This window comes from Myotis lucifugus, unplaced genomic scaffold (assembly GCF_000147115.1).
Source record: "Myotis lucifugus unplaced genomic scaffold, Myoluc2.0 scaffold_23, whole genome shotgun sequence".
NCBI classification, from domain to species: Eukaryota; Metazoa; Chordata; class Mammalia; order Chiroptera; family Vespertilionidae; genus Myotis; species Myotis lucifugus.
The window spans coordinates 902,128-1,017,018 of NW_005871071.1; the positions used below are offsets into that span (position 1 = coordinate 902,128).

General features: G+C 42.8%; 1 protein-coding gene across 1 annotated transcript; it reads left to right on the forward strand.

Moving 5' to 3' along the window:
- Positions 1-39,321: 39,321 nt before the first annotated feature.
- On the forward strand, positions 39,322-90,958 carry ALDH1A2 (aldehyde dehydrogenase 1 family member A2). Its single transcript, XM_006085903.2, has 12 exons — positions 39,322-39,422; positions 39,556-39,696; positions 42,771-42,900; positions 52,217-52,278; positions 54,307-54,435; positions 54,560-54,673; positions 76,972-77,074; positions 79,006-79,190; positions 81,002-81,166; positions 81,748-81,905; positions 82,216-82,290; positions 89,151-90,958. The coding sequence occupies exons 2-12, from the start codon at positions 39,622-39,624 to the stop codon at positions 89,221-89,223; spliced, it is 1,269 nt and encodes a 422-aa protein (XP_006085965.1). The 5' UTR covers positions 39,322-39,422; positions 39,556-39,621; the 3' UTR covers positions 89,224-90,958.
- The last annotated feature ends 23,933 nt before the right edge of the window (positions 90,959-114,891 follow it).

Sequence of the window (114,891 nt, forward strand, 5' to 3'; positions counted from 1 at the left end):
GTGAGCATGCTAGGGGGCGAGGTGCCGGGAGTCGGGGCCAGCCTCTCACCCCCTGTGCAGCAGAAGAGGCGCCCGGGCTCGGGGTGGGGGCTGCCGGAGTCCCGCGGGTCCCGGGGACACCTCGGGGACTGGCCACCCGGGAAACGCGGCGCGGAGGGCTCGCCGTCAACGGCGTTTTCCCAAACCGCATCCGCCGCTGCCTTCCATCCGACTCGGGGTCGCGACCGCTTCGGGGACGGCGCCCGCACCGCGTCGGCTCCTCCAATGGGGAAGAAGGGCGTCCCGCCAGGTGGCCCCGCAGCCTGGCCGTGGCTTCTGGGTCCCCCGCCGTCGAGGGCCGCTCGGTCGCCCGCCCCGCAGGTCCTCGGGGTCCCGACGGCGGGAGACGCGCGGGCGCTGGCTGCCCGCACAACTTTCGTGGGAACCTGGCTGCCGAGCGCAGTAGACCCAGCGTCAGCGTCGCGTTTGAATTCTGTGGGCAGTGGCCGTTTCCCTGGAAAACTTGGGAAGTCTTTTCATTTGTAGAAATTAACAGGCTCGCTTTGGAACTGGGTGGAAAAATCACTCTTTATAACGAACTCTGACATCTTGGGTTTGCCAAACACGAATGTTTTTTGTTGCACCACAGGAAAAAAGAATATGTGTTCGTTACCTAGTATAAATTGAATTTACTTTCTTTCAAAAAACTCGACATAGGAAAAAATTGTTAATTACGCACATAGGGGAATTATAGTGTCATAGCACCGGGAGGGAGAGATGGGATTTAAAGCCATGTTTCTTGGAGTTCATTTCTCTTGTTGGATTTTTCTATTTCTTTCCGTTGATTTCTACCCTAAACTCCCGATTAACTTAAACACACACGGAGCACACACAATATGGTTAAAGTTGTTTTCCATCATGCTTATTGCACGATAAACTAAATTTTGTCGAGAAGTAAATTGTTTGGTTCTGACTTAATGGTTGAAAGAAATACAAAAAAACCAACATCGGAATATTAAAATTTTCCTTGCGTTGAGTTTTAGGTTACAAACCAGGGTGGTTCCTGCTTTGAGTGCCAATTTAGATGAATTTGATGTACCTGTTAGTTATTTTTTAGGTGGTGTGACAAATTTTTGAAAGCCGTTTTAATGAGAGGTCGTTAATGGTTACAGCCACTTAGGCATCATTTGCATCACCATAGTGCCCGTGTTTGGCACATCTCTGGGTTCAGGAACAAGCCGGGAAAGCCTGCAGCATCAAGCTTTGTTTTTGGAGCGTCTCTAACCTCTCGAGCCTCACTTTACAATTATTAAGATGCAAGATCTCCTTCTGAGAGAGGACCTGATCCTCAGATTTAGTCTCACTTTTGATCAGATTCTCCTCACCGCCCTGAAAGGAGTTTTAGGTATGCAGTAGGTATCTCCGAATTTAATTTGGAAACTCCTCCAGCTCTCTTTCCCTCTAACTACCCCCGCTCTCTCTTTTTCTCTTGTTCTCCCTCAGTAGGAAAGACAACTGATTTATAGCTAATTGAAGTCTTTAATGTGGAGTCATTTCACTCAGGGGAGACTTTTATCCAGTATCCGCTTTCCCACTTATTACAAAGAAAAACAATCAGAAATGAAATAATGGATTGTAACTTGATTCTTTAATTTGTGGGGAGGAGGCATCTTATTTTTGGCTTGACAAACACCCCTCATAAACACTGAGTAGCCCTCATCGAAAGGCGAGCTCTTTTCACAAAACCTTGTAAAATCAGGTCTCTCTGAGCATTCCCAGCCTTCCTCCTCAGCTCTTTGGTGAGACTTTAAAATTTCCCGAGACAAGCGTGGTGGGCATGCAGCCTTTTTAACGCGGGGCAGAAAGCTGCTCTTTGGTAGCCGAGGGCAAGGGCGAAGGCTGTTTTACTTAAAAGGAAAAATAAGATGAATGGGGAGTTTTTAAAAAAATTCTCTTATGGTCATAAGTGAGGGAAATTATATTAGCATTTTTAAGCAAAAGAATGAATAAGGTAGAATGGACAGTTAGTCCTTTAGACTAGTGATACCACATTCATTAGGAATTTCTAAAAAGGTAATTAGTAGTTAAAAATTATTATGCTAGAGGGCTTGTTAAATAACACATAGGAAACAACAATGTTTGTGTCAGAAAATGGTACAAGACCAACATTGGTGGATCCTCAATCTTTTTTGTCTTGTTAAACAAATACATCTTTAGTGAAGGCTATTGCGGTAGGATTTTAAAAAAATATGATTTTGGGACCAACAGAAAGTCGCTACTGAGAATTTCAAGTAGCATACATCTAGGCAACTTTGCACTGGGGTCTTGTATTATTGTATTTATTCACCATTCTCTTTCTCCTAAAACTATTTTACTCTTTTTTTTAATAAAAAAAGGAATTTGGGAGATAATTAGGGGGGAAAGTTACTGCCTTTGTTTGTTAAAGGTCCAGGGAAAGTGCTCCAAAATTAAAGTTCAGTCTCCAAGGATGCTGAAAGGGCCAAACTCCTGGTTTGTACGTATTGACTTTCAGGTAATTACACTTAGTTTCGAAAATAAGCCTGAAGGTCCACTACCCATTTTAGACTAATGATCAATGGCAATACTGTCTTTGGAATATGTCTATTTTTATTTTCCCAATAAAGCAAGCTAGACCTCAAGCTTTAAAAGTGATTTCTTATTAAAGAATATGTCAAACAAACAAATAAGACTGCATTAGTCAAGAAAGTGTGATAACAGCACCAACACGAAGGATGAGTGGACTCCTTTGTGGTAGAGAGAAGGGATACTTCCTTGCTTGCGTGCTAAGAAGAATGCTTAACAGCTAGCATAAGAGTTTGATGGCTTTTAGCTATGCTTTTATGAATTAAAATTTTTCTGAATTGTTTGTTTTATCAGTCTCGTTTTTAGAAGTTTTGTATAGCTGAATATATCATAGGCGCACACACATTGTAAAATCAAGCCTGGTAACTTTACTGACTGCCCAGAACTGCAGAAAAGATCTTTTCCAGATCCCCAGGTCTTTGGAAACTTGAAAACCACCCTACCTTCTCCATTGTCTGTATCATCTCTCCTGGCTTTACTAGTCCGTCTGTCCCAGCCTCCCCCTCCCCACTACACTACACTACACTACACTACACACACACACACACACACACACACACACACACACACAGGGTTGCACTCTTTCCCTGTTGATTACTTTTTCAGTGAGAGTTTATGCCCATAACTAACAGTAATATAAAGTGTTGGGTTTGCTCCAGCATCTGATACTGTGGGGAGCTAGAACAGAAGGAGGAAGGGGGGCATTTATGGGATATTGACCTACTAAATTAGAAGAGGAAAAATAAAAGGTAATCAACTGATAATCAGAGCTGATGTGCATGGAGTAACTACTATTTATTCTTTTATTTATTCAGTTAACAACCTTTTATTGAACATCTGTTTTCTGAAGTCAATTTCAGTTTCAAATATGAATGGCCATGTTTCTAACAAGTGTGCTTTCCATTATGCTAGCTGGGCTGTGGAAGCATTGAGTGCCCAAAATTAGTTGTCAACCTGGTGGTAGTTCAGTTGATTAATGTAAAAATAACAATAATGACAATAATACATATAATGCTACTTACATTGTTTATAGGGCCTAATGGTTTACCAAGCACTTTCATATATATCTTATGAAGGAGAGAGAGAGTAGGAAGAAGTAGGAAAAATTGATAAGGAAAACCTTGGCCTTGACTTTTAAAAATTGATAGAGCTTTCCTCCCCATACCTTTTGCTTTTCCTAATAGTCACATTCTTTTTTCTTTTTGAGAGAGAGAGAGAGAGAGAGAGAGAGAGAGAGAGAGAGAGAGAGGCTTCAAATCTTCATTTTGTGTTGCTTCTATTGCAAACATGGAGAGAGTATGACTTGGCCTACTCCTCTTAAGAGCTTCCTTTTGTGACTTCTGATTCCCTAACTTTAACTTACTATTTTTGATGTTTCTATGGTTTGTGTGTCTGGGACAAGATTGTTGCCTATCCTAGGGATCATTTCTTATAAGATGGCGTGGGTCTAATTGCCTCTAATTGAGATTGTCTGTCTTGATCATAAATTATTCATCAAACTGTACATTTAGTGGGGAACTTGCATTAAAAAAACTTTTTGCAATTGCACAGCTTTTTGACGTTTGTATCATCTCCATTTAACACAGGGGAGCTGACCAACTTCATTGTGAGACTTGAATTAGGTCCTTCTCCTGGGCTCCTGCCTGCCCCGATGCCTTCTGTATGGGCTTATGTTACCATATAGAATCATCAAGTCCTTTTTATCTATAAAATGAGGAATCGGTGTTTCCATTTCAGGGTAGAAGATTCTCTGAGGAGCCTATTCTGTGAGGTCTCATTTCCTTGTATTCAGGCTTAAGAGAAGCCAGGCTTGCATAATTAGTTCTCTGTTGTATTAGACAAGCATCCCAAATACCAACATGCACAGTCCTCTCTCAAGTTGGGTGGTGGAATACAAATACTGATGAATATTTTTGCCTTTTTAGTTATTTTAGTGACAACTTGCAGGGGTCAGCAAACTACAGACTGTCTACCTAATTTTGTAAATAAAGTTTTATTGGAACACAGCCACACTCATTCAGTTACATATTGTCTGTGGCTGCGTTCGGATTACAATGGCTGAGTCAAGTATTTGCAACAGAGACCATTTGGCCCGCACTTTAGAAAAATTTTATAAAGCCTTGACTTAGAAAAAGAAAGGCTCTGAATTAAAATAGCCCTTTGTTCAAATCTTGATCAGATATGTACTTAGTTAGCTACGTGAGCAGTTATGGATGGTGTCTCTTCTTAGGGGGTTTCTTCACTGGGTATCAATTTCTAGTTGTTAGTGTGAGAAAGTAAATGGCATATAATGATAATCAACCAAGGACTAATCCCATTTCATTTTTTTAAAGTGATCATTGCATTTGTAGTTCCAAATTAATGGAGGCCCATTAAGAAAGATCAAGTTGTATGGACAATAAAGTTTTACAAACAGGCCAATGTTTAGTATTCTGCTTATTTATTTAATGTTTAGTAGTTTAATTAGTCATAAGAGTAATATTCTGCATAGCTTGTATGTTTACACTGAATTTTCATCAAATGGGATCCCTTGGAGGTTTCCCTACCAAGGTATTATCTTTACCAAGAAAGTAACCAAATCAGTTTCCCAGCCAATACAGTCATGCACCACATAACAGTGGTTAGGCCAACAAGAGACTGCATTTACTACAGCGATCCCATAAGATTAAAATGGGCTTGAAAAATTCCTATTCCCTGGTGATGTCATAGCCATCATAATGTTGTAGCCCAAGGCATTACTGTTTTGGGCCATCTCAGCCCATCCATAGTCCTGTCAGCTAGAAGCGGCTGGGGGTGCTCCTCTGGCTCACATGCCCCACGGCACAGTAAGGTCCTGAGTAGAGAGGGCATGAGCTAGCTTTCACACTGGCTCACTCTTTATTGGTGAATTCAAAACATAAGAGGGGGAACTTAAAGTATTGGAAGATAAAAACAAAACAAAACAGCCTAAAATAGTTATCCAAATCAATCAAGATCTCTAAAACAAAGGAGCCTAAATGGGAGGAGGTGGACTGACTCTTTGTCCAGTCCTGTGACTGGGATTGTGTGCATTCCAGATAGCCTTCTTAGAAGTATTGCCTCTTTAAGGTGGATGCCTCAGCAATCAAAGCTTAAGTCAGGCACTTGTATTATAAAAAGGAAAGCCAGCAGTCAGGGCTTAAACTGTAACTACTCATGTGTTTGTGATGATGTTGGTGTAAGCAAACCTACTGCCCTACCAGTTGTTTTAAAGTAAAGTACAGTGGGGCCTTGACTTACGAGTTTAATTCGTTCTGAGACCGAGCTCGTTAAGGAGCTTGTTAAGGAGCTCGTTAACTCAAATTACTCTATCAACTCAATGCAAAAAATCGGCCGAGAGACAGCTGGTATCTCAAAAAACTCATTAGTCGGGACACTCGTAAGTCAAGGCCCCACTGTACAGCATAGGGAATATAGTCAATAATATTATAATAAACTAGAGGCCTGGTGCATGAAATTCATGCACTCAGGGGTGGGGGGTGTCCCTCAGCCTGGCCTGCACCCTCTTGTAGTCCAGGAGCCCTTGGGGGATGTCTGATTGCTGTGGAGGCAGCGGGAGAGGCTTCCACCACCGCCGCTACGCTTGCCAGCCATGAGCCCAGCTCAGGGCTTCTGGCTGAGCGGTGCTCCCCCTGTGAGAGTGCACTGACCACCAGGGGGCAGCTCTTGCATTGAGCATCTGCCCCCTGGTGGTCAGTGCACATCATAGTGTTTGGTCGATTTGCATATTAGCCTTTTATTATATAGGATGTATGCTGCCAGATGGGTACTAGACTTACCAGGGTGATCATTTCATAAGGGATGTAAATGTCTAATCACTATGCTGTATACTTGAAACTAATATAATATTGCATGTCAACTGTAATAAAAAATGAAATTTTAAAAATATAGGCATGGATTACCGTAATAGCCTATACCATCTCGGTTTGTGTAAATTCATTCTACTGTATTCACACAAGATCAAAATTGCCTCACAATGCATTTCTCAGAACATATCTCCATCGTTAAGCAGGGCGTGACTGTATTTTAATAGTTAAATTAGGTATCTGACACTTGTGTGCCAAAATTCAGCATTAATATGCCTCAGTATACCCAACTGGCTGGGCCTAAATGTCAGACTGCAGAGAGTCATTTCTGGTGTTTTAAGTTGTTTGGACCAAGATGTTGCCAAGTCATCGGTGCTTAGATCTAGGAAATATGACAGCCTGTGAGGACATTCTCTGAGGGAAGATACTACTTAGAAATGGGAAGGTATATTAAGTTATATAATTTAAAACTGACTAGACTTTCACTGGTCCTGACTGCCCAATTTTGGGGCACTTCACCTGGAAAAGCACCATGCAGTGACTATTTTGAAAGTCCTTCTAGCATTTCTTTAATTTTTTTTTTATTTGCTGTGACAGTCATTTCAAAGCCACTCATTTCTCTTCAAATACTGAGTCTAATGCATATAAAAGTGATAGCCAAAATGTCACTTTGATTAATTTTTAACTGCCCTTTCAGACATATCTTTGAGCTCCATTCCATTTTACTGTTCAGATACATAAGATTCTTCAAATTGGGAATTTCTTATCTCTGGCATATCTCTATTGCTTGTTTTTTGGCCCGAATTATGTTCAAGTTGTCTCTCTTCATAATCTTAACTCTTAGTGAGTTTATTTACAGCAAGTCTCTTTTGTGTCACATAATTTGGAAACACTTCCAGACTTTGAAAATTCCAGTTGAAATAATAATTGGTCTCTCAGCAAAACTTTGCAGGGGCTAACACAGAGGTTTATTGACCTCCATAGATTGTGATTGAAAATTAGACTGTCATGGGTGAACATTCTAATTTTTGTTATAGAAGGAAGCTTTCCTTTTCCTCCAGTGCTGCTCTGTTACTACCAGAAGTAGTTATCTGCTATGTTGCCTTTCTTCACTACAGTTTTACCTTTGGAGAGCAAAGTAGCAGTTTCTTTATTCCTACATTTTTGGAGAGATAAGACATATTGTCCAGTTGAACTTGGAAACACCTGTCTTGTATTTAGAAGAATTTAGGATATCATCGGTGGTACCAAAACACTCTCTAATCTATATGTATAAAAGGCTAAAATGCTAAGTGTCCTCGAAAATGTCCAACTGGTTGCTGTGATGTGCACTGACCACCAGGAGGCAGATGCTCAATGCAGGAGCTGCCGTGACACGCACTGGCCGCTTACAAAGAAACAGCACCACGGACCTGGCGCTAACAAACCAACACTCGGCTTCTCCCAAGTGGGACACAGGCCCAATACCCCACCAAATTGCAGCCAACGCTACCAAGACCCCATGGTGCAAAAATGTGGCCCACAGGCCAGCCCAGCCCAGAAATGGTCGCTGTGGGCGCCAGGTAATGATGTCACATAGCAACGCCCAGCTTCCTCCTTGGAGTTTCTTCAGCCCAGGAACTGGACTTGCTTTATAGCCAGGTGGAAACACTTTACACTGTAACCAAATATCTGTGAAGTGTTTTCCCATGCCTCATCTCATTTGATCCTCACAGAAGTCCTGGAGTAGGTAGATAGGAGACTTGGTAGAATCCTATTTTCATTAGCCAGAAAACAGAGATTTAAAAAGTTTAGAAACTTGACCCAACTGAAAAGAAGTAAGAAATGGTGGACCTTGAAAATGACTTCAGATTTTCTCACTGTGCAGAATATAGTCAAACACTGCTACAGTTAAATATTTTACCCTTTGTTCTCCCTGTGTGATCTACAATAATAATAATCTGCTTCATGTTGATATTTACTGCTGTGTTGCTGACAATTACCTGAAAGAGAAGTTGAGGTGTTTCACTGGACTGGAAAAAGTTTAGCTAAATCAGAAAGTAGGTCTAATTAAACAAGTTTATTCTATATATATAAAAGGCTATGTTGACTTGCGCATGTGCAATACATATAAAGCTCTCACGGGTGCCAATTGCACACTTGTCATTTTGATCTGTCATTGTCGATCGTGAATTTGGTTGACACTTCTATTATAGAGAAAGGGCGAATAGCGATATTAAAATATTTCTTCAAATTAATTTCTTTTCAACGTGCATGAATCCATGCACTGGGCCTCTAGTCTTGATTATAAAATATAAGGAAATTTTTTCAAAATAATTAAAATATTATATTTTTGTATATTTTTCTGATACATAATTTTGATTTGTCTAGCTTAAGTCTTCTGATTTCAAATCCTGGTTTTTGCCCCAGGTCATTTCTAGGGGTTTCTTAAAGATTAAACTGAGTCCAAAAAATGGTATAAGTTGTATGGCTCTTCCCACAGGTAGGATGGAACCTACCTCCCCATAAGTGGATCTGGCAAAATATGTTGGATTTAGTAAACCTACTAACAGCCAAAAATAAACTATTTTCTTCCTCCCTATCCCCAGCATCAAAACACACACCAGATCTGTGGGCTGAGGTGTGAGTAGTGATGGAGAGTTAGGGTGGGAAGGAAGAGGGGAAATGACACCGTGCCTGGGAAGATAAAAATTATGAAGTGTCTAAAGCATCTACAGAGGATAACTTAAAATCTTATTTCCCTACGTGTGAAAAATGGACTTCCTCGCCGAGTCCTTTTTTGGGAGGAGATCAGGAACCAGTATGAGGCTGGTTAAATTCTCTAGCAAGCCTGAAACCAGTGAATTCCACCTCATTTATATTTTAGAGTCTGATACTCAGTGTACCAGTGTAACTTGATTTTCACAGGGAAGGTTATATCTAATTGTATTATCTTGGGGTCATTTTTATTTTTAACTGCAGCCAGAGCTACCCTTTTGCTTCCCTGAATTTATTCATTCTTTTATTCATTTGACATTTATTAGGGGCTCTTGTGTACAAAGCACTGTTAGTCACTATCTGGCACGAAGATACATAGATGTGGACTTTGTCCTAAAGGAGGCTGGAGAGGAGTCCCACTTGGGGACGGGGTGAGGACATGCACACAGTAACTATGGTGCAGATAGAAGATGCTAAATGCCCGAGACAAGTGCACTTTAGGCACCTTGAAGATTCAGAAGGTAGAGAGATATTTGCTGCTCGGCAGCATAATGTATTGTTAGACATGACAGGAAATGAAATGTTTCAAACATACAGAAGACTATAGACGATCATGTAAGAAACATGTACCTATACCCAGATTTGTTAGTTCTTAACATTTTGCAATGTTTGCTTCAATTTGTTTTTAAAAGAAATACACTGAAACTCCCCTGCGAACTCCACTTTTCTTCTCTACCTATCCCTTCCTTCCTCAGAGCCATTTATCTTTCCCATAGGTGTGTGTATATGTGTTCACAAACAATACATGCGGCTGTTTTGCATGTTAAATCTTTTTATATAAATGGTAGCATGGTGTATACATCCTTCTGCAATTTGATTTGTTTGCTTAATATATTCAAGATTCACCCATGTTGTTGCATGTACCTGCAATTGATTCGTTGTCATTGTTGCACAGTATTCCATTCCTTGAATATATCACAACATTTAATTCTTATACTGTTGACATTTAAGATACTCCTAGCATTTTACTATTACAATATGCTGCATTAAACATTCCTGAACACATCTCCTTATACACCTGTGTGAAAGGCCTTCTAGGATATACACTTAGAAGTGATATTGCTGACTCATAGGGTATCTGTATCTACAGCTTAATTACAGATGGCCAGGTTTCTGTCCAACACAGTTATACTAGTTTCCACTGCCACTAGCAGTCTATCAAAGTTCCCATTACTCTACATCCTCACCTGTACTTAGACTTCTCATACTTACTAAATTTTGCCAACCTTAAAAGGGAATCTAGTCCTTCTGTGTATGCAGTACTTATGTAATAACTAACAGGGTTGGCCCCATACTTTTTAAAGAAGGCTGAACCCATATTCTCTGAATGCCATATTACTTGTTTGTACTACTCCTAAATGGTACAGATTTTGTCTTGTATTATATTTTTCTGTGTAACTCCCTACTCCTAAACTGTACTAGATTATAAACTCCTATTCATCGTGGTATTTCTGAGCATCTAGCTCAGTGTCTCATAGTATAAATGCTTAGGAAATGTTTGTTGAATGAATACTTATTATATTCTACAGCTTTTATTATTAATACATTTCCAAAGGGCTTTTCACATGCGACTACATTGAATAATTGTGGCAGTCCTAAAATATAAATATTATGCTGACATCTCCATTTTATAAGTGAGAAAATCAGACATATTAAAGTTAAATAATTTTTCCAGGCTCACTAGCTAGTAGGTGACAATTTCAGAACTCAAATAATCCTTTTCTTTTCCTGCTCATAACAATAAGAACAAGCACAATTACCACAACTAAGGCAATAAAATTTGAACTCTTAGCTTAAAGCTCTGCTGAGTGTTTGACTGGATAATCCCAAACTCAATTCTCTGAGTATAAATTCCAAATTTAATTATAGTTGACATTATCATAGCTACCATTAGCAACAATTTCAACCTGACATAAAGATGAGAATGCGCATACAAACCAAAGAGAGAAAACTATTGATATAATCCACACGTTAGGTATGAATCACCTGGGCAGGTGTGATTCTTTAGGCTGTGATAAAGAACTGTGCTTTTAGGTTCTCACTGATTGGGTAGTCAGTCACACATGGCCCTTACTAACACCTGCTTGTTTGTGTTTTCATTCAAGACGGGCTTTTCTTTGTTATGGTTATTAGATTCCATTGGGAGTGAGGATGTGTGAGACTGTGGAAAGCGAGTATATTTCACATTCTTTTTAGCGATTCTTCTCCTGCCATAAGCCATCATTTGTGGGGAAGACACTTGTCAGAGAGATGGGTGGATATCTTCCATGTTGTCTTTTAGGAGCAATCCTTTCTCACTAAGTCTTTACTGTTAGATCTGTCTGTTACATGTAACCTTGGGGGGGGGGGGTGCAGAATAGAGAAATAGAGAGGGGCCCCAGAAATTCATGCAATATCCAAACTTTAGAGTTTCAGTGACAGAGGGTGGTGGTGGTTGGGACGCACAATTAATGTTTTGTAGTCAATGGCTCAAAAACCCTATCTAAGGAAACTGCTGCCAAGTTGTCTTCTAAAGCCAGACCTTAGTCTCTAGATTTCTCTGCCTTCGCTTCTAGAGAGAAAACATTTCTCTTTCTCCTCTACTTCCTACTTCTTCTCATCTTTTTCATCTCTGTTTCTATTTTTTACGCCCTTGTGCTTCTCTTTTGCTTCCCTAAGTATTTCTCTCAGGACAGGCTCATAATGACTCTCCTTCCTTGTTAGACTCATTACCTGTTTTCATAAAAATGGTTAGTTATGGCTGGGAACCTTTGTAGTCAGCTCTTCCAGCTGTTGGCCTAAATGGTCCTCAGGGAGACCAGAAGCAATGAACCTGGAATAACCACATTTGACTTCTGTGAGCCCTCTTGAGAATTTAGTAATTACTTAATGGATTGAATCAGTGACATATACTATTCCAGATAACACCCTGGGTTGCATTAAATTAACCTTCACAAATGGATATTTATTGGTGTACTCTTAAAAGACTACATGTGTTGGCTGTAATTGCTCTTCCATGCTTCTCCACGCTGATAGGTATTTGCATTGAGTGAAAAATTTCTCAGATTAGAGCCTGGGTGGTAGTTCTAGCCATTTAGTGATGTGTGTGATTGTGTTCAGCACATTGAGCATAAATCCTGTCTTGTAAACAGCAGGGAGACTAATGAGGTTTGCCCACATTCTGGTGTCATTACCAGGAATTCCAACAGAAAAAGAGAGGGCTTAGCAAAGCAGTACACTAATCAGAGGTTTTTGGAACTCTTGATGAGCTGAATTAAGGAGAAAGATTATTGTTCAACATTTAGTGCAGACGCCTACGTACAAATATGGGTACAGAAATGACATTTAGCTAAAAAAATAAAGCAAACATTTTGCTTTTAATGAAGTTGCCAAGCCGCTGACTCAGTTCACAGAGAGCCGATGAGAGGCTTATTTACGAGTGTCTCTAATTCTGAGTGGTCGAAAGAGGATGGCTGTTGAAATAATGAAGTTGTTAAAATGATAGCACACTTTTTTCTTTCTTTGAACTCCTCATTATTTCAGCCAACTAAAATTCACACCAGTTTTCATCTTACAATTTTTGGAGTGATTCTGCAGGGGTTTGTTTTTTTTTTTTATAGTGACAAATGACATCTGAACACAACAACTCTTTTGCAAGAAGCCTCCCAAATGTGTTTGTTTTAGGTTTACCTCAGATCTTTATTTTTATTATTATTGTTAAATAACTTGTACGTTTGATCATGTCACGTAGAGGGATCCCAAGGAGAGCAGTGCACAGAAATCTCTGTTAATGATTCTCCTTATACAAGTGAGGGATTGAGCAGTGCCATGAAGATCCACTGGAAATCAAAATATTTGTTTTTGCCAAAGACTTATAAGACTAGAAAGTAGAGCGGTGACTCCCAAGAGAATTCTTCCTTTAAATCTTAGGCAATAGTGGGAGGAAGAAGAGGCTTGTTGGCACTTTTCTTCCAAAGCACATCAGCAGCTTTTCAGTGAGCCTGGGTCCCGCAAACTCAGGGGAGAGGGAACGTGTCAGAAACTTGCAGCTCTTCACTTGAGTCTAATAGAGACTTAGCACTTTGCAGGTCAGTGCCACTGCTATTTGTCTCTGACCTAAGAGATCTGGAGTTCTTCACATCAAAACCACATCTTGCTGAGCAGAGATCAAACGTAGGAAGGTAAGGGTCCTGCCAGCGATTTATCATGCCAGGGAGAGTGATCAGGCCATATGGGGCCACTGCGAATGAAGCTGACATTCCGGCAGTTTCTCATACAGGTCTCACATGTAGTGATGGTGAGTTTTTCTTGTAAAGGAATTCCGGGTCAAGTGGCAGCTTTCAGTGGCGTTTCTTCGCAAGGCTTACTTCCAACATGAGGTTTGTTTCAAAATCAAGTCCTTGCAAGACTTTTTAAATATTTTATTTACATGGCAAATAGGCATTTCTTGACCAAATATTTGAAGCTTAATTTGAGCCCGATGTCCCCTTTTCTTCTTTTTTTATTTTCTGGGAAGGTGCCTATAAAAAATAAATAAATAAAAATTAAGGTCTTTGGAGGTCAACAACAACAAAAAAGCTTTTTTTCCTAAATATTAGATATGACTTTAAGGTAATGATATTGACTCTGTAAGTTATGTACAATTAGGCTTTTTAGTTCAACATTACATTTTATTAACTCAGGGGCTTTTGGAGTGAATAATTACAAATACTACAATATAATTCTGGGGTAAGGGAAGGCAACACATAGACCTTTTTGCATATTTGTAATGACTAAGAGCAAAGAGGAAGAATTTAATCATTTAATTACAAAATAGATATAAGTATGTTTGAAAATATTTGCTAAGATTTGAGTCAAGGGCAAAATTTTAATTTTAATTGAAAAACAATTTAACACTCCCTCTCCTCATTTAACTGTATCAACAAATACATGGAAATCATAGTGCTACATGAAATCCAGCCTGCTTTTTGTTATTGTGACAAACAAATGTTTAGTCTCCTGTGGAGAAATCACTTATTTATTGGTTCAAAGGCCTCTTCAACCCTAGGATGTGCACTGGGGTGTTCCAGCCCTCTTTGCACAGGATGTTTGCTTTGTAACATAAATGAAAGACGGTATTGGCCTTTAAACGTAGTAGTTCATGACATTAACTTCTAATTTAACTGAAGAGACCAGTTGTCCCTTTTGTGTTTTACTTTTTCTTTTCTTAATGAGATGGCCATATATGGGATTAATTACCATAAATGGAATGGGCTTTGGTAGTCAGAACTAGATCTCATCCTGTAGTCAAAATTCACTTGATTTCCTGAGGTATCTATCAGTTGATCTGTTTATAAATTGGGGATTATTTTGACTGATGAACTACTTCAGCTCTGCAGGGAGCAAGTTTAAGTATAATAATGAAATGGAATTTCTCCTAGTTTTCACCTGGCATCCTTGGAACACATAAACATCCATGAAAACCTGGTAGGGTTGCAGAAAAAATGTACAGCTACAGCATCTAGTTAAATTAGAATTTTAGGAAAATACCCGATTTGCCAGTGATTTGGGACATACTTATACTGAAATTTAATTCATTGCTTTTCTGAAGTTCTTATTTAACTGCACACCCTGTATTTTTATTTACTAAAACTGGTAACCCTAAACTGTTATACACATGGTTTGTGACTTTTATTTGTGACCAGAAAATAAACATAATTTTAATGTAAAGTTAATTGGCAATAAATATAAAAGACCAAAGGAATCCTTTAAAATTGTTGCACTTGAATAAAGAAGAGTGTAGTAGACTTTTTTTTAACCCTAGCAATATTAGTGAATAAATAGGTCAACTAGGCCCATTGTAAAGACAGCTTAATCTCCTAAATGAATTGCTCCAACCTTTTAATTCAAAATCATACAAACAAAAACATGAGATAAGCTGGGTGCTTTTTCAAATGGGGACCCCTGTGGCTTTGAAAACAAACACTTCAGCCTCCACCCCTCACCCCCCAACACCCACACCCACACTCACTAGCCTTTCTGATGTCTTCCATTTGCAAATGAACAGGCTGAATTCTGAGAAAGACAGAAGACTAATTAAACCCAGGGAAGATAGGCAAAGGAACATTTGTTTCCAAGCCCAAGACAAAAAGAAATCATGTTCCGTGAGGTTTTCTTAAGACTGACAGGAGGGAGCCAAAGCCCTCTCCCGCTTCCTCTTCTCAAAGCAGGTTTCCCACACCCTGCTCAGCCCCTCTCAGAGCAGCCCACTCTGCTGTGTCTGAACCAGCCCGCTTCAGCCCGTCTTCATGGCCAGCAGCAAAGGGTAGCAACCAGAAATTCCAGGAGGCCAGTTAACGGCTTGGATGGCCTTCACAGTCCTTACCTTCTCCCCCCATCCTTTTGCCCCATGCGTCTCTGATGGTTTGGCAGACAGGTCTTAGTTACTAGCCATAGAGAGAAGAATAAATGAATGAATAAGCAAACACAGGACAAGGAGTGACTAGCTTTAACAGCACTACTAAATTGCCTGAATTGATTGCTTGCATTCAGAATTAGAATCAGTTAAAAGTTTGAGTGCACACTATGCCAGGTTTTTTAGTACTCAGGTACCTTATTTAATCCTCATGACCACTGGATGACATGGTTTTATTATTCTACAGATGACAAAATTGAGCCACAGGAAGTTTAAATGACACACCTAGGTCACACCATCTAGTCATCTTTATACACGTAGGAATTTGACCCATTAAGAAATCATATGAAAGCAATGGGGAGGCAGAACTTGACTTTAGGGCACCTTTGTTCATCTTTGTGGTTGAAGAAGACCCAAAAGACCTTCGTGAGATTCAATCTAGGTGCTAGTCAAACCCGGGGGATGGGAAAATCGGGCAGTTTAGGTCTATGATAGAGACGTCCTACCACAAGGCTTGGAATCCTGAATCAAAGGGAACAGTAGGTCTGCCCTAGTTTGTACCACTAGCCCCTAGAATTACCCCAGAGCTCTCTATCTGAAAGATCCAAGAAGCCTCATTCTGGGAAGCAGGCCAGCCCCCTTCTCCACCCCCCACCACCTTACATCACCTCCCAGTTTATTTGTCCCCCCCCACCCCCCCAAAGGCTGGCCAAACTGAACTGTCCTCTGGGGAACATGACTAATGACCTTTTGTCTTTGTACTCTCATCAGTGTCCTTTCACTTTCAGAAACAGACCTTGAGGTTAGATATATATGACAGAAGCTGAGTGGATCTTCGCTACCTACCTAACTGCTCATGTCCTAACTTATTTCTGTTTGCAACTCCACACAATTTATGTCACCATTGCACGTTAGTATAATATGTTGGGCATACAACATTTATTTTAAAAGACTCTGTCTGGCACAATCACTTTAGATTAATATTTAAAGCTCTTTTAAAATGTTGCCTCTAGTTTCTTGCTTCTTTTGACCTTGTGCTGTCTACATACTTTGAAAGTCTAGTTGGCAGTTTTTTCTAGTGAAGTCTTCCTTTTTCCTGCCTTCCAGCCTAGGACTCAGGATAGGAGGGGTTCAGGGCATACAATATTGGGTCCAGTATTTAAAATTGTTCATTGATTTAAAATTAGAACTAATAAATTAGTCTTTGTCAAAACAAGCTTTATAAAATCATGTGTGTGTTTTTTTTTTTACCAGTAAAAGATTACACCTATTGAACAAAGGCCATGTCTCTATGATATCAAAACATTGACTTTAAAGTAAAAAAATGCAATCAATCATCTAGGTGTTTTCCTATACAATGCCATTTGGGTGGTTTTTCACTTTTTAGCCAGATGTTTTGGCGTGAAGCAGAGTGAAGAATGGAAGTCAACAGAACCACTTTTGCTCTAACGACCTATATATTTCAATAGGAAGGACCTCCCTCCATAACTGATCTGATCATTTGCTTCATCATTTTACTTCATACAGATAACCTGTTAATTAGAAGTAAAATAAGGTGAAGATTTCTTCATTCAGGTTAAAAATACCTTTATTACCTTTGATTATAATATTCAATTATGTGTTACTTTGCAGAGTAGCATTGAAGTGATCATCAAAACGACTATTTTTATAACAAAAGACATTTCATTTCATATAGTTAAATGATAGTGCTGTCAATTCTTCGTTGTCCATAAATCTCTAAAGTACATCTGTAGAAGCAATGGATCAATCATGTCAAAGGAAATAACCAACATATGACAAATCCTCAAACTACTACTTTGTACTGCTTACTTAAAACGTATTGAGCTTTTTTCTATAAACAGATCAGTGTGGTTATTGATTTGCTATCTGGTACTTTCCTTTGATGAACCAAAAGCAGTTTAGTGACAAGGTGAGTAAAATTCAACTCTCCAAGGCACAATTTACTGCAGGGTTTAATACAAATCATTTGAAGCATTTACTATTAAAATAACAAAACATTTTATTACTGAAATAAAACATGGCAGCTTTATGTCAAAGATTCATTGAGGATAGGAAATTATCTACACCTAACTGCCATTAATGCCTGCTGCTTTGAGAACTCCTCAGGGGTTTAGATTCCCCAGTTAGAAAATTCATGGCAGCCTCTCTCTGTAGTCACGGCCACTTTGCTGTGGGCCAAGGAGAAGTGTGGTAAGCCTGGCTTTCCTGGATTACCTTCCGGCTGCAAAAGTGGCCAAGTGATGTGGCTTGGCTTGCATGGCGAAGCTTCACGGTCTTGAATCTTTATCCAAGTAATTGCTGAGATTTGTAAAACAACTTCAAGCAACTTTTAGATGAATCGGATCCCTGTTAACAGTCAATCTGAGTTCCTTATCCCATCTTCACTTCTTTCCCCAGTACTACCACTTATTTATTTATTTATTGAACACCGATTACATGTTAGAATGTGGGGGAAATCACATGAGGCCAAGAGATCTTTCTTCAAGGAACTTAGGAAAGGGAGAAACTCCCACTTCAGCCAGCGAAGCCTTAGGCACATTCACATGTTATCTCCTTAACTGTGCATCCACCTGGCAAGGTGGATAGGTCTTCTCCTGCCCCACACCCCTACCCCCCACCCTTTTTACAAAGCTGAGAGGTGGAGAGTCTAAGATCCTTCAGGATTACATAAGTGGTAAAAGCAGACTAGTGTTTAAATGGACTTCTTTCAGCTCTAGTATCTCCATCTAGTTTGTTCTTTAAGGAATATAAAGGAATACATGCAAAATTAATCACCTCACTCCTCAGTGAGTTTCCTTATTTCCATACTTTGTTTTACATGCGTGTACATAACCCTCGTAACACTGCCCTTTCGTGATTGACTAAATTAAGCACCTTCAGTCTCTACACTTGTCTTGGAGAGAATAGACTTACATGTTACTTTGTTATCCTGATGGTCTCCTTTGGAAAAAAAGAAAGTATAAACCAGCCCAGTCACCTTGAATTGGTCAAAAAGCCCACCTTTATGATCTTTGTTGTTTTAATCAAGGGATACACCCATGTACCCATTCATATCTCGGACCTCCTCTCTTGGACACTATGAAATAGGCATAGTGCCTTTCAGGTTTGGGAAGGGACACTTTTGTTCGACAGAAAGCCTTTGTTGCAGTAGAGTATTGTGCTTGTTCGAGTTCTTAAAGGCATTCCACCAGAAAGGGAATACAATTTCTCAGATGGAGAAATATATGACATTTCCTGCCCAGGTGCCCAGAATCTAGGATGCTATGAAATATTTATAGAAGGAAATTGTACTCACAGTTTTTTTTTCAAATGCCTGTATGGAGTGTCCTAATAAAGTGCCATTATGAATTTTTGTTTTAATTCCCTTAGCTGGGAGAAGTAACTGAGCCAAACATCTGTGACCATTTTATAAAGACTTTGGCATCGGATGCCCTTTTCTTATTCAGCTCTGGATATCTGGGTTCTACAGAGAAAGGCACACAGGAAAAAGGAATCACTTTGCTGCAGTGCAACTGTGATCAGCCTCTAAATCAGCCAAGGTTGGCCATTCCCTTTTTTCTCTGCTCATCCAAAACCAACCCTCCTGGGAAAAGTCATTAGGCAGGTTTTGAAGACCCTTTCCCAGACCCTCCGCTATAGCCCTGCGGCTGTAAGAGCACAGAACTGATCTTTACAGCACCCAGGAAAATGATCTCCTACCTGAGGGCCACACTAGTCTGGCTTCTGTGTGTCGTCTGGCAGAAGTCCTGCCTCTGCACCTGGGAGACTGCAGCCTGTCCCAGGACTGCACCTCCAAGCAGAACCGCATCAGGAATGGAAATCACCACGTCGTCCCGAACACACTTGGCTTTCAAGAAAGGAAGTGAAAAATTATTTTGCAGTCACCTCTGTTGACTGTGCTGAAAGCAAAAGGGAATGAAGCAAAATTCCTTGTGCTGAATAATTTTTAGGGGACACTGTGAAAGAGATGCGGTGGGGATTGCTCATAGTCCCTGGCCAACCATCAGACCTGCTTTCTAAGGAAACTTCAGCAAAAATTAAATTTAGAAAAGATGCTGGGATGTAAATCTGGATGTGGGGGTTTCAATCCCTGTCCTGCTGCTAGTGGGGTGTGTGACCTCGTGCCAGTCACTGGGTTTTTGACAAGTTTATATAACACCTTCCATTTGCATAGGTTGTATCGAAGGCCCCTTCCAGCTCTGTGAATAAAGTGGCCTCCACTCTATTTAGAACAAGGAAAAGGTATTCATTTATTAGTGCATTTTAAAATAGTGCTTTAGCCCTAGTCGGTTTTGAACAGTGGTTAGAATGTCGGCCGGTGGACTGAAGGTCTCTGGTTTGATTCCAGTCAAAGGCACCTACCTTTCTTTGTCCCTCCCCTCCCTTCCATTCTCTCTAAAAAAAATCAATGGAAAAAATGTCCTCAGGTGAGGCTTAACAAAATAAGTAAAAATAAAATAAAATAAAATAAAATAAAATAGTGCTTTAATAAGCCTTAGATTTCAAATATGATCTTAGCATACTCTGTAGTTTCAAAACAAGAAACTAAAACCAGTTTTTTTTTGGTGGGCGGTAGGGAGTGGTGGGAGGTTTCCAGTTGCTCTTGGTGATTACTTTGCATACGTTTTAAAATGCTTGTTTTCCAGCAAAATTTCTCTTTTCAAATGGTATCTTCCTAGTACATAAGTTGTGTGATCAAGTACTAGACAGAATTGGAAGAGGAGGCAGTCAGTTTTGAACTGGGAGGACGGATTCTGCTGTGGGCATGGAGATATGTTATTCACGTGGTTAGAGAAGGAGCAAGACAAATGTAGTGTCACAGAGCTTAGGGTGAACTTTATTATGGAGCGCCCACTGGTGGCCACATGTGTTCTATGGGCAGTACCTTATTAGATACCCAGTATTAGAACTAGCAAGTCTTCAGGTGGGGCGTCTTCCCCAGCTGGTAGTAGCTTTCTAAAGTGCCAAGGTGAAAGCATTCAGGAGTTCAACTGAGAAGTATCAGGATCCATTATCCATGTCTGCCCAGGGCTGGACAGAAGATTTGTGCCTGCCTTTGGTTACCAAGTCCAGTTATCTCATAGACAGAGAAGCAGGCCTGGGGAAGCTGGAAGGTTTAGTGAGAAACCTGAAGGGCATCTCGTGAGAAACCAAGACTAGAACACAGCACTTCGCCTCCTCCTCCCATCAGGCAGGTGTGGTTCTTTGTTTGGATTTCTCTGAGGTGCACAGATTCCCTGGCTAGTCTGCACTAATAAAAAACAAAGATGCTAATTGACCATACCTTCGCTATGCCCAAGCCACACCCACCAGCCAATCAGAGCGACTATATGCAAATTAACCCAACCAAGATGGTGGCTGGCAGCCACGGAGCTGGAGCAAGCAGGAGGCTTGGTTGCCCCGGCAATGGAGGAAGCTAAGCTTCCCGCCTGCCCTGGCCCGCTGTGGCCTCCACAAAAGGCAACAAAGTTCCAATTATAGAAGCTAAATAAATCCCAGATACCTGCTTCCAGCCAGCCTCCACTGGGAGCTTGGGTGGCTGGGGGCTGTGGCCAGCCTGCAAACAGCCATAAGCCACTCACCCAGGCTGGCCACACCCTCATGGGGTGAGGGTCTCCACTGGGGGGCTTAGCCAGCCTGAAAACGACCCTCAGCCCCTCACCCAGACTGGCCAGGCACCCACCTGAATGGGCTGTGACCAGCCTGCAAATAGCCATCAGCCCCTCACCCAGGCCCTCACCCAGGCTGGCCAGGCACCCCAGGGGTGACCCCCCCCCCGAAGGGGCTGTGGCCAGCCTGCAAACAGCCATCAGCCACTCACCCAGGCTGTCCAGGCACCCCAGCGGGGACCCCCACCCTGATCCGGGACACCCTTCAGGGCAAACAAGCTGGCCCCCATCCATGCACCAGGTCTCTATCCTATATAATAAAAGGGTAATATGCAAATTGACCCTAACAGCAGAGCGACTGGGAATCACTGGTCACTATGACACACACTGACCACCAGGGGGCAGACGCTCAATGCAGGAGCTGCCCCCTGGTGGTCATTGTGCTCCCACAGGAGGAGCTCTGCTCAGCCACAAGCCAGGCTGACGGCTGCCAGTACAGCGGTGGTGGTGGGAACCTTTCCCACTTCCTCAGCAGCGCTAAGGATGTTCAACTGCAGCTAGGCCTGCTCCCCGCTGGCAAGTGGACATCCCCCAAGGGCTCCCGGGCTGCCAGAAGGATGTCTGACTGCCAGCTTAGGCCCAATCCCCTGGGGAGCAGGCCTAAGCCAGCAGGTAGTCATCCCCCGAGGGGTCCCAGACTGCGAGAGGGCACAGGCCGGGCTGAGGGACCCTCCTGAGTGCACACATTTTTGTGCACCGGGCCTCTAGTGTTTTATAAAATTAGAATATAGAATAGGTGATCTTTGGAGCATATTCATAGTTGGTTTCCATAAATACTTTTGAACGTTGTGACCACATCATATTTTTGGAGCTGTTACTGTGTTGGCCTTCCCACTACAGTGCTGAACATTTATTTCAGGGACAGGGGCTGATTCTTATTTATTTCTGTGTCCTCTAGTGCCTAGCATAGTGTTTAACATATAGTAGGTGCATAAGAAATGGTTGTGAATAAAGGAAGAATTAATGACTTCTAGGGAGATAGAATAAAGATGCCAACTGCCTTCCCTTTCACATGTAATTCGTCTCCCCTTCTTCTTTTCCTGCTCTCTTTTCAGCTCTTCCCTTTCCCCCAATAGTCAGTACTCTGAGTACTTGCTAGCTTTAATACACCTTTCTAGAAGATAATATTTCTTTCATTTCCTCTCTTCACAAAAATGAAAGGTGACATGTCTTCATTATAAAGAAATGGCCTCAGCAACTTCTGGAAAAACTCTGGTGGTTAATCAGTTACTTTTAATATAAATATATATGCTTAATGCTGAATTACATTGTAAAACTCCCGGGCTGATTTATGGTCTCAGTCCGCCTTAATTAACATCGATTCTAGGGGAATAGTAATGGGAATGGCCCTCACAATTGAGGTTGAACAATGAACTCTCTGGGTGTTGTCCAATTTGTAACATGATTTACATGCAGTGAGCCCTTCCCTTCCCGGGTTATCCCTTTTTTCATCTGGTGTTTAGGACGGGCTATATATAACCCCTAGATAGGAACATTTGCTGTCAAATACTTTTGCTGATTTAGGGCTAGGCCACAAAATGGTCACTATTAATAAAGGAGGAGAAAAAACCCTAATCTGAGGCTTTGCAGGGATTCCAGCTTCTTGCCATGTGTCATCGCTTGTCCAGTCTATGGCGTTTTTACGAAGTGGCCATAATGAAAGTCAGATTAAATGCATGGGATATATACATTTAATCAACAGCCATTGGAGTCTGTGGTGCTGGAAGAATTATAAGAGCCCTGTGAATGCAAATTTATTGCAAAAGAATCCAAGGAGTGGGGGAATGAATGTCTGCCGACTGGTACTACCTGACACGGGACACCCAAAAACTCTCCAGAGTGAGTGATTTAAGTGTAAGGTTTGGCTTGTAAAGCTGCCAGCTGCTTGGTTTCAAAACTTGAAACATTTCCAAAACATTGGATGAGGCACTTTATATGTGCACTAGAGTAAATACTCTGGTTTTACTGCCAATTTAAATGTGCTCAGTTTACAGTAATGAGCTTGTATAGGCATTACCTTGTTTATAGAAAGTGGAACAGGAAGAAATGAACATTAACCATTACCAGTAGCAACTCCCATTGCCTTCTGCCACAACACTGATGGCATGTATGGTTTCTTCCAGTGTGGGAATATGTCACAACTGACAATGGTGTATACTTGGCTTCAATGCCATGTTGCTTCAACAGAGCAACAATTACTGTAATTCAGCGTGACTTGGTCAAGGCAGCTCAGGCTAGTTGGCTGTTTCTTACTACTTTTCCTCAAGCAGATATCAACAGCTTTCTCAGACATGGGCGTCATGGGACAGTAAGTAGGTTGGTACCCTGATTACACATAATTGAGTTTGTTTCAGCTAGCTCTGGTTTCTACAAGTGAATCAGTCATGGGAACTATGTTTTTTCTCTTACAAAATTATTTGGGGGTGTTTTGATGCTCTACATGGAAGCAAGGGCCTTTTTCTTTTGGGCTGACTGGCCCAGGAACCCCTTTAGCCCTCTTGTACTCCCGGGATCCTATACTGGAGACAGGCAGATATATTTAGCCTGAAAGACATGTTTTGCTCAGCCTGGAAAAGAGAGCACATGTACAAATCTAAGGAGACACTAGCAAGTACAATGCCTAGAAGAGAGCAGACACTCAGTAAAAACTGTAGAAGGAGATAAGAAAGGAAGGGAAGAAGGGAAGGGAGGGTGTTAATAGGAAGAGACCATGGAAACCCATATCTTAAGAGAGACATATGCTCATGAGCTCAGCTTTGTTTAGACTAGACTTCATAAAACAAAAAGTCCCTACTGATTGCCAGGGACTCCTTGTCTTTATTTCTGCATTTCTTTGCATGGCTTCTGAGAACCATTTGGCCCAAGTATGTACTTATGAATATCAGGATTGTGCTACCCGAGGGACACCACGCTTCCCCTACGTAAAATTCCTTCTCCATTGTGTGGGGATACTAGCAAAATGTAGAAATAGACTAAAACCAGCAGCATGATTCATTTCTGTAAATAGTGAGATTCTGATAGTCGGTGGCTATCAAATTGTTCTCATTTAGAAGCTATGTATGTTTTCTGGTTGGTCTTGCTTTAATGCTTTTTCTAACAGCGTTACAGTATTTTCATGGTGATAAAAAGAAGGCTAGTTATTTAGCATTGAATAGTTGAAAATATTGAATATCTGTACTTTCCTGGGAAATGAGTTCTACCTCTTTCTGTGGTTTTTTTTCCCTGTCAGACCCTCTCCCTGTCCTTCTACCCTTCCTTCATCCTTGGTTCCCTTCTCAATTCATTGTTTCTCAATATGAAGTAATAAGGCTTATTTTTCTCAGACTCTTGTATTTTAACAGAACTATATATTTTTAAAATAAGTATTTGTTTTCTAACACTATTTTAAAATATTCATTGTACTTGTCTTTTAAAAGCCTCTTCCTGTTTCCTGTATGGCATTTTTCATTCCCTTTAATCATTGCTCATTCTGAATGTGGTTAATTTATAACATATTTAACATTTTTCTTTTTCCTGTCTCTTTCTTTCTGTTGGACAAGCTTTATGAGTTTTTGACCTATATACAGACTCTGGATTCCCATGATTTCTGGGTCCTGCTTGCCTGAAGCCACCCTGCTGACTCATAGGCCAATGCTGTGGCAGAGGCTAGTGCCCAGAGTATAGGGGCCACTCAGCCCCTGAGACTGCTGGTGGGTCGGGACTTTGAGGAGGGAAGGAGAGAAGCTAAATTTCAATGATCTCCTTTCTCTGTCACACTCCTTAAACCAGGCTATCAGATCATCTTCAGAGAGGAGCTAGAGTTAAGGAAGCGGGGCTGATCAGGCCCGCTGAATCACTTTATTAGGGATAGAGTTTCTTTCTTCTACCTTATCTATTCCCTACCCCAGGTCATACTCCCTCCTTACTTCTTGTTTCCCTGAAGTGTTCTGACACGTCATCCCACACCGACATTTTCCTTCTCAGAAGAGTACTCCCTGCAGTGCTTATCTCCACCAATCATCTTGGCACTAAATCATACAGTGTCTTGCATTATTTAACTTTCCTGAAAGTAATCGTGTCTGTGAAACATGATTATCAGCTTGGGGACATCAGAGTGCAGGTCTTCTGTAGATTTTCAGTAGGCCCCACAAACAGCTCTGTGTTGACAATAGACCTTTAGTAAACATTTTGTAGGTTTTTCTGTGAAATCAGATTTCTGCTCAGCTATTCCTTCCCCTCTTGGTTGCAGCTCACGCTATTTTTGTTCTATGAACCTGTCTCAGAAAGAGGATGTGGGAAGGAGTGTTGCAGTGCCAGAGTTTTATGAAATGGTTGCATTGCAGCTCAGAGCCATGACTATTCTTTAGACTCTCTTTGAGTTCATTATTTTAAATTCGCATAATTTAAAGGGTTAATAAATAGGTGCTGGCTGCCAAAAGTTGCTCCTCAGGATTTCCATATCTAGCATTATAGTAAACTATATACTCTAAAGCAGGGGTGGGGAACGTCCAGCCTGCGGGCTTTAGAAGGCCTGTGAAATCATTTGGTCTGGCCCTGCCAAGAAATGAGTTAATTAAATGTTTGGCCAAATATAGCAGGCTAATTTTTAAGTTGATAATTTTGTATGGCTCATGAATAATGTTATAAATATCCAAATGGCCCTTGGCAGAAAAAATTATCCCCACCCTTATTCTAAAGGCTCCTTCCGTCACATGCAACTAGATCTTGGATGAATTAGTATGTGTGTGTGTGTGTGTGTGTGTGTGTGTGTGTGTGTAAATATACATATTTAAATGTCATTTTTAATGACATTTGTTAATAGTATAATGGTCTTGTACCCTGGAACTTTGTTAAATTTATATTTCTATTATATATATTTTTAGATTTTTAAGGAATTTTTACACAGACAATCATGTCATCTGAAAATAAAGACCATATTACTTATTTTACTTTCAATCTTTTGGCCTTTTATTTCTTTTTCTTGCTTTATTACATGGTAGAATATCAAATATTATTACCATATTAAATAGGAGTAGTAAGAACATCTGTCCTTACATACATTAATGTATTGATTAGTTAAAAGAACAGTGATCTGAAAATGAATCAAGGAGCTGAAAGAAAATGCAAAAACTGGGTTTTCTCTAGAAACAAATGCCCATACCAGTTCTCAGAGTGGTAAAGTAAACCTTCATTCAACAACAACAACAACAGAATACACATTCTTCTCAAGTTCACATGGAGCAGTTAGCAAGATAGAGCACATTCTGGGCCATAAACACACTTTAACACATTTAAAAAAGTACAAGTTATATAAAAAATGTACTCTCAGACCATAATGGAATTGAATTGGAAATTAATAACAGAAAGATAGCTGGAAAATCCTCAAATATTTGGAGATTAGCAGCACATTTCTAAGTCTCAAGAGAAATTAAAAATATTTTACTAAATGAAAGTACAACTTATCAAAATTTCTGGGATACAGTGAAAACAGTATTTTAAGGGATAGGTATAGCTTTGAATACATATATTATAAAATAAGAAATAGTCTAAGCTCTATCTTAGGGAAAAAAATGAAGAGCAAGCCTGGCCAGGGTGTAGCTTAGTGGTCGAGTGTTGACCATTGAACCAGGAGGTTATGGTTGGATTCCTGGTCAGGACATGTGTGCAGGTTGTGGGCTCCATCCCCAGTAGGGAGTGTTCAGGAGGCAGCTGATTGATGATTCTCTCATCATTGATGTTTTTATCCCTCTCTTCCTCTCCCTTCCTCTATCCGAAATTAAAAATATATATATTTTTAAAAACAAGAGCAATATAAAACTAAAGCAAGCAGAAATCAATGAAATTGAAAACAGGAAAAGAATAGAGAAAATCAGTGAAACCATAGATGGTTCTTTGAAAAGATTGATAAAATTGCTAAACATTTAGGCTGGCTAACAAAGAGAAAAGGAGAGAAGACATAAATTATAATATCAGAATGAAAAGGGGGGCTATCACTACTGCTTCTATAAACATTAAAAGGATAATAGAAGGATATTATGAACAACTCAATGCTCACAAATTTGATAAGTTTATTGAAAGACGCCAATTTATTAAAAGATGCCAAAACTCACACAAGGAGAACTAGATAACTTGAATAGCCTTATATTTACTAAAGTAATTGAATCTGTAGCTAAAAAAAGTTCTCACAAAGTAAAATCAAGGCCCAGATACCTTTAGTGAATTCTATCAAATATTTAAGGGGGAACATGCCACTTCTACATAAACCTTTCCAAAAAATTGAAGAGGTGAAAGTAATTACCAACTCATTCTTTGAGACCAGCATTACACTTATACCAAAACCTAAAGGCATTACCAGAAAAATGTCCTTAAAATCCCAACACCTATCAAAGTGGCACCCATTCTTGAGCTATTCATCACCTATTGCCTGCCTCTCCACAGTTCTTTTGAAAAGAAGTTCTCCTGATCCAGAACTTGGCCCTTAAATCACCTCAAATGGTACTATTTCCTGGTTCTAGATGTTTGGACCCAAGGACAGCCATTTAATTTACAGCTGTTGACTGATTTGAAAAGATGCCCTTCTTAGGAGGTTAACCTAAGAGACCCAAAGGAAAAGAATAGTTGGTGGGAGCTGAGAGTAGATACCCATTTTGACTAAATCAAGATAGGTCTATGTGTTTAAGGAACTGAATCAGTAATTAATAATCTTCCCCCAAAAGAAAGCACCAAGTCCAGATGGTTTCGCTGGTAACACCTATCAAACATATCAATTCTCTACATTCTCTTTCAGAAAAAAAGAAAGCAGAAGGAACACTTCCTAAAGCATTCTATGAAGCCAGCATTACTCTAATACAAAAACCAGGAAAGGAAAAACTACAAACCAATGCCTCTCATTAACATAATGCAAAAATACTAAAACATATTAGCAAATAAAATCCAACAATGTATAAACATATTATATACCACAACAGTCTTGAGAAGATCAAAGTTGGAGGAATCACATTACCTGATATCAAACTATACTATCAGGCATAATAATCAAAACAGCATGGTATTGGCATAAAAACAGACATATAGATCAATGGAACAGAATAGAGAGCCCAGAAATAAACCCACACCTTTATAGTCAATTAATATTTCACAAAGGAGGCAAGAATAAACATTGGGGTAAAGACAATATATGGTGTTGGGAAAACTGGGCAGATACATGCAAAAAAAATGAAACTAGACCACCTTCTTGCACCATATACAAGAATAAACTCAAAATGGATTAAAGACTTAAATGTAAGACTCAAAACCATAGTAATCCTAGAAGAAAACATAGGCAGTAAAATCTCAGACATTTCTCATAGCAATATTTTTTTCTGATATATTGGGCAATATAAAGAGAAACAAAAGAAAAAAATAAGCAAATGGGACTATCTCAAACTAAAAAGTTTTTTTGAACAGCAAAGGAAACCATCAACAAAATGAAAAGGCAACCACTGAATGGGAGAACATATTAGTCAATGACACATTGATAAGTGGTTAATATCCAAAATTTATAAAGAACTTATTCAACTCAACACCAAAAAACAAACAGCCCAATTAAGAAATGGGCAAAGGATCTGAATAGACACATCTCCAAAGAGGACACTGATGACCAATAGACATATGAAAAGATGCTCAATGTCACACTAATCATCAGAGCAATGCAAATTAAAACCATGATGAGCTATCACCTTACACCTGTCAGAATGACTGTTGTTATTAAATCAACAAACACGTATTGGTGAGGATGTGGAGAAAAGGAAACCTTTGTGCATGGTTAGTGGGAATGCAGATTGGTGCAGCCACTGTGGGAAATAGTATAGAGTTTCCTCAAAAAATTAAAAATGGGACTGTGTTATGACCCAGCAATTCTACTTCTGGGAATATATTCAGAGAAACCCAGAACACTGATTTGAAAGAATATATGCACCCATATGTACATTGCAGCATTATTTACAATAGCCAAGATTTGGAAGCAGCCCAAGTGCCCATCAGTAGATGAGTGGATAAAAAAAATCTGTGGTGCATTTACACAATGGAATACTACTGGGCTATAAATAAGGAGGAAATCTTATATTTTGCAACAGCACGGATAGACCTGGAGAGTATTATACTAAGTGAAATAAGCCAGTGAGAGACAGTAAAATATCATATGATTTCACTTATATGTGGAATCTGATGAACAAAATTTACAAAATAGAAACAGACTCATAGATAAAGAAAACAGACTGACAGCCTTCAGAGGCAATTGGGGTTGGAGTGATGAGTAAAAAAGGCGAAAGGACTAGGAAAAAACAACAACTTTATAGATACAGACAACAGTATGGTAACCTACCAGAGGGGAAAGGAGTGGAGGGAGGTTGAAGAGGGTAAAGGGTGCATAAATGGTGATGGAAAGAGATTTGACTTTGGATAGTGAGTACACAATATAATATACAGATGATGTATTATAGAATTGTACACTTGAAATGCCGGGGCTGACAGGCAAGACCCTGAGTGACGGATGAATGATTACTCTGACACAGGTTCACTGTGAAAGAGAGGGCTAAGGGACTACCTGGCTAAAGGAACCAGACAGCCTTGATCACATGCCTCTTCAGGCTTTTATTGTAGCAGCAGTTTGAGATAAAGTTTATCTTTTAGATACAATCTTGGGGTAAGTAATTTTGGGAGGAGACATGTGTCTGCAGTGTCCTTTAAGCAAGGACACCTAAAAAGTAAACATAAAGAGTCCAGAAAACACCTGAGGGTCCGCACGTACACAGACTTGTTTGGAAAGGTCAGGGAACAATTAGGGGTAGCCGCCTTCAGCCAAACTCTCCTAAGTCAGAATTCTGATAAACAGGGCGGGCCACTTTCAGCCCACTTCCCTTTTCAGAATTCCCTCCTTATAGACTTTCCAACCAAGTCTCCGGTCCTCCCCACATTGAAACCTGTATCATTTTAGTAACCAATGTCACCCCAATAAATTCAATAAAAATTTTTTTAAAAAAGAAAAAAACTGATTTAACCATTTAAATATCTTATATAATAAAAGGCTAATATGCAAATTGATCGAATGGTTGAACGACTGGTCGCTATGATGTGCACTGACCACCGGGGGCAGATGCTCAATGCAGGAGCTGCCCCCGATGGTCAGTGTGCTCCCACGGGGGGAGCTCCGCTCAGCCGGAAGCCAGGCTCATGGTTGGTGAGCGCGGTGGTGGGAGCCTCTCCTGCCTCTGTGGCAGTGCTAAGGATGTCCAACGTAGGCCCGCTCCCCACGGGTTCCCGAACTGAGAGAGGGCACAGGCCAGGCTGAAGGACGCCCCCCCCCCTCCCCGAGTGCATGAATTTCGTGCACCAGGCCTCTAGTAAATTTGAATAAGAGTCAGAGGCATCTGCCAAGGTGCTAGATCAGAATTTCTTGACCTTATTAAATGCTGTTTCACAAGCTATTGCTTGTTACACATCGACTCCTACATGCAGAAGTGGCCTTAGAGCCCAAACCTAAAATAAGGTCATACAACCATGTAATCCTTCCACAAGGGTTTTCAATGGGGTAAACATGGGCTCTTAATTCTGAGGGGAAAAATATTGTATTAAAGACGACAATAATCCTGAACACATACTTTACATGACGAATGATGTAACACAAAGAATGCTGACATTTTAAGACAGAATAACTTATTACTTATTGTTTTCTCTCTGATTCCATGAAGATCTTCAAAGTTTACCAGAGCTAACAAAATTGATAAAGCTCGAGTTTTACTTTATCCATAAACATTATATATTTACCAACCTTTAAAACTTCAGTTTTACATGTATCTTGAAACCATACTACTAGGAAAAAATAACATTTGGATGTGTATATATTTCATGAGAAACACCATCAGCATTTTTTAAGTTGAAAATTATACTGTGTATTTGTATGTAGTAGAAGCATGAATAGCCACTTTCGTTAAGAATTGGACAAAAGATAAATACTCAATAATTACAAACTGTACAAGAAAACCTGCAAAAAAAAATAATAAAAGGGCAAATCATCGACAAAGATGATAATCAGAGACTTACAGCAGACTTCTTATAAACACTGTTGCAGATAGAAAATATTGGAATAATATTCTCAAAGTAGTGTGAGAAAGTAATTGTCTTCTGGGGATATCCTTTGAGAATGAGGGTGCAATATATATATTTTCAGGCTTGAGACTTTATCCCCAATAGATCTTTACTGAATGAAATTCTAAAGAATCATAAGAATAAAATAAAAACTTCTTAAATATATAATTTTCTGTGTAGAATAATTTTATAACAAACTCTTGAAGAAAGCAAAAGTAGTGTGAGAAAGTAATTGTCTTCTGGGGATATCCTTTGAGAATATATAAATTTTACACTTCAAATTAAATATACATGATAAAATATCATAAAAAATCATGAACAACCAGTGAAAGAATAGAAATATAGTGTGAAAATAACAAACCAATAAAGGGAAAATTGAATTGTAAAACAAACAATGGCAAATATTAATCAACTTGAGAGAAGAATCAAGAAAGGGGAAAACAGGAAGTAAAATAAAGCAAAAAAAATGTATCTAAGAATAAAAAAGCTAAAATTTAGGATACCTGGTCAAGCAGGAGGATGGGAACCGGAAGAAACACACAAGTAACTTCAGTGATATTAATAACATTCTAGTGCTTGAATCGTGTGTTCATGATGTGCTTTAATATAGTGCATGTTAACTCACATTTATGTTACATATATTCTTTTGCATGTATCAAATATAGTATAATAAAAGAAAACTTTACTGCCCAAATATGTTCTTCATCCTTCAGTGTGTTTCAGATTTTATTTTGGTGTGAGAGACGTTATATTTCTAATCATATCAGGAAAGGTACTAGACAGTGATTCATGTCCTCTCCCAGCAGGCATTCCATTCCAATTAACACTAATTAAGTGCCCACCACATTCATTATGTCTTTTAATACCAACAGCAACCCATAAAATGCCAAGGGACAGTTCTCCACAGCCATAGGAAGAAAGTTAGGTTGATGAGCTAATCCATCCTATCCTCTTAGAAACCTGCAGCAGACAGGGAGCTTCTTTATGGGTGATATGCTTCTTTTGCCTGTGATTTGAGCATCACAGAATTATATAATGTTATGTATTATGTCAATATTTGTATATTTTACAGATGAAGACACTGAGAAAACTCAAATAACTTAGCTAGAGTCAGACATCTTTACTTGCACAGAGGTCTAGAGTAGAAAAGGCTACATCTTCCTGATACTTATTCTGAAATTCAGTAACATGCAAGGCAGAATTTCCTAGTTTCTCATACAACTATTAACAAGTATTTTAGCTGAAATAATTTGTAAATTTAAAAGAATAATTTTGGCAGCATTGGGCCATATTTTAAGGCAGAGCTTGAATTATTTTTTCCCCACAAAATTCACATTTAAGAATGAACTTTTGTGAAAAGATGTTGATCTTCATTATTTCATGTAACGTATTTGTTTTGCTCACTTATAGTATGAAAGGTAGGCACCAAAGGGCAACTCTAACCTCTACCTTTTTTTCACTTTTCATTTTGAAATAATTTCCAATTTATTTTTAAAAGTTTCAAAAATAGTGCAAAGAATTCCTATGTACCTTTCACCTAGATTCCCCAGGAAATTAACATGGACACACCATCTAATCCTAAAACCTTACTCAAATTCCACCAGTTGTCCCAATAATATATTTTTTTCTGGTCCAGGAGCCAGGCCACAGTTACATGACTCATTTATTTTTACATATCATTGGTGTCCTTTATTTTAGAATGGTGTTTTAGTCTTTCTTTGTCTTTCATGACCTTGGCTCTTTAAAAAGGTAAAAAAGTAAGGCCACTTATTTTGTAGGATGTGCTTTAATTTGGATTTGTCTGGTAATTTCCTCATGATTAAATTCAGGTTATGCCTTTTGAGTAAGAATACTGCAGAAGGTTCTGTGTCCTCAGTGTATCATATAAGGAGCACATGATATCAATTTGTCCCATCACTGGTGACGTTAACTTTGATCAGTTAAGGTGCTGTCTGCCAAGTTTCTTCAATGTAAAGTGGCTATTTTTCCCTTTGCAATTAAGAAGTATCTTGAGGGAGACTACATAAACACCCAATTTTTCATCATGTGTTTGCCCACTAAGTTCATCATCTGTTGATGATTTTTGCCTGAAGCAGTTATTACTGTGGTGTGTGACAAATGGTGCTGATCTAACTCCATCATTCCTTCAGTGCTGTTAGTTGGAATTCTACTTGAAGAAGAGCTTTTCCTTATCCCTCATTTATTTACTTACTCATTTAAAATCTTTATATCAGTGTGGACTCTTGGATGCTTTGTTCATTCTATGAATAAGAATTCATTAATATTATTACTTATTTTGTTGTTTAAATGATCCCAGTATTGGCGTTGGGGAGCCCCTTCATGTTGGCTCCGTCCTTTCGATATGTCCCATCAGTTTTTGAACATGTACTTGATTTCTGGTATCACACTAGCCCAGGATCATTTTGTGCTTCCCTGTTATAGCCCCGAAATAAACTATTTCTCCAAGGAGCCCAGTCAGAGAAGAACACTTTAGACAGCATTTAAAATTTTTGAAATGGCCCAGAGAAGCTGAAAACCTTCAAGTATTATGGAGGTATTTGCTATCATGTATACCAACAAAGTTGTCAGTATAAGTTTTTAAATTGTCATACTGTATGGCTGGGTCTACAAAAATAGTAATGCAGTAGAAATATAAAATATTTTAACCTTTTTCATACCAGGAAAAATAGTCATCACATTTACCATTTGGGCCCAAAGGACTCTTTTAAAAATTTTTTTTAAAAATATTTTTTTATTGATTTCAGAGAGGAAGGGAGAGAGAGAGAGAGAGAGCGAGAGAGAGAGAGAGAGAGAGAGAAACATCAATGATGGCCCTAACCGGATTGGCTCAGTGGATAGAGCGTCGGCCTGCAGACTGAAGGGTCCCAGGTTAGATTCCAGTCAAGGGCATGTACCTTGGTTGCAGGCACATCCTCAGTGGGGAGTGTGCAGGAGGCAGTTGGTTGATGTTTCTCTCTCATCGATGTTTCTAGCTCTCTGTCCCTCTCCCTTCCTCTCGGTGAAAAATCAATAAAATATATTTTTAAAAAATCAATGATGAGAGAGAATCATTGATCGGCTACCTCCTGCATGCCCCCTACTGGAGATAGATCCCACAACCCAGGCATGTGCCCTTGGCTGGAATCAAACCTGGGACCCTTCAGTTCGAAAGCTGACTCTCTATCCACTGAGTAAAACCAGCTAGGGCTGGACTCTTTATATTTTTAAAATTTTAAATTATTTTATGAAAATATAGTAAATAAACAGATAGTTAAACCAACGAAATAATTGAAACATAGCAAACCAAAGGTTTTTCTGTAATTTTTCTGGTTTTGAGGGTATATATACCTGACATAGGCAATGGCCTTTGAGTGCACTGATGTGTTTATCAGTTTTCATGTGTGAAATGGGAAATATTCATGTCATAAATACTGATTCCAGATTTTATTTTATTTATTTATTTATTTATTTATTTTATGACAGCCCTAGCCACTTTGGCTCAGTGGATATGATTCCAGATTTTAAATACATTTCTGGTGGGTTATAGCATATCATTTCTGTTTTTTGGGTTTTTTACATGTGCATACAGTGTAATACTATTGAAAAGTTTGAAGGCTCATAATTTTGGAAAAAAGAGGTTGACCATCTTTTGGTCCCATAATTACGAAAACATTTTTATTTTTAGTTTTAACACCATAAATTTGATTAATCCAATGAACTTCTTAAATTTTTACATCGTATCTGCCCTTTCAATCACCTTTGTGTATATACCTACCTTCAGTATTTGTCCATTTATGAATCATAGCAAGTAAATTTTTATCTATGCATATCATAAAAGATAAAACAGTTGTTACATGTCCTTTTATCAAAACAAGATGGTCCAGGTTCTTGTTGCAAAATAATAAATGATTAAGTCCCTCCTGATGAATGACTGGTTAAAATGTCATATTCCTCTTTGTGTTTATAAATTGTTCGCTCTTTGATTTTTCAATTTGAGAAAATTTATTTATTTATCCTAAAGACTCATAGTCCAAGATTTTTCTCATTCAGTCAATTAAGTCTCTAGTGTTTCTGTCTCTCTGCCTTCATCTCTGACTCATCTAACAATTGTGAAATGTCCTTGTTAATTTCCCTCTCTTTCCCATTATGGACAGAAATGAAACAATTTGAATTCTTAACTATGTTCAGTGAAAGCTAAAAAGAATGTGACAAAGGTGGTGCCTCCCAATTTTTGTATACCCTTTTGAAAAATAATACATTACTTTGGACAACACAAAAAGGAAAGTGAAGGATGATGAAATAGTGGTGACGTGTTTATTTATTCACTAGGGGCCTGGTGCACAGATTCATGCACATTGAAAGGAAGTTAATTAGAAGAAATATTTTATCGCTATTCACCCTTTCTCTATAATAGAAGTGTCAACCAAATTCACAATCAACAATGACAGATCGAAACACACACGTGTGACTGGTGCCAGTGAGAGCTTTGTATATATCACACATATGCGAGTCAACATTTATTTTTAAATTGCCAGTACGTGTCATATGTACCAGCCAGCCATTCAGTTCGATGGTTGGACGGTCGGTCACTTAGCCTTATATAAAGAGAGATTTCTAGGCAGTTCTGTAATGTTTTTGTTTCCTTATTTTTTAGGAGTTTTTTTTTTAGCATAGTTGGAAATAATGAGTGATGATGAAATAGCTTTTAGGATGATGAAATAGCAAAATGTTTCAAGGTTTAGGAAAAATCACTAAGATTCCATATCATATCTTGGGTTTATAAAAAGATCAATGGACTTAAATGACAATAGTAAGAGAATGAGTTTTATTCCATTAAAAACAAATAATTTTTCTCTTAGATTGAGTTAGAAGACCTCTATGAAACAATAAAAGTCATGAAATATCCATCCTTACAAATAGAACTGCTCAGCAAAGAAACTTAAAAACTAACATTGGATCATGATGATTTTCCAAAGATTGAGAAGTAGATAAATAGTGGATAAAAGGAATAAATATTGGCAAGACTCCTTGTTCCTTAAATCTGATAATAATACAGTACTTGGGAATCCTTAATAAAATTAACCTCTTTTTTTTTTGTTACCTTAGAAATCACATAGTGTTTCAAAGGAACATGCAGATATGATCAGCTGTGGACTGTTAGGAAATTTGTTAAATGGAATGAAAAGAGAACTAGACCAGGAGTCTAAAAACTGTAGCTCTAATTCAGGCTTAGACATCAGTTAACTAGTTGTGTTTCTTTGGACTGAGCAATCCTGGCAACCAGGGTGTAATGTGAAGAGCAATAGACTGAATCAGAGCCACCCCGAGAACCTGCTTCTTAGGACTCTTACCTTCCCGGCCTCTCTGTTGTCTCATTTTCTGTAGAGAGAATAAAGCCCTGCTGTTAGGGGTGTTGTAAATATTTAATGAATTACTAGAGACTATGTAAGACGCTGACTGGAAGGCTGGAACCCTTAGGCATCTTTGCCGCTCCAGTGGCGAGAAGTAGCTAAGTATTTATTGAATAAATGAATACATTATACTAAGTATGTTTGTAAATTGCATATTAAAATGTATGAAATTACAAGGTCATTGTGCTTGTGCTTAATACATTTGTATTAAGTGCTATACAGATATAAGATATTTTTTCCCCTTTATCTTAAAAAGCCTTCAGGAAAAGATAACTTCTTCAACACAGACTCATTGTTTTATCAAAGCCAGGAAAAAGTGAAGCTTTGGAATAATATAGAACTTAATATTTAAAATTGTAACTCTGTAATCATTTCGCCTCATCTGTGATTGTTAAAATGGCAGGCAATAGGAAACCAGATTACCACTGACTGACTCCCAAGTTCAGAAACTTTCATTGTCATGCCATTAATGTTACAGAAAACATCTCTGTGCATTCTTTGACTTTTAATAGTCCAAACTATTCCTTTGGGTTTCTTTCTTAATGCTATAAAATTTTTGAATTTTCTTTGCCTATATTTCCCCTTCTTTTTTTTAACTCACGTCTTATAAATCTTCTGAGAAATTGACTCAAATAATTTCTTAAACCATTAGTCTCTTTGCCATTTTAATAAAATCTTCATTTTTTATATAAGGAAACCAAAGCTCTTAAGAAAGCCTAGAGAGACCAATTTGAAAGTTATAGACCTTTCCCTCTGCTGAGCCATGTAACCTACCAAGCAAAGAGAGAGAAATCTCATTTGGGTTCAACTTGTAACTTGTTTGATTCACTAGTTAGTTTGGTCTGAGTGATTGCTCGATTCAGGATCTGACTGTAAATTAAGTAAATGCTTATACACTGAGAGGCCAGATTATTATGACCACCTGACGTTTCTAGGCAAATTAGCTATAATTTCGCGCTGAAGTTGCTAGAGGGCCAGACCATTATAAATAGGGAAGCAGGTTGTTTACCACGACAGTAGAAGTGATTTTTTTCTGAAGATATGGGTAAACAACGTGATTTAACAGCCTTTGAACGTGGGATTTATTTGAACGTGAGTGGCCAGATTATTATGACCACCTGACATTTGTAGGCAAATTATCTATACACTGCATCGTATGGGATATGGAAGCCGAAGGCCTGTTCGAACACCTTTGCTGTCTGCAGTTACCAAGATAAAACGTCTCCAATACGCACAGAAATACAAGGATTGGATAGTTGAGCATTGGAAAAAAGTCATGTGGTCCAATGAATCACGTTTCCAGTTGCATCATGCAGATGGCAGAGTGAGAATTTGGTGGAAACAGCATGAAAGCATGCATCCCACATGCATGAGTACAACCCTTCAAGCTAGTGGGGGCAGTGTTATGGTTTGGGGCATGTTTTCCTGGCATGATTTGGGCCCTTTAATTCGTGTGGAACAACGTCTGAGTAGCACAACATACCTAAGTATCGTTGCTGATCAAGTTCATCCTATTATGTTGATGGCATATCCCAATAGAGATGGCTTCTTCCAACAAGACAATGCGCCATGCCACGGTGCTCGTATTGTGCAGGAGTGGTTTCAAGAACATGAGGGAGACTTTACCTTGCTTAGGTGGCCCCCACAATTCACCAGATCTCAATCCAATTGAGCATTTGTGGGATGAAGTTAAAAGAGCCATCAGGCAGCTGGTTCCACAACCATCAAATCTCACAGAACTGGACAGTGCTATTCATCAGGGATGGTGTCAGATTCCTCGCATCACCTTTCAACATCTCATGGAGTCAATGCCAAGAAGAATTGCTGCAGTATTGAAGGCAAAAGGTGGCCCAACGAAGTACTGCTGGGGTGGTCATAATAATCTGGCCACTCAGTGTATATATACATCCCACATTCAAAGGCTGTTAAATCGCGTTGTTGACCCATATCTTCAGAAAAAAATCACTTCTACTGTCGTGGTAAACAACCTGCTTTCCTATTTATAATGGTCTGGCCTCTAGCAACTTCAGTGCGAAATTATAGCTAATTTGCCTAGAAACGTCAGGTGGTCATAGTAATCTGGCCACTCAGTGTATATTTCAGCACCTTCAAGTTTCCCTGTGAAGACGCTTATGCCTCTGACAGAGAAACTAGGATCTAAGGTTTGACCACTGTCAGTTTAATCCACAATTTACTCCTTATGTGTATTGGCCAGAGCTTGGATGATGGATCAATAAATATTTTCCTAGCCCCAGTGTATGTTTTCTATGTTTATGAGACTATCCTTTCATTTCTTTTTGACTCTCTCACTGGCTGACAGGTTCACTGTATTTAATCTTTGGATGACATTGAGGTAAAAAAAGTCATAGAGGAAATTTCTGAATTAGGGGCAGGGGGAAGCTGGACTGCATACTGTTTAAGGGTCTCTTACAACTCTTCATATTCTGTACTTTACCTGCATAGCAGCAAGCATATAGAGTAAGTATGATTACTGTGATACTTCCGTAACAGTTTGCCTCTGACTGGCTTCCTGTCACCTGTCTCACCAATCCCATTCTGCTGTTTACTCCTTTAGATTTTTATTAACAACGAGTGGCAGAACTCAGAGAGCGGGAGAGTGTTCCCTGTCTATAATCCAGCCACAGGAGAACAGGTGTGTGAAGTTCAAGAAGCAGACAAGGTACGTCCTTTTTAGAAAAAAGACTCCCTGAGAAGTTACTTTCCAGACACCACCACTGACATTTGAGAGCGGTTGGTTCTTCCTTTACCTGGAGTGTTGTCTCGCTTCAGTTGTGCGTCGTTCTCTCTAACAGGCGGATATAGACAAAGCAGTGCAGGCAGCCCGCCTGGCGTTCTCCCTTGGATCAGTGTGGAGAAGGATGGATGCTTCTGAAAGAGGACGTCTGTTGGATAAGCTCGCAGACTTGGTGGAACGAGACAGGGCAGTTCTTGCAGTAAGTAGCCTAAGCAAACATTGTCTTTACCCCAAATTTACCTTTCCACTGAAATTCAGATTCCTCACTCTTTATGAAAGTATGATGTGAAGCAGACCGGGGGAACAAGCTACGGAGTATGTAACACAAGAGAGATGTTTGGCTTTTGCATCAGGTGGGGGAGGTAAGTGGAGGACCAGCTGAGAGTCTCTTCTTACTTAATTTTGAAGAACAAAACCTTAGCTTCCCATGACTGGTAAGGGCCTTCCTGCCTCCCTCCCGCCCTCAACAAACAGAACAAGCCTCTTAAGCAGCAGGAGAGTCCCCATGCTGCTTGCAGAAAACCAATACCAAATGATTCATTGAAGAATCAAAAGGACAGTTTTTGACTCCCCAGAGTTAACCCCTCTTGACTAAGGAGACTCCTTCAGGAGCACGGGGCGTGATGGGGACGCCTGGTGCACTCCTGCTGCCTTTGTTCTGTCCCTCTCAGCTACTTCCTTTCACTAAAACGGTCTTTTTCTTACACAAGGAACGTTCCTCTCTTAATGTTTTTGTTGTTGTTACTGCCAGTTTTTAAAGTAAAATCATTTTGTTAGAGAAAAGACTTTTTGGAAGCTGGAACCATTGGGGAATGCCTGTTCGGTACACAAGGGATCCCCACGTGGATGACGTACAACTGATCAATTAATAGTTAGGGCATCGTTGCTCAGTCAGGGCATTCAAACCACGAATACTAGGTCCTGCTGTCTGCTTGGGCAAACAGGTCCCCGTGGGGCTCGCTTTGGGAGAAGCAGGCATCCGTACCCTTCCTCAGTTCACACCTCCCAGGGCCCCTCCCTCCCACCAGCCCCTCAGGGATCAGTTCAGAGTATGGAAACAAAAATGCATCCTCATGGAGATGGTTTGGAACGCTAGCTATACGTCACCTTTATTCATCTATAAAACCGTTTCCTAATCAAGTCCTTCAAGGAGGTGCTTATTTATATTGTGAAAAAGGTGTTTCATGGTGAAATGGCTCCTTCTTGGAGATTCACAAGACACCAAGCATATACACGAATCTGAAAAGCCCTACCCAGTGTTTCTCAAACTTATTTAAGCCTCAACACCATTTTTTTTTGGCTAACCTATCAATATCATGCAAAACTGAATTCTCTGGAATAGCTTAGGGTATTCCAAGGTATATGATTTTTTTGAGAATGAAAATTATATTTTACTTTAAAAAATCTCTAGCACAGTTCCTGGCACATAGTCAGTGGGAGGTACTCTGAGGGTCTGTAACGGTCAGCTTGATTGAGTTAAAGACACAATATTTACAACATCAGATTAACAAAATGTACTAAATGATGGTATAGCTCATTTTTGCAGTTATAGATTCATGTCATAGAATTCAAATGCCATTCTTTTTCTGACATATGTCTCACTGTGACGACACTTGAATGGCCTCTCTTCCTTTAAACCCTACCAAGTCACGAGAGGCGTGAGTGTTAGTAAGAGGTGGCCTCTGGAATGTAGGGGAGCTCCTGCCCGAACTGAGGTTAATACTGTATCCGAGTAAACACAGTTGAAAATAAACCTAGTCTGGCAGCTCTCAGGCCGATTTGGCTGGTATCAGTAGCTCCTAGGGACCATTCACGTGGCCCAGATTTTCATTATTGACTCTATTGCACTCTCTGCTGTGTAGATGGCTCTATGCTAGACGTGGAGAATGTAATGCTCATCTCATGAACATATAAATATTATAAAAAGTACTAGGAAGTAATTTGATTTCTTTTAATAAAGGTGAGTCGATGTACAGTGATAAGTAACACAATATTTTATTTTTTTGAGGTGACATGGTTAATAGGATCATATAAGTTTCAAGTGTGCATTTCTATGATACATGATCTGTATATTGCATTGTGTGCTCCCAATTCAAAGTCAAATCATCGTCCATCACCATGTATTAGGCCCCCTATAACCTTTACCAGCTTCCCACCCACCTCTCTGTGGTAACCACCACATTGTTGTTTGCATCTATGGGTTTCAGTTTTATATGCCACATATGAATGACATCATATGGTTCTTAGCTTGAGAATACTATGCTCAGCAAAATAAGTCAGTCAGAAAAAGAAGCTAAGTAACATGATATTTTAAAATGAATTTCATCTTATACACACAGTAAGTGGATAAGTTGCACTGTAAATAATAGTATTTTCATGTTATGGGATGGAGAATATTTCAATTTTAGTTTTCAGTGCTCAGTTTTCATACCACTATGTTTTATAAAATGTCCTTATAGAAAAGGACATGAGATTACAAACATGTTTTGTTTCTTTCATTTGTTCACCTTGCAACACTGTTAATATTTCTCAAGTCAAAGTACTCTTTTCTCATTTCAGTGTATTCATTTCTAGTTCTTTTTGTTACGGATTTAACCACTTTAGGAACATGTGATTAAAATAATAACATTTATAATCTAAAACTGCCTTATATCTCTATTTTTATTAAATGAACCAGATACTTCACTCTCAATATATAATGGTTGCTAACATAAATATTTACAAAAAAGCAGCCCTCGAGTAGTTAAAGTCTGAGCTTCCCTGGAGGAGACCTTGTTTATTTGGTGGCAATAAATAAACTCACTGTGCGCCGTGGATATTCCATTCCTCAGCAGGGGTCTTGGCAGCTGTGGAAAACGTTTTATATTCTCATCAGTTGCATAAAAGCCCATGTCCCTGCTCCTCTTTGTGGACTCAGATTACTGGTGTGGACTCTGACCCCCCCTCCCTTCCCAGCTCTGATCACTAATATAAGAGAAGGTGGTTTGACCAGAGAGTATTTGTTTATCACCAGTTGAAGAAATCTCGTGTTTATGCACTTGGATAGTGATTACTGGGAGCACGCAAGCCCAAGAACATGCACAGATATAGTCGTTGTGATTTTTACTGGAAACTAAACTGGCAGTACTGAAATCTTTGTATTTGAGAAATCAGAGTTGACCAGGTATGCATCACTGTCCATATTCATCTGTGCTCTCTCGCTTTCTTTTTTCTTCTGCTCCAGAAATTATATAGCGTATCACTGGAAAGTTCTCTCTGTTTCTTTTCCCGCAGACCATGGAATCCCTCAATGGTGGCAAACCGTTCCTGCAAGCTTTTTATGTGGATTTGCAGGGGGTCATCAAAACGCTTCGGTATTACGCAGGCTGGGCTGATAAAATTCACGGGATGACCATTCCTGTAGGTATGTGAAATCTGAGTACATTGGAAAAGGAAACAGGAGACCCCACCGGAAACACACTTTTCACCACCAAACACAAGGAGCAGTCACATAGAATGCAGATATGAGCACACTTAGAGCAGACTGAACCAAACAAAGAGCCAAACAGATTACATCACTCGGATAATGACCCTATTTCTACACACAGACAGTTCACATATAAGTGCAGGGTCAAGCCACTTACATCAGTACATCAGTCAGCCAAGGAACAGGTATGTGTTTGTCAGCTGCTGAGTGCTCAGCACTGGGCTAGGTTAGGTTCAGAGCCGGGGAGAGGCCTCGGGTGTGGGAAGTCTGGGAAAATTCTGAGCAGATTAAGGCATAGTTCTTTCCCTCCTGAAACATAAGATCTATTTGTTTAGAAGGAAATACTCTAAAATGTTAACAGTTGTTTTCTCTTGGTGGTGAGATTATGGATGACGTATTTCTTTTTAAAAAATGCTTTTCCATATTGACCATGAATTACTTTCACAATCTATAAAAACAACAACCATCCTGATGCCTTTCTTTTTCTTTTTTGTTAAGTCATGTGGCTCAACCTATCAGTACTGTATTCCTTTAAAGGAGAGAGAAAATATCCAGACTGAGTTAGTTGGTGGAAAGTTCCTGACCTGAGCGTGACTATTAGGGATAGCGAATACCACATGGAGTGCTTGCCCAGCACCCCAAAAGGAAGGCACTGTTATTAACCTCCTCACTGACAGAGGAGGAAACTGAGGCCTCGGGAAGTTAAATGGTTTTTCTAACTAACCCAGCTAGAGTTGTAGAGCTGAAATTTTAATAGTAGAGCCTGGTGACTAGGCTCACTAGAGGATCCATTTTACCTACTGGGAGGAAGAGTTATGGCAGGAAAGGGACCGACTGAAAGAGCTATGTGGATGGGAGTGTGAATAGATATAAGGGAAGAAAATACATGTTTATTGAGTGGCCCCTGGAGGTTGCCAAGTCCGGTGCCAGGTATTCTACCGGTGTTCTCCGGAACACAGCCTGCTCTCCCTGTGCGTACTAGGAAGAGTGTGAAGTAATGCTGGCATCCTGGAAGTGCCCTGTGAGGCCTTCCTAGACTGAAGATTATAAATATATGTATATATATATATATATATATATATATATATATATATATGTATATATATATATCCAACAATCAGAACCCTGGAATGATCAGAATGACCGGTCACTATGACGCCCACTGCAGCTGGCCAACGGGCCTGATTGGGGGCAGGGACAGCTGGCCAACTGCCTGCGGCCCCTCCCCCTAGCTGGCCCCATCCCCGATCAGCCCCCATCGGGGTGGGCTGGCAGGACCCCAGCCATGCACGAATTTGTGCACCGGGCCTCTAGTTGGTTTATAAAAAGGGGATGGTTGGTTGATAGTGCAAATGGCTTAGAGCAGTTCTTCTCAAACTTTATTGTGCCTGTGTACCACCTGGGATCTTCAAGTGCAGTTTCTGATTGAATAGGTCTGGGGTGGGGCCTGAGATTCTGTATTCCTAACCAGCTGCCAGGTGATGCCTGGACTGCGGGGCCTCTGCCTTGAGTAGCAAGGAGAGGGTAGAGACCAGCACGGAGCAGGCACCTGTTCTCTCAGGTCCTGTGTTAAGCATTGGGGACTACAAAGGTGAGTAAGTAAGATGCTCATAAAATAGTAAGGAAAAGCAGTAAGTAGACAAGCAAATGCAGTGCAGTGTGGTTTGTTCAGATGTGGAAGCATGAAGTTCAATGGGAATCCATAGGAGAGGCAATCTTAGCCGGTATTAAGGTTTCCTTGAGAAGGAGTTGAGATGAACAAGATGATACCCGAAAGGTAGGTAAGTAAAGATGGAGATAGGGCCATCACAGATGGTGGCAATGCCTGTGCAAAGCATGGGAGGAGGAGAGTACAGAGTGGTAGTGGATCTGAAAGTATAGCCAGATATAGAAGACAGTGGGGCTCTGAGGCTGGGAAAACTACGCTGCACATTTTATTCCAATGGTGAGTCACTGAATTATTTTAAACACATGAGTGCCATGATCAAAATTGCACTTTGATTACATGATGGACAATCAGTTGGGGAGAGCAAGTATCTGCTTCCTCCTCCACCCCCTCGTAGGGTAGCCTCCCTCTATTTGGGAGGAGGAGAAAAGGGTTATGGCATGACCATCTGAGCCATCCACTGGACAGCTGCTTCTTCTGACTTGAGAGCCTCTCCCATTCCTCTCCATTGCATCCCACTCAGGGCCCACAGTGGATGTTATCCCGGAATCATGCAGTATCAGTGTGATTCATGAAGGTCTCGATGCTTTTTCCTGCACAGCACTGTCTGTCATTTCCTGCCATGATGCTCAGTGGAGCTGTTGTCTCTGACCATAAATCCTGTGCTCTGACCCTGCTACGATGGCACTTCTAATTATGTTGATAAATAATAACCATTACTATGATTTAGTGAACACCTTATTTGTGCTCATTATATCATCTCTAATCTCATAGCAACCCAGCAGGCAAAGTATTATTTTCCCCATTTTGATCATTTTAAACCTATATTCTCTCATGTCCACAAACTATGATGGAGGATCAAAACTTGTTTGCAATTAATGGAGGGAGAAATGGAGGTTAATTGATTTGCATAAGGTTTTCCTCTGTAACTACCTAGTGTTGATTTTATTGATTTTGTGATATGTAACCAGAGAAAATATAGTTCATGCTTTAAGCTGAATTCCTACAGAATGGCTTTCTATTAGCCTACAGAAAAGGTTAAAAACCTACTCAGGTCATATGTAATTATTTATCCACTTCCATCTCCTTTCAGTTTTATGCGTTAAACGAAATAATCGGTAAAAAGTGCTCAGACATTGACTCAGATCCTAAGGCTTTGCCTTCAACAGCTACATCTAGTTTAGTGCTATTAATGAAGGGCACATATGATGAAATCTTATTGTTCCCTGAGAGGGGGGAGCTATTTGTTCTGCCCACCTAAGAAGAATCAGGGTAGTTAGTGGGACCTGAATTGGTGGTGACAGGAGGTCATGAAGTTACTGTTTCACATGTAACCTCTTTGAGAGGTTTAAGGCTGCAAAGACCTCAAGGATTCCTAAGGCCAATCTCCTCATTTTTCAGACAAAGAAACTGAGGTTCAGAGAAGTAATGTAAAGTCTCAGTGTTTGTATAGGTGTTTATAGTTTATCATTATAGCCGTAAACTGTTCTGCGAGGTCTGTTCAGTATCTGTTCAGTGTCAGAATACATAGGAATCTGCCAGGGGACATGACGGGATGGTTCAGTGTAGCTGGTCTAATTGTTCTAATACTGGAGAGGGGGAGATGACCTCCCATTCACTGAATGCTGTACAGATTTTTATGCTATCAAATAAACTAATTTATTAGTGTGACCAGGTATATCAAACTAACTGCAGTTCTTCAGATACTCTTAGTATTGTAATGTAACCGAGAGCTAGTTCTTGCAGTCCATTTTGGATAAACTTCTCAATTTCTGGCACATTTTAGATTTTTCTGATTTTATTGACTGTACATATTGCCCAATTATACTGTCTAGTTTTTGTATAGATTGTGTCAATGTCAGATATGCTTATGAGAATTCTGTAAAAAAAATTTTTCAAGTAACTATAAAATTTGCTTTAAGAAATAATGTTTACTCTGAAGGAATAATCCAAATAATTAAATTGTTATAATTAACTAAATAATTGCTCTCTCTCCTGTGTAATTTTTTCTTTTTAATCCTCACCCAAGGATACTTGCCCATTGATTTTTAGAGAGAGTGGAAGAGAAAGGGAAAGACAGAGAGAAATATCAATAGGAGAGAAACACATCGATTGGTTGCCTTCTGCACATACCCTGACCAGGGCCCAGGCTGGGGAGGAGCCTGCAACCAAGGCACATGCCCTTGACTGGAATCAAACCCAGGACCCTTTGGTTCACAGGCCGACACTCTATCCACTGAGCCAAACCAGCCAAGTCTCTCCTATGTAATTTGTTGAGTTCCCCTCAAAAAACATAGAACAGTAGCTTAAGTGCATTTCACAAATACAGAGGAAGTTTATTATTCATTTCTAGGGAAGAAGACGATATAATTCTAGAAATGGCTCAATCTACACCTATAAAATTTGATCCAAAATTCAACCAAATTTATCCTATATAATCAAAGGGTAATATGCAAATCGACTGAACCGTGGAACGACCGGTTGCTATGACACACACTGACCACCAGGGGGCAGATACTCCCACAGGGGGAGCACCGCTAAGCCAGAAGCTGGCCTCCGCAGCACTAAGGATGTCTGACTGACATGGGGGGCGGGCCTAAGTTGTCAGTTGGACATACCCCAAGGGCTCCTGGACTGTGAGAAGGCGCAGACTGGGCTGAGGGTCCACACCCCCCGGGTGCACGAATCTCGTGCACCACGCCTCTAGTAGTATGATAATGTCTTTAATTGTAAGAAATTTATATTCCACATGCTGTGTAAACACTCAGGTGTAAAACACATCCGGGAAGTTGTCTCTGGGTGAGTCTTAAACTCCTGTAAGAGTGGTATCTTACTCTATAATTTTACTTTCTTGAGTGAAATGGGAAAGAGGCTGAGAGATAAAAGCCTTACACATGTGATTTAGTATTTCTGTTTCGGTATCTCATCTTTTCTTTAGTTTTCTCCACCATAGTTATTATGTTCTGTCTTGTCAGTTCAGGCTGTGGGATTCAGAACATTTTTTTGGTGTCTTCATCAAATGCAGGCCTTCATGCTGAGTCTGGTTCTCTCTGCTTCATGGTTGGTAAGAAGACGTAAGATCATCGCAGCCCCAAGTAGAGAGTCTGTGTTTGGGTGGAGATGTTTTCTACATGAAGCCCATGAGAAATGAAGGGAACAACCTTTAAGTCATCTTGCCGTACTTGGGGAGCATCCTATATAATAAAGACCTAATATATTAGACCGAACAGCAGAACGACCATCCGAACATCCTTCCAGACGATTGTCCGGATGACCTTCCGGATGAAGTCAGGGCTGCAAGGTCCAGCCAAGGCAGCCGGGGCGGCAAGGGTCGAGCCCCTTGCACGATTTTCATGCATCAGGCCTCTAGTTATTAACATAAAAGATGGGAAAACGGGTGGTAATTTTTCTTCTAGCAGATGAGAGTACTCATTATGTATCACCTTAGGTGTAGAAGGGAGAGAGAGAGGTTATTACTGTTGCTCCTGTGAGTCAACTTGCCTAGGAAAAGGGGAGAGAGGCGTTCAGCCTTGTGCCCTGACCCCCCCCCCCCCTGAGGTAAGGGGGTGTTGCTCTGCAGTGTTCCCTGTATACCTTAAGATGCTGGAGTTTCTGTGAGTTCTCTGTGTCCACATTCCAGATCCTCAAAGAGTCATCCTCACCTTTTACAAAAGAGTTGTCATTTTACCCCATTTGAACTTGTTGACATAACACGGGTCCTATGATTTGTGATATCCACCTAAATCCAACACCTTATTCACAAAAGAGTCTTTAATATGTTTCTAAGGGCAATGAACTTGAAATCTGATGACCTAGTTTCAAGTCCAGGAGCCACAATTTAACCAGTTATATGACTCTGAGCTTAACCTACCTGTGCCATATGTTCTCTATTTATAAAATGCTGATAATAACAGTTGCTGTGTTTTTTTATCTCATCAAATTGTTTTGCACATGAAATAAGAATGTGGAAATATTTTGTAAGGCTCCATAGAAATATATATGTTTTGTTCATATTTTGCTCTTTTAAAAGTATTAAAAACATTGATCAGATTCCCCTACACTTCAGACTCCTTTCAGGCAAATTAGTCGAGTTACCAGAGAGGCAAAAATAAATAAACAGAAATGAAGTCAGCATGAAGCGGCTGTAGGTCATCACGATGCCTGTCGACTCCCATTTACCCTCTTGGTTCCATTGAACCTCGCTGCTCAGAGTGTGATCTGTGGGTCAGAAGTGCCGGCATCACCTGGGAGCTTGCAGAGTCTCAGGTCCCCCAGACTTCCTGACTCAGAGCCTGCATTGCAACAAGACCCCCAGGGGCTTTGTGTACACTTTTAAACTTGAGAAGTACAATACAGCACACCACCTGGCGCCTGTAGCATGCAAGGTGACTCTACACAGTAAAGTAGTGAACGTTTTTTATTTTAATTATTAGGTTTGAAGAAATCAGAAGAAAAGATTGCTAACTCATGAAACCAGTTGCTTCACAGATTTTCTTTAAGGTGATGCTAACAAGTAGCCAGGTATATATATTTGAAAGATGAATTGATTTAACAGAATGATTGAGTAAGTAATAGAGTAGTTATACTTGGATATAGCAGAAATGATAAAGATGGCTCTTGAGCGATTGGTGTTTGGGTAACTTTAGTCTGGAAGCTTGGTGGGCTTTGGAGCGGGTCGTACTACCCAGGACCTCTGAAGTGCCTTTAGCCTTAGACAAGGATGCACGTAGAAGGCACAGCTACTGTGTTTGCCAGGGCCCCAGATCAGACTAGGGGTGTCCAGAATCACCTTGCGCTGACCAGACTGGAATACAGACTGAATTCAAGGTCTATGGTCCTTCCTTTATCTCTTTCACTCCGTGCTCCGTTGGGAAGATTCAAGCACCAAGCCTGTATTTCTTTATTGACTACTTAGAGGAACTGTAGGGACAGAAGATTCTTCAGTTCCTTTCTCTGAGCCAGCCTTTAGCTAATTGTCCAGTCTGTGAGCTGTTTATTCAGGAAAGTTTCATTCCCCACACTCAGTTTCTCTGGGGACATAATTACAGAGTTCCTCATGAGGTCAGTTTTTAAGATTTTGCCTACACTTTTTCCCTTCTCTTTCATTTTTTCAGTAACTTTCAAAATCATATAAGTAATACCACTAAATTCTTAAGCACTTAGCACGTAGACGGGGAAATGCTTTATGGGTCACCGTGCTGTGCTTGCACAAGTGCCTTGTGGATTTCCTCTGAACCGTTACTTTCCCACATGTGCTTCCAAAGCAAGCACCTGTGTTGTTCTTCAGTTCCTCTTCCCATATTTTCCTCAGCCCATTTGTACTCTATCTTGATTTTTATGGTTTGTGATTATCCACCTGAATCCATCACCTTAGCCAAACTGTAGAGTTTACTTGGGAAGGATTTCCTTGGAATTGAAACTCTTTAGCCTATTGATAGGTATTACTGCTCCCCATGGAAAACCTTCCCTGGAAGAAGAGCCTAACATCACATTTATAGCTACTGAAAAAAAATCTGAAACATAAAAAGGTATTAACATTAAAAAACCCCACCTTTACAGAGATTTATAAATTGAAGAAGGGTAGTAGCTGGCATTATTGTAAAGAATGACATCTATGATAATTCTTGAGTCGTCTGCACACAAAACTAAGGTGTATAAAATGATAGTGTTTACAGCTTTATTTATAACTAGAGGCCTGGTGCATGAATTCGTGCACAGGTGGGGTCCGTAGGCCTTGCCAGTTATCGGGGCCAGCTGGCCTGGAGGAGGGACCGCGGGATGTTGGCCGGCCACAGGAGGTTGGCTGTGGGAACGCATTGACCACCAAGGGGCAGCTCCTGCATTGAGCATCTGTCTCCTCGTGGTCAGTGCACATCATAGCAACTGGTCGCTTAGACTTATATATATATATATATATATATATATACTAGAGGCCCAATGCATGAAATTCGTGCATGGAGGGGTAGGTTCCCTCAGCCTGGCCTGCACCCTCTCGCAATCCATGACATCCCTCTTGCAATCTGGGACATCTCTCTCGCAATCCGGGACTGCTGACTCCTAACCACTGGCCTGCCTGCCTACCTGATCACCCCTAACCACTCTGCCTGCCTGCCTGATCACCCCTAACCACTAGCCTGCCTGCCTGATCACCCCTAACCACTCGCCTGGCTGCCTGATTGCCCCTAACTGTTCTCCTGCCTGCCTGATTGCCCCTAACTGCCTCTGCCTCGGCCCCGCCACCACAGCTTCATCCGGAAGGAAATCCGGAATGATGTCCGGAAGGTCATTCAGCTGTCTGGTCTAATTAGCATATTACACTTTTATTATTATAGATAGATAGCCTAAACTGAAAGCAGTCTCGGTGTCCCTCAGGATCATTTGTAAGTAGTACCATTATTGAGCCAGTGGAATAACATTCAGCAGTTAAATATGTTAGATTTTTGTGAAAAGAAGTGGAAAAAAGATAAAATATAGAAAACTGAATAATATGATGTTATTTGCATTTTAAGAAATGAGAGGTGGGGTGGAATAAAAGGATGCTACCAGTAACAGATAGCTGTTAATCCTGGGAAGAGGTCCAGGAAAAAGAGAGAGAGAGAGCGACCTTTAATTATTTTAAAATGTATAATTTTGAATTTAAAACAATTCTGTATGATAAATATTAGTGATTCAGAGGTGTTTAGAGATAATGATAAACAGTCACATCATTTTCTCTTCCCCCAGCCCATACCCCCTCCTGTGCCCACCTGCACCCCTGCCTACCCCCATGATGCTCTTCATGAGGGTTAACCCAGTGTCTTCACTTTCCGGGAGGGACTACTTTTGAGAGAGAAAACATATCAGTCAAGTGGCCAAACGGTTGGCAATTGAGGGAAAAACAAAGATTTTGCCCAGGACCAGAAAGGGAAGGCCCTATGCTAAAAAATGCGCCGTTCTTTCTTTGGTTATTTCAATTAGCCATTTAACGTAATTCAGATAAACATAATGGCATTTTCCTAAAGGAGAATTTGGTTTGACTTTCCTGAATAATTATTCCAGTTACCTATTGTCCCTATAAGGAAAACAAGGTTATTAAATCGTCCTCGTTTCCATGGCTAGTTTGGGGGTGGACGCTTTGGGTTATTGATGGAGTTTTCTTTGAAGTGGACTTTGGTCTTCTTAAAATTAGGCCTACATATGCCTGCATCCGAGGGCTCAGGAAGTGCATTTGAAAATTTTGAGGTATCTCAGTTTTTAAATCAAATAAGTGTTCTACATATAAGTACTATTTAAATATTTAATATAAAATCTAGTAGTGAATATTTTCCAGTTTCCAGTGCCCCCCACCCCAAAAAATTCCTCCCCCAAGACTGTTTCTAGTGCCATCAACTTGTCCATCATTCTGCCTCTGAGGTTAGTACTCTGGGTGTCTGGGAGCCATAACCGGAGATACTTTAGGCCAAGTAAAGTATCTACCAGTTTTCGTACTCGGTTGAGTGGGATGTTTTCTCAACTTTATTTCTGGTTTTGCTGCCACCCAAATTCTCCCTCTGCATTTTTTTCTTCTGATCTGGATTCTCTGGTAGTGACCATACTCATTTCTTTCAGATGGAGACTATTTTACCTTCACAAGACATGAACCCATTGGAGTGTGTGGACAGATCATCCCGGTGAGTGTAGATCCTCATGCTTCGTATTTATTTTCATTTGAACCAGTTCTCTTAAAAGATACATAAAACATGGATCTCAGTGATGTGTGTTTTCCATTACTGGGGGGAAAAAAAACCGAGCTCATGTTGTTGACATATCTTTAACAGCCTCCCTGCAAATGCTTATTTGAACAGGTTAATAGGGTTTCAGCTCCGTTACCAGGAGTTGAGTTCTCAAGTCATGGAATTCTCATGATTAAAATAAGCAAAGCCAAGCCCAATGTATTAATAACCTACCCTGGGTTATGGATGTCCATTCAGCTTATGGAAAATTAATGCTTTGTTATATTTGCTTGTTTATTTTTTAAAACTGTGACTCACCATCTTTCCAGGCATATTGTTTTATATGGTCTTTTAATCCCATTCTTTCTCACTGTTTCTTTTCACAAGAATCTAGATAGAAGACTCTACAGAAGACACAGCAGTACCATTAACGTCACGGTCATAATTGAAACCATGCCGGGCTGTTGTGTGTCTTGTAAAGGGAAATAGATGTAGTGCTTAGTGTTTGGATTGGAACATTAAACATTGTCTTTTTTTCTGCCTCTCTCTCATACACAGCCGTGGCACTATACAAAACACCATCCAGTCCTCCAACAGTGCTAGCTCATCATTCCGGCCAGGATTTCAGGGGAGGCTCAAACTAAACTCTTACATTGTAGACAAGGAGTTTTCTCTTTTCAAAATATAAGAGAATGAGTTAAGATCTTCTTTGGGCTTGGGGGGCAAAATTTTTTTTAGAGATATCAATATTCTTTTCATGAGCTATAGACTCTGGGTTACTGTGAAATTTATTAGAGAATGAAAATGGAAAATGAGAGGTTTGATTTAAGTTTTTCTGCTCCTAACAGCCCCCCCCCTCCTCCCCAAACCCGCCCCCTCCCCGGGAAACCCCACTTGGATCAGAGCAGGGGTGAGGTCTGTTACCTTAATTGCAGGAGCTGAAGCCTGCTCTCCTGGCCCTTCCCAGACTCTCGGGGCAGCAGCTTTCACTGACAGGACAAGAGCTGCCTGTCAGCCACTCCGCTCGGTTACCGCGCTCCAAGATTTATATGCTGTAGATGGAATTGAAACATCACTGTGGACTTCCAAGTTTATAAACAACTAAGGGGAAAAGAAATTGGGTGTTTGGTGAAGGCAAGACACTTGTATATTTTTGCAAGCTTGCCAGGGCCAGTGAGAATCTTTCAGGGGTGGCAGCTGAGATGCTTCAGGCAGAAACACATTGTGATCCGGTGAAGCCAGGGGACCAGCATTTCTGTTTTCTTTCTTAATGAAATGATCAGCAATACCTGATAGTCCTGAGGCTCATGCCTGTGCTTAGGACAATGCAAGCTCAATATTCTTTTAAAATCATTTTTGGCCCCAAATTCAGATACATATATTTTTTAGTCTCCATTAGCTTATTTTGCAGCGGAAAGAAAACAAACTAAGATTTTTGCGTACTCCAAAAGCAAGGATGCACTCTATTTTTATAATCATGTTATTGTGATAATACATATATATATATATATATAAGTAAAAGGCACGGCCTTGAAATACGCATTGACTTAAATATAATTCACAGCTGGAATAGTCTCTTCTAGTTCTTCCACACTGGAGAGCTTTCATACCCGTCTGAAATCCCTGGTACAAAAATCACAAATGCAAGAAAAAGGCTTCATACACAAGAACTTACTGGAACCAAAGTCTAGTTTTAAAAACATATAAAATAACAACAATGAAAAACCAAAACAAAGAAAAACAAAGACTCTCTTTTCACTGTGTGATTTCCTTTGCTGGGTGGTTGGAATATAGTCATTTGGATTTTCAAGGCCAGTCCTATTTTATTCTTAATGAAGTAATTTAAAAAATCCAAACATCTACACTTTGTGGTGGCACAAGATTTATGTTGAGGAGTAGTCTGAGAAATCTGAGAAGTCACAGCTTGAAAACAAAGTAGCGGAGGGATATTTTTTCATCTATCAACCGCGGGTTTTTTCCTTTCAGTGGAACTTCCCCCTGCTGATGTTTGCCTGGAAAATTGCTCCAGCTCTGTGCTGTGGCAATACGGTAGTTATTAAACCAGCAGAGCAAACACCACTCAGCGCACTCTACATGGGAGCCCTCATCAAGGAGGTAAGAGAAGCCGCCCTCAGAAGCGGCCCCTGCTCCGTACGGTTGGTGCCTATCGGAGCATATCTGATTTCACCTGCTTCTTCAGCCCTCACAAGCCACCCTTCCTCCCATTCTGTTTTGTTAGGCTGGCTTTCCACCAGGAGTCGTCAATATTTTGCCAGGATATGGGCCAACGGCTGGGGCAGCAATAGCTTCTCACATTGGCATAGACAAGATTGCGTTCACAGGGTCTACTGAGGTAGGTACCTGGGAAACCATGGGTTGAACAATCCTGCACATGATAGAGGGTTTAAAAGAAACAGGAAATGTTACTCAGAGGCTGGTCACCAAAGGAGCAGTGAGCACCTAAGCCGTCCAAGGACATCATTGGTGTCATAGCTGGGATACTGGCGAATCTCAAAGTAAAGGCACATGTTGACCAGTGAGGCTACAGACCCCTGATCTTTTTCTGTGTGATGCCATCTGTGTAAAACCTGTCTCAGACAAGTAAACAAAACCCTATCATCTTTTGAAATAAAAGGAATACAGAGGCAAAAACAAATAAAAAACTATTTCAGAAGAGACTTTCCCAATGACTGGGTTTCTGGACATTCTCTTGAGTCAAGAACAATAATGGCAGAAGCCAGTTAAGAAGCTGGAAATTAAACTAATCTCTGGTAGAGATTAAAATGGGAAGTGTTCTCTTCTGTTTATTTCCACCAGATCCTGTAGATGCAACTGGCAACTACCAATGCCCATGAGTCATAAGGGATGATATAGAGCAGGGGTCAGCAAGCTTTTTTCTGTAAAAAGGCCAGGTGATAAGTAGTGTAGACTTTGCAGGCACTACAGTCTCTGATGCAGCTACTCAACTATGCCCTTGTAGCACCAAGTAGCCACAGGCAGTATATAAGCTGAGCATGGCTATAGGCCCATAAAGCTTTATTGAAAGACTAGAGGCCCGTTGCACGAAGAGATTCGTGCAATAGGCCTTCCCTTCCCCTGGCTGCCGGCCGGTTTTCCTCCGGCACCCGGGACCCAGGCCTTCGCTCCGGCCGGAGCCTTCAGTCTTCGCTCCGCCTTCAGTCTTTGCTCTGCCACTTGGTGCCTACATATGCAAATTAACCACCATCTTTGTTGGGTTAATTTGCATACTCTCCTGATTGGCTAGTGAGCATAGCGGAGGGACAGTCAATTTACATGTTTGTCTATTATTAGGTAAGATACTGAAATTTGAATTTCATATAATGTTTATGCCTCACAAAATATGAATCTTTTCAAAATTTGTTTTCCAACCATTTAAAGTCACAAAAACTGTTCTTAGCTTGTGAGCCATACTGGATAGGCAAGGGGCCAAATTTGGCCCCTGAGCCATTGTTTTTTGATCCCTGGCTGATATGGAGTCACAAGTTTGCTTAGAGGGTTTATAATAAAATGTTACCCCAAAATGTCTTGGGTTGAGATAACAGAGGTGATAAAAGATAATCTGACTCACTTTACCAAGCAGAACTTTACAGATGACATCATCATCAAACAAAGGATGTTTGCAGGTCTAGAGCAGTGCTACCTAATAGAAATATAATGAGAGCAACATTTGTAATTTAAAATGTGCTATTAGCCACATGAAATATTTTAAGTTAATTAATTTTAGTTATATATTTATAGTTATATAATTTTAGTTATATATGATTTCAGAGAGGAATGGAGAGGGAGAGAGACAGAAACATCAATGATGAGAGAAAGTCATTGATTGGCTGCCTCTTGCATGCCCCCCACTGGAGATCAAGCCTAAAACCTGGGCATTTGCCCTGACCGGGAATTGAACTGTGACCTCATGGTTCATAAGTCAATGCTCAACCACTGAGCCACGCCAGCTGGGCAATTTTATTTAATCTGGTATTTCCATATTATCATTTCAATTTATGATCATTATAAAAATCATTATCACAGTAGTTTACATTCTTTTTTCATTATGAAGTCTTCAAAATCTGGTATATAGTTTACATTTACAGCACATCTCAATTCACATTTTGACTTTTCAAGTGCTTTATTATTATTTTTAAAAAGATATTTTTATTTATTTCAGAGAGGGAGAGGGAGATAGAGTTAGAAACACCTATGGTGAGAGACAATCATTGATCGGCTGCTGCCTGCACACCCCACACTGGTGATTGAGCCCAAAACCTGGACATGTGCACTGACTGGGAATCAGACATGACCTCCTAGTTCATAGGTTGACGCTCAACCACTGCGCAATGCCAGCTGGGCTCAAGTGCTTTATATTGGACAGCACAGGTCTAGGGACTTGAGTATATCAGCTGAAACAGTTAATGGTACTTGGTTAAGCTGACAGATGTGAACATATTTAACAAGAAATTAATTGATTAATAAACCTGATGTTAATTTATAGTACACACTGTTTTATGTTTGTCAACCTTTTATTTTAGTTGTATTCACTATAGTAATTTTGAAATTTCAGTGAAACAACCCAAAATGTGAGCATGAAAGAGAGTTATTATTCCTATTTCAACTAAGTCTAATGTGTTGAAAAGATTTGCTAAGGGCTAGATGCTTAGAAAAACTGCAGTCAATGAAGAGTGGGTGCAAAAGATCAGGGGGGAATATAAATATATAAATCTAGATAGAGTGTGCACCTGGATTGCTTTGCAAATGTTTTTAAGTCCTCACTGCATTTTAAAGAAACTGAAACCAGAAATCTTAAACAATATTTTAAGGATATAGTTTACTAAGAAAGGACAGGTCTACCCCTAGTTAAAGAAAAGTCCTTGATCCTATATCCAAAGATTGCAGAGTGAGTGTACATATTCTTAAAACTAAAATGAAGTACTTAAAGTATCTTTCCCTATGCTTTAACTTTATTCTCATTAACCAACCAATGGTCCTGGTTGAGTCAGTTGAGAGTCTTGGCTATATGATAATTTTTAATAAAAATGAGTTCATAATATATAAAATGAGATATCAGACTTTATATGTCAGCCTCTATAGATCACCTTCATTCTTTTTTAATAGCTGCAAGAATACTTTTGCATCAGTCTATCATAGTTTAATACAGTGTAACACTCATTCATGTACATTTATATTTTTTCACTTTTTTACACAGCCTATTACACATACTATTGAAATAAAAATTCTTGGAGATCTAAGACAAATATATATATATATTCTGTTTGATATGTTTTAGAAGTGGAATTGCAAAACAAAAGGATATTTATATATTAACGTGCTTATCACCAAGAATGCATTAGAGCAATGGTTTTATTTTTGAGATCTTTTTATATATTGTGTTAATCTTCTGTTTCTTGTAGAATTTACAAATATTCTCAGTGTGTTAGTTGCTTTCTAATTTTTTTTAAAAAAGAGTTGTCATGCACAGGTTTTAAATTTGTATACAGTCATATCTTTCAGCCTTTCTCTTAATGGCTTCTGGGCTTCCTGTCATCTTTAAAGATCCTCTTCAAGATTATACAAATGGCCCTTAACGTTTTCTTTCAGTACCTTTATGGCTTTGTTTTTGTTTAAATCTTTAATCTGGTTGGAATTTATTTTCATAAATAATGAAAGAAGAGGTCTAAGTTTATTTTTTTTATAAATGAGTGTTCAGTTCCTTCCACACCATTTATTAAACAATCTATCCCTTTGCAGCTCATTTGAATAAAACATTAACAGTATATGATAAATTTCCATATATTCATGTTTCTGTTTTGAGACTCAAAATTTTATCTGTCTATTCTTTCACTGGTGCCAGATTGCTTTAATTACTAGATTATAAAAGATGTGTTGCAGTGTGGTAGGCAAGACACCCTGTTATACGGTTTCTCAAAACCTTTTGGCTATTCTTGCCCATTCTTTCAGATAAAATTTCAAATCCATTTTCTAAGCACCTTTCCTTCTTCCCCAAAAATCTCTCATTGGAATTTGGACTGGTGTTACATTACCCGTTTATATTAAATTGAGGGTAAGTACTTTAGCCACAAGATTGACTTCTCATGTAGGAACATGGTGTAAATCTCTTATTTGTCCCGTCATGTTCATCACCAATGTCATCATAAAGGTCTTACACATTTCTTGATCAATTAATTTCTAGGCATTTAACTTTTTCTTCCAAAGATATTTTAATCCAAAAACTGAGCACCTTTTTTTTAAAGCCACAATAGCATGTATTGGAAACTTAGTTGAATGGGTGACTTAATCTTTTTGGCCAGACAAGATGTGGCGTAGTGAATCAGTAAGAACATAATGCTTGCTTCCAGGCTGCTTGGTTCAAATCTGTTTTGACATTTAAGTTTTTCTTTTAACTTTTATAAATACTTTATTGAATTATCATTTACATCCAACAAAAATGCACCCATATAAGTACCAAATGTACACACTCATGAAACGATCAAGATATAGAATTTTTCCATACCCTAAAAGATTTCTCATGCCTCCTTGTGACTAACACCCTTGGTCCCAGGCAACTGCTACTTCTTTTTATTCATTTTGCCTAGTCTAGAATTTCATATCAATGGAATAATACAATATGTACTTTTCTGTGTCCATTTTTGGTTGTTGTTTAATATGAAATGAATTATTGATATGGTTGCATTTAAATATCCCATCCTGATTTTTGTTTTCTACTTGTCCCATCTGGTGTTTTGTTCCTTTTTCCTCTTTTTCTACCTTCTCTTGGATGAATTGAGTACTCTATTTTATCTTCTATTTTGGATTATTAGTTATGCCTCTTTTTAAAGTGTTTGCTTCAGTATTATAATATACATCTTAACCAGAGTCTACCACTAAATGGTATTATGTTACTTCATACATCTATATGATAAAAGCCTAAGCGACCGTTACGGTGGAACAACTAGAACGACCGGTCGCTATGATGCACACTGACCACCAGGGGGCAGATGCTCAATGCAGGGGCTACCCCCTGGTGGTCAGTGCACTCCCAAAGGGGGAGCGCCGCTCAGCCAGAAGCTGGGCTCATGGCTGGTGAGCACAGCGATGGTGGCGGGAGCCTCTCCCGCCTCTGTGGCAATGCTAAGGAGCAGCGAGCCAAGCAATAAGGGGCAGTGAGCAGGCAGGCGGTAAGGAGCGAGGGGTCCCAGACTGCGAGAGGGATGTCCAACTGCCGGCTTAGGCGGACATCTCCTGAAAGGTCCCGGACTGCAAGAGGGTGCAGGCTGGCTGAGGCATGCCCCCCCTCCAGCCCCTACAAATTTTGTGCACTGGGTCTCTAGTAGTATAATAACTGTACAACAGAATTCTTCCATTTCTTATCTTGTCCTTTATGCTATTTTTGTCCTTTAATTTGCTACTACATATATTATACACCTTACAGAGAACCTTGCTACTCTTTTTGTTCAGTCAGCTTTTTGAAAAATTTTAAAAACGGGAAAACAAAATTATTTTACATTTACTCACATACTTTCCATTTCTGTCCCTCTCCTTTTTTTTTAGTGTAGACCCAAGTTTTTTTCTGATATAATTTTCTTCCTGTGTAAAGATCTTTAACATTTCTTATACTTCAGGTCTGTTATTGATGCATTTTCTCAGCTTTTGTTTGTCTGAAAGTGTTTTTATTTTTTATGATGTTTTTCTGAAAATAGAATTCTGATTTGACAGTTTTTACTTTCTTTGATTTTACTTCAACACTTTAAATATGTCATTCTGTGTGTTTTTTCTGACTTACATTGTTTCTAATGAAAAATTAGTCATTCTTTGTTTTACTGTACATAATGTTTTTTCTCTGGCCGTTTTAAGATATTATATTTTTACTGTTTTTCAACAATTGAGATTCTGTAGATTTTTTTCCTTAGTTGAGGTTCATTGAATATGAGTTTATGGTTTTCATCAAATTTGGAAAACATTGACCTTTATGTTATACGAGTGTGTATATATAAGCTTTCTCATATCTGTTACTTTTTGAAAGGATGCTGAACATTGTGACCATTACATTATTGAACAGTAGGTTTTGTTGTTACTCTTTAAACAGTGCTGGGCTCTTTTTTCCCTAATAGGTGGTTAAGCACAACTTGACTTTTTTGACACTTAATTTTAAGCTTTGTTAAGGCTAGTTTATCTTTTTCTAACATACAAAAATTCACTGAGATTACTAAGTTGAGGTCCTTCTGGGGCTTCTACTGAATGCTCCCAGTGTTCAAGGTCTTTTCCACTCTGGCTGGTCAGAACTCAGATATCTCCCAGCCCTGTAGGAGCTCTGCGTTTATTCAGCAGCAGATGACCTGGTCTTAGTTCTTTACCTAGTTTCATGGAGCCTCCCCCCAAGGACTCAAGGGGACTGCCATGCACATTTCTGGACCTCATTCTCTCCTTCCGGTACTAAGCTCTTCACATTTCAGCCACCTCAGCCTCTGAAAACTCTGATCTATTTCATCAGTTCAGTGAGACCACCCTGTTCTACTTCAGCTTCCCCAGGCTACAATCTAGAAAGTCTTCTGGCGGAAAGGTCTTTCCTTATTTGTTTCTCTTATCTCTGCAATCACAGTCCCATACTGCCTGACGTCCTGTTTGAAGGAAGAAATTCATCTGTGTTCTAGTTGTTCACAGTGAAGGGCAAGCCCAGCGCTAGTTACTTCACTATGGCCAGAAGCAGATGCCCCATTGCATTGCTTCACTACTTTTGATATTATTCTTTGATTTCTTTCTCTAGGTTTCAGACAGATCACTTATTCTCATGGTTTATCATTGACTCATATTGGATATATTATAGTCAATGAGGTTACAAATTTATTTACTTCAGTCGAAATAATTAAAGTCTTAAGAATACAACTCTAAAGGCAATTAGATTCAGAAAAGTTCTTGGTTTACTTAGTACAGAATATTTTAAAAGTACCTTAGTCCCATAAGTAATTCATTTTTAATATTATTGAGTGAGTTAATTTGCTTATCAGTTTAGTGTTATTTTTTAGCTTTAGTTTCAGAAGATGAGAGTTTTGGGTTATATAGGTAAATTTAAGTGGGGGGTAGCAGTCTCTTTGGAGTCTATCCTGTAGGCCTTCTCCTCACTACCTCAAGTAGTACATGCTGTGTAGTCAGCATGCATTATAAATATTTGTTACTACATGAAGGGGGGAAGACTGAATTTGAGAAGTAAATGCTTAATCTCAAAGCTAGAAGGTAATATATCAAATGGAGCACTTTCCTTCTTGCCACCAGAAGCTTAGGGTTTAATATCTTTTACTTTATAGCTATGCAATCATGGACCAGCCCCTTCATTCTGTACAAAATTGGCTTAATAATAGTAAACACATGTATTTCTCAGGATTATGAGAATTAAATGCAATATGAGTTTTGTAAATTGTAAGCAGTTAAGCAAATGTTAGTTTGTAACATGACATCAGTATCCCCAAAAGGGCAAGGTTTCTGGGGGTTGGATGGCCTGTGAAGGCTTGAAGAGAAAGAGGGATTTAACATAGGCCTTATAGGATATGAATACATGGGGTGGCTTGGGGAAAGGATCAGTGTCAGGAAACACCTAGCGTCTAGAGAGTATAGAATAGAGTGGGCATTGGGAAGAAAGGTGGTGAGGCTTGAAAATAAGATGCTGCAAGTCAAGCCTTTGAAAAGCATTCTTGGTAAAAAAAAAAAAATTGAAACCAAAGTGTAGAGACCTTCCCAACAAAGATATTACATGAAAACTATACACCAACATTCTTTATAAATTATAGATACAAAATACTAGAAAACAGAGTTCAGTGACATATAAAAATGATTATACACCATGACCAAATGGGATTTATCCCAAGAATGCAATGTTGGTTTAACATCCAAAAATTAATCGATGGAATACTCCATATTGATATATTAAAGGACAGAAATCACACAATCATCTCCATACACACAGAAAACACACCATTTGACAAAATCTTAATACCACACAGAAACTTACAAAAATGTTATTCTTAATTGCCAAAAAGTACAAACAACCCACATGTCCATCAAATCTATCTATATAATCTATATATTTATAATAAATATGCTAATTCAATGGGATATTATCTATCTATCAACTGGACAGGAGGGGGTTGCACGTGCAGAGTTGGGGGCGGGGCAGCAGGGGCCTCCATGTGCCTGCGCTGGAGGAGGGCCTGATCAGCAGGGGCCGCGGCTGCTTCAAGGACCGGAGAGGGAGGCAGGGCCGGACAGGCAGTGGCTGTGGCTGCTGCGGGGCCCGGGGAGGGAGGCAGGGCCAGACCAGAAGGTGGGCAGCGCCATGCGATTTCGAATCGCGCACTGGGCTCCCAGTTCAGCCATAGAAAAGGAATGAAGCACTCACACATACTACAACATAGATGAACCTTAAAAACATGATGCTAAATGAAAGCAACCAGTCCTAAAAGACCACAGATTGTATGATCCTATTTATATGAAATGCTAGAATAGGCAAATTTATAGAGAGAAAGGAGAATAGCAGTTACCCGGGAGCTGAAAGGAGGGCAGGATGGCAGTGACTGCTGGTGGGCACGGGGTGTATTTTTTAAGTGATGAATGTTCTGGAATTAGATTGCAGCCGTTGTGACGGTTGCATAGCTCTCTGAATGTACTGAAAAATCATTGAATCATCCACATTAAAAGGTGGCTTTTATGGTATGTGAATTACATCTCAGTAGTGCTGTTAGAAAAGGATGATTTTTAAAAAAGCATTTAAGGTTTTAATTGTGGTTATTAATAGCCAGTATTGATTGAGCACCTCCAGTGTGCCAGATACCCTCTAAATACTTTGCATATATCATCTCACTACATCTTCACAGGTGAGCACAGTGTGGCTGGGGAGAGGTTAAATTACCTGCCCATGGTCACCTGCTAGTCAGTTGTAGCTCTGAGAGTCATAGCGAGACTGTGCTCCAAATCCCAGTGCCGCACTGCCTCTCTGGCCGAGGGGCTGTACAGCACCCCCTGGGAAGAGGGAGCCATTAAAAACAAGGACTGTCTCTCAGTGGAACAGGTTTTGTTCAAATCGTGGTCAAAAGTTTCTCATTCTGAAAGGTTGTTGTTCTAACTCACCCCTTTCCCCCTAAAATTTACTTTAGCATCTTTAAATCTTATTGGATATATTGTGTTTCCATCTGACATTCTGGGATATAGGACCTGAAGTTTTAAACCTAAACTTTCTTAAATCAATTCCACAAACATTTATTGAGCACTTATGAAATGTCAAGTACTATGCTAGACCTTAGAGAACTTGTATGATTCAGTCTGATCCGGGTGATTGAACGTTAGTTACTGTGAAGATGTAACTAATATTGTGGGGTGTGTATGGGAGTGTGAAGGAAGAGAAAACTTGTTCTGCATCACTTTACTTACACATTTCCTGATTTCGAAGATGTTTTCAAAGATGAAGGATAGAACTAAAATTACCTTGCTCAATGTGCCTTTTAACTGTGTCTGTGCATAAAGGAGAAGTATTGCTAGTTGAAGATATTTAAATTTAAATGAAAAGCTACTTCATGCAAAAATAATCTCTAAGACAAAGATAATTCTACACCTTAATTCTATAGTTAATATTCACAACTGGGAAAATGTGGGCTTATTTCCTTTTCTCTTTGGAGAAAATGAAATCGTAGAGGTGTGGGAACGAAAGTACCAAAAGGACTTGGAGGAACCCCAGCCAGGGACCCTTGTGAGTAGTGTGTTGCTTAATATTGGCAGATAATCAACAAATAGTGGTACCGTTCAATTCTCAGAACCATTTCCCATGCCTGACATTAAGGACCAGCACTTTGAAAAAGCTCAATACATATTCGGCTGGAATGTAAAATGGGAGATTAGGTTTCACTGTTGCCTTCCAGGAACAAATGCAGTTTTCTTTTTCTTTTCGTTTCAGGCAGCTCTACTTTTAGCAGGCATTTGCATTCCAGAGCTGTAGATTTGATACTGATTCAGTGTGTAACCTTAAAAGTTTCCTCTGGAAGTGAAAAGCCTTATAGAGGTTGGAAAATAAAAGCCCTAAGGACCTAAATTATGACAGATGGGACATGTTGAGGCGTTGGTGTGTGTCTGATTTCCTAGTGCCCCGGACACTCGGTGGATTGAGCCAATGCTGGACACCAGATGTTCGGTGATTGCTAAACACATAATCCCAGTGTTCTAGTGAAAGCATTTAATATTTAAGAAACACAGAAGTGTGCAGAAATTAGGTTTGCCTCTATACCTATGTCTTATAAGTCATCTTTCTAATCCTCAGATGATATAACTCTCACCTACATTCAGGCCAAGTTAATTTTCATCAACAAAACTAGCCAGTGGCTTATCATAAGCAAAGGTAATAACTACGCTAAATAGTTAATAATTAATCTAATGGTCAACGGACACCTCATAGAATTTAAAATGATTTAGGAAGTTAAGAACTTTAATGTAGTTCAGCTTGAATTAGTGTCTTTCAATCATTTATTTAGAGTCTCTTAAAGGAAAATAGAGTACTCCTCATTCTTTTACTAATATGAAAGCTTGAAAGAATGCTTCATCACACCATACTTTTCTAAAAAAAAGAAAAAAAAACCCAAACACAAAAACAAAAAAACCGAAAAGAAAAACAACAACAAAAACTAGAGGAAACTGTCACTTTTTCAATAAGAAATTCCAAACACAGTCTTCAAATCATACAAAAGCAGTTAAGATTAAATAAGATGTCATATTCATATCAGAAAACTAGACATAATTTAAACCTCTATAATGATTGTGTGAAGTTGTTCACATTACATGTTATTTAAAAATTTCCAGCTCTCAGATTGCCATCCACAGATAAATGGTGATTGTACCTAATTCATGGGTTTTGAGGCTGAAATAAGTTAGAGTACCTAAGGTGTTTAAACAGGGCATGGTTCTTAGGAAAGTGTCAATAAATATTGTCATTGCTTTCTGTTTATTTTTAAATGAAATTTATAGAGCAATTTATGCTTAGGAAAGTGTGAAATAATAATAGAAGGGGGCTGGGTTCAACTGACCTTGGATCAAATCCCACCTCTCCTGCTGTGCGACCTTGACAAATTATTTAATTTTTCTGATCTCTCATTTCTTCATCTATTAAGAGGCACCATGAATAAGTCCTTAAAAGTTTACTTGTGGATTAATGGAGGTAATGTATTTGAAAGTTCCAGTTCTATTGCTTGGCACATTGTAAAAACTCAGTAAATATTAGTTGCATTTGAAACTTCCATTTGTAAAGAATATGCCTATCAAAAACTAATTCCTGCTCGCCTCTGGCAGTTTTACTTTCCTTTTGTTTGTTTTATAGCTTTTATAAATATTTTACAAATATTTTTGTCTTCTAATAAATGTTTGGGCTTTTCTGTTTTTGTATTTGCTCTTCTGTTTCACTCTTTGGAAGATTGCCCAGGTGCTTGCTTGGATAAACTGATTTTGAATCTTTTTTTTTTTTTTAAGTGGTAGAGTGTGCTGGATTTAGAGATAGTGCTGAAAGAAGACACTTGGTACCTATTAAGGAATCTCTTATGCTTTTGCTATGGCCTAGTTCAGGGGCCACTCCTTCAACTAAGTTTGCCAGAACTGAATTCTGGTGTAGGGACAGAGTCCTTTGCAGTAAAGTGTAATGCAGTTACCATTGTTTTGCAGTTGTCCTTCAAGGACTACCTCACATACAGTGATAAAGAGGGAGTGGAGTCAGGGGGAGGGAGGGACTTATTAAAATACAGATTCCTGGGCACCACCCAAGACCTTCTCAGAACACTTGGACATGGGGCCCAGGAATTCTCATTTTAATTAGGTTTCCTCGTGATTGTTATGTTCACTAACATATACAGTTTAAGTAGCTGGGTCATACTCCAGAACATGTTCCCAGGCCCATTTAAGAAAAAAAAAATACAGCTCCAAGTTTGTTCATCTGTGCTAAAATAAAACGTCGTGGAAACTGACAGGCACCACTCATATTGTCTGCTATGTCTGTAGTTCCCACTCCAGCAACAACCTCTCTCCCAAACACCTGAAGGAAAAAAGAAATTAGTTCAAAATCAGTTTAGCAAAGCAAGGACATGGTCCAAAGCAGTCCCTATATCCTTGAATTACTCAACAAAGAAACAACAAAAAATGCCCGTATTTTATTAGACGTTTACAAGTGTTTCCAAAAGTACATGCATACTATGAAACTACACAGTGCTGGTGATCTGGGAAAACAGCCGACTGAATGCAAAGGAACTTAACTAATTGCCATGTGAGCAGTTCTGCTTCGATTGTATTTCTCGGATAGAGGGTCTAACTCACACAGTGCAGTTGTAAAGCGCTAAGACTTTATACGTGACACCTCGTCAACAAGCAGTATAGCAACTCCATTGCCTTTTTTCAGTCCGTGTGTAGTTAATGACACTTTCTCTCTTTCCGGCTTCCCGGGTACTGGAGCACCTGGAGAGCCTGGAAGGGCACGAATGGGCTCACTAGCTACAAAAGAGAGATGGCTTTGATTATCTGATAACTAAGATTCCTGTTTCATCCAGTTGATGTCCTACTGTGTGCCAGGCACTGGTGAAGATACCCTTATATCATTTCTTACTTTACAAATGAAGCAACTCAGGGCTCCACCCAGCACATGAGCATAAAACTGATTCCTGGTAAATAGAATTGAGTTCTTCATGAATGATTCCTCCCTCTCTTCTCTGTTTCCTTTGTGCTCCAGTCCTGTTCCCCAGAGGGTCCCACAGGTTTAGCATAGATCTAATGCGATCATCGGCACCCGTCTGTACAGAGGCTACAATGGAGCCCAGGGATTCAGCTGATGAATTGGTAGGAAATTGTATCTTCCAGGCTTAGCTGGTTGCATTTCCTTCCCATCAGCAATTTTTGTTCACTTACCCTTATCTGCATAAAAACACTACTCCTAACAAGGTCCAATGTTTACTTCTGCCATAACTATTGGTTTCTGAAAAATGAACCACCATTTCTCTCTCCAACTCTCTTTCTTCCTTAAGACCATCAATATAAAAGATTTTTCACCTGTAGTAACCTGATTGATCCATTTGATTTTTTATTTACCAATATGAAAGTAATCAAATAAGATACAGATATTAAATGGGCAGCTACCATCCGAGGCTTGCCTGTGCCTCGGGCGGCCCTGGGCGGCGGGGGCTGAGGGGACTGGGGGACTTTGGAGGCAGGCGCGTGGAGCGGCTGGGCCTGCCTGGGGGTGGGGCCGGTCTTGCCACGTGCCTGACGCCCCAGTGGGGCTGAGGGAACTGGGTACCGCCATCTTGTGGCTGTGGGTGCTGCCATCTTTGAGGGCGTGGCAGTCAATTAGCATATTCCCTCCTTATTGGCTGTAGGTGCTGCCATCTTTGAGGGTGGGGCAGCCAATTAGCATATTCCCTCCTTATTGTCGGTGGGCGCCGCCATCGTTGCAACGGCATGAGGGTCAATTAGCATATTCCCTCTTTATTAGATGGGATATAAAAGCCTAAGTGACCATTCAACCATTTGACCGTTCAACTGGTAGCTATGATATGCACTGACCACCAGGGGGCAGATGCTCAGCACACAGGCATAGAAACATGGAACAGACTGATGAATCTTAGAGGGAAAGGGAAAGGAGGAGGGCAGGAAGAGATTAGCCAAAGATCTTATATGCATATTAGAGGCCCAGTGCACGGATTCATACACCAATGGGGTCCCTCGGCCTGGTCTACAGGGATCAGGCCAAAACCAGCAGTCCAACATCGCCCAAGGGGTCCTGGATTGCGAGAGGGCACAGGCCAGGCTTAGGGACCTCACCAGTGCACGAATCTGTGCACCAGGTCTCTAGTATAACATAACATATTAATTTCTTTTTAAAAAATCTATTGTTGAAAGTATTACATAAGTCTCCTTTTTCCCCCTATCTACCCCCTTCAGCCCATCCCGGCCCTCACCACCCCACTGTTTGTGTCCATGGGTTATGCATATATGCATACAAGGTCTTTATTTGATTACCTCCCACTCATCCTCCCTCCCCCGCCTTCCCTCTGAGATTCCACACTCTGTTCCATGCTTCCATGTCTATGGATCCACTCTGTTCATCAGTTTATTTTGTTAATTAGATTGAGATCATGTGATATTTGTCTTTCTCTCACTGACTTATTCATAGGATTTTTTTTTTATCTTCGTAGGAAGAACAGTAAGACCTAATTATGCAATTTTCAAAGATGCAGATATTAAATGAGGAAACAGAGAGGAAAGAGAAGAGAAAATTTGGCAAAGAGAGTGCGGTGGAAGGTGGCCCTGTGAAGTGTTTTGCTGTTAGGACTCCTCGCAGTGCGGTGGCTCTTAGCAGTGTGCATAGAGGAAGTTTCAGCTGCGTTTCCCTGGCAGAGTCTATTGATATTTCTCTCTAGGGAGAGGCTTACATTCACTTGGATGGGAACCAGTGCTGCGGCCTCTGGAGAATCTCTTAGTTTCCTCTCTGGGATGATATCATTGACAGACAATAGAGGGCCTGAGGGAGAAGCATTTGTCTAGATTACAGTGGTCGGCAAACTCATTAGTCAACAGCCAAATATCAACAGTACAACGACTGAAATTTCTTTTGAGAGCCAAATTTTTTAAACTTAAACTATATAGGTAGGTACATTGTTATTAACTTAATTAGGGTACTCCTAAGGCTTAGGAAAAGCCACACTCAAGGGGCCAAAGAGCCGCATGTGGCTCGCGAGCCGCAGTTTGCCAACCACAGGTCTAGAATATAAAAGCCAACTTATAATTATTCATATTAATGGTGGCAGGCGGAGAATTTTCACAGGCAAGCCAAATGATCACATAATCCTCAAACCCCTTTTCAGCTTATATTATTTACTTTCGTATCCACTTGTCCTTTTCCAATTTTATAGGCTACGTGGAAAATTGTATAGATGCTCTCAGAGGGCACTTGTCACTTAAATATGGATTTGAATGTGGCTCCTGTTATGGCCGTTCCAGGGAGAGGGACCTATTGGTACATCACCAAATGCCTATCAGTCAGCAATAAGACGCTCACTTCAGGTGGCTGCTTCCCACTTACTTCAGCAAAGGCCTTTAAAAAGCACACAAAGCCACTCAGATTAAAGATGGAATTAATTTCTATTTATGCAGCTAAATACATAGGCAATACATGTAAATATTTAAGAAGCGAATATGAAAGAGCTCTAACAAACACAGAGTCAATAAACAGCCTCAGTGAAGGATAGGGAAACAGTTTGCGTTTTGCTTTGTGCGGTGTTTTCTTTATTCGCTTAGATTAACAAACCATGATTTCATCATAGTCAACAAGATAGAAGAGAGACCATCAAAGCGAACTACAGGAGAGTCCAGATTGATTCGTGCCAAGCAAATGTTTGTAGCTAACAGCTGTATTATCACTGATTCCGACTTACGCAGCCGGGGTTCCCCTTTCATTTCCTAAGTGAGATGAATGTCATGTTGCATGATACGGACACCCTCTCTGCCGCCTGAGTAATGGATCGGGTCAGCTCTCCTCTGTGCAGCCTCTGCCTCTTTGCAGGTGGGGAAGCAGTGAGCTCCAGTTTTAGCTATTTTTAAAAAAACAACGAAGGGCCTCTCTCTAAGGTTGTATGAGTCTACTAGTGAATATCCAGCATTTGAATCAAATATACCAGTTTGATGTGTCAAAACTGTTGGATGGACATGTTTCAAATGATTAGCTTTCTCCCTTTTCTCCTTCGATGCTGTAATCTAAGCTTGAGTACTGAAGAGTGAGAAAAGGGATGCTGCAGTCTCCGCCTGCTAGCTGATTCTGTCCCTGGGTGCAGGATTCTCTCCTCAGGGCTCAGGCTGAGCAGGAACAGGGTCCTAAGATGCCCACCCTGTAGTTCGCCTAGTTAGTGGGACTAACATGAAGTAACCTTGACTTGAGTATATCAGGCTGCTTCCTATCTAAGTGACCAAAAAAAATCAAAATCTTGATTAAAAAAAAATTATCTGACAGAGGAAGGGACAGTCATGTAACAAAAGAATGGCTAAGTGTGCCAGGCAGTCGATCTAGACCAGTGGTCGGCAAACTGCGGCTCGCGAGCCACATGTGGCTCTTTGGCCCCTTGAGTGTGGCCACGAAGTATCAATCGCACTGTATGTGTGCGCCCACACGTGGTATTTTGTGGAAGAGCCACACTCAAGGGGCCGCAGTTTGCCGACCACTGATCTAGACTAGTCGTTAGCTGTGGGTAGTATGTTTAGCTATGAGAATTCTACTCACGGCAGAGGGGTTTAGCTATGAGAATTCTACTCACGGCAGAGGGGATCTAATCCCAGGAGAACATCTGGAGAAGAGAAGCAGGAACCACAGCCTTTGGAGTCCACTCCTGGCTCTGCCACTGCTGGGTGCCTGTCAGCAAGTCACTTCTTGACCTCTCTGCGTTGTGGTTTGTTTGTTTCAGCTCTAAAATGGGGCAATAATTCTTGCCTCACAGGGTTGTCATGAAGATTATATTAAGTAATGTTTGTGAGAACAAGCAGTACACAATAGGTGCTCAATAAGTGATAATGTTAAAAAATTAGAAACTAGAACCAGCAATGAAAGGTTAGAGTCAGTAGGAGAGAAATGCCCTTAAAGAGTCTTTAACCTCATGGTTCTGAACCCCAGCAACGCATTGAAATGCTCTTGAGAATTAAGAAGAATACCCAACGCACGCCTGTGTGCCCCACTCCGGACCAAGATCAGACTCTCTGGAAGTAGAGCCCAGACATAGAAAAAGCTTTTAAGTGCGGGGACTCCCATGTGGAGTCAGGACTACAAATACCTGCCCTTCATGAAAGATACAGAAATTTAAGCCAAAGGTAAGTGAGAAGAGGAAAGCTAAATCTCATGCTGCTGGCTGTGGCAAAGCTAAGCCGTGGAAGTAGGTGTCCTTGGTCCCAGTCTCTCACTTCTGTTTATCTAAAGACGTCATGTTCTCTGGTTTTCAGAGACCTCAAGAGCACCTGTCATGCCTGGCCCATTGGCTCATCTCATGTTGAAAATTGTGTGTGTGTGTGTGTGTGTGTGTGTGTGTGTGTGTGTGGTCCCTCTGCCCACACATTCATCCTAGTGGGGAAGACAGCTATTAAATGAAAATGGTGTGAGAGTTATGTGGGACCAGCCAGTGGAGCGTGGACTCCTAACCCCGTGGGGAGGTGGGTGTGGAAAGCTAGCGTTTCTGGCGAGGTGACAGGTGGTCGGCCTGAAGAACTCGGTGTAAAGTAAACGGAGGAGGAAAGGATTTCAGAGGAAGCAGCTCACACGGAGACAGGCACATTCCGGGAAGGGCAAGTGGTCTCGTGTGGCGGAGTGATGGGGTGCGGAGGTGGGAATAGTGGTGGGAAAGAGGCTGGAAATGTCGTTAGTGGCTTTATCGGTTTTTGTAATCTGAACTTCACAAAGTTTTGAAATTGCTGTTACCACTGAAATTGATATTTAGATGCCTCAGTCCTGTTACTCTCTGGTAGAAATCGAACAGATTGATTTAGCCTGTTATTTCTGAATATTTCAGAGAGACAAGAAATATCCAATAATACACATTTTTGGCATTTCTATTCCCATCCTAGTTAGAACCAGTGAGCACAATAAAACTAAGAAAGGAGAGGAGGTTTAAGAAATGAAAACATACTGCAGAAAGCAGGCATCTTCAACCAGTTTGTCGAGCTCTTGACTAGAGAATTTTTTATTTTTACAAAGGGTGGAATATCTCTGAGAAGGAATTCACCCTAATATGCACAAGTCATTAATCAAGAAAAAGAAATACCTCTGAGAAGAAACCCATCCCGATATGGGTAATTAATAAAAAGAAAAAATTCACCCAACTTTAGGAACTCTGTTCAGGGAGAAGCAGCCTTGAATAAAGGGCAGGGAGCGCCATCGCGTTCTCTTTTATCCTGTGTAATAAATCAGTTTCCGTGCAAAATGCCAAGTGGCATTTCCTACCCTGTGCATTGCTGTGGACATGATTCTGGCACATTGTGGCTTGTCCAGCGATGCTCCTGATATCAATCTCGAGGACTATTCAAAACCAGGATGGGAGTCAGAGTTGATCTGTGCCAACATTCCTGCTGAGAATTAGCCCAGTTCCCTTATGTGTGGGGGAGCCCCAGTGCCCTGCCCTGGCCTGTTTGGGGTACACGGATACAGCTGGGAGACTCTGCAGGGAGTGGGAAGTTAGGAAAGCGCCTGATAGGAACACGGTCACTTTTCCATAATAAGCTCTATGTGAAAAACGAAAAAAAGGCCAGACTTTCCTCCCATTCAGTGCAGCGGTGGCGCTTCCATGAAAAGCTATTTCTGCTCCACAAGGCGGGAGGAATGCAGAAGAATTGGGGACAGACTCAGATCGAGCAGGGCTCCAGGAGCCCTCTGGGTCTTTGCTTATCTCTTCAAACAATCCGGAGAGCGAAGGGACAGATTAACTGCTTGGCTTGTGCCTCCATTTGTCAGATGAAGAAACGGAGGCCCAAGGGGCTGAAGTGGCTTTCCCAAATTGAAGGTGAGTTAGGGGCCAAGCCAGAGTTTGCAGTACGTCGGTCTTCCGACTGCTATGGGCCAAACTGTAGTCCACAAACCTGAGCATGGTTATAATTAGCCAGGCCATCAGAGATAGGGCAGGAGGTATAAGAAGAGTAGATTGTGAAATCTTTGCTGATTGGGGATAAAAGATAATGCTGGACTCAAATTTTGGTCTCTGTGCCTTTATCCTGTTTAATCTATCTTCCCATACTGTATGTTTCCCAAACTATATGTGTATCTGTTTCACCGCACAGATTACCTATTTGATCAGAATGGGGCTTGGTTTTCTGGTCCATCCCTATTGACTTAACCACTCAGAAGACCCGAGCACCCTTGCAGCCTCGTCTATCCCACCACGTCCTTCCACCTTCTGATCACGCATGAAAGGGTTCAGTATGGCCAGTGTAGCACCTATCCCCAAGCAAGCCTCCGTATTACTTTTCCATCTAAGGTGGCCCAGTGAATCCAGGGCCTTGGTTGGATGTCTATATTTCATTTGTTCTTAGACTTTCTAACCCCCTAGATTTTAATTTGGGAAACCCTTGCATGGTATTTGTGTAAGTAATGGTTTAGGTTGGTTTGCATAAGACCTATTGTGTTTTGTAAGCAGACACAGAGTCAGTTCTCACTTGAACTTACTGTTTTTAAACATTAGTCTTTCCTATTAAGAAGCCCCTGCTTTGAGTTGCATCTGTTCTCCTTCCATGGCCTCTTCCCCCTCATGGAAATGACAATGAGGCGTGCCTCCTGTTTGGGGTCACTGAACCTCTCTCGCTCCCCTGGCAGGGAGGATTCATGAGTAGCAATATATTCTCCAAAGAGTTTGACCTGGAAACTGAGCATGTCATGGGAAGGCACATGATACTTGATTCCGTAATTAATGAAGGTTATTGCATCCTGGCCATTCTATGGGTAAGGGCCAGAGAGGTCTGAATCTGTCTTACTACGAAGAGCTGCAGAACCATATTTCATCTGTTCAGATCTAATATTAAGTCATACTCAGATTTTCCTTTAAGTGGTCTGAAAAACTGCACTTATTGAGCACCTGCTAGGTTTACATGGGAGTTCTCTTAGCTGGGAGTTCCTTGTTGCTAGGGACTGTGCCCAGCACACAGTAGGAGAGCCAGAAATCTGTGTCTGAATGAAGGAGATTGGTATCCTGTCCTGAGGCCACTCCAGATGGAAGTGGTTCTCCCGTTGCCTAACACACCCAGTTCTTTCTTGAGGCTGGGCTACAGCTTGACCTTCTTCCAAAGATGAAAAGGAAAGACATTCGTTATTCATCTGAGATTTGCCTTGCAGTGTTTAGCACGAATTTGGTTTCTAAGAAAAGGCTAGCAAAGCATTGACACAGGAAAAATTATGCTTAGGTGTTCTTCTCTGATGACCATAGACTGAGCAAGATTTTTGTGCAGTTACTGTAGCCATGAAAATAATCATGGGACAACATTCACAGTGGCAAATATATATATCAACCCACAGAGGGTTTGAGGAAGGTCAGGGATAGGGCTAACAGAACATAATGCCCGCTGGGCCAGCACTCTCTTTACCAACTCCAAACACTTATTTAATGTCTTACACTGTATAAAATCCATGGTTTTTGGCTTTTGCTTATTTTAAAAAATGTCAAATGTCAAGCAGAATATTTAAGATCATCTTTTGTGTCTACAAAAGGTGAAATTTCTACTCACTTTGAAATTAGTTTGGAGTTTGAGATTTTGGGGAGGAGGAGATACACATTAGGTGCTCAGTATGCACAGACAGGCAGGCAGCCAGGGCAGAGTGTTGGGGGAAGGGAGGGAAGGAGAAGGCGAGAGCCATACTTGTGCTCTGGATTCAGCCTTCATAGAGTTCAACAGGGTCTGCCCAGAACCAGCTGGGTAACCGAGTAACATCCATTGATGTCTAACTCTTGAGTTTTCTCACCTTTAAAATGATTTAGTACCTACTTTTTAGGGGCTTTGAGAGTCTTAAATGAGTGAATGCATGTAAATGTCTTACATTAACTCAATAAATGTTAGTTTTTTAATACAGTGAGTCATGACGTTCATGACTGCAGTGATTATTTCCTCTGAGAAAGCACTTGTCTATCTTTCTGGACTTTGCAATGAGTCGCCATCAATTAATATGGTTTCCTCAGTGCCGGGAGAGCCACACACACTGAAATGCCTCAGAACAGGCAGCTGTAGACACAGCCTCCTGGGGATGCCCCTGATGCTGCTACCCAGCTGCCTGTGGGTGCTGCTTCCCTCTCCTGGGAGGCCTTAGCTCTCCGTCATGATTCCCACCACTGTCGGTCCCTGGAATAGAGGGCCGACCCGCCTCTCCTTGGTGTACTCGTATTTTCTTCTAGAAAGAGGCAGAGCATGTCTGCCTGAGAACGGGGCCTTTGTTAGCCCATCTTCATAGGGAGTTTACCTCGTCGCAGAAGAGACGAGCTGGCGAGGCAGGGAAGGAGCAGTGTGGCTGGTGGTCTGGCGTCTGTCCATTCATCTTTAGGGTCAGACATAGGCATTTCTCAACCCCTTAACTAACATTGTTCCACGAACGAAGAGGCTCTAATTTTACCTCTTTCAGAGACATCGCTGTTTGTTCCCCAAGGTCGGGTTTCCTCAGAAGGAGAGTGTATGTTCTAAAACTTTTGCCATGAGGTGGAGTTAGACTACAACCACAAAGCATTTAAGCCGGCTAATCCAGAGGAGGAGGGGATGGTTCGGGAGGTCCCAGACCTTCCACAGCATTCCCAAAACAGTGGATGCCCATGGACAGGCTGGAGATGCAGGATGAGACCTGCTATGGAGCGTCTGGGGCCCTCCTGCACCATCACCACCTCCTCTGCACTAGAGGAAGAGGGAGAGGGTCCCTGGCTCCCCACGCCTGCATATGGGTTCTCAGGCCCAGCTATTTTACATCACTTAATCCTCAGGACCAGCGGTCGCCAACCTTTCAAACCTCATGGGCCACCAGTGTTCCGTGGACTACCGGTTGGCAACCGCTGCTCAGGACAACTAAATTCTGAGGCAGATACTGTGCTATTTTTCCCATTGATTTTTTTGAAATCTTTATTATTGAAAGTATTACAGATGTCCCTTCCCCCCCTATTGATCCCTTCTAGCCCAGCCCACCTCCCAACCCAGGCCTTCACCACCCTATTGTCTGTGTCCATGGGTTATGCATGCATGCATACATGTTCTTCGATTGATCTCTTCCGGCCCACCCACCAGATACTGTTTTTAGCTTCATTTACAGAGGAGGGAACCCGGGGCTCAGAGAAGGTAAATAAATTTCCCAAGGTCAAACAGTAAGTGATAGAATCAGTAAAAGAAACTCAGGCCCCAGAGCCTCTGCTCTTAGCCGTGTCTCGACACTGCTCGAGGAATTACTAGTCCTGCTTGAGGATCTCAACAAGCGGCTGGAGGAATCCAACCTAAATTCAGCATTTCTTTTCTCCAGGCTTTCAAAATACTTAATTTTCTGTGGATCCAGGCACAGGTAGCATTTCTCATCTCAACTAGAGCAAACTGCCTACATGGTGTCTCAGCGCTTTCCATAAAGTGACCTCTGCCCTCCAGGAGAGTGGCGCCCTTACTGGTCAGGTTCTCCAGAGGACCCTGAGGTGGGGTTTGACGTGCAGGCTGTTTATCAGGTTTCCCCACTGAAGGGGGGTGGACACAGGGGAAGCCTAGCTGCAGTGCAGGCCTGACGGCCTCAGCCAACCATAGGTGGCCTGGCTGAGCATATATGGTCTTGCGGAGTTGGCCTGCGGTAGGCTGAGAGGGCAGGCCTTTATACCCCTGCCCCATCAGTGGGTGGTGTGGGATGCCCAGGGGAAGGTATCCCAGTGGGCAAGAGAGCTCTTTCTAGCTGAGGCAGATTCTGAAGGAGCTGACAGCTTCCTAGTTGCATAGGCACTAACTTATATCTTGTCCACACAAGTTGACCACAGGAGCTGTTCCTGTGTCAGCAGTGGGTGGGTTTGCTTTGCAGAGTCCATTCCTGCTGCCTGCCACTGTTGCCTGGAGCTGGCTCAGGACACTGACCATCTCAATGCACAGTGTGCGAAACTTCTCTTCATTTCCTTTCAGGTTGGAAAGCTTATCCAAGAAGCAGCTGGAAGAAGTAATTTGAAGCGAGTAACTCTGGAACTTGGAGGGAAAAGTCCCAATATTATTTTTGCAGATGCTGATTGTAAGTCAACCACAGGCCTCATACGTGTTCCAGCACATGCCCTTCGGTGCTCTCTCCTATCTCCCTTAAAACAAACAACAACAACAAAAAAAACTTCAGTGTTGAGAGTATTACAAATGTCCCCCTCTTTCCCCTCCATTGCCCCCCTCCGTCTGGTTCCTGCCCTGCCCCAGGCCTTCACCACCACTCTATTACTAGTGTTCATAGGTAATGCATATATGCATATAAGTTCCCTATAAATCTCACCGCCCCCCACCCTCATCCCCCCTTCCCTCTGAGATTTGTCAGTTTGTTCCATGTGTCCATGCCTCTGTTTCTATTTTATTCATCAGTTTATTTTGTTCATTTATTTTGACTTTTGGATTCAATTGTTGATAGGTGTATATTTATTGCCATTTTATTGTTCATAACCTTGATCATTTTTTCCCGTCTTTTTTTAATTCTTTTGCTTAAATAATACCCTTCAACATTTCATGTAATACTGGTTTGGTGGTGATGAACTCCTTTAGCTTTTGAGAAAAAGATCTTTGAAGCTAAGGGGCACTCAAGAAGAATCTGGACTCTTCCTTCTAAGGGGAAAACAGTTTAATATAGGAAAAGAGCGCTTATCAATGTGGAACTGAATAGGATTTGTTTTCTAGACACTAATAAGCCATTTTGACCTTGTGATGTGTAGAATAGGGTGGCAGGGGTGAAGGCTTGGGCAGCGCTATACAGTAGAAAGACCAATGGGCTACACATCTGAACACCTGAAATAGAACCTCCCTGCCTAGTTTCAAGAAGTCTGAACTCCCTGCCTGGTGGCTTTGTAGTTCATTTAGAAAATTCTTCACTAGCCAACATGTTTCCAAATCCACAGCCTCTCCTCTGTTTGGTCATCCCAACCCCTTTCTGTTGCTCCGTGACACTCAATCAGGATGACAACACACGGTGGTCAGCTCTGTGTGAATAGACCCAAATTGGAGGTGATTACGCCTTGACAGTGGGGCTTTAGGGAGGCTTGAAGCAGTAGCCTAGGGAGCCCCATGTCTCCAGGCAGGATACTGAATGGTTCACTCTGCACAGGGAGCAGACTGCCTGCCTTCCAGCCCCAGCTGGGAATGTGCAAGGAGTTCAGCTTCAGTTTTATACTAGATGCCAGGGGATCAGAATTCTTACAGCTAAATCCTCCCGAGGAGTAGGCACTTCATTGACGTGACGTTGATGGATTGATTCAGTCATTTAGCAGCTAGCACACACCAGATTTAATTCTATCTTGAAATATAAGAGATGAAAATGAAAGCGTTATCACAGGCTATTATACAAATCCCTGTAAAAATAGAGGAAATGTGATGTCTTCAAAGAAAAGCCATTGCTATTACAGTTAAATCCACCAAAATACTAATTAAACATAACAGCCACAAGGCCCTATAGATTAGGGGCTGCACATTGGCAGTCACAGGCCAAATGCCGGTCTAACTATGTTTAGAATCTGGGTATTACACAGTGCTTAAAAAAACAAAAACTGTGCTTTAAAAGTATTGATTTCTGTTTTTCCTTAAAATTGGAAATCTGGCAACCATGGGCTTAGATCCATGCAGAGCAACAACCAAACGCAGTGGCTTTCCTTCCCAGTGTCCTCACATTGTTTTACTACCTGGCAGACTCATACCATTACGTTATCTGCCAACCCCTTTGGGTTTGGGACTCAAAGAGGTGAAGATGCCCAAGTTAACACAGCCAGTAACATCAGGGTCTATTAGAACAACAACTAAGTTGCGTTCTCAGTCCAGTGCTCTCACAGTTACTCACCCTGTGCCCTGTGGGCAGCCTGACACTGCCTGGGCTGTGTGTGTGTTGGGGGAGGGGGGGTGGAGGGCGGGCAGGGGGGCGGCTCCCGGACAGCCCCTCACAGGTGAGGCAGTGCTGGGAACGTGCCTTTCCTCTTGCAGTGGATCACGCCGTGGAGCAGGCTCACCAGGGCGTGTTCTTCAACCAAGGCCAGTGCTGCACTGCGGGCTCGCGCATCTTCGTGGAGGAATCCATCTACGAGGAGTTTGTGAGGAGAAGCGTGGAGCGGGCCAAGAGGCGCATAGTGGGGAGTCCCTTTGACCCCACCACTGAGCAGGGACCCCAGGTAGAGAAATCATGAACCATCCCTTTCTTTTTTTTTTTTTTTTTAATATATTTCTTTATTGATTTCAGAGAAGAAGAGAGGAGAGAGAGATAGAAACATCAATGATGAGAGAGAATCATTGGTTGGCTGCCTCCTGCACGCCCCCCACTGGGGACCAAGCCCGCAACCCAGGCATGTGCCCTTGGCCGGAATCGAACCCGGGACCCCTCAATCCGCAGGCCGACGCTCTATCCACTGAGCCAAGCCGGCCAGGGCAACCATCCCTTTCTTTACATTTTAAAAAATACTGATTTTAGAGAGGGAGAGATAAAAACATCAATGATGAGAGAGAAGCATTGATTGGCTGCCTCCTGCACATCTCCCCCCGACCCCCGGGGATCAAGCCCACAATCCAGGCATATACCCTGACCAGGAATTGAACCGTGAACTCCTGGGTTCATGGTCGATGTTCAACCACTGAGCCACACCGGCCGGGCCCTTTCTTTACTTTATCCCTGGTGAGCACAGAAACTGGTCACTTAGTGGGACCCAGCAAAGCACCACCTTCCTTTATCCCGCTGCCTTCACAGCTGGAAGTGTGGTCAGTGAGGCATTGCTTATGTCTTAGATTCTCTTTCCATTTCTAAATTTTATTTCTGGAAAACGAAAGGATTAGAGTTGCCTTAAGGATACTCTCAACTTCGGGGGTAAGTTGGAGTCGCTCAGCCCTAAAGGAAGACCTGGTCGTGACAAGGTGGATCTTGCCGTGAGAACCCAGCCCCAGCCCTGACCACGGACTTCAGACATCCTTGTAGAGGCCGCAGTCAAGGCGGCGGGGCCTCTCTCATTCTCAGAAGCCATTTATCTTTTCCCAGCTGCAAAGGGCTCTCTCCACCACGCTGATGTGCTTGGGGAGACCATTTGTAGATTGTGAATGTTTGGACATGAAGACCGTACGGATGTCTCTCACTCTTGAGTGCCTCGTGCGCTGTGGTGGACGGGGAGGCCACGAGAGTCCTGCAGCTGCTCTCCTTAGCGCTCAGACTTTCCACGGGCATCACGGCGTATTTCCAGATGGAGTTCTGGCTTTAAACTGTAGACAGAGGCTGAGAATTTGTAAAGAATGCATGGACCAGATCTGGGCCACTAGAGCCTGGGTTTTTCTAATAAGAATCAACACCTTCTCAGTTTTGGGGCCATTTGAGAACAGATTGATGTTCTAGCTGAGCATTTGAAACTCAGATGAATGTCAGTTTTTATATTATTTACCATAATACTTGCGTGATAAGCCTATAACTTTTGGAAAGCAAGACTGACCTTATTTTATGGCGTAAGAAGCTAGCCCTCACTCTTTAAACTTAACCCTTTTCTATAAAGGTGGAACATTCCATTAAAAATTTACCCCAATAAAATTTGAGGTAAAGAGGTTGTATTAGCTCATCTCTTGTTTTCATCTTTTTAGTATCAGTACAACTTGCTAAACTCTTCATTTTGGCTATAGAAGTTCATTTTCCTCCACACAGTGAATAATCAATTCACCAGTGTCTCCACCACTTAGAAACGTTGTTTAAACATTAAACTGGTATATCTGATTCAGTGGTATCATCTGATTCAGTGGTATCAGAGCCATTCATTTATTGGAATTCTTGATATGTTTGTTTGAACCAAATTGCCATTTTCCATGGATAAAAAATATTTAAATAATAGTATCCCATATGATTTGACTAGATATGATGAAGCTTTTTTAAAAAGACAAATGATTCCTGAGAACATGCTTATTTCCGTTTTTATGAAAGATTTTACTTGGAGTCACTCGGCAATTTTGTCTGTAGATTGATAAGAAGCAGTACAACAAGATCCTGGAGCTCATCCAGAGCGGTGTGGCCGAGGGCGCCAAGCTGGAGTGCGGAGGCAAGGGGCTGGGCCGGAAGGGGTTTTTCATCGAGCCCACAGTGTTTTCCAACGTGACCGATGACATGCGCATTGCCAAGGAGGAGGTATCAAACACGGGATTCTAACATTTTGGCATGTTTTCCAGAGCATTTCTAGTTCAATAATATTCACGTTTTCTATTTTGTATATATTGTACTATAGCAATAAAGATGGCTATGCAAGTCTCTGTTTTAAGAAAAAAGTTAAAAAGGCAGGGAAGTATTGCATGGTTGCAGTTGTTATTAGCCAACGGAATAATCAGAAGAGCCAGTTGTGGGGTCACCAGGCTGTTACGCAGGAAAGGAAAGGCGTCCAGGCGTCCTCACAGTAATGCAGCAGAGGGACCAGGCAGGTCAGCCAGCAGCCCGATCAGTGCCTCCTTGGCTCTGCCCGGGCTCAGAGCACAGCCGAGTTGACACAGTGGGACCAAGTGACCTCAGGGAGGGTGGGGCATGGGGCATCAAACACACTCTAAGGATAGACTCCTGTGTAATCTATTTCTGCAGAGTTTGGGATATTTTCATTTTGTGCTGCTAAATGTAAACATTATTTAAATAACAAAGGCAGAGAACACTTTCGTTGAAATGTGGAGAGCAGGCGAAGGAACAGCATAGCAACGATGTTGAGTCAAACTATCTTGTTGCAGATCTTTGGCCCCGTTCAGGAAATTCTGAGGTTTAAGACGATGGATGAAGTTATCGAAAGAGCCAATAACTCCGACTTCGGACTCGTAGCTGCTGTCTTTACCAATGACATCAACAAGGCCCTCACAGTGTCTTCTGCAATGCAAGCTGGGACTGTTTGGTAAGATCCGTCTGTGTCATCATTCTGGCCATAACACATTCCAGGGGTGGTACAGGGGCCTTGCCATTCTCCAGAGCCTGGGTGAAGTACACGTGTCCTCTGGAAGGATGGGGAAGGCTCCAACAGCAGACATCACCCTGAGAGGAAGTGCAGTCTTTACTGGCTAGATCAGGAAATCAAAGTGAATTATAAATTTCCATCTGGAACAAAGGAAATAAAAATAAAACTTACAAAAGAGGTATCATGCCTGTGGGATTATTTCTGTGTGAGCAGAATTCACACTAACAGTAGCACTGTTTTCTTCTTTCAGGATCAATTGTTACAATGCCTTAAACGCCCAGAGCCCCTTTGGGGGATTCAAGATGTCTGGAAATGGGAGAGAAATGTAAGTGTCCAAAGTTTCTGGTTTTTAGTGTAGAAGAGGACTCTCATTTCCTTACTCATTAAACAAACATTTGGTCAAACATACCCCACTGTAAGCTACCAGTAAGCCCCGTGCTGCCCGTTACAAAGATGAACAAACACAATTCTCTCATCTGCGGTGGGAATGGGGAAAAGTTAATGGACCAGCAGTACCATATTAGAAGGGCCATTAGAGAAGTATGTCAAACATCTTGTAAGTATAGAGGCAGAACCAATTAATTTCACCTTGGTGGGTCAGAGAGTTTTTTAGGAGCAGGTATTCCAGGCAGAGAGAATAGCAAGAACAAAGGCATGAAGGTACAACAAATATAGAATAGCCAGGGACCAAACCAAGTTTGGAGTGTTTAAAACAAAGGTCACCAACTGCCAGCCCAGGGACAAAGGTGGCTGGCAATGTTTTGTTTTGCCTCACATTTAAATATCTTTACCATCCAGTCAGCAATGAGGAGCCTCTAAGTCAGTGGTTCTTAACCTTGGCTGCACATTAAAATTACCTAGGAATCTTTTTAAAATCCTGATTTCTGGGCCTCATCCTCCGGAAATTCTGTTTCTTTGTTACTAATGTTGTGGCCTCACCCCATAACAAAGAAACAGAATTTCCGGAGGGTGAGGCCCAGAAATCAGGATTTTAAAAAGATTCCCAGGTGATTCTAATGTGCAGCCAAGGTTGAGAACCACTGGTCTAAATAAATCTAGATTCCTCACTTATTTCCTTCTCCCTATAGAACTGCTGCAGCTGTGAGCTCTGCAGTTAGCCATTCCCCATCCCTCCTGTTCCTCGTGGGACCTGAGTATTGGTTGTCATTCCTTTTACACACACCTGATTCATTCACCTGCTCAGCCCCTTAGGTTCTTTCAGACTGGAAATGCAGCGTTAGTGCATAGAATGAATGAGTGTTTAATCCCAATCTCCAAGGGCTTCACGGGGCATTCTGTGGGAGCTAAGGAGATCCCAGAGTGTTTAAGACCAAGATTCCTGGCACAAGAGGATGCTTGGGCAGAGGTTATAAGAAGACGACCTGCTAGAAGGAATTTGCAGTAACAATAATGATACCATGAGTTAAATGCCTTATCTGTGTTTGGCTTTATGCTAACTTGTATCCTAACATCTCATTCAATTGTCACAATGATCCTTTAGGATAAATACTTGTCTCTATATTACAGATGGTTTAGAGGGGGAACTAAGGGTTAGAGGAGTTATGTAGCTTGCACAAGTCATATGGCCAGTAAATGGCAGATCTGAGACTTGAACTTGAGATCTGCGTTGTGGCTCCAAATGCACTAGTTTCCATAAGATCAGCCAAGGAAGCACAGTGGGGGTGGGGGGAAGGCATAAGGACTCCACAGGCACAGGTTCAGGACAGAGTCCTGAGATGCTAAGAACCTGAAAAATGGGACTGAAGCAGAGGGAATCTAGACTCAAGAGGGATTTTATTTGCAGGCTTCATATATAAATGGACTTTTTGGGTAGCATTTGGAGAAATAATGATAGCCAGGGTCTTCCTGAGGTGACATCTACCCTCCCAAGCAAAAAAAAAAAAGTTTTCCTTTGTTTTGAAAAGAGCTGGACCCATGTTTTCTAAATCCTGTGACTCACAAGAGGAAACATCTTCCATGCCCTGCCCTCTGCCATTACTGAATGCATCTTTATTACTATTATTACTAGAGGCCCGGTGCATGAAAATTCATGTACTGGAGTGGGGGTCCCTCAGCCCGGTCTGCCCCCTCTCACAGTCCGGGAGCCCTCAGGGGTGGGAGGTGACCCAGCAATCAGGGGAAGGCGACACCCCATCACACCTCTGCTGCTGCCACTGCCTCGGCCAGCCCTGGTTACCTGAGCCTCAGGCGGCCCTAGTTACCTGAGCCTTGGGTGGCCCTGGGTGGCTGGGGGGCTGAGGGGACTGGGCGCCGCCATCTTTGAGGGCGTGGAGTCATTTAGCATATTCCCTCCTTATTGGTTGTGGGTGCTGCCATCTTTGCGATGGCATGAGGGTCACTTAGCATATTCCCTCTTTATTAGAGAGGATTATTTTGAGCAAATGCTCAGTTCACAGTCAGTCTTCTAACAAATATTGAGCAAAGCACCATGCGTGGTCTGTGGGGGAAGATGCAGCTCATTAAGGTACTTAAGATCGTGTTGGGTAAATGAAATATACAACACGGTGAGCTGAAGTCTGGGAGCCTTCAGTTGTGATCTATTGTAGCAATCGGCATTGGCCTTTCAAGGAGAGGAACATTTGGGTGGACAGAGGGAGGGAAATACTTGTTCAGGGTTGGTGCAGAATGGGAGGAGGAAGTAAAGACACTGCGGGAGAAACAAGTGTGATTTGGGGGAAAGTACAGTGAACCTGTAAGACTAACACCGGCTCCATGCTTCACACATTGAGGACAGATCATGAGAATTCTCGCTTCATATTCCACAGTGTTTTACAAAGTATCATCCTTTAAAAAGATATTAGCTTGTAAGAACATGTAATAAATAACTTCAAAATGCAATGGGTATTTAATTTTAAAGCATGCCTTTAACATTTATGTAAAACTTTTTCTGTACTCGTTCAATAGAAACTTATCTGGCCACTGGGCAAAGCTAGCAATAAAACGACTGGTCTGCAATGTGTTAAGATATTTTAACTGGTCATTTCCAGCCCCTAGCCATTAAACCATAGAGTCGGTGTAACTTTGAGGCAAAGAGGAGACTTTGTAGAATCACACTGCTCAGATGTGTATCCTGACTGTAGCACGTAATACCTGTGCAACCTTGGGCAAGTTACTTAATCTTACTAAGCCTCAGTTTCTCATCTATAAAATGGGTATAATTATAGTACCTGCCCCAAAGGGTTGCGGTGAGGATTAAATGTTAGGATTAAGTATGCCAAATATTCAACAGAGTGTCTGGCCAACCTTCAGAAAATGTTAGCTGCTCTCATTGTTATTCATCAGGTACTGTAGATGAGTGCTATGCAGGTGATACTCCTTTTTCTTAATAAACACCTTACTTTGGAAGGGTGGCAGAATTTTTCCTAAATTCCAGCTAGTATCACCAACTTCTGTGCTGTCTCTGTGATGCCAGGGAGGAAGCACTCCTGCTTGAACCTTTGCTTCTGGCTTCAGCACCTCTCACTTGCTTTACAGCCAGAACCCAGAGCCAGCCTGGATGCTCTTTGCTCAGCCATTGGTGCTCCTCAGCTTTTACTGTATACAGTCCTCACATACTCCAGGTGTCTCTCCTGAGCCTGCACATGGCCTTGCTTTCTGCTTCCACTTGTCATTTCGCTTCCCGCCCTGGGTTTGGGCTCCCCCAGGCTCTGAAAGGTTGGAACAGTCACTGGCTCTGGGAATGCTGCTCACATCGACTTTCCTGTTACAGATCATCAACAGGGTGAATCATGGGCATGAGCTATACCTGTAATAAGTAAGCACTAGCTGATGGCTGTAATCCCAGGCTCGCCCTGGACCCTGGTCGTGGTCACACATCCTCCCGGGATTCAGGCTGTGATGTCCAGGTCCAGTCTGCTCCTGTCAGAAACATTCCCCCTGCTAGAAAGATGGTCCAGGAGAAGGTCTGGCTGTGTCAGAACCACCCAGAACAGCGGGCCAAGATACTGAAGAATACCGCTCGACTCATCTTGTAGGCGCTGTAGTGAATTGGCCTTCCCAGGCAGTTAAACAGTAATTAGGAAGCAGAGCCCTTTGATGAGACTCACTTCATCTTTCTCAGTTATATGCTTCTCTGTCCCCGCTCGCCCCTCACACGTGCTTTCTCTTCCCTAACTAACCTAGAGTCGTAGGAAATGCTTCATATAAAGAACCTGCCTTGTCCGGCCTCACTCTTCCTTCTCATTTAATACAGTCCTAGAAACCCCACCTACCCCTGCGTGTGGAAGAACTGTCTGCCTCACAGCCTGCAAAGTCCTTGCAGCTTCGGTCCCTGACGTCTCCCTGCCACCTGCCACCTCTGAGAGGAGCAGAGACAGAGGGAGCACCTTCTGAAACAAGCTGCACGGAGGGCGGGGGAGCCTCCTCTGCTCCCCCAGGGAGAGCTGTGGAGAGGGCTCCCTCTGCAGGTCACCTGACGGCTGGCCTCTGACTCCTGGGTCGGAGGAGCCCATCTGTTTCACTCATTCAGGCTCCCCTGAGACACAAGAGCCCGAGCTATAAAATACATGTCACAGTCAAGGGAAAGGAAAGAAAGCCGGGAACCTCGGCATTTTACAAACGAAGGGCACAGCGCTGAAGATGAGAAGCATTAGGATGCTCTGCATAAGGGCTGCTCAGGTTCACAGTGCATGCTCACGCGTTGTGCATGTATGTCCGTGCACAGCCCGCACCTGCACAGGAAGTGCCTGCGGTCTGGGGAGGGGCGGGCTGAGTGGGCCTACCTGGGGACCCCTCAGGGATTCTGACTTAGTAGATGTGTGCTGGGGCCCAGGCTCTGCATTTTTAACAGGCTTCTGGAGGGGGCCCTGCAGGTGGTCCGGGGGCCCTGCTCCGAGAAATGCTGCTGTGAGCCAAAGAACAAGGCAGGGAAATATACACCCGAAGCAGAAATCCCTGTTTGTGTAATGAGTGAGTCTGACTGATTTTCTTAAATGGCGAGATGAGAGACACCGAAATCTAACATCTTACCTTATCTGTAGGTATGCCAAACTTGGTTCCTTTTAGGGAATATAACCTGGTCTGGCTGAGAAACAGGAATAAGACTTCCTAGTGCACCTGTGCCCTGACACATGGTCCAGCTGTGAAGGCACCCACACAGAGAGCGGGACACCGTAATCACAGGTCTGCCTTTATGCCAGAGTAGGGTTTGGTGGAGACAGGAAGCCGGTGCTTTGGAGTCTACACTAGGTTGGTGGGGCAGGAAGTGGTGCTGTGGGCTGTACACTAGGTTGGTGGGGCAGGAAGTGGTGCTGTGGGCTGTACACTAGGTTGGTGGGGCAGGAAGTGGTGCTGTGGGCTGTACACTAGGTTGGTGGAGCAGGAAGTGGTGCTGTGGGCTGTACACTAGGTTGGTGGGGCAGGAAGTGGTGCTGTGGGCTGTACACTAGGTTGGTGGGGCAGGAAGTGGTGCTGTGGGCTGTACACTAGGTTGGTGGGGAGGAAGCCAGTGCTGTGGGCTGTACACTAGGTTGGTGGGGAGGAAGCCAGTGCTGTGGGCTGTACACTAGGTTGGTGGGGAGGAAGCCAGTGCTGTGGGCTGTACACTAGGTTGGTGGGGAGGAAGTGGTGCTGTGGGCTGTACACAAGGTTGGTGGGGAGGAAGCCAGTGCTGTGGGCTGTACACTAGGTTGGTGGGGCAGGAAGTGGTGCTGTGGGCTGTACACTAGGTTGGTGGTGCAGGAAGTGGTGCTGTGGGCTGTGCACTAGGTTGGTGGGGAGGAAGCCGGTGCTGTGGGCTGTACACTAGGTTGGTGGAGCAGGAAGTCCGGTCAGTGAGATACAAGCCCGTGGGGGACAGATGCTCAGGCAGCCCTCCTGGTGACAGGCTGTGCTAGAGGTGGGTCCAGTGCTTTGTAAACACAGAGGGAGGGCAGCTGCTTCTCTTAGCATCAGGAAAAGCTTCGTGGAGGTGACTTTACAGAGAATAGAAGGAGAAGAATTCAAGCATTTTAAAGAAAAAACAGAACATGCTTGGTTTTACAGTGAAATCAAGAAAAGAAAAAAAAGACAATTAAAAAGAGGTAAGAATGGGAGGGGCTAGAGAAGAAAAGTGAAGACAAATTGCATGGTAGCCACAAGGCTTCACTCCACCCCAGCAGCCTGAGAGCAGTGGACAGTGTCCAGAGGGCTGGGGAGGGCGGCCAGCGCCCACTCTCCTCTCAGCCCAGCCACCGCACGCTCCTCAGAAGCTGGAGCCGTTATTTAGTTTCTCCTTCACCCAACCCAGTGCAGTGCTGCCCATAGTCATAGCTCAGTTATGTTTGCTCCCCAGATGAATGACAGTCCTTGACCTATAACCAAGATCCCAGAGGTCCCTGTGAGCCAGGAAGGAAAGTGGCTGAAGGAGATTCTGGGGCCTGGGCGGAGGGGGGCGGGGGAGAAATGACAGCTTACTGCCACTTCCCTTCTTTTAAAACATTTTTCATAAGAGTTTACTTGCCAAGGAGCAAGATCTCCAATGCTCCCAAGTCATTTTCAGTCAGTTATTTTGATGGCTGTGAGGGCTGCGGACATTGTTTATTCAGGATGATGTTTTGAGGCATTTCAGTGATTTGTGCTCTGCTGTGATAGGCATTGGGGGTTATTTCCATGTATTAGATCTAAGAGCCAATGAGAAGGGATTTAGAATCCCAAACCCAGAGGCCCTTAGCCTGGGGATCTCCTGGTCTCCTCCCGGTTAGAGTGGACCCGCTCTCTGGGAGAGCGATCGGAGCACAGACACATCCTGGGCCCAGTGGCAGGAGCGGGATTTGAAGAGAAAAGCTCGCCATGGTCCTGAGGAGCCAGTGCCCCTGAGGTAGAAACAGCCCAGGTATTAGACACAAAGGCCTGCCGCTGACCGTGGTGCCCAGCCAGGCGCACAGCCAGGGCCTCTGGTGACTGCTGGCCATGGCGCACCTCTGGCCTGTTTCTCTGAATAGTTGGGACGTGTGGCCTTTGTGTGTAATACTGTGAAGACAGATCATCCTTTACCTGTAAGAAACGGTGACTGCTCATAGGCAACGGCTTCCCCAGCCCGCACATGGGGCTGGGCGTCATTAGGAATTCCTACAGGAACCCCAGGGCCTGCTGGTAGCAGGTGACAAGCTGCACCTCCCCAGGACTCTGGCCTCTCCGGGGGGGCTGCCGGGCCTGGAGGCTGACACTGCCCCTTTCTGTTTCCAGGGGAGAATTCGGCCTGCGAGAGTACTCCGAAGTGAAGACTGTGACAGTCAAGATCCCCCAGAAGAATTCCTAAGGAGGCCCAGAGGAAGGTGAAGGCCGCCTGCACGACCCCCCTCTCTGCTTTCCCTGAGGGGCCCAGCTCTCAGGAATCCAAAGCTGATACTCGGTCCTTATTTAAAGATGAAAATGATCACACACAGGCCAGGCCAGTCACTGCATTACTAAAGCAAGCCAGCTGGGCAGTTTCTTGGCACTCTGTAGGGGATCACCTAACGATACCAAATATTGGGGAGGGCGGGATGAAGGACAGAGGGGTGACTGTCGGCACACCCAGGATCTCTCTGAGGTGGGGCTGCATAAGGAGTGTGTTATTGGATGCCTTCTGTCACAAAACCCTTCCTCCTACGGAAAGGCAGCCTTCCTGCCATCTTCCTTTCCCGGTCCAGGCGCTCCCTGCTCCTCCCCTGCCCCTGCTCCTCCGAGGAGAGCTCAGCTGAGCTCATTTGGGGCAGATGTTTGGGCCGGGAACAATTTTCCAAGGTTTTGCAGCCAAATTACCGTTTCATGTTATCCATTTCTTCAAAGCAAAATATTGAAATGGCTTTAGTGAGAGCCAGGCCAGACTGACAATGCCAGAAGCTGGTACACTGCAGATATGCTAGGCAGGAGGGAGGAAGTGGGCATTTTCCAGACCCAGCCTGGATTTCTCACGTCCACCGGTACCACGAGGGAAGGACCAGGAAGTGGGGAGGCAGAGACCGTGTGTAGTTCCCAGCTTCTGAGTGTGGGCATGTCTGGGGGAGGGGTGCGCACCTGCGTTTGATTCCTTGGTTATTCTAGAATAAGGCAGGGGGTGGGTTGTTCTCATAGATTAATAAGATCTTTTCCAAAGTTTATCTTTAAAGTCAACCAAAGCAATCTGAGTAGGCTCGAGCATTTGGAGAAATGCTGGGTGCCTTGCAGAAATGATTTTGTTTCCAACACCGCTTGACAACTCTTAACTAAGTGGGTTACCTCTGCAGTTGGATCAATAGCTTCTCCTGCACCCCAGCCCCCACTGCACCACCAGCGGCTCCCCGCCGTGCTATGGGTGTTATTTTGGCCTCTCATGCCTTAAAATGCCCCAATCCCACTGGCAGGAACCTTGGAGAATCTGGCCAAGCCTGGCGGTTTTCCTTCCCATTGGCACCGTTCCAGGGTGCCCCCGTCACCACGCTGCACCAGAGCTCCTCTGCCACACGCAGCGGCCCCTCCACGGACTGTTCCTGCCTCCCGGCCTCCCGAGGGGGGTGAGAAGCAGGCTGGCCCCCTTCCTCCCAGCCACGCACTCCTCCCCGATGTGAGCAGTGTCAGCTTCCTTCCCTGCGTCCCTCCTTCCAGCTGCCAAATCCAACCCCAGCTCTAACCTAGAGGAAGGTCATTTATTTAAAAGTACCAGACATAACCTGGAGTATATGGAATGTGGGCAACACATAGATAGCCTTCTGTATTTAACTGTTCCTGCTTTCTAACCACGCCGGGTCCCCTTTCTAGCCCTGTCTGCTCCTGTTTTAAAGAAATCCCTACTTGCTGTTACTTACCTACGACAGTGCATTCCGCGCCCCGATGCCTTGAGGGATGCCACGTGTCTGATCCTCCGTGTGAATGTCATGCTCTCCCCTTATAGCGTGTGTCCAAGTGAACGTACCCATTAACCAGCTAGTTACCTTCGAACTGCAATATAGAATGTGAAAATGAAGATTTATTTCTTTTAATTTACTTAAGAAGAAACCTCTGTGCTAGCAATAAAGCATTTATATTGTGTACTCCTCAGGGCTCTGGCTGTGTTTATAAGCCTGCGTCCCACAAAGCACACGTGCATCCTTCTCCCAGCGCTGGGCGCCCAGCTGTGCCGCTCTCTGGTGACGGAGCAGAAGCCCGGGGCGGGGGGCGGAGCGGTTGTTCTTACAGGACGAGGCAGGGCAGACAACACCCTAGTTTTCTGACACGGTTTAGAATCTGGGTGCGCGTACGGTTTTAGGTGGCAAACACGTATAACCATCTATGAAACACGTGAAATAACAATTTTCATTCAAAATAGCCTCCGTGAAAGCTAAATGCGGAGGAGTTTGGGGGCCCTGTTCTCACAATCGTGGCTACGTGGTGAGAGCGCACGTTGCTGATGGCACGTAGCGTGGCTGCATTTGTATTTACCGAAGCCAGATGAAGTCGAGGCTGACTGCCCGATGCAACATTTTGCAGCTGTAAAAGGAAGCTGTCAGATGACTGTGCCACCACCTACAGCTTGTTTGTCTGTCTGTGTCCTCAGAGTTGAGCTTTTGGGGGGTGGCGTCCACCCTTTTAGACCTGCACATCCCCTCCTTCCAATCCCCACCCAAGTCCAGGTCTAGTGAGACACACACAGAAAGTGGTGACTGTGGCTGGGATTCGGCGCTCTCTCTGCTGGGTCTCGTCCCTCAGGGGAGCCAGTGGTGTGGGCGAGAGCGCAGTCCCGGTGCCGGGCTGAACTCGATATAAGAGGCAGGCTCCCTGCTAGTCTCCCTCATGCTCGGGAAGAAAACGAAAAGGCATTGGGCATAGATTAAGCATTGAAGTCCTCTGGGCAGGTGCCTGTGTAGAGCTTATTTGCAGCAGGAATTAGAAGACAGACATACTTTGTTCTTCAAAGCATAGCATTCCTCACACTTCCTCTTTATGATGCGGACATAAAGGCGAATGCAGGCGGCATCACAGATGTCATTAACAAAACAGACACTCATCAGTCACTTGTCATCAGCACCACATAGTTATGGTCTTTCCCCCCTTATTGTTAACACCTGCGATTTCCACTGTACCTTTTCCTCCAAAACACCCTCAGTGCATTCATATCGACAGTTTCATTCTTTTTCATGACACTTTAGTTAATATAGGACAAACATATTATAATGCAGGGACTAAAAAACAAAGAAACAGAAGCCACTGGACTGTGTGGGAGAACAGGAAGGCACCCAAGAAAAGAGGACAGTTAAAGAGAAGTTGTAGAAGAGGTGGATTTTGAACTGGCAGGACGTAATCCCAATAGGCCAGGAAGCAAGAGGAAGGAATTTCTGGTCAAAGAAAGCGGCAAAGCTGCAGAGGCGAGGCCAAGGCACCCTTGTGTGACCGTGAGCGACGAAGGGCCAGAGCGGGTCTGGCGCGCTGGCAGTGGTCGGCTTGCGGAGGGCCTGGGGCAGCCACTGCCCGAGGTCATGTCCCAGAGAGCAGGCATCTCCAGCTGTTTTGGAGCGGGAAGTGACGAGGCAGTGGGCAGAGCATGCAGTTGTGGAGCAGAGCGGAGGGGAGGAGACACAGACTGAGTAAGAATGAGCTTGGTGTCACGCTTGCTTGGTCATGGGGATGGAGCGGAAGGAAACAAACCAGGGTATCACTCACCAGAGCCTGATGAATGAGTATGAAAGATGAAAAGAAGACGAGGAAGCTTTCAAGCCCAGCTGAGTAAGGAAATGGCAGCACCACTGTCCCAGAGGTTGAAACGTGGAACAAAGTTTTGGGAAGAGAGTCTTGCTATCAGGCTTTGGACATGGAAATTTTGGGATGACAAAGAGGTATCCAGGCAGGAATCTCCAGCAGGCATTTAGAAACAGGGGATCAGAACCTGGCTCAGGTGATCCGACTACTGCATGAACATAAAAGTGATGGCTCTGAATGCAGGAATAAAAACAAAACCAGGCACTGGCTGGTGGTCCAGTGGTTAGAGTGCTAGCCTATGCACTGAAGGGTTAAGGGTTAAATTCCCAGTCAAGGGCAGGTTCCTGTGTTGTAGGTTCATTTCCCGGCCCCATCAGGGCAGATGTGGGAGGCAACCAATCCATGGTCTCACATCAATGTTTCTCTCTCTCTCTCTCTCTCTCTCTCTACCTCCTTCCCTCCCTCCCTCTCTTCCACTCTCTCTCTACCTAAAAAATCAATGGGGAAAATATCCTCAGGTGAGGATTAACAAAAAACAAGAAAACAACAGCAACAACAAAAACCAGGGCCAGCGAGAAGCTGAGTAAAACAAACAGAAGCTGTAGTGAAAGAAGTAGGAGGAGATTGTACCAGGTGTGCCCCCCCCCCTCCCACCAAAACCCAAGGGAGAGCTCAAGAAGGCAGGCTGCAAAGAGGGTAGAGGATGAGGGTGATTTGAGGAGACCTCACACTAGGAGACCTTGACTTTCTCTCTTTCTTTATGAAGTAGAGACTGCAGGGTCTGTGGGCTGAGGAGGCTTAAGCAACCCCTGCCATGTGTGTGCTTTATGCTGTGAGCGAGGGGGCCTTTCACAGGCCTGCGCTCAGCAACAGCCTTGCAGCCACCAGGCCTCCCCGAGCCATAGGGCAGACTCTACCAATAAGCCAGTCCCCCCTCAGACCCCATGGAAAGAGGACGTGAACCCACAACTAGTACATGTCACATCGAGTTAGAAGAAACTGGAGCTGGACTAGCTTAGCTGGCTGAGGTCAGGCAGGAGGAAACTGACCTTGGAATAGTGTCAACGTGTGAGTAGAATTGCGAAAGGTGTAAAGAGGAGAGAGCGAGACTGCTGGGGAAAATCTCCACACAGACTTTCTTCCTGCCCTATGGGCTGCCTCTTTAGCCGGAGCTGACTAGTGACAAGGCAGGGTGAAGAGCACGCTGCCTCAGAGGTTGGACAAGTGATCAGAAGCCCCCCCTTGAGGCCCCGAATCGGCCATGACAAGCTGGTGTCTTTGGGTGAGTGGCTTCGCTTCCATGGGCCTCCCCTGCCTCCGTGGGATCATGGTGATCGCTCCTGCCCTGCCTGCCTCCCAAAGCGGAGTGAGGATTCATCCACGTCATGGCTGATGCATTTCTGAGACACATAACTTTAGACAACTACAGAGAGTAAAAACAACGTGATTCCATTGCTTTGCCGATAAGTCAGCAGGTCATGAGAATTCATCATTTCTCCCCCAGCTTCGAGGCCCTTGGGTAGACCCTGACCCTCCTGGGTAGGTTTCCTGTGGGTTTCTAGGCAGGTGGACCCCATGGGAATTCCTCCAGCCAGCTAGGGGCAAGGGAGATGCGTGCAGCTCCGATGTCCCCCAGGCTTCGGTCCTGTGTATTCACACACTGTTCAGCCGCTCTGTAGGGTGCTTACAAGACCCGAAAGCTCTGGATGTGGGTGCCACCCTGCGTGTCTTACACAGCGAGTGCTCCTCCGTGGAGACCAGCTGGGAATGGGCATGGGAGAGTCCACTCTGGAACAGCCTGAAGCCCTCTCCCTAAACACGTACACGTCTGATTCTCACTTGGTTATTGGCCAGATTAAAAGGAAGACCAGCTTGCCACTTAGCCTTTGATGTGAAACTGCTTGGATAATGTTTCCGCTGGCCATTTATCTATGTAGCGAGGAGGAACCTGAAACCACGGTGGCCTGGGCCCCATTGCCTCTTAATGGTTTCAAGGTCTTTGGGCCCTGCCTTTTCTGTTTCTTTCTCAAAAGCAGGTCTCTGTCCTTCTTTTCTTTATTATGAAATAGATGTTATTTATCAACTGGGCTTGGGTTGCCTAATTGCTGGTATAACTCTGTTTCTGCAGTCTGTTTGCAGAGATGGGCGGCTGGTTTCATATTTTATATTCTGAGCAGGATAAAAAGCACCCCATCCCAAGCCATCCTGAGCTGCACAGAATAGCTCTCCCTCCAACCTGACCCCATGTGGAGCCAAACACAGCGACCCCAGGACCTTGGCAGGACCCCTCTTTCCAATCCCACGCAGCTATATCCAATTTGTGGAAGGACAATGTAGGGCCTTTCCCAGTCCCTCCTGTCTGGTGACCTAGGGTAGGGACCCTCAAGCCTCCCTGGGGGGAGCTGAGCAGCAATGGACAGGACCCACGGCACTGCTCTAGCCAGAGCTGGCAAACCCATGGGCAGGGTCTCTTTGTTAAACAGCTGAGATCCCAGGTTCATTAATAAACAACACAGGATTCGTGTAAAATTGAATAAATTCCAGATGTCACTTGTTAATACAATTAGTTCATGCTCCCTAGTAGCCCCGAGGGAGGTGTAATGGCCACAAACACTCTGTAAGCTCGCAGCGACGTTCCCTCCCACCCCTAATTGTGTGTGCTCAAAAGTGCTTTGCCCTGCCAAAGGGAGGTGGGGGCAGGAGCTTGTCAGGTAAAGGCTGGGGACTGTGTGTGTGTGTGTCTGTGTGTAGGGTTGTCCATCCATCACATGTTGAGTCTTTCAAGTTCACATCTGACACACACTAACACACACTAATTCCAGAAAGGGAAATCTGTTGGTTACATAAAGACCTTCCCCAATGGGCAAAGGAGCAGAGTTTTATTCACTAGCTGTGTGCCCTTGGAAAATTAGCCATTCAAACCCTCAGTTTTCCTCACCTGTAAAATGGGGCAATAAAACGACCTACCTAACACAGCTGTCATAAGAGTGGAACAGAAACTGTATGTAAAGTGCTTAATAGTGGCCATTGTAAGATCACAATAAAATGGTAGCGATTAATAAAAGTGAATAAATAAATCAGTATTCACTAGAGCTGTAGTCCTGAAGAGCTTGCAAATCTCACATTTCCTTGTGGTTGGACTAACACATTTGTGGCTTTGAGTTCCCATGTAGAAGACAGGCAGGGGGACACCTACACGAAGGTGGCCTTACATTTGCAATAACGTGGATGGACCTAGAGAGTACTATGCTAAGTGAAATAAGTCAGACAAAGACAAATACCATACCATTTCATTTATATGTGGAACCTATAAAATAATGTAAATAAAACAGAAGCAGATTCATAGAATCAGGAGCAGACTAGACTGATGGTTGCCAGAGGGGAGGGAGATTAGGGGACTGGGTGAAAAAGGTGAAGGAATTAAGAACTATAAACTGGTAGTCACACAATAGTCACGGTGATGTAAAGTACAGCATAGAGAATATAGTCAATAATATTGCAATGACTACGTTATGATGCTGGAGGGTGCTAGACTTCTCAGGGTGATCACTTCAGAAGGGATTTAAATGTCTAATCCCTTTGTTGTACACCTGAAACTGATGAAATATTGTATGTCAACTGTAACTGGAAAATAATTTTTTTAAAGGTGGCCTTAGATGTTGGGATTAGAACCGGAACTCATGTGAATGCTGGGAGACTGGAAAGATGATGACCATTTAAAATCACATGTCTATTCCCAGTCAGTTCTGTGGCGACACTGAGTTTTAGAGAAGAATTTCTTAACACTGAGGATGTTGTCCTGGCTCTCATATGTTTAAAAAAACAAGTAACACTTTGGCCAGTGTTGCTAAATGGTTAGAGCATTGGCCCTCACTCCAATGGGCCGAGGGTTTGATTCCAGGTCAAGGGCACATACCTGAGTTGCAAGTTCAATCCTCTGCCCTGGTCAGGGAAAGTGCAGGAGGCAACCAACCAATGTGTCTCTCTCACATCCATGTTTCTCTCTCTCTCTCTCTCTCTCTCTCTCTCTCTCTCTCTCTCTCCCTTCTACTCCCCCCTCCCTCCCTTTTCACTCTCTCTAAAAATCAGTGGAAAAAATATCCTTGGGTGAGGATTGAAAAATAATAAAAAAAAGTAACTGCCGTTCTTACAAATTAGTTACAAGGCTTGCCCACAGAAGACTCAATAACCTTAAAAAACCTGGGGAAAATAAAACCACTCTGTGAACTCAATCCCGAGGGCTTGGCTTGGGGCATGATGACCCAGGATTCTGATTTGGCTTTCTTTCCCCTTTTCCCTCTCAAAGATAACAAATAATTTAATGCACAAAGCCACGCACATATTGGAAACACTTGTCTTTTTTTTCCACTTACCCTCAGTGATATCAAGGGCTCTGTAATAAATAGCTTGTCAGGAATTCTTTTCAGGAAACGAAACCACAGTTTTAGTCTTGTCTCTTCAACACATTGTTCAGAAATGTTTTGGTAACCTTTAAAACCCTACTCTAGGAGAGAGGTTCCCATACCCTCCAATTAAATTCTTTCCTATTTTGAAGGTCATTGAGATTTGGGGAGATGTGCTCTCGTACGTGAGTTTGAGTCACATATCCGTGTCCTCAGCCGAGGAGGCAGGAAGGTCCATGCTTGTGAGGAAACGTTCCACAGAGCCACCAAATGTGCTGGGCCAGGCCCTCCCAACTCGGAAAGGAAAGCCTGGGGGTGTCCAACACAGCTGCTGCCCACTAAGGAGGACTCACCAGGCGGTGGGGAGGCTGGGGAGGCCAGAGGACTCACTGCATGGGAAGGCTGTGAAGAAAACTCTGAAATATGGAGTCGGCCTGCAATGCTTCAGCCTGCCAGGTATGGCCTGCCCACCCCTATCCAAACCCAGTCATAGAAGGGACTGGCACAGATATTTACACACCCATGTTCACAGAGGTGTTATTCACAGTAAAGGTGGAAGCAATGCAGGTGTCCATCAGTGGATGAAGACATCAACTAAATGCAGTATAGACACATCCCTTTCTATTCAACCTTAAAAAGGGATTTTGACACATGACAGCACATGGTTGAACCTGTGATGCCATTATGTTAAGTGAAATAAGCCAGACAGGAAAGGAATACCTTGCACCATTCCACTTACCCGTGGTGCTTAGAACAGTCAAATCCATAGAGACAGGAAATAGGATGGTGGTGGCCAAGGGTGGGGAGAGGGGAACGAGGGAGCTTCAGTTGGGGAGATAAGAAGTTATAGGGACAGTGGTGGTGATGGTTGCACAATAAGGAATGCACATAATGCCACAAAACTTGTCACTTAAAAATGGTGAAAATGGCACATTATATGTTACTAGAGGCCTGGTGTATGACATTCATGCACTGGGGGAGGGGTGTCCCTCAGCTCAGCCTTTACCCTCTCCAATCTGGGACCCCACAGGGATCGAGCCTAAACCGGCAGTCAGACATCCCTCTCACAATTCAGAACTGCTGGTTCCCAACCGCTCACCTGCCTGCCTGCCTAATTGCCTCTAACCACTTCTGCTTGCCAGCCTGATCACCCCCTAACTCCTCCCCTGCTGGCCTGATTGCCCCCAACTGCCCTCCCCTGCTGGCCTGGTCACCCCCAACTGCCCTCCCCTGCTGGCCTGATCACCCACAACTGCCCTCCCCTGCTGGCCATCTTGTGGCTGTGGGCACCTCCATCTTTGAGGGCGGGGCAGTCAATTAGCATATTCCCTCTTTATTAGATAGGATGTATATTTTATCACAATAATAATAATAATAATAAAAACGCCTGTTCATGAAAAGACCTGATAAGTTTGTAGATACTTGGGGTGTGTGGCTGATAAGACGGAGCATTGCCTTCCTCGGGAGCACTGACTTGCCTTTTAGTGGGAGGAATGCCTTAGGTTAAGGCTCCGCATACCAGCTGGTCCAGGGGTCCTGCCAGGGGATGAAAAATAGGGCATCTCTTCTGGGCCATCCCTTTCTCAGATGCACCCGCCCGCAGCAGGAGCAGAAACCGTGGCGAGCAGGCGTGTCTGCGCGCACACGCGTCTCCTGGACCGGGCCTTCTTCAGTTCTCACGGCTCACTTCCATCTTTAACTCGCGTTTGGCTTCAGTGTCTTGTAGTGAATCCCAAGCTCTTCTTCCTTCTTGTGATTGAGACCAACCCTGCTGCTGGGGCTCTGAGCTCAAAAATACCCGTGTTGCCGCGAACTCTTTTCCAAAAGGACTATTGAATCTTCCAGGGCCTGTCATTGGAAACATAGATTTAAACAGAAAGGAAAGATTCCGACAGGGGTTATGGAATAGACTTTTAAGAGTTAAATGGTTCCTTTAAGATTATTGTGTCAAATGTCCTTATTTTACAGATGTAGGAAATGAGGCAAAAAGAGAAATGACTTCCACACAGTAAACATTTCCACCCATGGCCGGGACTGAAGTGCAGAGCTCTTTCTCCTCTGCCTCCTGGGGTAGCGTTTTGGGGAAATTGTTGTAGTGAATCCCCCATATGAACTTACCAGGAGTAAAACACAGCCATTAATTGCAAATGTTTCCAGAAGGGTTCAAGCAGTGTCTTTTAAAGGAGCCAATTAGCCCATTAGTACCCACTAAACACATCATCACCCAGGTTTCCAGGTTAGCGTGCAGAAAGCAGGGTTTGAAGGGCAAGGGATCTGGGACAAGGAGAGCCTTTCTTGTAGCGCTGAGAGGGGAGGATTCTGGGAGCCCCAGTGGGAAGAAGAGGAGGGTCTCATGGTTTGGAGATCTGGGCACTGGAAACCCAGATTTTACCGGCTGTTCTGTGCCTAAGCAAGGGTGTGACTTGGCTCCCTCACAGGTCAGTTCTCTTATCTGTAAAACAGGGGTCCTCAAACGCAGGCAGGGGTCCTTGAACCCGGCACCAGGGTCACTTTAGAGAATTGGTTAAAACACTGCCTCATTTCCTGTCTGGATATTTTGATTCAACTGGACTGGGAAACTGCATTTGTGGGTTCCTCTGACTTTAAATGTGAATTATTTTAGTTATTTTTGATTAGTTAATTGCATGCAGTAGGTTCAAAACTCAAAAGCCAACAAGAGAGTATTTATATATTGGAAGACACCTTCCATGCTTTGTCATTGTTCCCCAGCCCTCTTGCCTGAAGCAGACCCGATAGCAGTTTCTTGGTATCGAAGAGGCCATCGGCATCTTCAGCATGTGGTCCATGGTTGTGGTGCAGCTCATCGCAAGGTGGTATTTGGGAGCGAGGGTTTCCTTCTCCTGCGGATGCGGGAATGGAGGTTTAGGGGCAGAGTGTTTGGGCAGCAGCTCTGGTACACAGTGTCCTCAGCTCCCTGCCTGGGGTGCCCAGGTCCCAGCCAGTGTTTGCTGTTGTCACTGTCTTACTGAAGGCACTGCTCTCCGGGACTAGCGGGCTGTGGGGTATCCACCCCTCAGAGCCTCTCTCCTCCCCTCTCGAGGGCACAGCTGACGTCTCCCCCTGGCATGACTGTGCTGGGAAGGGGTCCTGCACTCAGAGTGGACTCCCTGGCAGTGACGTCAGGATCGCTGGATGAACGACTGTCCCCCAGGCAAAATAAAAAATGCCCTCCTGCCCCCTGGGAAGGTGTGAGCTTCCCCTCCTCTCTCTGGCCTTTGTGGCATCAAACATTTAAACACGGGGACTGCTTCCTAAAGTTAACCGAGTTCATACTGAAAAAAACCTTCCCAGAAAATGAGCGGGAAATTCGAGAGAGTAAAGAGCCTTCGTTCTGATACTTGGGTCAGTAAGGGCCTTAAAGATGGTCTAGTAATGGCCGCTCCACATACCCCTGCCCTTAGCTAATAAATAACAGCGAAGCGTCACCACGGGCCTGGTTTTGGACAAATTATCTTTTCAACACTTGGATCAGTTTACTTCATCGCTTGGTTGTTTCCTGTTTCTCACATCCGATTGGCTGGCCTCGGAGCTGGCCATGAGTCTGGGCTTTGTGTGTGATCTTAGGAAGAATTCCTTTGCGTTACTTAAAATCCATGTTCCTCCCTCCTGAGCTCCCATGGGACAGCCCCCTGCGGCGGGAGGGCCCTTGACTAGCAGTCCAGGCACCTGGTTATGGTCCCTGCTGTGTGCTGACTGTAGGTACTGGGGGGCAGCTTCCCCTCCACATGCTGGCACCTCATTCACGCAGTGTCTTCTTCACATGACATCGTTCCTCTCGACCTCGGCACTCCCTGTGCGGGATGCACCAGGAGCCCCATTACATTGATGGCCCTGAGATTTGAGAGGCATCGGAAGTGGCAGTGCAGAACTGGAGTCCAATCTCCCTCCAGCTTTTGGGGTGGAGCCTCCATCCAGGTGATGGGACCCCAAACCCCAACCTCTGCCCCAACACACCTCTCCATTACCACTCTCCCCCTTCCACTCATCTCCTCCTCCAACCCCAGCTCACCCATTTGATATCGTTCCCTCTCTCTGCTCTCTGGTACCGACTCCCTCTCCCCAGAGCCTGGCCCACTCCCCTTCATACCTTCAGCGGGGTGATCACCCCATACTCAGTGTTGGCACAGGTGCTCGGAATACCTAGTGGGTGAGACGTGTCGGTCCTCTGGAGCTTACCTTTAATGTGGGAGACAGGGAGAGAAATAATTCACTCTAATATCGCAAGTGCTGCACTCAGAAGAAGAAAAGCTACAATGGGAAGGCAGAGGAAGGAAGTGATCAATTTTGACAGGGGAACAGGGTCTGGGGCTAGTCTGGGGGAAATTTTATAGGGAAGGTGTCATTTGAGTTTTTAAATACCTTCCCTTCTTCCAAAAAGGATTTTAGAAGGGCAGATATAGGGCAGGGATCAGAGACTAAGACTTATGATTTGCTATGTAGTCTACTACCTATTGGCATTTTTACTTGTCTGGGGCACAGAGCTGGAAGATTCAGAGTCATGTCCAAAGTCCAGAATTTTTCTTAACACCATACTGATGCCCTCCAGACAGTAGCTTCTAGAGGAAAAAACGTACAGATACAAGCAACAAAAGAAAACCCAAAGGATCTGGAATCCACCTCAAGGGGAAAACATCTGTCCATTAACCAGGGGTAGATTCTGAGTGTATGTAACAAAGCAGTGAAGTGCTGGTGGGAAGGGAGAGGACGGCAACCAGGAAGCCAGGGCAGCAAATAGAACCAGCTACTCTGCTCCCCTCTGAAATGCTAAACGGACCTTGCAAAGAGGCGGATGGGCCAGGCTCCGCAAGAGGGGCTCTTGAGGATAAGCTCAATACAGGGTTCGCAACTCCTTTGCTCTGTAACCTTAAGATCCTGACTTCCATCCAGGCTGGCAGATGGGCTGAAAGATGCTCTGCTGGGATCCAGGAGGAGCCGTGAATGGTCAGGAAGAAGGAACCCGCTATGGGACAGCATCTACTCACACAGCTCTCAGCACAGCGCCCAGGGCGGGATGCATTAGCGGAAAGACACCCCCATGGATAGTGGAGAGCACAAATCCTCCCTCGGGCGGCAACACCAGGCCAGTAGAACTCTGCCTGCTGGACACAGCACCTTCCACTTTGTCGATTCCCAGCACCTCCCGCGGGCTCTGGGGTCGCACCGTGAACAGAACTTGGTTCCTGCCTTCGAGGGGTTAGTGATTAGATTTTTACTTCCCGGGTCTTGCATATTGTCACACCAAATGACATTAATAGAAACAGGAAAGCTTACTAGCTGAATTAAAGAGTTTATAGTCATTGTCTATGATAAGAATGACCTGATATTTAAAAAAATAGTCCTTGCATTTTGCCAAGTGGGACTGTTAGAATAGATGGAGTTAAGAGTGGTAGTAAGTCTGGATCTGAATCAGACAGCCTTCAATCCCGGCTCTGCCATGTGTGTGTGACTTGGAGCAAGATGCTTATCTTTTGTATCACATGTTGCTCTGCTATAAAACTGAAGAAGAGAGTAACACATAGTTTTGCTACAAGGATTATTGCTAATGCATGCCAAGGCAATAGCATTCAATAAGTGAGATTTTTTTTAAAAGCATGCACCCAACAGATTAGGAGAAAATATTTGCCATGTATATAATAGACAAATGATCAGTATCCGAATATATAAAAAGCTCCTAGAGATCAATAATAAAATGACAAGCCAATAGAACACTGGACAAACAATATGAATAGGTAATTCACAGAAGAATGAACATAAAAGACAAATTTAGTTAGCATATGAAAAGGTCCTCTCTTTTACTAGTAATCACAGCAGTACAGACTCACAATGGAAGTTTCAATTTTTATAAGAATGTGTTCATATGTCACATGGTGAAGTTAAATAAGTAAACATGTAAAATATATGTAATAATTTATCTCAGTATAGGGTATGGTTGAAATTTCTAGCCCTGAACCCAGATGGCCTGGGTGGGTACCCAGCTCCACCTCTTACTCTGTGAGCTTCACCGAGTCTTCTAACCACTCTTGTCTTAGTTTCTTCATCCTTGATATAAACATAGCAGTAGTACTTGTCAAGGGCAGTTGTGTTGAAGACAGACGGCCAGTACATGTGGATACTTAGTGCCTGGCATGTGGAAAGATCAGCAATGTAGCTTTTCCTATCATTACTCTCTTTCCTACAATGATGGGTCAGCAAAAATCACCCCATGTTGGAGTTGGGAAGGTCCACATTTAACCTAACATTATTCCACAGATAAGGAAACTAAGAAGAAGAAGCTTCTGAGTGGAAAGTTCCTTTGTCTTGAAGAAAATGGGCTGCCTGAGCTTCCCTGAGGTATGGCCTGGGCCTGGGATGGCTGTCCTGTGGGAAAAGGGAAACCCTATCTCCTGGGAAGGCCTGCACAGGAGAATATTTTAATGAACTTCTACCTTTGGGTGGACAGGTGGTAAAGTGCAAAATGCAAACAGCGCCACAAAGACATGCAAATGGAACGCCCTTTTGCCCAGTGGAGCCCCCCCTGGAAGAGCTCCTGCCCGGGATGCTGCTTTGAAGGTGATGGATGGAGTGTGAGCACCTCAGCCCAGCCAGCCCCCAGACTGCCACTGCCTCCTGGAGGACCTCGGTGACTGAATTCTCACGAGAGCATCTGAGTGTTGTTATTCTGGTGCAGACCTACCATCTTCCAGATGCAGCCGGGAGACTGTTCAGGGCATGTCTTCCTGTTGCAGCACCTGCGGGTCTGTATCAATGGTCAAGTGCACTCACGGAGACACAGGATTTTCTTTCAGCATCTCTCCCCCAACTTCAGAGCTCCTATCGATGAGGCCAGTGGATGTCAAAGAATGTTTCTTTGTATGCCAAAAAAATCCATGATCAGAAATGGATAAATTTATGATACTAGCCAGCGAGTGCTACCAACAAAAATTCATATTTAAAAGTTTGTTCATGAAATGAATTCTCTTTGGGGCTGAGAGGAAACCCACACATTGTAGTCATGACTTGAACCCCAGTACCAGGATAATGTCTACTCTCAGAGCAGCTATCACAGGTAAATTGCTAAGTAAGAAAAGAAAAGAATATAGTACCCATGACCTTGAGGAAAAACTGGGCTTATGCAGTCACTGAAGGAATCTCAATTCCTTAAGGAAGGGGATCTACACGGTTAGCAGAACCCTTACCAAATTAGCAGCAAAAATTGCAACATCCCCATAAAGGAAACTTGGGTAGCAAGGTGTCCTTTGGTGATAGACTCCACTACAAATGTAGCCACGATGAGGTGAATGAAGGGGATTGTGAGGGAAGCCTCCAGCTAATAACATGTGACATGGGGCTCATTCAATAGACCTCAGGCTTCAGATATGTGGGATGGGAGTAAATTATAAGAAAGTAAGAGGGAAAAAGAAGGAAGGGAGTAAGAAAGGAAGGGAGAGAGCAAGGGAGGGAGAGTGGGAGGGAGGGAGAGTGAAAGGGAGGGAGGGAGATGAAGGAAATGAGGGAGCAGGGAGGAAGGGGGAAGAAGTGAGGAAGACATTGACAGCAGGCACTTTTGCTATGGCTGCTTTGTGTGGGAGCCAATGGGGTCTCCTCAGGGAGAAGCAGTAGACCATGAGCTGCTCTCTGCTGCAGAAGGATCTGGTCTGATCTGACAGACAAGTGGACAATTTGCCAAAGAGAAAGACGGAGCACATGCTGGCCTTGAGCATGGTGCAGGGAAATGGCTGCTTTTTAAGTTGCTGATTTTTAGAGAATTAGAAGACCCTGAAAACAGGAATATGCAATGACAGAGTTAATTGTCAGGATTAAGGAAACACATGTAAAAGGCACAGTTGTTTCCTCTGGTCGAGGATCCCTCGTTCCAGGGTTGTCCATTCACAACTGGAAAAGGTGGGTGTGTCATCACGGCCAGTTTGCAGAGCCAGCGCAGCCACTGCCATCTCCATGGCATGTGACAGGGCCCAGACTTTCTGAGTGTTGGTGCCTGATCTGCAAGCACAGGATTGGCTAAGGCTCATTTCACCTGGAAGAAGCAACGATTCCAGTATTCATCTCCATGCACTTCCAGATACAGCAAATATCTGGGCTAAGAGTGGAACACTGACTATTTGGTGAAGTTATGAAGTTATCTCCTGAACGCTTGGATTCATGCCACTTAATATTCCACTTTTCAATAGCAGCAGTTTTGTCTGCTGTTACCCAGTTAATTGTTTTTCCTTTGGAGAAATTTATAACAACAAATCAAGGAACAACAACAAAAAAAGCAGAAATACAAATCTCTAGCTATTGATTCCAACTTATAACTAAAAGAAAAATGAAGATAAAGACTTAGTTACTTTTTCCAAACTTCAATTACATTATTTGTATAGATGGGAAAAGTACTTTAAGTGAGAATGGTTTTTTTTTTTGTTTGTTTTTTAACTATTTTTCTCCACTACTTTTGTGGAAAAAAATTAATTATTTAAAATATTCTTAGAAATCTATGACACATATCTGATGACAAAGAAGGAAGCCTAAAATGAACAATGATTTATATTAAAGGAAACAATTTGATGTCCAGTGGTCACCTGCTGCCTTGGACATGAGCCATCTCCCCATAACTTGCTATGTTTCTGCCTGAGCCAGCTTTCAAAATAAAAGGGTCCAGCCATCACCGGGAGTTCGAAGGTAATTGCACCCCCATTCACTCTCGAGGAGCTTCCCCAGCGAGTTTATCCATCAGTCAGGCCTCTGATCTACAGCTTAGAGAACAGGCGGAGGTATCTGGTTTCTGCTGACCTCGTGGAAAAGGCCCTTGCATTTAGAGGCCGGGGCCAGATCTGTACCAGATGAAAAGGACGGTCTAGCTTGAAAGCCTCGGTCCTTCCCACCCTAATCTGAGAAAAACCTCAGGATTCGTGAGAGCAGAGGCTGCCAAGGACTGGTTTTACTTAGGCCATTCCACCGCTCTTGCACAATAGAATAACTCCAAGTAATCTGTGACAAATCACTTACATATGAAGAGGCTGTTGACTGCCCACGAACACCAAACTCTTGCTCTCTGAGTGGCAAACATATTTTTTATTTAATGTGTGGCTCTTGTCATAGAACACCAGCAGGCAGGCATTGTCACATGCATTTTTTGGTCCCTGCACAGAGCTTCCACTTCAAGAATTACAAAGATACTACCCCAAATTACACCCGTGCAAGGTGAGGGGTGGGGTGGGGGTCTTTGCATCAAAATTAGCTGGGGCTTTGTCAGAGTACAGTTTTCCAGGCCCCCTGCCCCGGACACACCAAGTCCGTATCTAGCTGGAGGAGGCCTGGGAAGAGCGCTTTCGAAATTCTCCTTTCGAGATCCCTATGCCACCGGCCCTACGCTAATCCTTGAGTTCAAGTTTGAGAACCACCAAGCCAGATGACCATGCCCAGTATAGTAACTTCCCAGAAAGTAATTGGTTTCATCTAGAACCCTGGCTAAGCCCAAGAAATGTTCCTAACGAGAGACTTTCTGTGGAAGTTATTCATTTTAACTTGGCTGAAGTGGTTGCTGTTGCTTTTAACCACACGATTTAATTCTCATTTGTAATCAGACTAGTAAAAATTAAAAGTTAAATCTGTTTCTACTTTAAGGTTATTATGTATGCTGGTTGATGGGCAAATTCAAAACAGAATATGCATGTATGTACATATATCAATGAGTATTAGTCACCTAGAACAATTAAGATGTCTGTGACATTTTGGCTTGGGGCTGCATATCTAATACAGTGTATTTCCAGGATAGCTGTGGTTAACCCACTGAACTGCAATAGGTTTTCATGAAAAAAGTAAAAATAAAAAAAGGAAACATGCCTCTGCTTGCAGAGTTTATATTGTTTCTTTTTGAGGAAAGAATAGATCCAAATCTTGCTCCTTTGGATAACACGGTGTTGTCAACACCATTCCAACCCTTTTCATTAAACCAATGAGACCAGCAAAATAAAGGAGGTGGGAGGATTCATTTCCCTGGATTAATTTGCTGGTAGAGATCTTGTGCAAACCTTGCATGAAACCAATGTCTTTCCCAAGATGCTCCAGAGTTCAGTAAAATGGTTTGTTTGAATGAAAACTTTAACTTAAAAAAAAGCTTTTTTTTTCTTGCTTGCTTTAAGATATTTTACATACCACCCACTTCCTAACTTGAAAAGAATCAGGAGTCACCATATCACCTCATGGGCATGAGCACAATCTCTAGAGTCATTGGAAAGCTGATGAACATTTTTAGGAAAACATAGTCAGTGAACTGAGCAGGGGAAAAAGGAAGAGCCATCTTGCATATAAGCCCAATACAAGCTTAGAGGTTCATTCATCCTTTCACACGGCCTCTGTCAAGTGCCTTCTGTACACCAGACACCAAGGCTGGGGACTTATAGAGGCTAACGCAGTTCCCACTGCTTAGAAACCCCGAGGGAGAATGACAGGCATTAAGTAATTACAATACTATTGGATAATTCAAAAAAATGTACAGAAAGAGCCCTGGCCATTGTGGCTCAGTTCGTTGAGCATTATCTCATGCACTGAGAGGTTGCTGGTTCAATTCCCGGTCAGGGCATACGCTCTGGTTTTGGGCTCAATCCCTAATACAGGGCGAGCAGGAGTCAGGCAATTGATGTTTCTCTCTCTGTCTCCTTTCCTCTCTCTCTAAAAGAAATCAATAAAAAACATATATATGGGCAATTCCTGAGCTGGACTTTGCAGGATTCAGAGGTAAAAATAGGAAGGACAACTTTCCTGCGTCCCAAACATTAAAAGCACAGAGGTTGAAAGAGGAAAAGTCAAGTGCGAGCAATGGCCAGTGGTTGTGTGGCTGGAATACTAGCCTTTAAGCTGTGGTTCACCAGAGGCTGTAGGTGTTAGTAAGGTTGGGGTCACGAAAGGTGGTAAATGATGCTCAAAATTCAGATGTTATCCTTCAAGGGATGGAGTAGTCTTTGAAGGGTAAGATTTCTGACAGCAAGATGGAGGACGGGGATGAGAGTGGAGGCATGGAGAGCAGGTAGAAGGCTTTGACAAAGTCCAGGTGAGTGGTGATGGGCATCTGAACCAAGACTGTGACAGGGAGGAAGGAGAGAAGTGAAATGCGAGAGCTCTTTGAAGGATGCGCTTGACAGAATTAGCTTGGATGAAGATGCCCACAGGGACTGTAGGCTGGGCGCTGAGAGGGAAGACAACTGACTGATACTGCAACATATTGTTTTATCTCCTCTCTCCTTGCCAACAGGATGCTCTTGCTTTTTCAGATCCTTTTCCTGTTCTCTTGCTCTTACTTCTTTTTACTCTTCATCCAATAAGATTTGAAATGCCACCATCCACATGGGTCTCTGTCACCACACACTATCCTACCAATTGCAAGACTCAGGCCACAAACAGAAGCTGGTGAGGCAGTGGGTCCCTGGTGCTTATTATGGTTCAGCCACAAAAATAACAACAAGAACATTGAATATTGCTTCGCAGTGCCATTTTTTTCACCTCTGTGTCTCATTCAAGTTTTGTAACTACCCTTGTCTATAGAAAGGACAGGTCTTATTGTTCCCATTTCAGGGAAGAAGAAACAACATTGCTAGAGAAGTTGATCCCAACAATCCCAGAATGGCCTCCCACCTCCTGCCTCCAAGTGTCAATCTCCTTCTCTGAAAATGGGAACAAGAGAAGTACCTGCCTCCTGGGATCATTGCACAGGCTAAAGGAAATAATGCAGGTGAAGACCTGGTGAAGTCTCAGTAAATGTTCGCTGTTGCTTTCACAGCTCTTCTAGCTCCACAGTCCTAGCTCGTTCTCTACCAGTGTCCCCACTGCTTCTCAGGAAGAAGGCTGTCATTTGCCACTGGACGAATTTCTGCTGCTGACAGAAGAAAAATGCCAAAAGGAAACATAAATATTTCACCGGGCCTGGTATATCATTTAACAGTCACAACTCATGTCCCGAAGTTCCTTCAAATACAAAACCGATAGTGTCAATGGAGAGATGTTGAGTTTTTCTGACTCACTCATAGGCCCCAAGAGAGCTTCCTGTACTTGCAGGAAGTGAAAGTTTGATGGTGTAAAAGCCAACATGTCTGTGTCTTACAAGAGGACCAGCTACTGGGCTCGGGAGGGGTTTTTGGCTGGCCGAGAAGAAGCTGCAACCAGAGCCATCGGGGTGTTCCTGAGATCTTGGCGATACAGGGCATCCGCGCTGATGACAAAGGCCAAGGGGCCGAGCAGTGTGTTCTTGCAGCCACTTTGCAGTTGGAAATCTTTCTCAAGAAAAGTATGTTTCCAATTCCCATGTCAGCATCTATTTCCACCTCTTATGACTTTTCTACACGTTTTGCCTCAGTGCTAATGATCCCTAATGAACATCGTGAAGGTGGGGGCTGTGGGGAAGGGGACAAGAGTATTGACATATTATTTGGGGACATGATGGGGCAGGATATCTTAAGGCCAACAATTCAAGAAGAGAGGAAGAGGACTCCCATTCTGCCGGGTGGAATAAATGTTTGAGCAGCATTCTGTCCAGCTGGGGAAAGGCCAAGACTAATTTAACCTTTGGTCAAATGGTTGGGAGTTAGCTAGTTTCCTTTTCCTCTTACATCACTCCCAGAGATTCAGACAAAAATAACATGGTCCCGATTACATGACATTATGGGCTCTGAAAATACACCAGGGAGGATAGTGTTGAAACCCCTCGGAGACAAATTAATCCTAGCAAAGCAACAGCTGTTAAAATTGATACAAACAGAAGAAACAACAGCATATTGGTTCCAGGCTTGGTTAAGAGTTGATTTTCATCCAAGCTATTTCAAAAAGGGTTAAAAGCACTAATTTTGTTGTTGTTTTGTTTTGTTACTGTAAGATGGTACTTTATGAAATACTCATTGATCCTCCACGTGCTTCAGTTGGCTGTTTGGCACACTTTGGGACTTAATCCCTAATTTGACTTTTTAAATCCTTATTGCTTAAAATGGAAATAAATGCAATGAGAAAGTTGACCTCTGCTGTGGCAGATTTTTGGCATCAGGACTTCTATCGGGGAAACCTAGGCATGGGAGCCACCGATGCTGCGGGCAGTCAGGGACTGGGCACCTGCTCCTCCCCGCCTGGGCCGATCGCATCCAGAGCGGACACTCGAGCTTTTCCCGAAATCACAGCCTGCAGCCCCTGGAGGACCATCTGCAGAACTTGTATGCACCATTGACACTCCAAAATCAAAATATTTCCTCTCCCCGGGACACAGCGGCCTCTCCACACCCGCCCACTTTGCAATTGGGCATTACTTGGAGACCCAATATGAACCCTATAATAGAAATCTCACAGCTGGAGCTGCACTCAGCTAACAGAACACGCTTTTAGAACACGAGGAAATCTATCGTAATGTTTGTGGGCACAGTTTCTGTACTCAGCCTGCCTGCATCCCAAGTCAGCTGGGCCCAGTGCCATTTGCTTCACTGTGGGCAAACCCCCTCAGGGCGCTCATCTGGGGAAGGGAGGTAAGAAGAACACCTCTGTTATGATAATGTTTGGGACGTGCTCAGTACCAGCCTGACAAATAACAAAATAGCGGAACTGCTGTTGTTGTCAGAACCAAGGTCGTTTTAGAAGTCTTGACAGAAATTGGTTGGCAGTTGGTCCCCTGAAGTAATCTTTAGGATTGAGCTAAGTTATAACCCTTTTAATCATAAAAGCAATGACTGTCAGGACAGCAGCCATATAATAAGGAAAAAGAGTCGCAGTGCCAGTTCCAGCAAGCAAGCTGAGGAGATCTGGGTCTTTCTCCTGGGGACAGGGGAAATGGTTTGGGCTCTGGTAGGGTTGGGGAGGGGAGTGAACGCATCAAAAACCAGATGGCAGAAGTCCCAGCACAATAGGGAATATTGAAGCTTGAGAACTGTGTTTTCTATACTCACCTACTCACATTCTCATCCATCCATCCATCCATCTTCGTTCATTCATTCATTCATTCGTTCGTTCAATAGTTCTCGATTTAATCTATGCCTGGCAGGAACTGTGTTAAGTTCTGTTCATACAGAAGGGGATTTTAATGGAACTTATCGTGCAGTGGCAGAGATGCAATTGAAATATCATCACATACATATTTAACTTAGAATTGTGTAATTTTTTATGGTTTATTTTTTTAAAAGGTACTATGATAGGAAATAGTGAGGGGCCTACTTTAGTTTAGGGTTCAGGGGGGTGCCTTATTGATGAACAGATAGATGTTATTCAGGCAGCTGGAGATTTGAACTTGTGCCTCCTAGTGTCTTAAGTCAACAACCTCATTCCACCAGCTCTGACCCTCCTTGCCTTGTAAGCTATCACCCCTTCAGCTTCTGCAACAACATCCCCAATACCCAGTTCTACCCTGCGAATAGGCATGAAGATAGTAAAGGCCTTCATTTTCTACATGTATACACTCGGCCCCGGCTGGGGTGGGGGTTGTTGCTTATCTATAGTCACAAGGCAGCAGGTTGGGTCTGGAACCAGAACTCCTGAGGCTGGATGGTGCTCCCCATGTGACTCAGTGCTCACCCCCTACTCTCTGATGTATGACTTCTTCATAAGGAAAGAATGATGGGAGGCAAATGTCCCTTAGAGAAATGACTCCTAGAAAAGTTTCTTTCAGGGCAGCCCCAATGCTGGAGACCTCTGATCTACTCTGAGGTCCCTCTAGGTTTCCACCATTAACAAATAAAAAATAATTAAATGAAATGAAATGAATAAAATAAAATGAGCCATTACAGGGCATGGTAAAGCTAACACCTTCAGAATGACAATCTCGTTTGTTGAGTTTGTATTCTGACTGGCCTGCCTTCCAGGTTGCTCTACCCCAGAGGGAAAATATTTCTGATTATTTCTGACTCGTCTACAGACCTTTTGCTAGCACAGCACATAACTAGTGGGACTTCAACCCAGATCTTTTGACTCCAAGCCCAGTGCTTTTCAACTCCAACATATGAAGTTAGTAACAAATTCTGTTTGGGATGCATGGAGACTACAGAAATGGTGAATGTTTCACGTGGTGATTTCCCAGGGGCAGACCGAACGAGGCAGATGGTCACTAATTTATTCAGCAAACATTTGCTGAATGCCAACAAGTCAGGCCTCAAGGATTTCCGGGTGAATAAGACCAATTCAAGTCCCACCCTCATGGAGCTAATAATTTTCCAGGAAATTCATACAATAAACACATAATCACCCAAATAATGATGAATTACAACGGTGCTGAGTGTTGGGTAGGTTTGTACAGGGTGGGCACAATAGAAGCTAAACCAGGTCCTATTTTAGCCCTACCCTCTCAAAGAACAGCACTTCCCACCCCCAACTCCCCAGTGTGGAGGTGACAACCCAGGAGTCATTGTTAATTCCTCTCAGTTCCTATTACCAATTCCTTACCGAATCCCCTTGGTTTTGCTATTACCAATTCCTTACCAAATCCCCTTAGTTTTGCTATTACCAATTCCTTACCAAATCCTCTTGGTTTTGTTCCTATGTATCTTCTAGAATTTTGTACCTCTCTCCGTCTTCACTGCCATTGTTTCCACTAGAACCATTGTCTCTTGTCTGCACCACAGTAGTACCCCAGCCAGTTCCACTCCTACCCACAGGGGCCCTGCAGTCCATTCTACACCATAGAGCCATGATAATCTGAAAGAAAAACCTGATTATGCCATGCGTTACGCCTCACCTCACCTCTTCTCTACCCTTCGACACACCTGTTCCCCATCCCACACTTAAAACATTATTGTCTCTTTGCTCTCAGTATCAAGGCAAACTCCAGAGGGCATCCTACAGAGTCCTGGATATTCCGCCCTTCACTCTCCCACACTCAGTGCAACAGCCTTCACTCTCTGGCCAGCCACCTCGCCCTTCTTTCAGGTCCTAATATGTGCTTTGTCTCTCCTGATGAGCAGCCTTTCCACAGGTTGTTGCTCTGCTTAGAATGCTCATATGTTTCTCTCATTGCCTAAACAGCTTTCCCAGCCTCCCTAAGTAGGTCCAATTCCCCCAACTGCATTCTTGGAGGTATCACAGTGGCACTCTTACTTCTACGTACTGTATTTGTCCATGTATAAGGCACCCTTATGTATAAAACGCCCCCCACTTTTCCAACCCAAAATTAAGAAATCAATATTTTAAACATTTTGCTGGTTTTCCTCTTAAGGCCTTCTTCTTTTTGGCATCTTAAGGAGTTGTTCCTTCTGTTTTCTCCACTGTCTGAACATACACTCAATGGGCAGGGGGTTCAACTTGTCTCTCTGCAGCTCTATTTCCATGCTCTTTTGCATAGCTGATTACATTCAGTTTGAATTTTGCAGAGTAAGACAATCGCTTGCTGGTATTTATCTTTTTATTTTTTGACATCTTTATGGGCTCAGAACGCTCCAGTCCCTGTTGCATCTGCACACTCTTCATCTCCACCTCCAATTACGGCATCAGCTGATGTCAGTAACAATAAGGCTTGTGATTGGAGGAAGCCCGTTTGACAAGGTATGGGCAGCTAAGCACCCACCTGGCTCCCTCCTTGGCTGACTCCTGTGTATAAGACGCCCTTCAATTTTCAGTCTAACTATTTTAGAATAAAATAGCGTCTTATACATGGAAAAATAAGGTACTTGATTGTCTGCTCTCATAGACTGTGAGCCCCATTAGGGGTATGTTTGTTTTGGCTCATCATTGTATCTTCAACATCTCGCCCAGGGCATGTACAGAATAAATGTAGAATGAATAAATGAACAAATGAACAAATGAATGAATGAATAAACTTCCTGAGAAAGTTTGAGCTGAAAAGTGAAAGGCAAACAGAAGCCAGTTAGATAAGGGGGCTGGGGAGGAAGGAACACTCCAGTGTGAAGAGGAACTCCTTCACTTTCCAGGGAGAACTGGGGGCATCAGAGAGAAACTGTATGGAGATAGTGCCCTCCATCCTGGATGGGGCAGAAAGGCAGTCTCAGCTAATGCAGGGTTGGGGGTGGAGGCCAGGGGCTCTTTGCAATGAACATAGTTCAGTAAGGAGGCAAATTTACATGTAGCATAAAAAGGTCAGAGTTACTTCACAAGATCAAATCGCAAAGAGAGAAAAAATTAGGTTTTTTTTCTTTTCCATAGACTAGACTGTGGCACCTTCAGGGAAAAAAAGTTAATTTGCACAGTGACGCATGCTCCTAGGTCCGTGGTTGGCAAACTGTGGCTCACGAGCCACATGCGGCTCTTTGGCCCCTTGAGTGCGGCTCTTCCTAAGCCTTAGGAGTACCCTAATTAAGTTAATAACAATGTACCTATCTATATAGCTTAAGTTTAAAAAATTTGCCTCTCAAAAGAAATTTCAATCGTTGTATTGTTGATATTTGGCTCTGTTGACTAATGAGTTTGCCGACCTAGGACCTAGGTGATTCAGCAAGAAACCAGTGACGGGCATCCCCCAGAGATAAAAACCAAGGGCAGATGAGGTGATCACGGTCATTCTGCCTTCAAGGCAGACCTTCCCACGGCCCTCTGAGCAGGGACAACTGGGCAGAGGAATGCCCCATTCATATCTGCCAACGTCTGAGCCAGTGGCACACTGGGCAGAAATAAGACTCTGGTTTCCTGTTCAGAGGTGTGGGTGTCCTGAGGAATGGCGACTGGGCTTTAGTCTTAGCTCGGGCTGCTATAGAAATACTACAGACCGAGTGGCTTCAACAACAGACATGGATTTCTCCCAGTCCCGGAGGCTAGAGTCCAAGGCTAGAGTGCAGGCAGAGTCAGTGTCTGTGCGAGCCCTCTTCTGGGTTGCGGACAGCCACCTTCTCACCGTGTCCTCACGTGGTCTTTCCTCAGTGCGTGTGGAGAAGAAGCTCAGGTGTCAACTGGGCTTTTCTTATAGGGGCACTAATCCTATCATG

What these genes read in the sequence shown, in the direction of transcription:
- ALDH1A2 (XM_006085903.2), top strand. Translation starts at nt 39,622, where the DNA reads ATGGATGCTTCTGAAAGAGGACGTCTGTTGGATAAGCTCGCAGACTTG. An exon ending in GAGACAGGGCAGTTCTTGCA is followed by an intron (nt 39,697 to 42,770) that starts GTAAGTAGCCTA and finishes CTTTTCCCGCAG; the next exon opens with ACCATGGAATCCCTCAATGG. An exon ending in CCACTGAGCAGGGACCCCAG is followed by an intron (nt 79,191 to 81,001) that starts GTAGAGAAATCA and finishes TTTTGTCTGTAG; the next exon opens with ATTGATAAGAAGCAGTACAA.